The sequence below is a fragment of the Lynx rufus genome, unplaced genomic scaffold (assembly GCF_022079265.1).
Source record: "Lynx rufus isolate CCGP_SWC_20201006 ecotype Redwood Valley unplaced genomic scaffold, mLynRuf1.p SCAF_2, whole genome shotgun sequence".
NCBI lineage: Eukaryota > Metazoa > Chordata > Mammalia > Carnivora > Felidae > Lynx > Lynx rufus.
The window spans coordinates 28,971,968-29,116,146 of record NW_025814834.1 but is presented as its reverse complement, the minus strand read 5'-3'; the positions used below and the strand labels follow the sequence as shown (position 1 = coordinate 29,116,146).

The window sequence follows — 144,179 nt, the reverse complement described above, 5'->3', positions numbered from 1 at the left end:
AACTGTGGGCCTGGGCTTCCCACTAATGAAGAGGGTCAAATTTATACTTTAATCATTTCACCAAATGAGGTGGTGTCTTCAGTCTCAGAGTTACTCTGACAGGACTGAAAGAAGCTATTCATCATCCAACCTTAAACTTGTGTTCCATTTTTGGATCAGACTGCCTATGGTTCCCTAAGAATAACTATTTTTCATAAATCTTTAATTATCTTGCAAGATTAAATTGCATTGCAGTCTTATATTAAATGATATTAGTTTAAATGTAAACATAAATTATGCATTCAAAATATGTTATTCAAATATTTTTTAAGCTTCATTTTGATTTTTTGATTACATAGAAACGCCCAAAAGTCAGATATGAGTTCGGATAATTCCTGGCTAGAGATGACCTAACTTAGTGATTTTTAACCAGAGGAGCACATCTGAGTCCCGGATGGTACTTCTTGAAAGACAATGCCCCACCCAGCCCAAGAGTCTGCTTCAGGTGGGTCTGGATGTGTCCAGATTCGCATCTATTCTGAAACAGTCTTGGGTATTCTGTCCTACGGTTCTGATTAAGATCCACTGATGGGGCCCAGTTGCCTCTCCCGACTCCCCATGCGGGGCTCCTCCCACCAGTTCACAGCCTGCATGTCATTTATAAACATATGTCCTGACCTGGAGGGCCTGGGGCAGGTGCATTTGCCCTCTTTTGAATATTAGCAAGTGAGTCCGTTTGAGTCGTTTGTTTCTTGCCATTCTTGTTAAATCAGCGCCCCGAAGCAGGACACGATGCGGTGCCTCTTAAAAGTCGTGTGTATCTGGCTTCAGAAACAATGAAAGAAGAGAGCCCTCCTCCCCCTTTTACCCTCATGAAATTTGGTTTGGGAGGCATATGTCCCTAAACTGGAATTACTGATTAACTAAGAAGCTTGCTTTATGAATGGGACTTTAGTCCCTGTGCCCCTGGGCATGGAAATGCGATTGGTGCATTTTCCCTTTCTAGCATACATAGCAGCCTGAGTCTTATGCTCTTAGGATCCTGGAACTCTGTGTCTTGCCCTTGGGGCACTCCTCCTGAAGAGGGGCTGAAGTCAAATGGTTCAGCTCCTCCCCTCCAGGACACACAGGACACTGGGACAGCTGGCCTCTGGTGCTCCAGGAAAAGACTGAGCATTTGTTGATGTGCCTTAGACTCCTGGGGGACGGTACAGGACACAGATGCTGCCTAGAAAAGGATCGACCATGTGTCATCTCTGTGCTTCCAGAGGGTCACGGCACATTAGCATTGGTCTTGGCGCCTCGCAGAGGGACAGAGCATTGTCTCCCGATTTCATTCAAATTCTGGACTTAACGTCTGCACACTTGACGCGAAATCGTAGCCTGGCTCATAAAATCGATGATCTTGTCTTCTGTTGTTCTATAACTTTATGTGAGTGTATCCTATGTCCCCCATTAGACGGTAGGTTCTTTGGGCAGGAACTGTAAGCTGTTCATCTTTGTGTGGCCACTGCCTAGGGCACAGTGTGGGTTCACGGATTTCAGATCAAATAAACAAAAGAATTCAGGAAAGTAGCCCCAGTATAATTCCTAGTTACTGGTGCTATTAATACAAAGTCATATCCAAAGCTAGGAGCCTTAGGCCTTGTCCCTAACTGGCAGAAAGATGAAAAGCAATCAAGTTGATCATTGAATACACTCCTGTTGTTAGGGGTGGCTCTCCGCAGCGAAGTAGATCCGGGCTTTGTCCCTTATTGGGGAATCATCGACGGACATCACCATTTCAAGTTCCTGAAGTTTTTAAAATACTGGAAACGCCAAGAAGAAAGATCAGAGTGACAGCGGATGGCAAATGAAGTGTATAGTTTGGATTTTTCTTACCTGAAGTCCAGGCTAGGTTTTAGTAGATGATATATCAATTACAGAAGTGAGCATTCTGAGAGACACAATTGCGAAGAGTACAGATCCATATCACGTGGTGTAAACAGGATCAGCACTCTTTTTTCTTTTAACACTCTTATTTAGTCCACCAATCCTACTTCTTTTTTTTTTTTTTTAATTTTTTTTTCAACGTTTATTTATTTTTGGGACAGAGAGAGACAGAGCATGAACGGGCGAGGGGCAGAGAGAGAGGGAGACACAGAATCGGAAACAGGCTCCAGGCTCCGAGCCATCAGCCCAGAGCCCGACGCGGGGCTCGAACTCACGGACCGCGAGATCGTGACCTGGCTGAAGTCGGACGCTTAACCGACTGCGCCACCCAGGCGCCCCCACCAATCCTACTTCTAAGAATTCACCTTGACTTAAGCAATACGACGAGTGTGCAGAGATATACATTAAGGAAGTTCATAGAAATTTGAAAATATTGGTAACCACACACATGTCTACTCATGAAGGATTTGTTAAGTAATTTATGATATGGCTGCACAGTGCAATACTCTGCAGCCGTCAAAAAGTTAAGGTAATTTTTAAATCTCTGTTTCATCATTTATAAGATGCCTTTTAAATATTTTAACGTGTCTGAAATTACAATATGTCTTAGCATCTACGGGACCTGACGGTTATAATCTGCAGCATTTTTTTTTCTTACAGATACTAACCTTACAATCAGAAGTGCCTTTCACTCATTGAAGCATGGCATATTGACATGGAAATATGGCCATCATACGTGAAGCTAAAAAAAGCTCCTACAGAACACTGCATAGAGAAGATTCCGAGATGCTATATGTGTGTTGATTTCTGGAAACATGCATCAAATTCTTGACGGTGATCATCTGGGTAGGGTTATAAGATTATCTGGATAGGCTTTAACTTTTTTTTTTTTTTAATAATTTACACTTCTTTATTATTAAGAAAAAATAGGGGCGCCTGGGTGGCTCAGTCGGTTAAGCATCCGACTTCGGCTCAGGTCATGATCTCGCGGTCCATGAGTTCGAGCCCCGCGTCGGGCTCTGTGCTGACAGCTCAGAGCCTGGAGCCTGTTTTGGATTCTGTGTCTCCCTCTCTCTCTGACCCTCCCCCGTTCATGCTGTCTCTCCCTGTCTCAAAAATAAATAAACGTTAAAAAAAAATTAAAAAAAAATAAAAGAAAAAATAAAGATTATTTTCAAATGAATCAGTTGCTTTGATTTCTCCTTTCTACCCACTATGAGGCTATTACTCGGAGTGAGAAGTTCTGGACTCGTTCTCCTAAAGGAGCCAGGTGAGCCAATGTGGTCTTTCCCTCCTCCAGCCTCGGTCAGCCACATGGTCATGGCCACGAGTCTACAGTTCTCGGCCCCAATTATGCGATCCAGACAGTGGTTTTTTTTCTTTTGTGGAGTGAACTTGTGTGACAGAACTCCTACTGGGCCGGGATTACATTGATCCCAACGGCACGGATGCCATATTTTCTTCTGATGAAGGCAGGGAGGTGTTGTCAGGGAAGCTGCCTAGCAAGGGGAGGGAGGAGAAAGAAAAAGTAGTTGTTTCAGGAGAGAAGCTATGTTGATAATGGAAAAAGTAAGGGACAGAGGAGGAAAAAAAAAATAACAAGGCATTTAGAACCTATTTGCCATCTGTCTTCTTCTGCCCCAACAACTACCTAGCAGAAGTGTGGCCATCAGGATAATATTCCCTCCACCAGGACCGCAGGGTGGAACAGAAGCTGCCTAAAAGGAGGACTCAGAATACAAGCGTGCTCACTTAAAATTATTAGGGCTTTTTTATTTTTTTTAACAGTTAATTGTATTACATTATTTAAACAACCATAATTAGATGATAACCAGAATCATTTAAATTTATTTGATGTGCGATTTTTAAATTCTTAAGCACTGTGCTAAGTGTGTTATTATCAACTAAATTAGCATCGTCCCCACTTTTGCTCTCAATAACTTTCAGCTGCTATTATCTGGAATTTTAGTAGCATCTCATCAGTAAAGGCTCAGTGTGGTTGTCCCGTCTGTTCCATTAATAATTTCTTAATTAAATGAGATGACAGCTGTCCCTCCTTGTCCTCACTACCTTGTCACTCTCTTTCTTTCCAAAGTAATTTTTTTTTTGGTCTTCCTCATTTTTGCTCCTTATTTTTCTCCCCCCACAGACAGCTCCTGGTGTCGTTCACAAATGGATCTGGAATTTCTTCTCTGATCCTCACCCCGCCTACCCCCATCTGTTCCCTCTCTGTCTTCTTGATTTCAGTTCCATATTCATTTCTCTGCTTCAAAAGCTTTTCTCACTTCTTGCCATCCCCTGTCTCTAGTCCTTTCTCTTGTCTTGGGTTTCTTTTCTGCTGAGCTCTCACTTTTGCCTGAAACACCTCAGTCACGTCACCTACCTGTCCTGTCCATTTCTCCCGATATTTCACCTCATGTTCTAAATATTCAGTATTGGAAACACAGTCCTTGTGTGTAGAGACAGAATTAGTGCCAGCTTCATCATGGAAACCCTTGATGACCTCACAACTGTCAGCTTCACATAAACAATCTCGACTGCAGCCATCCATTTATTTATTCAATTCCAAATATATTTTTTTTTCCTAGTGACTTTTCTTAATGAGAAATGGGGAACGCTAACTTTGGAACAAGTAGTCTACTTGATACCAAAATACAACTCCCGGGAGAACGTGTTTCTAAAGTAGTTCATCTTCCAGGATTGCGTTTCACTCGGCAATCAATTGACGGCACTGGCTTAGAACTATACAAGGCAGAGGTTGAAGAATCTGGGACTCGGTCTTGTTCTAAGCTGAAGACCCCAGTGCCCTATAATAAAATTTATTTTGTAATGCTGACTTACAATATAGGAACCCGAGAGGTCGCATACAAAGGGAAACTAAATTAAATATAATTTCATATAGTTGATCGCTCATGAAGAGAGGCGCTTCAGCTTACAAAGTGCATTCACATCCGTCATCACATTTGAAGCTCACAGCAGTCCTGTATGACGGAAAAGACAGGTGTTTACATCTTCACTTCCGAGAAGGGGAAACAGCAGTTCAGAGACATGAGAACTTGTCCAGAGCCACACTCCTGTAAAACTAGGATGTAAACCCAAGCCTCCTGCTCCAAATCCCTTGATCTTTTCGTCATGTTGAAAAGCACAAGGAGGATGGACGCTACTACAAAAAAAAAAAAAAAAAAAAATCATGTGTATTAAGAACATTCAAGAAGCCAGGTGCTCTGTCAAGTGTTTATGTGCATTATCTCATGTAACCCCAGCCTGACCTTTAGTCTTAAAGGTCCAACCACCTACTTGACGTCTCCCCTTGAAAATCCACTAAGTTCTCTAACTGACAGTGTCTAAAATGGCGTTGCAATAGCCTAGACAAGACAAAAGAACTAAGCCCGAGGTAGTTTTAGTGGAAGTGGAGAGACACTGAGATGCTTGGGATATATTTTAGGGAGCAAGTTCACTGAATTCGTTGATGGAGCAGGAGAGGGAAACTGAGCAACCAAGGACCTAGGTTCTTCACATGAGCAATTAGATAAATGCTGGTGCTCTTTACTGAGGCAGACTGCTCGTTAAAAAATGTAAATCAGGTAAGGACACCCCTCTGTTTAAATTCCTCAGTTGAGGGGCACCTGGGTGGCACAGTCGGTTAAGCGTCCGACTTCAGCCAGGTCACGATCTCGCGGTCCGTGAGTTCGAGCCCCGCGTCAGGCTCTGGGCTGATGGCTCAGAGCCTGGAGCCTGTTTTGGATTCTGTGTCTCCCTCTCTCTCTGCCCCTCGCCCGTTCATGCTCTGTCTCTCTCTGTCCCAAAAATAAATAAACGTTGAAAAAAAAAAAGTTAAAAAAAAAAAAAATTCCTCAGTTGAATCCCCACTGCTTTTAGAGCAAAGCCCCAGTTCCTGACCTTGCCCCACAGAGCACTTCATGACTTTGCCAATGTCCAGCCTCTCTCCTGCCTCGTACTTAGTTTGCTTCCTACGCTCTGGCCCCAGGGCCTTTTTTTCTGTTCTTTCAGCCCTGCAATCCTGGCCTCTCCCTGGGCTTTGCCCTTGCTTCCTCTGCCCAGAAAGCTCTTCCTTAGCTCTACACAAGGATGCTCACACTCTCCCCTTCCAAGCTCTTAGCTCAAATGTCACCTCCTTAGAGAAGCCTCTTCCTTTCTTTTTTTTAAACGTTTTTTTAAGTTTATTTATTTATGTTCAGAGAGACAGAGATAGTGTGAGAGGGGGTGGGGCAGAGGGAGGGAGGGGGAGAGAGAGAGAGAGAGAGGGTGTCCCAAGCAGGCTCTGCACTGCCAGCACAGAGCCCGATGTGGGGCTTGAACTCACGAACCATGGGATCATGACCTGAGCTGAAATCAAGAGTCGGATGCTTAGCCAACTGAGCCACCCAGGCACCCCATAGAGAAGCCTCTTCTTACCACATTGTCTAAAGTCACCCGCATGGGGGCGCCTGGGTGGCGCAGTCGGTAAAGCGTCCGACTTCAGCCAGGTCACGATCTCGCGGTCCGTGAGTTCGAGCCCCGCGTCAGGCTCTGGGCTGATGGCTCGGAGCCTGGAGCCTGTTTCCGATTCTGTGTCTCCCTCTCTCTCTGCCCCTCCCCCGTTCATGCTCTGTCTCTCTCTGTCCCAAAAATAAAATAAAAAACGTTGAAAAAAAAATAAAAAAATAAAAATAAAAATAAAGTCACCCGCATGGTCATGATTGAGTCCACATTACTCTGTTTACTTCCTTCGTAGCGCTGCATCACATTTTTAATTAATTCATTTACTTACTTATTTTCGTGTTTATTGCCTAGGGACCCTGTCACCTGTGTTTTCTGAAATACCTTCCTGAACCTCGAGCAGTGCCTGGCTCCTAGTGGATCCTCAATAAATTTTTATGCAGTAAATAAACAACCTTGGGAGTAAGTTCCATTATTATTTTCATTTTACAACTAAGGAGGTGAAGGCTTAGATGATAATTCACTGACTGTTTCACATTTAGTAGGCGGTTCAGCCCACAACTGATCCCAAAGACATCTGACACCAAGGCTGTTAATCAAAGGTTGGTGTTGTGCCTTTATTTTTGAAGTTCCCTGTGTTGGTTGATTCCTTCATCATTCATCAAACATTTGTTGAGCATTTACAAAGTATCACAGCAGGATACTCTGAGCAAATTCTGGCTCTTCAAAAATGTGTCTTCATGTAGCTTAAAATCTAGCAGGCAATTCTTTTGTGAGGTGAAAAATAATCACCAGTTTATTTTACATATTCACCTGATGTGCTTAAATCTGCATGTATTGATTATAACAGAAGAATCGTAGAAATAAGCCAGTTCCTGAGAGGTTAGTTCTTTGTCCCTCTCACCTCCCCTTCCAGGTGGGAAGAATCTTTTCTTTCAGGTAATTTTCTGGAATGAAGGTTTTGCAAGATAGGTTTTTTCATTAAAATTTTTTAAATATTTATTTATTTATTGAGAGAGAGCGAGCGAGAGAGCGAGCATGAGCAGGGGAGGGGCAGAGAGAGAGGGAGACACAGAATCTGAAGCAGGCTCCAGGCTCTGAGTTGTCAGCACAGAGCCTGATGCGGGGCTCGAACTCACAAGCTGTGAGATCATGACCTGAGTTGAAGTCAGACACTTAACCGACTGAGCCACCCAGGCAGCCCTGCAAGATATTTCTTTTTTAAGTGTATTTATTTATTTTGAGAGAGAGAGAGGGGACAGGAGAATCCCAAGCAGCCTCCATGCTGCCAGCACAGAGCCCGATGTGGGGCTTGAACTCATGAACTGTGAGATCATGACCTGAGCTGAAATCAAGAGTTGGATGTTTCACCAACTGAGCCACCCAGGCCCCCCACAAGATATTTTAATAACTGACCGAAACAAACTATACAGAGCTCATTTGGCACCATCCAAGTGGCTTGTCACAATAGACTGAATTATTAGTGACACAGATGTGATCCCTTATGTTGACATTAAAGTAAAACCCAAGGAGGGGCAGAAAGAACACTCCGTTGGGAACTGAAAACCCAAGTTCTATTCGCACTTCTTCCCCTAAACTAACCTTAGCCAAATCACAGTCCTCTAAATATTTCTCTCTTCATCAATAAAATGGGGAGGCGGGGGATAGGCCTGTCCTGTTTATATCATGCCAAAATTGTGTGAATCCAATGAAAAAGTTTATGTAAAAGTGCCCTGAGGGGCCACCTGAGTAGCTCAGTCGGCTGAGCGTCTGATTCTTGATTTTGGCTCAGGTCATGATCTCATGGTTTGTGAGATGGAGCCTCTCTGAGCTGACAGTCTGGATGGAGCCTACTTGGGATTCTCTCTCCCTCTCTCTCTGCCCCGCCCGCACTCGTGCTCGCTCTCTCCCTCTCTCTCTCAAAATAAATTAATGAACTTACAAAAAAAGTTCTCGGAGAAGCCAATAGTGCTATATGATGTGCTTCCTATCATTTCAGGACCTTATCTGCTCCTTGGAGGATGGGGAAGGTGGATGGGTCATACATCTATGCACAAAGGGACATAGAGTGCCACTCCCCTCTCCAGCCTCATTTTTCACTCCTATACGTTATGGTTCTATGCTGCTTCCCTCTGCCTGGAACGTCCTTTCCTCACTGATCATTCTTTTGTGTCATATTTCAAAACCCATCTGGAGTCTTACTTTCTTTGTTCCTGATTTCCTCTTTGGCAGAGTCATTCCTCCTTGTGTGTTTTTAGAGTGATCTGATAGATTTCTTTTATTGAGTTCATGTAATTATAGTGCCATTATTTGTTTATATGTCATGACATTGGGAGTTTCATGAGAGTTGGGATTGTCCATTCTTCAGAGGATTGTCTTCTTCACACCCTTCCTCTAGTGGCAGCTCATTTTCACCTTCACCCATGTGGTTATCATATGACCCATCCTGCTGGTCCAGTGTAATATCATCACTACCCCCAACCAATTGGTTAGGAGTGAGTACCTGACCAAAGCAGAGTATCCTACTCCAAGGAGCAGAGTCATATGACCTAGGGTGAGCTTCTGGTCCAATTTGGGGATTGGAACTAAGGAAAGGAGCCCAGTCTCTTGGTTTGAAGTAATAAACTCCAGAGTTATCAGCAGCCATGTTATCTGACATGAGGGCAAAAGAAGGAGAATGTTTAGAAAGACAAGAATGAAATAAATGGGCCGAGAGGAATAGAGCTGAGACAGAGGGTCCTGAGTGTTGGAATTACCATTTCTAGTTGTTTTAGAAGCCATATTCTACATCTAGGGTTTCCACAAATATACTCTAAGATCCCTATAGTGAATTATACCCCAATCCTTATAATGTATTCCCTTTTGGGCATAGACCATTTCAGGTTGAATTTCTGTCACTACCTAACATAAATAAGTAAACATAAAAACACAATTCTAAAATATTTGCCTGGGCACCATTGAATCTTCAGTGTTGAACACAGTCTTTAGCTTATTGTACCCATCAGATGAGCTAGTCAATAATTAATCCTTGTTTGAATTCCTGTGTCATACCATTTTCACAATCCTAAGTAAAAATGCCCAATCTTATAAATAACCAAATGTAATAATGCAGCTGTGTTTTTAATCTTTAAATATGGACCAGTTACTTAATAAAAATATAGCAAAACTCATTTTTGAATAAACTTCCAAAATATTAGGATAACTTAATTATAAGCATAAGTATCTATTAAATGAACCAAATCTTTGGGTAACGTTTGCTTCATAAAGTGCTGATGGGCCCATGGTAGATGAGAGAGAGAATTAAGAGAAGAGAGATGTTATCATGTCAGCTCTAGAGCTTAGCACCTTTGTGACTTCGGACAAGCCACCCACCCACCCTGGGCTTTACTTTCCTCATTCAAAAGCAAAGAAGGGACAGGGAGTTAGGCTTACATAATATCTACCCTCTTGACTGCACAACTGGTGTTGTGAATATTAAGTGATTAGTATATTCAAGCTATGGGCAAGCTATTTAAATAATAGCTGCAGTGGAAGATAACTTTTGCTCTTATCCTAGTATGTCACTAGTGAATACTTGGATAAGTCGTTTTCCTTCTTTCTGTGCTTATGGAGAGCTGACATCAAAAATCTAAATAATCAAGTCAAATCAATCAATCCCACAATCCTATGACTGCTGTACTATAAGCACTGTGACCTGTGATTAGCTGGTGAAAACCTCTACAAAGTTATTTTTAAAGAGAGGCGGGGGGGGGGGGGCGTGTAGAGAATATCTCAACGTATTTTTCTATAACTCTCTTTGGTGCCTTTCCCTTTTGAAGATGTCCTTTCTTCACCTCTCACTGAGTGCTACCTCCCAAGACGGAAGCCTTTTACAACAATAATATTAAGTTAGACTTGCCTGCCATCTTATCTGGAGGGAAATCCAAATCATTTATCAAGCACATATTGTCTCTGTTTAGGGGCTGAAGAAACTGGCCCAATGAGACACGGCTCTTGGAAAGCCACTGCTGGTGAGTGACAAAACTGAAGGGAAAATGCTGAATCTTCTGCTCATATCATCTGGGGTCCGTTAAACAAAGGCCCTGTTCTTTCTATACAAAAATAACCAATACAAGAACATCTCAAAACCCTTTCCTGCCGTCGTGAAGGAAAAGGATGGAAATGAGTGGGCACTTAATCACTGCTCCCCTCTGTGCTGAGTTTCCTGACCCCTCTTCCTCCTGGTACTCTCCAAGAATTGCAGGAAATCGGACCTCTAATATGGAAAAAATAACACTTAGCAAAGAAAATGGCAAACATTTCCACCGGGGTAGTGTTTTGTGAGAACACACTGATTGGCTTTTCGGGGCTGAAGTCTCTGGAGAAAGAGAAGGATTGAACTTGGAAAACACTCAACCTTCCCCACCACCCCCCCCCCCCACCCCAACCCCTGCCTGCCATTCCCCCTAGCTTCTTCTCTGGCGATTTCAAAGTCAAGGAGAATCTGAGACGGGTGAGGAGAGGTGGGGGCCGGGGGGTGGGCACAGCAGTTGGGGTGGCTGCAGGAGAGGAGGGAAAAGAGAGGCTGTGTGCTATGAATGGAGATCCTCTTGTGGTCTCTCCTTCTCTGAGCCCAAAGCAGAGGCTGCCAGTCTAAGACTTGGGGTGCATGTGAGCAGCACGTCCAATTTCTCAAGGACAATGATTAGATTCAGATCCAGGAAACTCTTCTCTGAAATGCTTAAGCTTGCTATTAGTAATAATAATGACGGCCAGAACTTAACTGAGCATGTGACATACGCCAGTCCCATCATTTCCATGTATTAATGTGAAACATGTAGCACGCAACACGTAAGTACTTGGCTGAGCATGTAACATGCGCCAGTCTCATCATTTCCATGTAGTAACTCATGATTCTTTTTTTAATTAAAAAAAATTTTTTTTTTACATTTATTTACCTTTGAGAGACAGAGTGGGACAAAGTGAGAGCGGGGGAGGGGCAGAGAGAGAGGGGGGACACAGAATCCGAAGCTGGCTCTGGGCTCTGAGCTGTTAGCTCAGAGCTGGGTGTGGGGCTCGAACCCACGAACCATGAGATCATGACCTGAGCTGAAGCCGAACCCTCAGCCGACCGAGCCGCCCCAGTGCCTCTTAACTCATAATTCTTAAAGCCACCTTCAAGTTGCTAACAGAGGCTCAGCCAGTCAACGTGGGGGGCGATTCATAATCAACATGTGATCGTGTTTCACAATCCTTTACATTTGTCTTTGGATATAAAGGCTTCTGGTGTTTTTAGAACTTATTCCAAACCTGAAAATGAAGCTTCGTTAGGAAGACAGAGATGGGACAGAGATGAGCTAGCACTCAAACGTTCTCGATAAAGTTTTAAGGAATGAAAAGAGTGGATGAAAAGAGGAACCATTCTTGGCGACCACTCTACACCTGCTGTCCTATAAATTTTGTATCGTACATTTCTCGAAATTGTATTATCACAGAACTTAAGAATAAGGAAGGACTTGCCGATACAGCTAATCTGTTCTCTACTGAGGAAGAGAAAACGAGGCCCAGAAAGGCTCAGTGCTTTGCCTCAGGTCCCACAGCTCACCAGAGGCATCGTTAGAGGTAGGAAAGTAGTTCCCGACTCCTTATCCACTGTTTTGGGGTTTTTGGTTTTTGGTTTTTGGTTTTTTTCCTGCCTTCACTGCCTCACACGTGAAGTAATAGGGAAACTCGTCTTTGTCCTTAATAGAATTCTATGTTTTTCCCCATTGTTGCAGTGTCTCTCTTGGTTCTCCTGATGCTCTGATTTTTTTTTTCCCTCCTCACTCAATCTCTTGAAAGGAGATGTAGCAGAAATGTGAATGGGGAGGAGCTGGAGGTTCTGGCAGAGTGAGTGTATCAGTGCAAGTGTTGGAGTGGAGGATAAAGGAGGAACCGGAAAGAAAACCAAAACTATTTGCAAGGCCGTGTTGGATATTCTAAGACGTCTGACAGAGGACAAGGCCTTTTACGTTGTCCCGAGGAAGATCATCAGAGCTGCTGGTGTTTTGACATCTGGGGCCCAGGGACTGTGTCCGTTCCTGAGGGTAACCAGGCGACAGGCCCTGCAGAGGCTGGAACTAGAGGAGTTATTTGGGGGCCGCTGAAGGGAAGGTATCCGGACTGTGTGTAGTGAGTGAGAAAGCGAAGAAGCTTATTTGTGGGAGGAAGGGCAGAGCAACAGGTCAGGGAAAATGGAAATCAATATGGGGGTGGGAGTGGGGGACCTGATGACTCTCAAATTCCCTCAGGGACAACTGACCCATCGCGAGCTTTGAACAAATTTCCTTGCGGGCTTTTTATTAACCTTTTCATCTTGAGACAATTGTAGTGAGGTTGTGTCCTTTGCGAGGAGAGGGTGACTTCTGAGAAGAGCCAGGAGAGGAAAGGGGCAGGTGAGCGGGTGCTGGAAGGGGAATAGCACTCAGAGAATGAGGCCGAAGGGCAGAGAGCCGACGGACACAGGGACGGGGACGGGCAAGACCAAGGCCTGGCGGAGCCGAGGGGAGAGGGGTGACGATGGCTGCCTTCCAGATCCCCCACGGACTCGGTGCCCAGCCAGACTCACTTTGCATCCCCAAGAGCCAATCAGCTGCTCCTCGCCGCTGCGCAGGGAGAGCATCAAAGGGATTTAATAATGGTTGGCAAATGTCAAATTACATTGAATCGAAACCAAATTCCAGACATTTCGGGCTGCCTAGTCATTAGCCACCAATTAGTGAACTCGCTTTTCAGTCAAAGCGTTTTTTTATGCCCTCTCCTTTCCATGACAAGGAAGCACGTGCTGGGGCGGCCGGGGCCCGCGCATCACTCCTCAAAGCTTAGCCAAGGAACAATCTAGTCCCTGTTCTCTCGCGGCTCTGTTTCCTTGCTTGCTCTCCCAACAGCACTTTCAGGAGTGGAAGGGAACATTGAGTGGCGTGTGTACCTCCGGTCCCGCAAACGTGAGGAACTCAGAGAAAGAGACAAATGGGTCATTTCCCCCTTTGCCTGGGAATCGTGAAGTCATAAAACGTAGAGAGGACGTGGAGAATCACCTAAAACCTTTTCTCTAGGTGGAAGCAAGGGACTTTGGCTCCTGTACATGGAAGAGCGATGCGTACCAATTACACAGGAGGGCATTAGGTGAACTCATTTCACCTCTAATGGCCCATGTTCTGATTCAGCGGCATTACGTTCCAGCAACAGAGCCGTAAACATTTACCACAAAACAAGACGACGCTCTATTGATTGCTGAGTATCTGCTTCATCCTTCCCTTTCCAAATTAGCTCAGATTTATGGCGATTCCCTTCCTGTTCCCTGAGCCAATCACCTCATCTCTGGGGCAGTACGGGTCAGAGGGAGGAGATAAGCAGGAAGCTGTGTCCACATTTTCAAGGAGAGCTTTTGCAATCATTTTGAAAATTCCCCTTTCCTCCCAGTTTTCCCTGTTCGGTCTTCCACAGGCCTATTTTGGGAATGGCTTTCTCAGAATATAGAAAAACCCACATTCTCCAACTGTGGCATGGATTTCGTCCTCTAGTTTAGTTGGTAAAACCTGGAGGTAAAACCAGGCTTAGCTCAAGGGCTGCTTGACAGACAGCGGACTCCTCTGGGGTCCTCAAGCTCTTAGGGCCGGGGGACTTCTGCTTAAAAGATGAACTTCAGGGGAATCAAGGGGCAGTGATGAAGGAGGCAAAGGTATAAAAAACAAATAGGACTTGACACAGAGACGTTGTTGTTGGCATCTCAGAAGCCAAGGACAGGGTCCAGACTTTGGTCTTATGCCCAGAGGGGATGGGTCATTAAGGCCGGGTAATAGGCTGGCATTTCTATGCCCAGGTTAGGGCTCTGCCAGAGATCATCTCTGCACAGGCATGAGCCATATAAGAAGATTGAATCAAAACCAACAAAGATGAACCTTACTATCCCCAAGGAGTTACCACCGGAGTTCTTTTCTAAGAAAAGACCCAGAGGCCATCTGTTTCAGCATACATTCAGGGGAAGGTCCCCGGGACTTCACCTGATCAACTGCCCTGTTGGAGGTCCCCCAGTAGTCACTGGTGGAAAGGCAACTCTCATAGTGACAGATCCTAAACAATACGGTCTGATGAACAGACACACTGTCCTCTCAGCAAATCACAGGTGCACATGAAAATCCATATTTCCACCGAATAAAAACTAGAAAACACTTACATGAAATTTTAAAATGTTGCTTTGCTTTACATGTGAGTGTTTCTCAGGCTCTGAGATGCTCTGAAAATGACCCCGAGAGAACATGCTTGGTCCTAGGACCTAGGTGGGTCTAGGTCCCACCCCCAAAGAATCTGATTCAGATTTGGGATGAGACTCAGGAAACTGCATTTTTGAAAAGAACCTTTGATGATTCTGATGTACGTGGTCATTGGTCTGCCCTCTGTAAAACACTGCACACACCTGGCCTTTGTATGCGTTGAAACCGAAATCAATTGCTATGTGGGGGTCAAATATGTCACATAAATCAAAACCCACCTATGTTGTAATGGACAGGACGGTGAGCTAAGAGAGAAAATTGCCATTGGGCATTTTACAATCCTGACTCTCTAAGATTCATTTTACTGTTATTATTTTATGAGAAACGTTCAAACAGGTATGCGTGTAGCTGACAAATCTTCTACAACGCACATATCCAGGCAGCCCTCCTGCCTGGAGATCGGTGTTTAGCAAACGAAGATGCGTTCGAATCCTCTGTGTCGTCCCGCAGATTTCTAACTGTGCCTAGGGAAACCAGGAGAACAACTCAAAGCATTGTCTTAGTGGCATCTTTTTAAGTTATGCTAAAAAGCGCAAACACCCTTCCACAGGGAAATAGGGATGCTATAACGAGACAGAAGAGGAAGAAAAGGCACCTGGGAAGATGAGGCCAGCTCACTGGGACAATACCAGAGAAGGGGGCCCAATGTGGGCTTTGGGCCGAGTTCTTCACAGTGATTTTCTGAAGACACCAGGAGGCAGAGAGCAGGGAGGGAGAAAAGAGGAAAAGAGAATAAATGGGACCACAAGTGGGAAAAAAAAAATCAAGATTGGGAACAGAAAGGTGTTAAGAGTCCCCAGGGCCAAAGAGAAGATTCAAATTATAGTCGTTCATTAATATTGTCATTGCACACTATATACATTAGGGTGGGATTAGCCATTTCCAAGCAGGGATGGAAAATGATTTTGTGACAAATTCGACACTGAATCCATTCAGGTAAGGTTTCAAGTGACAAGTCTTTCTGTTTTCGTTTCCGTGAGTCCTCCAGAGCATGTAAATAAGATCAGGGTGTTTATTTCTTATAGCCTGGGTTCTTTGACTGGCAATCCCATGATCCTGGGTCATGTGCTTCTGAGAACAGTCTGCGAACTTAACCCCCCAGTGATGCTGCAGGAAATATATCCTCTTGCTTTGGTTTTGATATTATTTAGAGTCCTTCGGTGATGACCCTTTAAATATTCCCCCAAACACTCAAGCACATTCCCATTTTTACGGAGGGAACCTGACCTTCCTCTCGTAAGACCAGGACCCAGGAAGTTGTTGCTTCAAGGAACAGAACCCAGCCTGGCAACTGAGGGTCTGTCATTGCCATTATTATCTAACTAGAAGCCACCCATTTGCTGGTAGCTGTTTCCTGTGATAAGCTCCGCAGGCCAGCTTCCTGGAAACTCTTATTCTGATCATGTAGCAGACTTTGCCAGCAAGAAAATATTGTTTAAGTCCCTTTATGAACTCGTTTGACTCTCCCGCGGTTCTGTAGTGATGGGCAAAGAACTGCCTGCCTGAGTGCTAACCTCTCTCTATCTCCCGAGTCCCAAAGTTAGCCACCTGTATCTGTGATTTTTTTTTCTATCCATGATCCCCATATCTCCCACCCACCTTGCACTTGAAGCCTTTCCTTTGAAAGGATAGAATAAACTTGAGCACAGTAAGGTACACATGATGGATAAGGCATAAAGAGTCACCTCTTTCTGCCTAGCTGTAGTTTAAATACAGGAAAGCCACTAGGCAAAAAATAAATATTTAGGAGTAGACTATCAAGTGCCTGGAAACTGGTTGGAAAAATATTTGGAGGGTCACATTGTGTATATGTGTACACGTACAGATGGTGGTCTGGGAATTTCAGAAAACATGCCGCGGAGGTGAGCACATTTTTTTGCAGCTGTATCTTACAGCATATACATTTATTTCTAGGCATTGACTATTGACGGGGGACACAAGGAAAAGGTGATTTCCTGGATTCAGTCAATGCCTAATGTCCAGGGCACCATTTCCAGGATGATGGTATGACCTGGCCATGAGCCCATCCACTGAGAGCGCTTCTCCCTGAGGGAAGATGGGTGTTCCAAGGATGGGAAAACAAGGCAGAGAATGCATGCACACTTCACTCACGGTCACATTATCTGCTTCCTCCTAAGAGACCTCTGGGTCCTTAAGTAACTTCCCAGTCATCAAATCAGTCTTTATTAAATTTTCACATGCACTTAGTTTTAGATTCAATTTGAAATGTGCTCCAAGGAGCATCATATGGACTAAATAATTAGCTAAAGAGAAATGGAACAGAATAGATCTCAGACTATGGCACAGAACAGTGTCTCTTAAAAAATACATATTAAGGAAATAATAGCGCAAGGATATCGCAAGAATCTTGAAGTTCGTACGCAAGTGACTAAATCTGGAGAAACACTGCCGATCTTAGTTGAGCATTACTGCATGTCAACAACCCTGGGTTGACTCCTGTTCTGCAAAAGGATGTGCCGTATCGCCGTGGGCAAGCTGCAACCTCTCTGAGCCACAGTTTACTCAAGTACAACGGTGGCCTTGAAAGAGATCTCCAACTTCCCTTTCAATTCTAGCGTGTGATGACTTACTCATATTCAAAAGTACCTTTTGTAATGAATCGGGGGGGGGGGGGGAATGGAAATAAAGTCAGCGTTGTCAGCGGTGATGTCGTGGCTAAGCCACACACACAAGCATCAAGTTAGCTCCTGGATTATCTAGAAGCAGTACATTCTAGAGTTACCTCTTTCTGGCTAATTGTCCACTGGATTGAGAATCAGGGGACGTAGGAGCCAGCTCTGTCACTTACTCTGCCCCCTGGGCCTTCACAATTCGCTTGCCCTCTTTGAGCCCCGGGTTCTCTATTTGTGAGGGCAAAGGGTCATGGCAGTGAATGATACCTATTCCATTACCATGCAGTCTTGCTGGACAGCTTAAATGCAGCGCTTGTTGAGGAGAAAATTCTATACACACATATGTCTTGTTCTACCACCCTTTTGTACCTGTCTGTCTCTTTCTGTTACTTTTAAACAGTATGGTGGTATGTATAACTATATTATAAGACAGAATTTCTTAAAAAGAAATAGGTCAAGTTCAAGCAGACAAAATATTGATTGTCTTTGATAGCGCAGATAAAACGTTTAATGTTGGAGAAGGAATCATGAATTGGCTCCTCATGGATAACCCTGCAAACCGTCATGTAGCTGTCACCTCGAAATCTTGTGTCAGTTAAAAGTTTTAACCATCTCCTCTTTTAAGCCTCTACTCGTAAGCGGAAGACGAGCTACATTATTTGATAATTGACTAAATTATTTATCAATTGCACTGAGCTCTGCTTTTTATGAGGCTCCTTTCCATTAGCACAGAGTACCCCACTGGGTAGGCAACCTCAGATTACAACTGTCACGAGGCTTATGCACTTCTCTCCCCTAGGAGAGCCAGGTTACGCTTTCCGACGACAGCCTGTTGAGTTACAGTTATCCTTATTTTTGCACTCGCTAGTTACCAAGCTTGCTTCTCCAGTCTGCTAGTGGACGAGGAGAGAAATATTGCTGGAAGCTGACACAAAGACGGCATAATAGGGAGGACACAGCAGAGAAGGGAGAGTCACCCAGTATCAAGTCAGGAGTCATTTAGGGTGAGCTCAGGAATCCCAAAGTCTGGAGTCCTCCCTGAACTTGTATTATATTGCAAAAATGGATGCTCAAAAAGGTTGTAAAGTGGGTAATGTATTTTTAGCCATATTTTAAGCAAAAGTTAAGTCTCTAAATGTGGAAGCTTCAGTTGTCTAGAATATCCCCTTATGTAAACCATCTCGTCTCCTTATGTGAAACGATCAGACTTACTACCCGCTCCTCCTTTCAGCACAATGCTGGTCGTCCCCCACCTAAAATATCCAATTCGATCTCCTTTTTATCAGTCAGCTTCTCGGTACAGAAAAATAACCTTTGTTCTAAGTCATACTGCAAAGCTACCTTATCCTTCCTCCTGCAAAGAAACATCTAGGCAAATGACTTTGGTTATGAGAATTAAATCACTCATCTAGTTACAGAGCTACTGAAGGACCGGGAACCAGGAGACAGGTCCGTGGCCTCTGGGCCAGTGATTCCCCGCCCCCCCACCCCCCCCAGATCTCGAGGTTTCTCCCCAGTCAACATTGGGTTGCCCTGTTGCCCAGCTCACTTGTCTGCTCCGGAGATGTGGCAGCTGATACAATTTTCAAGACCCTTTTCTGGCCCCCGCAGCTCCTCCTTTTCCTGGTAGCCTAAATTTTGTCAGGGTGAGGACACAATCACTCAGCTTCCCTTCCCAACCCACCGCCATCATCCTTTCTCCTGCTCTCCTCTTCAGAGACTGGAACATGTCTGTGCCAATGGACTAAGTTCGGTCACCGCACCACAGTTTTTCTCTTTTTCCTCTGTGCAAATTTGAAGAGTTTCTTGCTGGATTCATTTGACGAGGAACTGAGGTTACTCACCGCTCTAGCCGGTTCCAAATCCAAAGCGTGAAAAGAAAGCTTGAGTAGTGACACGTCCCCCGTAAGTGAGAAAGGTGCTTACTGTCGGTTCCAGTTAACGATACCACTTCTCTGGGGGAAACGCCCTGCAGGGGATGCTGGGATAACAACACGGGTTCGATTCCCTACCTTCCTCCTCACTCGGTTGTTCTTTCCTGGAGGTCGGGCGTGGGAGACAAGATTTTAGTGAGTGTTCTTTTCAGCTCTGAAGAATTTCCCGAGGCCTTTCACCCCACCCACCCCTCCCTCTCCTCCATGTTTGAGGCTGCTTATATTTGCATCTCCCTCCTCGCCCTATGTCTGGCCACCTGAAGGTCTCCACCTCTGGTTAGCCACCTGTTCCCCACTTTGTTCCCAACTCTCTCCTGGGTGTCGACTCCCCCCAACCCTCACCTCAGTTATTCCCTCTGACCTCTGCCTCTTTTCCCTCCTCCACAAACTGCTTCCGGGTAGCCTTTCCAAATAGGCTCCTATTTCACGCTGCCCCGGAATAAACTCTCGCCTTCTCTCACCAAACAAACTGCTTTCAATAAGCCTCTCCTACCCACCCCCCCCAAACAAATAACATCCCGTAACCCACCTCGTTCTGAGATATTGCTTTTCATAACCTCCAACCGTTTGTTCCCCTCCTCTCAGAGAAACAGTTTTCAGAGTTCCTTCTTATTGGGCAGTGAGCTACCTCGGTGAAACCATAAAACACACACACACATGCACACACACACACACACACACACATACGACGAACAGCCTCCCAAACAAAGACAAATGACCTAATATAATCTCGCCTTCCCTTTCTCTCTCTGAGAAAGAAAACTCTCGTGAGGTGTATAAGGGCCCATTTGGGTCCCTTTGAGGATTTCCTTCTTCCCGACGAAATGAGCTAAGGAGAACTACAGTAAGGCATTCCAAGGCCAAACACATTCTACTGTTTATTACACATATTACATTCTTAAATAAAAATGCGTCACATAACATTTTTTGCATAGATATCTTACAATATACCAATTTAAAAAAGAATTATGAAACAGACCAGTAACAAAAATAAATTTTTTCTTCATTAATAATTTTGTAACATTAACATACCACCATCATATAATACAAATAATAGTTTTAAATCTTAAGACTTTTGTACAGCAAAAAAACTTGACAAAGTAATATATTTATATATATATATAAAAAGCTTAAAAAAAATAAAATGTCAAAAAAAGGCATAACCGAGGGCTATAAGACTGGGTACTTCTGTGATATATTATAAATACCAGAGAAGGCCTGAGAGAATGTGACCTGGGGGGAGGCGGGGGAGGGGAGGGGGCTGGGAGTAGGTCTCTCCTAACACACTTGTTAGACACATCTGGCAAAAAGAAAATGTATAGTGCAAAAATAAATTTCTTCAAGCAACTGTTAAGAGGATAATAGAGATTTGAAAGAAAAGTGGTGGTGGTCGGGAAGTTGTGTGCTGGGTATGGGGACAGGGTGATGAGAGAGAAGGAGTTTGGGGCGATTCATGGAAAGGAAGGGCAGGCTGCAAAAACATTCAACATTTATTTTTGCCTCTGTGTTAGCAAGGAGATCTTGGCCATAATAGGTGTATTTTTCCTCCCTGGAATGAAGCAGAAGTGAAAGATAAGGAAATTAAATCAGGTCTGGGTTTAGATAGGAAATGCATGCTGGAAAAGAAAGAAAGAAAGAAAGAAAGAAAGAAAGAAAGAAAGAAAAAAGGAAAGGAAAGAAAACGGTTGAGAACCAGCCAATGAGCCCCAAAGCCTTTCGGAACCTGGATTTGCAGAAATCATTCTGCCTCCGGTCCCAAGGCCTAGGATTAAAATGTCCCCTCTCCCCACCCGCCGCCCCTCCCCTCCACGTGGAGCTCCCAGTGTGGTTTCAATATACTGGCATTATAAGCATCCGTCCCCCCCAAAAGATATTAGGCACTGGTGGCTACTCCTCTTAAACGTCAGTAGCCTGTTTTCCTTCTGCGAAGGTACAATAGGTACATCTGCACGCCTGTCTAGGCGTGGGCACACATACCACCCTCATTATTCTGACGTGGGGTCCGTTTTATGGCAGTAGACAGAAGCTGGAGTCAAAGCAGTTTACGATTCCAAAGCTTACAGTTGAAAAAAATTGTATAAACAGTCCCCAACAAAGAACGTATCACCCTTCCCTCATGACCGCTGAGAGGGAGCCCTGTTTGAAAAGAGTATCTGGTTGGGGATATTAGTGAAGTGACCGCCTAGGATTTCGCTCTCCATTTTTGATACCTGTTTCCCGAGGACTTAAAAACGTAAATGCAAAACACCTGAAGAATACAGTACTATATCGGAAGGGCGCACAGAAGAAAAGTGAATTGCAGCTTTATTCTTCCCCCCTTTTCCGGGATCTATTTATCAGGAACCAACAGAGGGGGGGTTAAGAGTGTTAAAAGCAAGAGAAAACCCTGAAGCCTCAGGCCATTAGTCAGGGGATCTCATGTTTACAAGCAGTTTTTGTTTCCTTGGACGCATTTTTGTTATTCCGTCTCAAGTATTCCCGAAGATCCTCACTGAGGAAAGGAGGCCGTCAAAGAGGCATTGGTGTATGCTCAGGCCGGCCCCTCTAGTTTCCAAACTGAGAGATCACCATGTTTACCGAAATTTAACCCAAACTCAGAATTCGAATTCTCTCCTCCAGCCCCTACCCTCCCACGACCACCCCCCCCAACACTTGGCAGGTGGCCACTTCCGGAAGATGCCAGGGAAAGCTTCCACGTGTACATTTCAAACAGGCTCTGCTTGACGAATTTTCACTTTGGCAAAGATCTGGGTGCAAAATTATGGCCAGAAACGCTGGCCCTCATGAGATCTTTTAAAAAGAAAGAAACGACAAACCTGATTTTTGCAGTTAAATACGTCGCATCTCTCTGACTTTCCCTACCTTCTTCCTTCTCCTAAAACCAACTTGTGCAAAAGAGAAGACAAAAGTACTCTGCACTGTAGTTTATATTTTATGAAGCGACTTCCATGGCGGAAATCATTTTGAACCAATGAAACTGATCACTAGAGGTGGTTGTTCTTGCCATTTGAGTTCATTCCTTTTGACTTTGCCATACAATTCAGGCATGGGGGCTATGGGCGGAATGTTCTGAATGCACTAGGTGAGCTGCCCTGAAAGTCCCATTTATTTCCCCTTTTGATGCAAACAGACATGGCTAATCTGGAAGCTTACCCCAAAGGAAAGTCCTTAAAAAAATCTTCTCTGGCTTCTGGATTCAAAGAAGATTTTTTTTTTTAAAGATAGGAATCAGTTCTGCTAATCATGCGTGAGGTTGGCTGTCTTTTTACCCTGTTATAATCAGGCAATCGAAGATGTAAAAAGGGCACAAGAGGTGCAGGAAGGGAGGAGATGGGGTGTCTGAAGGGCTTTGCAAGGGAAAGCACATAGAGAGGAGGAGGAAATGGCCAGCGTGAGTTCGTTTTGGGGTTTCCGATATTTTTATAAAATGCAGCTTTGTCATGGAATCTGAACACTTCTTTTTCTGGACATAGGACTCCTCACCACCAGGCTTTAGGCTGGGCCAATTAACTGTTAGTGGGGCAGGAGGCCAGTAGCTGGGAGAAGCATGATAATTTCACGTTTCCACATCTTTGACTCATGGCCATGTGGCAGGAGGACTCAGAAGCACAACTTGAAAGAAAGGAAATGGTCAATGGCTCAGAAACACTCTTCCTCTGAACATCAAGCTCTGAACCCTGGACAAAATGTGCTCGAGAGGACAACGGCAGGACACACCGTGCCAGGTTTTTCCTTCCAAATCTGGGATCCCCGGGAATGTCAGGAGGTAACGATTTAAATGAGAAAGCGGCTTAATGTGTTTTAAATGTCCATTAAAGCACGGTTTTAAATAACCTGTCCTCTTGGGGGGCAAAGCATCTTCAGAGGGTTATTTCCTGGAAAGCCTGCTCCCGCTCACAGGCTCTTACCAACCGTCTCTGCCATTTCAGAGACGATGGAGATTTTATCACGAATCCGTTTCCAAAATGATGGGGTGTTACCCTCGCTTTTGTGGCTAGGTCACCGATCACAGGTGTCAACCAGGCTAGAGAAGAACAGTTTCAAAGCCATACACTTAGCACCCACCGAATTTCAGGCCAATTCTCACAGCCCACAAAGGACTCTGAAGCAAGTAAGCCTCACCATCGTGGTTCAGCGCGCCCTGCTCCGACCAAGGTCAGGAGCAGATTACAAAGGACCTCACTGATACAAAAGAGAGAGGAATTACTGAACATTTCAGACACTGATGAGGACCAAAAGGGCCTTTGTTCCGCCACATTCAAATGAGAACTTTTCAAGACCACAGATGACAACAGGGAGCAAACAAGCAATGATTACTCTTTTGCGTTCTTTTTTTTTTAAACTTTCTTTTTAATAGAGCCTTGCATTGGTCAGTTCAAAAATTAAATTCAGTATTATAAACCCTTAATAATAGCATTTCGAGAGGCAAGAGCAGCTCCAGCAGGGGAGAGAACATTTGTAAATCGTGGCAGCCACGGCTAATGCCATCACTGGTCTGTGCGTGCATTCATGCTGGAGGCTGCTATAGAAAGGGAAATCAACGAACCAACAAAATCTGGGGTGTCTAAAGTTTCATCTAGTGCACTGACTGGAGGCGCTACAGTTTAATACAGCTGAGGTTTAAGGGTCCCTCACACATCCTTCATCCAGAAAGGATGCACCACACATTCAAATAGAATCCCATGATACGCCCTGATGGACTGGCCACAAAATGCACTCAAATGCAGTAGAGAACTAGAAGATTGTCAGCAAGCAGTGCTCCAGAAAATGTTTCTAAGTCATGTCTAGTTTTAAATCTTTGGAATAAAACTGATTTTTTTTTTTTAAATACCCTCCAACTAACATATACAGAATTGCCTCCGGCAAATGGGCAGATTTTATTTTGTGTGTGTGTGTGTGTGTGTGTTTTAGGGTGGTTTTTCTTTTTCTTTTCTTTGTTGTTGTTGTTGTTGTTGCTGTTGTTGGTTTTTGTTGTTGTTGCTGTTGTTGCTGTTGTTTTGTTTTTGGTCTACATCGAAAAAAAAAAACGAAAAAGAGAAAGAAAACTTTAAGGGCCAGACCTCAGAACGCCCAAGTGTCCAACTGGCAGTTATAGCATTTGTGATAAGGAGGCTCCTTTACCCTTAGACGAATAGTTTCAACATCTCAGTGAAATCAAAGGTTGCAGAAAGCTGAGAAACCAAATGCCAAGGATCTTGAAGGTTGCTGTCAGAAATGTATTTGTGTTGCTTAGATTATTATTTCCTTTTAAAGACTTCAGTGTTGCATCCCAAATAGATATGGGGCGGCATTTTAACAGTCAATGAGTCAAACAGTCAAAGGAGGGCAGAAGGGGAGCCAGCTGGTATGAGGGAGCAGCAACCATGTGCGGACCAAACGCCATTTTTGTTTTTTTTTTTTAGACGTGTCTTGAAGGGATGGTCCCAGAATATACAAAATATACAATCTGTCCTAATAACCACCCCGCTTGCTTGCATAGGCCATTTAATGGTCCTAAAGGCAGTCTTTGGAGTTGAGGCCAGGGCCAGCTAGCTAAGAATGCGGGTAGATAGAGACCGATATTGGATGTGTGTGGGCTGAAAATGAGGAATGTATGCCCCCTTGGAGTCAGCTTGCAGAGTACGTGTGAGGCCTCTGTTGATCCTGGGTGCTCTAGGTCACGAGTCATGGGGGGTCTAGCCAAAAAGAATTAGAAATATGTCTTTCCTTTCAGACAGACCATGAGAGAAACTTCTCGACCCTTTCCTTAAATGTCCACCCTTCGTTCCCACAATGGCATTTCGAATTGTGTGTTTTAACAAGTGGGGGAATATGAGCTCAGTGGGTATGAGAGAGGAAGATAGGATGATGTTTTCTGAAGCCACTAGACTCGGGAGGCATCCTCAGTTCTCCCCACTCCTGGAAAGAGTTATATTTTTGGCTTTTTGTCAGGTCAGAACCCAGAGTTAGGTTAAATATGCAGCTGCCCTTTGAGACTAGCGACATCTATGCTGAAAGTGGTTCTAAGGTGGCAATGACACACAGCACGGGCTTGGTCACCATGAGCTGAGGTCATGATGCCTCAAGGGGGATGAGAGAACTGTGATGTCCCATCTGATTGGCTGCTTCGAGAGCTGGACATCCAGGTGCCGAGAGAGTCCTGGAGAGGTTTAGTCCATGGAGAAAAGATAAAACATTTAAGCTTCCAAATAAGCTTTTTCAAGTTTTCGTTAGCAAAAACAGAGAGATTAAAAAGAAAAAATCTAGCACTGGCAATAAGGTGAGGCTCAAGGGATATACTGTGATTTATCATCAAGGACTTTATTCTCTTGGCCACTTTGCAGTCATGCTAGAAGTTTCCAGAATCCCTAGTGCATATGGTGTGCAAGAGTCAAAAAGTAAGAAAAGAAAACTCCTCCCTTGAGAGTGAAGTCTAGAGAAATGCAGGCCAGAAAGGTGTAAGGTGTTATTCCAGAGTCTGCCGCCGCTAAGGCCGTTGGTATTGACTCGAAAGATCTCAATAGTACTAAGAAGAACCAAAACCGATCAACAGTTCTGTGAGGAAGTCGGACGCACGGAATAGTAGGACTTTTCACACACAAAGGACAAATAAACCAAGAGTTAATTTTGGCTACCAAACTGCAATTTGGTTTTCTAGGTCATTTTCCCCCAACTATTTAAAAAGAAACATCAGTGCTACACATATGCAACTTTAAGACGTTGTATTCTCCTATCAAGTTGCACTGAGAAGCAAGTTAAATAAGCCCCTCTTACTGCCGTCCACCTGCAGAGACGTCACATCCATTTTCTTTGATTTCCATTGGCAACAGCGGGAAATAATTCCAATAGTGCTGAAGTAAGCAGCCAATCTGCCTTGCTGAGTTCACCTGGTTTCCTTCTTCTTCGTCTTCCACCATCTGGCAAGGGCAAGGCATAAAGAATAGACGTATATATTTTAAATATAGCTGAGTGCATGACAGTGCGTGTGTGTGGGTCTATGTGAGTGCGTGTCTGTGTGTGTGTGTGTGTGTGTGTGTGTGTGTGTACACAGAGGTTTATACGTGAGAACTTTCTTCTGCGAGGCAATGGCTCCCCGCCTGAAGTCCAGCCCCCTGCCTCACGGCATTTCCTTTAGACAACGGCCGACGCCATGGCAACTCTGGCCTTTAGGGTTTTTAGATATGTCTCTTCATATGGAGGGCAAGATGGTCAGACCTGGAAAAACACCTAGGAAATATAAACAACAACAAGGATATAAGAGGGGTCCAGGTAACAAACCCAACTTCCAGCACCCCTTAGAAAACGATTAGCCCTACCTTAAAGGGACCCGGTACATATGTATCGAGAAATAAGGCAGTGTGTAGGGAAGGTGAGCTCGAGGTCAGACTGCGTGGGTTCAAATCCCAGCTCTCCTACTCTTTGTGTGAGTGACTCTGAGCATGTTAACCTCTCTGGGCCTTAATTCTTCCTCAGTAAAATGGCGATAATTATAGTACTTACCTCGCAGGTTGGTTTGGGGGATTAAATGAGATGATCTATGTAAGGTGCTTAGAATATTAACTGGCACATAGGAAGATGTCAATGAATGTTAACTATTATCATAGTTGTCATTATTAAAGAAGAAACTAACGAGAAAGTGCTTCGGAAACATGGGACATGCCCGTATGCTGCCCGTAGTACGGCAGAAAGTGATTAGCTTGTTTCATTGAATGGTGGAACTCTAACAGTTCAACGCCCAGATTTTAGTCTTGAGCTTTACAGCGAAAGCACAGAAATGCTGCCTGTGATACCTACGGGTCTGTACAGACACTCTATTACATAGTAAGTCAGGAACAAGAACAGAGAAGTGAGCTCACATTTATTGAGAATGAGAAAACACGCAGGCATGTGCTTGGTATTTCCCCAGTATTATCCAGCAACATTCTCAGCAACCTTCCATGGTAAGTGTTCACACCTCTTGTGTGTGTGTGTGTGGTAAGGAAACTGAGGCAAGGGTCCTGTAGCTAGCGAGCGGCAGACTTGGGATTAGAACCTAGGTAGATCGGCAAGCCCACTCTTTCAAATGCCCACTCTTTCGAATGCCCCGTTTCTTGTTGCCTGAGGTCCACCACTGAGTGCCCTCCTCAGGCTCAGATCCGGCACAGTGGTCATCTTCACTCCTCCCCCTTTCCTCTGGTCCCAGCAACTTTATCTTCTCTTGGCTAGCCATGCTTCTGCACTCCCAGGAGTACGGGGCTGACCCTCCTCTTAAGGCTAAAGCTACAGCCACAGTGGGCCGACAGTCACGTGACCCATGAAGAGTCATGAGAGCCAGTCCTGGAACACTTGCTGAAACAATTGGAAGACAGAAGCTCTTTTCCCACTCGGGCTGCTGAGCTACTAAGATTGAAGCTGGAGCTGCTGGTGTCCATTTGGCCACGTGGGAAACAGCCTGCTTAAGAATGAAGTCAACGGGGAAAAATGGGCAGGAGAAGAGAAAGAGAGAGAAAGAGTCCTGATGACCACATCTGAGACCCTGGATCCAGCCAAACCTAAAGACCAATCTAACTTTGGTCTTCTTAGTCAGGTGAGCTACAAAATCCCCTTAGAAGCTAACACCAGTCTGAGTCAGGTTTCTGTATCATGTACCTAACAGAGTGGGCATTTCCATATGCCTGCAGCCTACAATCAATCTAAGGTTCTGGCTAGAATCTCAGTACAGTCAGCACCCAAGACAGCAATCATTCTGAGTTCTGAGTGTGTGCTCTCCCTCTGGATTCTTCTCTTGAAACTGGCCACTCTCTTACCTGTGAGAATATTCCCAGGCTCTCCTGAGGCCCAAAACATGCTCACAGTCCAACATTCTTGTTAGGATGTCAGCAAGCTGCCCTGATCAGGTTAGCAAGATTTCCTGTTTGGGGCAGGATTTCCCAGTGTTTGTTCATTCTTCGAACAAACAAACAAACAAACAAAAAACCCACCCTACCTCCTGTGTTGAGTGAACCCACTCTACCCACTTTGTGTTGATTTTTTAAATAGGTACACATGCAGGATATAACCCCAAGGAAATGAAGCAAAACAGAACAAAGGCCAAAATGGAAAACATGTAAAAATGGGAAAAGTGCAGTAGAAAATAATCAAATCCAATAATGTATTGAATAATAATAATTCTAATTCTAATCACACCCACTTATTTCAAGCCCTAATTTAATATGAGCGAGATATTTGGATAATCCCTTAGAGTGCCATCTAAAGGGGATTTAACTTACTATAAAATAGGGATAAATATTCTTTAAAAGTAAGTGCTTGATGTTACTGGTATACAGATAAGCAATACAGCCTACAGGGAATTCAGCGGTTAACTTCCATGACTTTGTCTTATCCTGAGGGCATACTCAGTGTTGACCACTGCCTGCCTGTTCTCTTTCTTCCCTCCCTCCCGTCCTCCCTTCTTCCCTCCCTCCTTCCTTCCTTCTTTCATCCCAACAGCCTAGGGAAAGAGGATCTAAGTTGGGAAGTTCTTTTTGTAGGCATTTTTTAAAAAGTTAACATCCTCAATAAAGACTCTATAAAGAAGACGCCATTCTTATCTCCTCCGCCAGCTGAGAAAGTCATCAGAAGGAGGCAAAGCCAAAATTTGAACCCAAGTAGTGTGACTCCAGAGCCCATGCTCTAGCATGGCTAGACACCTGCTCTTTAGACTGAGAAGAAGGGAAAGCTGAGCTGTCAATTTGAGGAGTTTGTAGCAAGAAGAGGAATGGGTTTGCCCCCCACCAAACGTCTACACTGAATCCCTAGAAACTGTAAACGTGGTAGGTTACGTGGCAAAGGGGAATTGAGATTGTGGATGGACTTAATTTGCTGATCAGCTGATTCTAAAACAGGGAGATTATTCCGGATTATCTGGGTAGGGCCAATGCCATCCCGGATATCTTCAAAAATGCAAGAGGGAATTGAAAGAGAAGACGAGAGAGATGGCAGCGGACAAGAACTCAACGGCTTGGATGAGGAGGGATGAGTGAGTAGGGAAGAAATATGGGCCACCCCCAGAAGCTGGAAAAGATGAGGAGATGAAGTCTCCCCAGAGCTTCTACCAAAAAAATGCAGCCCTGCTGACAGCTTGGTTATAGCCCAGTATCACCTTCTAACCCACGGAAGGTTACCCATAAGAGGGTGCCTATGAGAAAATGCACTTATAAAGTTAAATAAAGATGATACTAAATTTGTGGCAATTGGCAATGGCAGCAACTAGAAAATGAATCCAGAAGCGCATGCGGTCAGGCCTGAGTGGTGAGCACCTGTGAGAAAGCAGTAAAGCAGGCACCAGGAAAACGCTGGCTGTCTGAAAGAGGAACACGGGGATTGGAGATGGTGGCGGTAAAAGACAGGTCTTGGCCTGTGGACGGAACCTCTTTCCTTTCTATATCCTGAGAACCTAAGGGAAAATGGTAATCTTGATACGGAGCTTCATCTGAAGAAACCCCTCGGTGATGCACGCGTTCAGATTTTTATTCTGCCTTTACCAACTGCCTACCACTATGTGCTGGGCATCCAGCGATATATGCGCAAGCATCTATCTTTACGCTTCGAGATCTTTCAGGGAAAAAGAAAAGTGAAAAAACAAACCAAGTCTTTCACGTGATATGAAATGTAACTGCACTCTTCCTGAATCGAACCAGCCTCATTATTTGTGCAAATTCTTGTAAGTGTATGGTGCTTAGAATTCAGACGAGGTCCCTCACCATTGGGGTTGTATTTAAATTCAATATACCAGCAAGATACTTAGTCGTGATTAATTTATATTTATTAATTTATACTTACGGAGAGCCACATAGGAATAGAAAAAGGTAATGCATAAACTCACCATCTAGAAATGCAGAATCAAATGATTCTAAGGGTAATATACCCCCAGAGGGTATTTATGACTATACAGCAGTCAGATGACCTTAAATAAGAAGGTCCTTAATGATTGAAATTTGTTCATTACAGAGGATTAGTCAAACCACTATTGTCATTTTGCCTGCTTATGAAAAAGGCACAGTAAAGTCATGAGGGCATGAAGTCAACGGCAACCCTCTAAGGCACCAAAGGGGCTAGAGATGGGTTGGTATTTGTTACCACCTATAAGTGGGCTGACGCAAAGATCACAATGTTTCCTCTCCACTGCCCAGGATCTCGAAGGTACTGTCCTGATAGCAGTCTCCCTGAGTTATAACTATGCTGAGTTGGCAGAACAATGGCCTATATATCACGGCTCATGGAAACAGAGCCCTGTTTACCAGCACCAGCGGCCTCATGCCGCATGGACTGAGACACAAGACTCATCCCTCTAGCAAGTGGTCACTCCACGGGCTATCCTGTTCAGTCTGATGGCAAGGAAGTGGCAGAGGCTCACGGCTTTCTCCCCCAACCCACACCTAAAGCCGGAGGTCACAAAACCCAAAGTCTTCAGGGGCCTGGCAGATAAAGTGAACAGGTGCAATGGGCCAAGGACCGACTATCTGATTGTACTTGTGATAAGGCATGGCTATGAAGCAATCCCGCTCTTCTCTAAGAGGAGACAACGGAGCAAGCGAGGATGCATGGCAACTGGTGGTCTGGCTTCACACTGGGAGACACGGGGTGTGGTGGGAACGGTGAGAGAGTAGTGAGCACGTGGCCACCACGAATGCGTAGTGACGACTGTTTAGCTCCAGAGAATTCTGGCCACACGGCAATGCGAGCCCAGCGTGACCGGATCTTCTGATTTTTCCGGACAAAGCCAGAGATGCAGACATTTTTGTGGCATCTGGTAATCTTAAATGTAAGCAAAGCAAATACACAAAGAAAAACTCATTTATTTTTTCAACTTCCCCAATCGGCAAAATAAAAGTCTAAATTAGACTTGGTACACGCTTTGCAGACAGGAAGCCCCATTCCAAGCCTAGCCTATGGAGTGGTCTGCTTTCTCAAATTACCAGAAGCAAGAGGGAGGTTTCTTACACTTATCCACGCTGTGGTACCAGCGGGACTCACAGTCCTGCTAAGGGCTACAGATGCCCTCTTTTCTGAAGGTAAAAGTCCTTTAGGAATGCCTGCTCCCCAGTCATACCAGGCTTGCCTTTCATCTGCTTTGGGACCACTCCAATCCCCCAATGCCACCTCCCAGACCTGCTCTATTCTTAGCACAATCGCCACCATTGAAACATAAGGTGCTGCCTGTCGTGAGACACTAAATGAGAATCCAACCCCTTATTCCGGACATTGTTGAGAATGCACTATTGGCCAATGCCACGGGACTTTGACCCAGACCTCTCCCAAATCGCAATCTCCCCCAAATACTGTGTCACAGAACTTGTACCATCTGCCCAGTGAATTTCTAGCTCCAGAAAGCATATATTTTGGAGAAGAAAATAAAGCAAAAGACTAACCAAATTACCCATCTCTGACATCTCCTTCACTGAAATACCCAGTGGGCTTGAAGTTATCTCTCCACAGAAATCATACAAACGGTCAGATTTAGTCCTAGCATGTCGACTGCTGGACAGTTGTAAATTTCTTAAGAAGTCAGTTGATCTGAAGAGAGGAATACTAACTCTGGCCATTTCCCAATGAGAATTGTTCGTCCATTTCTAAGGATGAATGCAGTCCACAGTGCACAATCTGAGCCACGGCCACACCACTCTTCGGGGATGGGCGTCTTTTGTGTATGCCTGCTACCACCACACTTGGACAGCTCGCAGAGGATTCATCTTCATCCCAGTTGATATAATCCTCTCCCTCAGAGAACTGTGGGCAAAGAGCCACACGCTATGCAGCTTCTTTATTAGCAGCCAGGACTAGAGAGAAATGAACTCGAGATGGCAGTTGAGGGAAGATGTCAAGTGAGAAACATTACTGAAGTATAATCTGTAGAAAAGCAGCCGATGCACATAAATTCAGGAGGCCTTGGCGGTAAGGGATAGAAATTAAAAATCAGGTTCTGTTCTTGGGCAGCAGAAGAGAACTCCAAGGGAATGAAGGACAATAGCTTCGTAAAGTGGACTTCCTCGGCCAGCCCTGGGGTGGGAGGTTATCTCTGGGCTCCAGGAGGCATGGGGGCTTTATTTAGTGCTTAAAGAATGAAGATAAGAGGAAAATAGCCTCTTCAGGAAGAAGGAAAAAAAGGAGGAAAAACATGAATGCTCCTTTACAAGCATCTTAAAGGAGCACCAAGCCAACCGGCCACCCATGAGACCTGGCCACTACTGCTCTGCTCTCCAAACACACGCGTGCGCGCGCGTGCGCGCGCACACACACACACACACACACACACACACACACACGACTCCAGAGGAAGGCCTGGTGCGGGGAGGTGCCAGCACAGACGCGGGGAGGCAGGATGTGAAAGCGATCGCATTTCCTCCCACGGAGAGCCAGGCCTCTACGGACATCCTGCAGGCTGGGGAACCCTGAGGCTTTCAGGGCTTTTATCGTATTAGGAGCATTTTTCTCATCATAACTGAGACCTTTAGTATTGCATTAAAAAGATGGTTAATTTTCTTAAGCTTCCTTTTAAACACAGAAATAGGATTAGAAGGATAACATGCTCAGATGCAAGCCCATTATTTGATTATGTCTAAACCTAATCCTGCCTTCACCTTGGCCTGCAGAGTCTCCATTTTGGGGTTTATTGGTTGATAATGCCAAGGCTGTCAGATACTATTACTTGTGAAGTATCTGTTGCTACGTGCTCTTTCTTCCACTATCAAATGCTGAAGGTTTGAAACTGAATTATAGGATAAGTTCTCAAAGCCTCGCCATCTTTTAGACTTTAGTCCCTATTTTCAAAGGAGAACGAGTGATTCAGGCCCCCAAAGAACGGGGACTCTCTCCGGTAAATTCATTTCTACTAACGCTTCAGAGGAGAGCCTTATGAGTAGCCTTCCTTCCGTTCAGCAGGCTTTCTATTCTTTCATGTTATTAAGCGTGAGGAAAACTGGTATTGATGCTAATAAAAAGATCAGAAGGAGCAGCTACAGGTGACCATTCTCTAGCTCATTACTTTTCATATTACAGTAAAATCATCTGCCACATCATCTCCTTGAGGGTAGGAACTGTGTCTTATTGCCATTCAGTGACGAACATGATTCCTGGCCCAAAGCTGGCATTCGCTAATTACCCACGTTACCGGACCACGAGTCCATATCGTCTCTTGATTTTACCCTGAAAGGCACCCTTATCTCCTCGGTTTTCTCAGTGGCCAAGTAAAAGGCATTCCCAGGCCTGAGTCTCTGGGACAGAGGCTTGGGATAACCCCAGAAGCATATGGGCAGTCCACCCCCAACGCGCCTCACCTTCTCCCCTCCCCATCCCGGAAGCTTCCTCGTTTCTTTACCTGTCGCAGTGGTTGCATTTAAAGGGCTTTGCACCTGTGTGTTTCCTGTAGTGCCTCGTGAGCTCATCGCTTCGTGCAAAACGCCATTCACACCCTTCCCATGAGCACTTATAAGGCTTCTCACCTGCAAGAAAAGACGGAACGACCATGGTCAACAACGGGAACAAAATGGCCACATACCTGATCAGGTTCTGCTCTCTAGCCACCGTCTTGAGAAAGGACCATAGAAATCATTCTCGAAAGACTACATTGCCTAATACGCTGTGTCACATTTTCTTTAGTCTCCTGGTGTGGTGTTGTTGCCGTTGCTGTTGTTGTTTTTAACCTTCAAAAGTGGTCTCACAGGATCCTCTAATCTGGAGCTGTCATTTCAGTTCACAGACTCAGAGCATTTCCTTCAACTGGTGAGGGATCAATTTTTATTTATTTTCTATTCCCTGGAGCACTTTGACCCCCACTGTCCAAGCAGAGAGGAAATGCGCTATTTTCGTCCGAACCGCAAATGCTTCTAATTCTATTTTTCTCCAGTACCTACCGTAATTTACCATTTCAGCCTTTTTAGCTTTCTCCCTCCTCTTCCCTCCTACCACAAACTGGAGCCAGGGACCTGACTGACAAGGCAAACAGCTCAGGTCTCCCAGAACCACTGTGCCTTCCAGTAAATGGGAGTGGATGGACAGTCAGGAGAAAGGGCTACAGTTTGAGAGTAAAACAGAAATCCCTTGACGATTCCTGCCATTTATGTAAAATACAGTCACAAAGTCCTATTTAAGAAGGCCATAACTTAATGGTTCCAGAGCTTTCATAGTAGAGAGAGATACAGAGTATTACAAAATATTTTTAAAGCCAATTTGTAGAGCAAGGTTTTAGCCACAGTGAAGCTGCTTATAAGTACGAAATTCGAGCTCTTGTGCTCAAGTGACCTTTTCGCACAGTAAATACAGATGGAGGGATATGCAAGAGAAAGACATGATTTTTCCCTAGACCTTTTCTTTTAACCCATCAACGTCTGTCACCAAACATGGCAAATATTTACCCTTCCAACTGTATGGTGGGCTGGTTCTGATTACGAAGAAAAATAATCTTGGGGCACCTGGGTGGCTCAGTCAGTCGGTGAAGCATCTGACTTCGGCTCAGGTCATGATCTCACGGTCCGTGGGTTCGAGCCCTGCATCGGGCTCTGTGCTGACAGCTCAGAGCCTGGATCCTGCTTTGGATTCTGTGTCTCCCTCTCCCTCTCCCTCTCCCTCTCCCTCTCCCTCTCCCTCTCCCTCTCCCCCCCCTCTCTCTCTCTCTCTCTGCCCCTCCCCTGCTCATGCTCTCTCTCTCTCTCTCTCTCTCAAAAATAAATAAAACATTAAAGAAGAAGAAGAAGAAGAAGAAGAAGAAGAAGAAGAAGAAGAAGAAGAAATAATCTTTACAACACGATGAAATCATGAGAGTTACCGAGCCCTCATAACTGACAGGTAGGTCAGCACAGTGGTCATGAGCTCTGAGGTCGACCTTCCAGGGTTCAGCTTTCAATGCTGCCCCTAACTGTCTAACTTGGGGCAAGTTAAGAAACTTGTCTGCGCCTCTGTTTTTCTAGAGATAATATCAGCACGGACCTCAAAGTGTTTGAAGAGCATAACTTAATACACATATGTATTATATGTTAATTAGAACAGCGCCCAGCACACTCGATGTTGACGTCACTGGTAAATATTACAAATTGCCAAACCCACAACTTCAGGATACACACACAGGTGCCCAAGTAGTCCTATGGCTGCTCCATTATATCTCTATTTTTAACAGCTAGACCTTCACTAGGCAGCGCTTAAGGAGACATTGCCCAGGTACTATACTTGACCCACTTTCTTCTTTCACCTTTCTCCTTCCCTTTATACCGGACTACAAAGTGTTCACGATTCTTTATTTGTATCACCTAGAATTGAACCAAACATGATTGAAAATTTTATTTCATTAAATCGATGCCCCAGTGAGCCACTGCTCTATAAGACCCATAGAGAAGAGGAATGAGAAACACAGGCATTTCTTTTAAAGGGAACCAAGAGGACATGAAGGAGGGCTAGAAGCACAGGAGGAAACCCATTCGGTTTTGGAAACCAGAAAAAAAAAAAAAAAAAAGAATCACTGAGCAGTGTTAAAAGTTCACCTTCTGAATCCTTAAAGCCGAAATTTTAGAAAATTGCACCTGCTGAAGAGAAGGTAGCAGAATGGGGCTATCAAGTCAACTTTGGGGTTAACACACCTGGAAGCTGAGTTAATTACAGACCCTAGGCCTCAGTGTCCTTCTCTGTCAAATGGGGCTGAGCTTCCCATGTTTGTGGTGAGGTTTAAATATGTTGTCAAATATAAGACACATATCCTGAAGCCTGACACGAGGTAAGTATTCAATCAATTTCAACTTCTCTTCCTCCCACGTTTGCCTGTGTTCTCAGAAGCTGTCTAACGGCTGTCACCCAAAACTTTCAGAGCTCAGGCTCCAGACAGCTGAGCCTGGAATCACTCTGGGCAACCTAAATATTGGAAAGTAGTGTGTATTTCAGTTCTAAATATTTTCTCCGTATATCGATGGAAAATTCACCAGAACAGTGGCGTGTTCTCTAGATCTACTCTGAACGAGTGAAATGCTGAAGGGGAAATTGGAGACCTTAGTTGGGGAGAGGTGTGCCCTCTTTGAGAGGTGTGTTGGCATCATTCACTTAATGTGATTGATTACCAACCAGGCTCTGTTACTTCAAGGAAATCTGGCACAAACAAACAAACAGAACGAGGCACCAAAGGTGTTAGAGATTCACAATGCCCTCCACCCCCAAGGCCCTCAAATGCAAGTAAAATTGGGGTTTCCTGGCACCCAGGGGAAGCAAACACACCCCAAATGCAACAAGGCATCTGGAAATCCCATGACATTCTACAGCACCAAGCAGAGACTTCCAGTCCCCAAAATCAATCCCGCAATCGAACTAACCCATCCATCATAAGCAACCACATTTTGAAGGACACAGGAAGGACAGAGAGAAAATGGAGGTTCAAATGGATGTCTTTGGGTATTTTTTTTTTTAATTATTATTTCAAACTGTTTTGGTTTTCCTCTTGGTGAATTTTTAAAAATAGTTTGGTTTCCTTTTACTTTGACAAATGATATGAAGGATCTATTCACTTCCTAGAAAATAATGTCGACTTTTAATTAATTCTGGCACAAACCAACCATCCTATCCAGTAGCTTTTCAGTGTCCCTTTCGCCCGTGTTCAGACAGAAACTGCAGGTAGTTTGACTTGGCTTTGAATTGTATCACCTAACACAGTTTCCTGCTTGCACGCAGAACAAGTCCCTTTGTGCCCTGATAGTTTGCCCAAGTTATATTATTGTGTCTCATCAAGCTATTTTTCCAGCGTCTGATTCATTTACCTACAAGTTGCCATTTCTGCGAATGCTCAATAATGCGAAATTTAAAAACAACCAAGAAAGAACTCAACCAAGTGAAGGAGCAGTGCCTGATACAGGGCAGAGTTCAGAAATCAGAGGAGCAAAAAAACGTTTAAAGAATCGGGAATAAGACTTCTTTATTTAGGGCTCAGAAATAGCGGGGTTAGGCTGGCCTCATTTCTGGGTTCCATATCGGCTTCTGTAAACCAATGTCTACTTGAAAGACAGCCGTGAAAACCCTCTGTCAGTACTTTGCATGGTCAAGATTACACCTCCCTGGACACCAGCACCCGCTGCTTGATCTCGGGGTCGGGGCGGCGGGGCAGGGAGCAAACCATCTATAATCCACGATGCATTAGTTTTCATCCGAACAGCCTACCTAAAGATTTCTGTGCATTTCATAAAAAGCTTGGCTTTCTTTCTTTGTAAAAGAATAGCTTTCTTTCTAAAAGACAGGCAGTAAGGAAGAGAAAGGGGCCAGAGGGAAGGAGGAAAGGAGAAAGAAAGTAAGGAGGGAGGAAAAAAGAAAAAAAGCGTCGTTCAGTTGTAACTGGAGCAGACCTCATGCAAAATCAGCTTATCTCCTTCATCCTGCCCTCTCTTTCACTCTCTTTCTCCCCCTGCTCCACTCCAGGTACTAGTTCGGGGCAGAAAGCAGAAAATGGCACGCCCTTGCCAACGCTATCTGGTATGGCACCTGCACTAATGCCCACCACTCAGCTCACTGCAACTCAATAGCGATCACAAATGTTCGGGAGGGGTCTCTATGAGACAGGAAGATGGAGAGAGGCTTAAAACACGAGGACCCAGGTCTGGAAGGAGTATGTGGATGAAGGCGGCCTACAAACCGGATGGACGAGGGAGCGTGCCAGGGCCTGCACAGCTCACAGGGCCACAAGTGAGGACTCGGTCAGAACCCCCTGAATTGCAGGGGGAATATCAAGATCTACTTTTTCTGGGGCGCCTGGGCGGCGCAGTCGGTTAGGCGTCCGACTTCAGCCAGGTCACGATCTCGCGGTCCGTGGGTTCGAGCCCCGCATCGGGCTCTGGGCTGATGGCTCAGAGCCTGGAGCCCGTTTCCGATTCTGTGTCTCCCTCTCTCTCTGCCCCTCCCCCGTTCATGCTCTGTCTCTCTCTGTCCCAAAAATAAATAAACGTTAAAAAAAAAAAAAAAAAAAGATCTACTTTTCCTATCTGGAAATTAGCCCCAGGAGACGTGCTTCCCTCAGAGGTGATAGTAGGTCTAATCAGGTGTAAATGGATTTATAGCCATACAAGGGCTCTTAAGGAGAGCTAAGGATGCTTGAGAAACAGGACTTGACATTTAGCAAGGTTGAATCATGGCAAGAATTCATGCTCTCCCACAGAATGGCCTCTGAGATGGAATGTGGGCTAAACCAGTATGGCATTTTTTTTTTTTTTTTTTTTTTTTAGTTTCTTACAGAGTAACTCTCTCTACATCACGATCATCAAATGCGATTGGTCCAATGCACGTAAATACTTTTGAACATGCATCTCCGATATAAGTAGGTTTATTCATGAATTATATAAGTTTACTGATGTCCTCATACATTAGGATATTATAAAATATGCATTCACTATAGAAACTAAAAAGAATGAGAGTAAATTAAATATAAATAGGAGGTATGCATTTTTCTTCCTGTGCTCAAAAAGACTATGTTGCACACCCTACTTTAGAGACCAGTGCCCCATCGAATAAATGGAAGCAGCTTGGCTCCCAGCCCATTGGTCCTGGTGCTTCCATACTCGGTCTCTATAGTCCATTCTCCCTACAACACTCAGACAAACCCTTTGAAAATATAAATCAGATCAGGTGGGTTGTTTATAGGGGATTTTGGTCTTTATATTGCCATAAATTGGTTTCTCTGACATCCCCTGGATTTTACTTTGTGCATTTGAAAACATTCTATGAAACCTTCTACAGATTTCACCAGACTGCCAAAGAAGTTCCTGACCCAAACAAGGTTAAGAAGAAATTAAAGTATAAATGCTGCACTGGCTTCCTGTCATTCTCAGAATCCAAGTCAAAAGCCTGTGCAGCCCTGCCGTATAGACTCCACGTGATCTGGCCCCTTTTTAATCTCATCTCCTACCCCCATCTCAGGGCCTTTGCACTTACTAAACCCTCTGCCTGGAATACATGCTCCCTCATGCCATTCAGGTCCCTGCTCCAATGTCTCCTCCTCAGAGAGACCTACCCTCATCGTCCTCCATAAAACAACAGGTTCTGTCACCTTCTCCACTCAATCGCTTTCAAATTAGATTGCATATTGTTTGTGTGTTTTACTGCCTGCTTCCCCTCCTAGAACATAAGTTTTGGGCGGGCACCTGTTTCGTTCACTGTGACACCAACAGCACTAAGGCAGGGCCTGGCTCAATCCTGTAGAATACAGTGAATATTCGAATACGACATCCTGATCTACAACAAAGAACCGAGTGCACCCAGAGGAGCAGGGCAGCCCGTGTGATTTCAGTCCCCATCTTTCTATACATTGAACTGGCCTAAGAGTAGATGTTTGTTTGCTGGCTAATCCTCTACTCCAGGGACTAAAGTATGGAGCTACAATGGATTAAGTATTCCTTCACCATCAAAGGTCACTCTTCTTCTCTAACTGCCTGAGCCTAAAGAAAGGCATATCCTGAAAATCTCCCTGTAATATTCATCTCACACCTGGGACCACAGTCTCCTGGGCAACATCCCCTCTGGGAAGCCAAGTGCGTCATTTTATGGAACTCATTTGTAAAGGTTCTCACTGAATATGTGTTTGGGAGAGCATAAGTGATATGTCAAATGTATTGCGCCATAAATTTGCCTTTAAGATATAGATTGTAGAATAAAATATGAACATCTGAATCTTGCATACCAGGTTAAAAGTCCCTTGAAAATAAACATCGTTAATGCAAATTTTCTGCATTCATTTCCCGATCGGCAAATTTTCAAGTCCCTAATCCAATTCCTAGAGAGACTAAGACCTTGACACGCCCAGATTTCTGTTAAAACTAATTTTATCTACCGCTTTTTACTTTTTAAAAAGTGTTACTAGATTTCTGTTATCTGGGCATGTCAAGGTCCTAGGCTCCTTAGAATTTAGATTAGGAACTTGAAATTTTGCAGATCGGGAAATGAAAAAGTAAAATGGAAAGGAGGAAGAATACTTCGTAATGGGTTTGTATTGCCACTGAGTACATGAAGAGGAAATCAGCAAAGACCCATCAATTGCTTTCACATCACACTCGGCGGCACCAGAGAATTTAAGCCACCTGGGGAATAAAGACACCGAGAGAGAAAATGTCACTAAGCTTTCTTAACACTGGAAAAAGAGTAAGCAGTAAACATCACTCCCCAGCTTGGCAATCCCTTCTCAGGGTATATGAGCAGCAAGTAGAAAAACCCTGTTATTAACTCGGCTTTGGAAAACTGGCTCAGAGTTCCTCTTAGATTCCAGCTGAATCTTCCATATTTTCTTTTTCCAAGGAATTTTAGTCAGGTGATTGTTGGAAAACGAGACCAAGGCTTTCTTTTCCAGAACTTGAAAAGCATTTGTAACCACACCATAAAAGAAAATGTGTACTCATTTGTTCATGTTCTATGTTGGTTTTTTCATTCATCCATTACTTGCTCACCCAGGAGCTATAAGGCGCTAGGACCTGAGTGGTTCAATTTGCATAAAGCAGCGGTCACTGCACGGAGCACACGTTTCCTCTTTTTTTCTTTTGTTCATGAAACAACTAATAAAACAATAACTGGCTGAGGTCTGGATAAGTCCTTACAGCCTGGATCGCCACCTTAAAATGGCTGTTTAAAATGTATAACCGAAAATTTAAACCATACCCTCCGTAAGGCAGGGTTCCTACTTCAGCATGTGGAGAGGAGCAAGAAAGAATTCTGACATAACCCCACAAATACTGACGTCTTGGTGTCCAGCCACTAGCCCCACGTGGCTACGAGCCCTTGAAATGTGGCTAAGGTGACTTAAAGAATCGGACTTCTAATTTAATTTTAATTAAAAGTTAAAGACTGAACCATGATAAAGCATAATTTATATACTCTTGTTTTGGTAGGGCTAACTACATTTAGCTTTAACCGTGGAAAATTTAGCATATGGATTTAAATGTGCTGTAAGTATATATAATACACACTGGATTTCAAAGACTTCGTTTTAGAAAAGAATGCAAAATATGTCTTATTAATTTTTCCCATATTGACTTTGTGTTGAAATGATCGTATTTTGGATATATTGGTTTGGGGTAAAATATTATTATTAAAATTAATTTTACCTATTCCTTTTCACTTTTTAAAAAAGGTGGCTACTGGAAAAGTTTAAATTATATATATATATATGGCTTGCTTTCTATTTTAGCCAGCACTGGTTTAAAATACATTTTCTATGTGGAAACTCCACCATCACCTCAAGCATAAGGATTCAGCCTTCCTAAACTTTTCCCCACGCTCAGTCCAAAAAAGCTTGTTACCACCTTGCCTTCCAGATCCATGAACCCTAGCATGCGTTATCTCCAAAACACCTCATCTCTGTCCACAGCTGAGCAGGCAAGGTCAAATACCTAGACCAAAGCCTCATTCATGGATGATGAAAATACAGCCTCTTCCGTGTGACAAGTTGGATTCAATCTACATTAATTGTTGGCTCAAATCTGTACCGAGCAATGACACTGCTGGAGATTAAAGAAAAGCACAGGGTCTCTGTAGTAGGTGACTCCCATGTGGGGAAGTCCCACGCATGCATACAAACAACACAAGGCCCATGTGTTTGATAAATGCGTGTGAATGACACGTGGAGGAGGGGATCCCTAAGGCTCTGTAGAAACATTAGGGTAGCCATGCCTTGAAGCCTTGATGAGGCCTGAATCATTGCTCTATTGGAGAAAAATGGACTTGTTATCAGAAACAAGGACTAGCCATCAAAACCACCTTTGCTGCCTAATAGCAGTGTGGCCTTGTAGAGTCAGTAAACTTCTTTGGGACTTGTTTTTAACTATATAGGGAAGGAACAGAAAAAAAAAAAATCCGTCCTACTTCCCTTCTAGTTATCAAGATGCGATGGCATTTACCATTTAAAAGTGATTGGTCGATTACAAAGTCCCAAACGCGTGTAAGATGTTCTCACGACGATGGGGATATCAGAAGGGAGTGTGCAGGTGCGTGGAGGCCAGAGAAGGCTATGGGCGCAAGGGCTTCTCCATGAGATTTAAACTAGAGCCCAAGCATCACTTCTCAGACCCACTTTACCTTGCGAAGCACAGCCAGGAAATACACAGGATTAAACAAATCTTTGGGGGCCAGCTTCCATTTTTAATGACTCAACTTTGACCAAAAAGTTTCTTTGGGAGGGATGTGTTAGGTTCTTGGTGAATTGGTTTGAAATGTTGGAGGAATGTTTGAGGAATGTTTGAAATGTTGGTCATGAAAACTGGCAACTATCCCAGAGGCTGGAATAAGTATAGCTGTTGGCAATTGGAGTTTTTTCAATGTGCAACCCATGATTCCAATACGCGTGTTTCAGAAACCATAGTGTGTTTCTCCTAGGCCAAGGGGTATCATAATATTCTCAAAGTCAAACTGAATCTTTATTTAATTAGAAATGTATGCAGTGTTCTAATATTTTTAGTGGGCTAATACCCTTCCCCCCAAAAACAAAACAAAATCCCATAAGGCTTAAGATAGGAATTATTGTAATTCTCAAAAGACTGTAAACTCACTTAAAAATTTAGATTTCAACACTCGTACCTAAAGTTATATGTTCTCAAGTCATGACACCGATAAGCATGGCTATGTAGGTAAACTCCATGCTTTTCTGGCGTTGAGGTTAATTTTTTTTTTTTGCATTTTTTCTTATTTGGCTTTATTCTTTTTTGTCTTTGTTGCTTTAATTTTTTTTAAATTATTTGTATCAGCTTTTTTAGAGATAAAGCCAAAGAAAGTTTAATGTCAATTTGGAAACTTAAGTATATTTTGGTGATTGCCAAAGTTACAAAAAGTTAAAAGCTAGACAGAAACTGAATTTGAAGACGAAAGTTAAAACATTTATCTTTTTTCCTGTGAAGATGATGACACCATGTAAATTTACTGAAAATGAATTTATAGGAGACTTCTTCCACTTAGTAGTAAAGGTACTATTCTGTAAGCCAATTTCCCACAATTCGATTTGATGTATTTAGATAGGAGGAACATGATTGCCTAAAAATATGAATTTTAAGCTCATGGCCAATCTTTCGTTTTTGCATTCAAACGTGAAGATGGTCATATTGCAGAGGATGTATGCAGGCACAGCCTAAGACCACCACGTGACCAAACTACTAGTTTCTGAATCACTTCTAAAAAGGTAATTTTAAGAATGAAGAGAAAGAAATGTTACTTTAGCTCCACACATGTTCCAAGTTTAGTTAATATCCAAAGTTATCAACAAGCCACTCAGAAAGTGACATCTCCAAATGCAGATGGGCACCCTCAGAAGCAAGCCAATCCCAGGTGGGAACGCTTCCCCCGAAGGTACAGTTCATTGCAGAGGTGGGCAACTCAGGTGTACAACTCCCAGCGAGCACTGCAAGAAACTGATTCTTCTGCGTGGAGGGTAGTAGTAAGGAAAAGAACAAATGTGGAGCGCACAGCTTTGAGGAAAGGTAGGCTTACTGGACACTTCCTGGGGAGGATTTGAGGGGGCCTGAGGTCATTGTGAGAGGATTATACCTGGGAGTGGTGGAAACAGGGGGTGCGTGGAGGTCCAGTATAGGTGGGTGGGGAGGGGGGGGAAGGCTGAAACAAGTCTCATCAGACCCAGGACCCACGGTAGCCATCAATGGCACATACACAGTAGTTGAAGATACCTCATCTATTATCCCTGAGCACACTGAATTTTTTACTAAATAAAAATTGGAAAATACAAGCCCAAAGCATTTACTATCAGGATGAAAGTTAACTTTCTGCTACATATTTGAAAATATGCTAAATATGAAAAGAAATACATCGGGGTGCCTGGGTGGCTCAGTCGGTTAAGCGTCCGACTTCGGCTCAGGTCATGATCCCACAGTCTGTGAGTTCGAGCCCCACGTCAGGCTCTGGGCTGATGGCTCGGAGCCTGGGATCCCACAGTCTGTGAGTTCGAGCCCCACATCAGGCTCTGGGCTGATCTCAACGGCCCATGAGTTTGAGCCCCGCCTCAGGCTGTATTCTGACAGCTCGGAGCCTGGAGCCTGCTTTGCATTCTGTGTCTCCCTCTCTCTCTGCCCCTCCCCTGCTCATGCTCTCTCTCTGTCTCAAAAATAAATAAAAACATTAAAAAAAAAATACATCGATGGTCTAGAAAGCCCATGGGAGTAGACAATCCAAAACCCACCTCAGATATGATTTGAGAAGCTAGCAAATGATTGGTTTCAGCATCCTGAATTTGTTCTGATTAAGATAAAGTTAATATTAATTGTTATTGCCTAATTATATAAATGCAGATGGTGGAGAAGTGACCCAAGCATATGATTATTTTATATGGCAATTTGCCCTAAAATTAAAAAGAAAAAAAAAAACCAGGTAAGTTTATCAGTCCTCAAGAAGCACAAATTGGATAATTTACATAGAAATGATAAAGAGATGGGCCCTCCCCTGGACCAGCTACTATTCAACCATGGATCTAATTCTCCAGAGATTTTTAGAAGTAAATATTAAAGCAGCCAAGCTTTAAAACATCCATTTGTCTGCGTAACTCTTTTCCAAGATGATCAAACACTGTTTTTCAGAGACTGAATTTCCTCATTAGCTAAGGCAACCCAAATATGTACCTTACCTGAATATGAAATCTAAGGAAAGGGTAACTCAAAAGGGAAAGCTCAGCGTCTTGTTTTGACAAATAACAACCTAAGACAGAGCTGCTCTTCACATACCACTGCCTATGTACTCGAAAAAGACGTCCACAAAACCGTCTCACTTATTTTTCTACCCTAATCTATCCGTTGCTCCTTATATAAACCCCTCCCTCTCCATCATCCTTGAGTAGCCCTCCCCAGCCTGTCCCACTTACCAGAATGTCCTGTACTCAGAATTTAATCTGTCTTCCACGTGTCACCCCAGCCTAATGGATTTCTCCCGCTTAGAGAGCTGAAATCTTGTCAGAGTTTTCACTCTTGGGCCACTTATTTATTTACTATGTCCTGTGAGATATTTAATTTCTTACGTCTTGATTCCTTGCCCTGCTTTCCCTCCCCACATTACATAGAAAGTGCTTTTAACACTGGAATGCCTTACACCTCCAATTCAATAAATGGGATTAAGAATCCAATGTGTGTCCAGGAAAGGGGCAAGGTGATTCTCACTTGCATCCGTAGCGTCTAGCACAGGCTCAGGCACATCATACGGAATCAATACAAGGCTTGCGAATTAACACATTGGTGATCCGTCAAAAATTAACAGCCCCAAAAGTTGTTACCACCTTGCCTTCCAGATTCAAAACCCCTAACACACATTATCTCTCAAATACCTCATCTCTGTCCACGGGTGAGCAGGCAAAGTCAAATGTCTAGACTTCTGGTCTCATTCACTGAGGGTGAAAATACAGCCTCTTTAATGTGACAAGGTGGATTCAATCTGCATTAATTATTGGTCTCTTATGTACTGAGCCATGACAGTGCTGGAGATTAAAGGTAAAAGCAAAGGGTCCCTGCATTAGAGGAGTTCCCGGGTGGGGAGGCTCCGTGGATGCATACAACAACACGAGGCCTGATATATCTGGTAAGTGTGTGTGCATGGACATGTGGAGGAGGGAAGCCCTAACACTCTGTAAGAACATTATGGCAGGCATCTCAGGGGGAAGGAACGGCATGTGCAAAGGCTAGAAATGAGAGACAGTGGTTTGTCATAGCTGAGGCCAAGGACGAGTTTATAAGGAGGAATTTCAAGAATGGCTGAAGAGATGGCAAGACCCTTGTGGGGTCTTGATGACATGCTATCCCCCCAGGAGACTGACTGCCTTGAGGTCAGAACCCATGCCTCTGCATATCTGATGCCTCAGAGCCTCCCCCAACACGTGGCATTAGTACTTTAAAGAACACATCCTGTGCGAAGTGGTTCTAGACCAACTCTGATAGAGTTGGGTGCTCCTTCCTCTTTGGTCCCACAACTTCCTTTCAAAGAGCCTTATCATATTGCTTGAATAATTTTTTACATGCTGTGGCCTCACAAAACCAAATGGTTCCGTCATGGACAGAGACCAGGTTTATTCACTTTAGTGTTTCCAACACTCAGAACGATGAAGACAGGTCAAAGACCCTCGACTAACTTGACTGAATGAACATGTGCATACATTATTAGTCCTTCTTCAAAACTACTTGAAACACCGCAACCTAGATTCTCCTACATCCTCTTTCTGCTGCTCTGTAATATGAATAATTAGAAAGAAAACCAATGATTGAAGCCACCCATGGAATCTATATTCACACATACACACACACACACACACACACACACACACACACACGCACACACACAAGACATCCCCCCCCAAATCTGCAAACAATTCAGCACAAACATATTGACACCCACATATATAGAAACACCCCCACACAATCTGTCAGCCTACATACCTCTAACCTGAAACAGCCTTGATTTTGTCTGTGCTAAACTCACAGCCACAAAATACTTTCTCTTTATTCTTCTACTTAATTTTCATCCTGGGAAAATGTCAAGGCGATGTGACTTTACCCTTTACCTTTTGGGGGGGGGATGCGAGAAATATTAAGACGTGGTTATTCTGACACTTTAAGCTTGCTCTCCCAAGTTATTAATTTCCCATTCACTTCATATTATTCCAGTAATGGGCTATCCTCATAAAATGCAAAATGTAAATTAAGTTTCCATTCAAAACTTTTGGCATTCCACAGACACCTAGTTCTCATGAAGTTATTTTGATTTTGCAATGTGCCATGAACTAGAATATACTAAAATTTTTCCCTTACTGTATTATACATTTAGACTTTCGGAACTCAAGTGTTTCATGTTCAAATGCCTGCATTACAAGCTAAAATGGAACTATTCTTAAGACAAAGAGCATAGCACAATGGCCAGGTGACTTTCCATATTCATTTTCCCTTTCTCTATAAGAGAAGCCCCAAATTTTAGTTGGGCTCACTGCTACCCAGAATAAAGACTATTTCTCAGCTCCTTTGCAGTGACTTGTTGACATATGACTAAGTTCTGGCTGATGAGATGTGAGTGCAAGTACAAGTGCAATTTCAAGCTGTACTTTCAAAGGTTGGGACATCCTCTCCCCTTCCCATTTTCAAAATAGCTGTATGAAAACTAGGTTCCTGGAAAGCAAGCCTGGTGGCAGCCATCTTGAATTGTGTGGACACAGGCAATTCCTGAAGGGCAGAAACCCTAGGGATGGGGGACAAACAGGACAGAAGGAGTTTGGGCTGCTGACAACTTCTCAGAGTACAGCCGTCTGAGATTCTGGATTTTTATGTGAAAGAGCAAAAAAATCTGATATCTTTTTAAGCCCCTGCTAGCCTGTGTCTCTATTACAAATAGCTTCATTTATGTTCTTAATAATTCAAAGGGTAACGGAAACTGATGAATGAAAACGATACATGCCTAAATGGCCCATACTTGCAGTGTAAACATTATTTCATATCTCAATCACTTCTTTTACTCAGAAAGGTTGCTTGAGCTCCTGTAAATGGTGTCTCATGTGTGCAAGTACAATTTAGTAGAACACACACACGTACACACGCACACACATGGCTCACAATCAGGAGACCTGGGTTCTAGTCCCCATTCTCACTACTTAGTATATGATCTTAGGAAAGTGACAAACTCTTTGAGTCTCACTTTCTTCCTCTGCAAAGTGGGGCTGACCGCTTCTTTGATGTTGGCCTTACAGGACCATTGTGAAGTGTGACGAGAGATAGTATCTGTGTTAATGCTTTGCATGTTGTAAAGCAGTTATAGGCATGGTGATTATTAAAATTTTCCAAACAAAAATCCTTCTTTATGCAAGGTGGCTCATAAAAACACCTAGTGCCTGAACATACTTTCCTAGTGAATAAAGGGCCTGCCGTCACTGTTTTCAGTCAAGATGAGTAGAGATCTGTGTGCCAGTCTTAGGAGCAGACGCCTCCTGGGGCTGGCCTTTTATTTAATTCAATGCTCCAGGCCTCAGTGCCTCAACCGGCAACATGTCATTGATTAGAAAGCCAAAGAATTTAGACCCAACTGCACAAACCCAACACCACATATAGAAAGGGAGCCCAAAGCCTGTGTACCAATAAAATACGTATATATCTCACCATGCCTTATGTATCATGCACTAAAATATATTTGGCTTTTTCTAGTGGAGATATAGATGACAGAATCAAACCATGATGAGATGTCTATATTTTCCTTCCTCACAGATATATACATAGTGTAGAAAACTAAATGTGAGAGAAAGACACAAAATGTTATACACAAACTAGACAATGAATGTATCTGTTCAGAGAAAGCACCTTGAATGACCATCCTGAGCCAAGACTGTGGCCCAATCCAGCCATCCTCAATTAATGATAGTGTTTTACAAGTCCTGAGGCAATGGGCTATTAGGCAATATTTAGCGAGCTCTCCTTATATGCTGGGCACTACAGGAAACTAAGGGCTTTATGTATATTCTCTCCTTTAATCCTCTCAATAGCCCTATGAGACACATCATTCCCATTCCACAGACGAGAAAACAGGGTCAGAGGATAAAACCACTCACCAAGTTCTCCAGCTTATAAGCGGTCCAGTCAAGATTTAAATTCAGGCAGCTGCGCCTTCATTCCACAGGCTTAATTAACCACTACGTCACTCTGACTCTTACCAAAATGCCAGCAATTAAAATAGAATAAATGTTTACATTCCCCTTGAAAATATTTTCTGATAAAGTGAATCTTTCAACTGGAAAGAATGTCAAAAATATTTAGATGCACCCATATAATAGCTGTTGTAACTTTTTAAAACCGAGTAAGTGAAGGAATGTAATCTATTGAGACTAGAAGCCAAGGGTGTGGACTACAATTCACTCCTCCTCCCCTAGGTCCACCTTGAGCTCCCAGAACAGTGCTACCCACCAAAGGACCTCTGTGTGGGACAGGCAGTTGATTTTCCTCAGAAAAGAATACCACATATCAACTTTACCAGTGTTTTTCCATTTAATTCCCTTCACTTTCTCAAAAAACATCTGTTTAGCCTGACACCGCCTTAGATAAACCAAAAATGGAAACCCCCCCCAAGGCCAAAAGCAAAGCCAAGGCTTCATCCTTAACCCACACCTCCAGCTGCCTGACAGCCCCGCAGAGTAGAACTGTAAAGTGAAGATGGCCCAGTACTGGGCTATGTCTTCTACTCCTTAGCAGGGGTGAGTTTCTCCAGTCCTCTGCCACATCCTGTCCCACACCAAGATGCCCAGATGCCCAGATGCCCAGATGTCCAGATGCCCAGATGCCCAGATGTCCCACAGGGATAGAGAGTCACAATGTGGCTGGAGAATCAGGCAGGGCTAGACCACAGGGCTTAAAGATGAGCTCTGTCCGATCTGGTGGCCACCAGCCACATGGGGTTCCTGAGCACTTGAAATGTGGGCGGTCTGCATTGACATGTGTTTTGAATGTAAAATATACACTGAATTTCAAAGACTTAGTATGGAAAAAAAAAAGGACGTAAAACTGCTCATTAACAATTGTTTATATTGATTACATGTTGAAATAAAGCTTGGCGATATTGAGTTAAAGTCTAGTATTAAAGTAATTAATGAGTACAACTAATTAATAAATGAATAATTAATAAAGTAAATAAACCAATGAAAATAAACAAAGCTGCCAGAAGATGTATATGTAAGTGTACACATGGCTCACATAATTTATTTATTTCTATGGGACAGTGATCTCAGCGGCCACATTTAAGAATCTGGACCTTAACACAATGGTGGCCATTGTGAACTTTTAAGCAGAGCCATAACATGATCAGATGTGAATTCTCACAGTATCATTCTGGCTATAAAATGGAGAACGCGCTGCTGAGGGAAATGAGCTGATGTGAGAGGACTTCTGAGAGACAGAAGATAGTGGCTGAAACACAGATGTCATCGCCCCTAGCAGCAGAGATGGAGAGAAGTGGACAAATACAAAACATGCTTAGAAAGTAGTGCCAGCCCGATGCGGATGTTGACTGAACAAGGGGAAAAGGCAAGGATGTGTATCCGGGATGCCCCCCCCGGGGGGGTTTGCTATGAAGACTGGGTGGCCATTCAGCTTCCACACCCTAGCAAGCATGCATCCGGGTAAAAATGGCCCATCAGGTTATCCCGGGATTGCAGCAGGCTGTCTACCTGAAGTTCCCCTGCAAGGGGTATGAATCATGGGTGTTCCCGGACTCTGGAACCAGCGCATGCTGCCCCAAAGTGCTTTCCTTCTGAAGAGCTCCAGAACAAGTAACCCAAGATCCTGCTCAGACAAAAACACCCTGGAAAGCTGTCGGAAGCGATGAGGGTAATTGCCGCTGAGACCAGGAAATGAGCCGAAAGCACAACACATGGGATGGGCTGTAGTGGAAGCGGGGTGGGGTCTTTGCTCCCAGGCCTCTTCCTGGCTTCTTTCCTAGGAAATTCCAGGAGGATGCTGCCGGAGAACGGGCGTTGGAGTCAGACCGACCCATAAGTCAGGTCCGCCCCTTACTCTCTGGGTACCCCTGGGCCGCTTGCAGGGTTACATCTCCTCCTGCCTCCGTGGGCAAAGCCCCACCTGCAGGACTCAGGACAAGGACGCAGGCACAGCACCAGCGTGCTTCCTGCTAAGTGGAGGGACTGCCCGGAACCCCCGGCTGGGACCACTAGGCCTTTCTCCTTCGCTGCAGTGTGCTCAGCACCCACCCCCCAGAAAGGGGCGGCAGGCGTGCCCGAACCCCCCAACCTTTAGCCGGCTCACCTGTCGCGGGCGAGAGCACAACACAGCTCCCCGAAAAGCCGGGCAGGCTGGTTGGGTGTTCACCGCACCGAGGACCGGACCGGACCGGACCGGACGCGGTGCCGAGGGAGGCACGCTCCTTGCAGGGCAGGCATTATCATGAATAATTAAAGCGAAGCTCTGCTTATCTAACTGAATGAACAAAGGGTGCCTCTGACACAGCAGCCACTTTTTGTTGTTGCTGTGGTTTTAGGAGACCTTTTTCCCCCCCTCAGTTACTGCTTCTTCAATTCTGATCATTTCAGAGGTCTCCCTATCAATTTGGGTAAATTAGCACGCTTCTCCTCCGTAGGGAGCTGCGGCCGTAAATCACGGATATGAGCGTGTGTAAAATTATATAGCATGGGCCCAGTGTAATAATAAACACATTTATATTTTATAACCGCTGTTTTCTCCGCATTCGAGCCGTCTCACTGCCTGGGCCCCAGGGGCTCGCAAGCGCTCTCCACCCGCCCCGTGCGCTCCCGCAGTCCTGCTTTGTGCGCAGATTGCCTGCCCCCTCGGCTCGGCCCGCTATCTGCCGAATGCCAGCCGGCTCCTCTTTGTGCTGCGGCGGCGGGCAAGGGAGCCCACCCGCTCACGGCACTCGGTGCAGCGCGGCAGAGACACAAATGAGCAGGTGACCTTTCCAACCGTGTCAAAACGGGCCCTTGACCCAGAGACCTCAAAACTTCGGCGGTTTCGCTGTCTGAATCAGCCCGCTGAAAGGACCTATGTTTGCACAATGTGATTGTGTTTACACAAAGATTTAACGCCTCAATAGAGCAAAAGCTGTTCAGTTAATTTTAATTATTGCTTTATTCTTCCCACAACAGAGTAAAAAAAAAAAAAAAAAAGAAAAAAAAAGGTTAACAGGGAGCTCGTGGTAATTGATCCCATAAGCTTTGTGCCCAGGGTCCTTCTAGCTCTGGGAAGGGCAGTAGAGGGAAGGAGGTATGAAAGGATTGTTTCCAGTCTCTGCCTTTGCTTATTAAACATGCTTTGTGGAGAAGACGGATACCAAAGAAAACCACAGGAAAACTTCAAGACCTGACTGTGGTGAGGGGAAGACTCACAGGTGGGTGGGAAGCGTTCTACACGCTTGGCAGTGAACTCAGTCGCAAGCAAAAGGCAAGTATCAAATGCGGACGGGGGCCCTGCCGAATACAACGATTCATGAAGGTTATTTCTCTAGCAGGTAGAATAAATAAAAGGGGAAAGTAGATTTGAAAATACAAAGATAGACAGGAACGTAGGATCAGATAAAAAAAATATATATATGTAGGCAAACAATCCTCAGGAACCCACACGGGTCGTGCGCGCTGTTCCTAGCACCTTCCAGGGATTTGTCTCTTGGTGTGAAAACCTTTCCTTTCTGCAGATCTCTGGAAGACAATGCAAGTGCCTGTCGCTTGGCGGTTCCCGTAGATCCTTTTGGCAGAATGTTAGACACCAGCTATTCTTCCTCACCGTGTGCTTTTGTGAATACGGAGGAGAGACTGCTGCACACAGCAGCAGAATCTTAACCTGAGCTTGGGATCGCTGCCCATTAGGGGATCGAGAATCCCTGTATCGCACGAGGATTCTTCTCCATAAGACATTGAATACATCCACAAATATCCTCCAAAAAGTGGGGGGAAAGGGGGCTAATGCAGGATTATCCTGAGTCGACATTTATCGTACAAATAAAAATAAAAGCGCAAATTGTTTGCTCGCACTCCCCTAGCAAAGCTCCGGTGTACCTAAGACAGCAATGTGCAACTTGGGCAGCAAGATCCATCCACCCCTAGCTTCTTCCTACTTCCCGAAGGCACCTCCGTTTGGATTTGCCCATTTAGTAATAAATGAGGGCTGTTAAGGTGCATTCTTGTAAGGGGTCAGGGAGAAGTGTCTCTGTTCACGATTTCTCTCCACAAATTTTCTACAATGTGCAAATGCACGAGTACTGAGATAACGTTTTGAGAATTAATACCTTGCATGTGTTTGCATCTTCGAAACCAGCTTTCTTAAAATAGAAAAAAAAAAAACCCTAAGATCAAGGATTTTTAAATTCAATCAAACTAGACAGGATATAGGAACATACAATATTCCTATACATTATATCATTCTGTCCTCTTAGCTCTTCTGAATTTGCTGTCATGTTGGACAAGTACGATAATAACTCGTGTTACTTAGCATATGTGTGAAATAAGTAGAATGGCAAACAGTAGGCCATTTATTTTGCTCAACTATAACAATATACCCTGCATTCATTTATATCCTGTTTTAATTCAGGCACTCTTGCAAAACAAAAACAAAACAAACAAAAAAACCACACCTGATTTCTACAGGAAAAACAGCATAAGACAGGCTCTACAGCCCAGCAGAGAAACCTGTGACAAATCACCCTCTGAGCCTCAGTTTCCTCATCTATTAAATGGGAACAATGAGAATATCTGCCCCGTAGGTAAGCGAAGGTGAAATGAAATGAGGTGTGTGAAAGCACTTGGTAAACTCTAACGGCTAAGGCAAGTTATATTACTGCCTGTTTACTCGGAAAAAGCAATAATGTGGAGGCAGCCATTCCCAGGCTCGGGACCCAATTGCCTTCTCCTTCCCAAAGCCAATCTGAGTAGGAATGCCTCAGCCTACCCTTTCTTTAGCCCATCTGCACTGGGGAGCTGTCTAAATAACCACTGCCTCTTCAGGTCATGGAGCTAAATATTACTAATTCCCTATTGTGCCTAAAACTAAGGTCCGATAACAACTGTGATCCAAAACATGGCACTTGCCGTGACCCCAGGAGGCCGGCCCACTAATCGCAATCCCTCCAAGAGGCAAGGGATAAGCTAATCTGTGTGAAAGACACAGATGTCACGTATTCCCTACAGCCACATTCACATGTATGAGGCGAATAATGTCAGCGGTATTATCTCCAAACAGCAAGGACAATGCCATACAATTCTAATAGCATATTGTCCATTGTATCGGGGGACGACACTTCTGACAATGTTATTTTCTATGCGTGCGAGCGTAGCTGAAAGGGCCGATGCATGACTCACATCTCCCGACAAAAATGCAAGCATAAAGTATGTGTCCGTTAGATACTGCCACTTAAATCTTTTTACCTTCGATGGCACCTTTCTCCCTGAGAACTCAAACTGCTTCACAGTACTTTCTACGCGGTGTTGGTGCAAAATGGAATCGTGAGCGACGGGAAAGGCGCTGCAGTGGCACATAGAAATGCAATACGGTTTTCCTAACAGAGGTTTCTATTTTCTGACTCAGACACCTCTTTCTGCACCAACAGTCGAACTTCTTTTTAAAATGTTTTTTTTTAAACGTTTATTTATTTTTGAGACAGAGAGAGACAGAGCATGAACGGGGGAGGGGCAGAGAGAGAGGGAGACACAGAATCGGAAGCGGGTTCCAGGCTCCGAGCCATCAGCCCAGAGCCCGACGCGGGGCTCGAACTCCCGGACCGCGAGATCGTGACCTGAGCTGAAGTTGGACGCTCAACCGACTGGGCCACCCAGGCGCCCCTCGAACTTCTTTTTAATAACAAGGAAACAATTGTTATTATCCAGTGAGGCTGCCGGATACCAGAGGACAGGTAGAATATGATCGTCAGTGCCCAGTCGGCGAGGCCCACTTGGCTAAAAGCCTCCCTCCCACACACCAGCCTGGCAGCTCATGTGATTCAAATCCCTGCCTCAGCAAAACCTCAAATTATTACAGGTCAGGAGCCGTCAGCAAGCGGGGAGGGGATGTCACTTGCGAAGAGTCCCAATCACAAACGTTAAATCTAGAAAGCTGAGCGTCTCGTGGAGGTGGAGAGAGTTCTCTCATGTTATAAGGAAGGGCGGGGGGGGGGGGAGGGGGAACCAGCACATCTAAGTCCTGACAGAAATAATAAATCATACAATATTTATACTTAGTCAATTTTTTAAAGATCATAAAAGGGAACCAAGACCTGGGGCGTAGCCTTAAGAGGATGAGGAAATACTTTGCAAGTGGTGAAGAGTAACACAAAGAGAAGAAAAGGATAGCCGAGGTTGCCCTGGGCCAGGGTTCCTCAACCTTGGCACCGCGGACCTTCAGGGGGCGATGATTCTTTGTTGCGGGCCGTCCTACACACTACAGGATGCTTAGAAGCATCCCTGACCTCCCTTTACCAGACGCCAGGAGCAACACCCCCCCCTTCCAAGATGGACAACCAAAAATGTCTCCAGACATGGTCAAACGTCCCCTGAGGGGCAAAATCAGTCCAAGTTGAGAATCACCGCATTGGTCAACTAATGACCTCACATTCGGGAGAACGGCTGGGCTAAAAGGTTTGCTCTCATGTATAATGGCCTCTTTAGCCATTGAGAGCAGGCCCCAGAACCACCACCACCACCCCCCACCCCCGCCCCCGCCCGCCTTCAACAGTCACGACTTTCCCGTTCCTGCTGGAACCTCATTAGCCTCACAAGTTCTTGAAGGGTCAGGGAAGGCCCGCTGGAGTGGATCAGCACCTGTGGTGAGCAGGTGGCCATGTGACGTGAGCACAGAGCGTGCAGCTGAAGGGCTGAGGACTGCCTCCAGCTCTTCTCCAGCACGGGGCTGCTATCTGCCCCCTAAAAGGGGCACTTTTTTCCTGATTCCCACACAGGCAGAATATGGGTTAGCAGCAGCCCTGCTGGGCAGCCCGGCCCCCTCAGATTCCTCTTTGCTAGGTTTGTCAACTGATTTACCTCATATAAGGAGCAGTAGTACTGCATGCAGATGAGAATGAGCAAAGCAGGTGACTGAGGAGAATGGAAAGGTTGAAGCAGTGAGGTTGAGGACTACCTCCTTTCCTCAACCCCCCAAGCGTGCCTGCATGCCCCCGACTGCTTTCATCCAAAGAATAAAGATTGCCCACCCACAAGAGCATGAAGATAGGAAGCTCAGAATTGGGAACTGGTGTTCACTCGGGGCTGAGGCTACCCATGACTATGCCAGTTTTCGAAACCCCCTGTTTCACAGATCTTACCAGAGCCCGAGTGTAGACATGTAACTGCACCCAATGGACGGGTGAAGGAACGGTGGAAAAGACAGACACCAGGCCATCTTTGGACGGTTCACTCCAGATCCTGCTTCGGTTGACTAGGGACGATCCGTCATACACATGGAAAGTTGTTATTCTGACGATCTCCCTCAACAAAGACTAAACACTCAAGCAGTCAAAACCGCTCCCTCCCAAAGTCAGAATATAAAACCTGTCGAGCGATGAAGGAATGTTCCGACATCTGATGACTCCCCATAACCAAACGGCCAAGTCCTTCCATGGGGAAATACTCCTGAGTGATAAACAACCGGTCCTTTGAACAGAAAGGGCAGGAATAATATTTTGCCCGCTCTGTAGTTATCCTCTGATGATAAGGTTTTCTTTTGCAGTTTGAATGCTACTAATGGTTAGCGGGTTTAAGGCCAATGGAACATTATAATATTCTCTCCGTCATCCTAGACTAGTTTGAGGTCTCCCACCTATTTTAAGGATACTTTAAGCAGAAAAGATTCCACAGAGCCTGATCTGGTCTTATAAGTGGCTTGTTGCTTTGAATAGAACTTCTCCTTTTTCACTTTCGAGAGGGAGTGGTACATCTCATTAGTATGGAGAGCCAGTGTCCGCTATTCACGTTGAATAAGAGTTGCCTTTGCTAACTATTTCTGAGCACGGTCACACAACGGTGGGCCGAGTCTTCTCACTAAAACAGCTCCTTTCTAGATCAATGAAGCTGCCTCTTCAAGGGGCCTCAATTTGCATACACCTTCTCAACCATTTACAGTGGAACCCCCTTGAAACATCACTTCACTTCTGAAGAACCTTCGTCCCCATACTTCCAAGGAGGATTTCGATAATGAGGAAATGGAAACCTCTACTTCAATAGGAGATGCAACTATATGGAAAGCGATTAGACTTTTTTGTACATCACAGAACCAATTTTAGGTTTCTCTCGCACCCCATTTGTTCATTTGCTATAAGGAACGAAAAAAAGGTGTGTGAAACATGCATTCCTTCTGTGGAAAGCAATGTCCCACCAAAAAGCATTTGAGACCTTCGCTATGCTTATCAGAGGAATGAAATCCATAACGTAAAGTCATGTGTCTAGAAGTCTCCTTTTACTCCTTAGTGAATAAAACAGTTGGGAAAATCCGATGATTGCCTTTAGTCCATTTTATTTCTTACTTTATACTCTGTAGGACACCAAGAAGAACGGCTACAAAAGACTCTGGTCCATTTAAGAGATAAAGAGCCACTACCTTTAAGATGTTAAAGATCCTGCTTTGTTATGAAGTTAGTGATTTTAACGTTCGTGCAAATGCTCTTAGTGCCCATATCAAGTATAAATGTGTAATAATTTGCCAGTTCTTTCTAAAGAAGACCAAATCCACCATTTAAGTAGTCGTCGTCAAATGTCTTATTTCTTTCAAGTTCTAATCAAAAGGTATGCAGAGAAAAGAAAGACTCCAAGATTCGAATCTATTTTCACAGCTAAAGGATCTAGTTGAGAAAGCAGGATGAGGGGACGCAGGTGCCAGACATTGTGTAGAATTTGCACTTATGCTCCATTAATTGCCAGCATATCTTCCTTTTCCTTTTTCCTCCCCTCCCCCCCCCTTAAATCCCTTTGGAGAACAGCAGAGCAGCAGGCCCAGACTGGTACCCAGCAGCAACACCAGGAGCAGAAGTAGCCAATTAGCCTCCAGAATACAAAGAGGGGGGAAAAAAATGATGCAGTTACCTAGCAACCAGAAAGAGCAGAAACAGCTGTGTAGCAGGCCCAGGCTGGTACCCAGGCAGAAACAGGATAGCCAATTAGCACACTGTATTTAATGCTGATGTGGTTTCCTAGTAACAGGCTGTACAAGTCTGTCTGTTGCGTTTTCTCCCTCCCTTCCTCACATTTTCCTCAATCATGCACAGTATTACTATTTGCCCTAATTACTGTTTCTCCACTGCTTCGAGCGGCCATTATTTTGTCCCCAGAGAAATTGGAAGAACTCAGGAAAAAATCTTCTGTAATGACAGTATTTAGTTTCAAATTTAGATTAGCTGTAAGCCTTGAGACACCAAACAACAACAACAACAAAGAATGAAAAAAAAAAAAAAGCCAGCAAATCGCCTTCTGCCTAAATTTGTAAGTAGCCTATGGTACCTTTTCTATATGCTAATATTTACATGTGGGTGAAGCAAAAAATATTTAATAATGCATAATGTCATTTTGCCATACGCTACACTTCCGAATAGGCTGAATCCTCTGTGTACTTGAATTTATTCATATTGATTTTCTGACACCCTCTCCTGAACACCAGGAACGTAAGATGTCTTATTACCTATATCAGAGAAGGGATGTATCTTTTGTTTTCTTTTTAAAATACCAATGCTAGTTTCAACAAGCTCGTGACCAATGGAGAATTCAGTATGAACAATCATTATTTCCTTTCTACAAGAGAACTCGAGTGTGGGTAAAGAGTGTGCGTTCCCCACGGCAAGGAGATACAGACACCGTAAGTTCCTAATCCCTGTAATGAATTCCAGTAAGGTGACATTAACCACGTGAACACGCAAAATGAAGACCGAAAACGTTTAAAAATGACTGCTGCACAGCTATCCTCTGCTACTCCTACTGCATCGTGCTGCCCTCGGATACTAGAATATGTACCAGTCAAGCTTTTTCTTGGGTTCTATTCATCAGGGCATAGATTATATAATTTTACATTTTTTAGGGCATCCATTAGATGCCTAGAACCTTCCTCACTTAACAGTGCCTTCGCTTTTGGAACAATTTATAGTCCTTTTTACAAAATTTCCCTGATATGAAAATAGCAAGGGCTCCAAAGGAAGACATTATATACCATAATACACTGAACTGGGCGATAATAATCTACCATGAAGGGAAAGTTTTTTCTCAACTGAAGATGGTTTCTGGCTTCCTTCCCTAAAACAAAAGGATTGATTGCTGTTATCAACTTTAGCTTAACCTAGTCAAACAGTTGAGACTGTTCTGTCCCAACAAAGTTGGGATTTTGAACAATTGTATTGTTTGCCTGAAAACAGTATGTGTAATACTGTTTTACTTTACTGAACTCCCTAAGTGTCAATTATTCAGTTAAGTCAACAATTATTATTATTCTAAAGGCAGAAACAACAAAAGAAGCCTAACTCTACGTTTTATGATACTGGATGAGTGGTTTGCAATATAAAATGGGTTTTAAATTATAAATGCATTTTATTTTGCAAACAAAATAAAAGGGGTCTAACCTGAATGCAGGTAACTTTTGAAGGGAAGAAGGCAAAAGACTCAGGGTCTAAAAAAAAGGGGCGGGGGCAGTCTGCCAACTAAGCCTAGTTCAGGGGGTCCAATCCCAGGTCAGTCCCTAACTCTCCACCTCAATAAGCACAGATGGTGAAGGAGAAAGAAAGGTGAACAGAAATATGGGACAAACCATGAAAAGCTTATTCTCACTGCAGACACTCTTAAATAATTTAAGTGGGTTGACCTCCATTATATAAGCTAGTCAGATTCCAACATTGGCTACCAAACATAGAGACACTGCAGGAATGAGGAATAACTCTTGTCATTGGTTGACCAAATAACTAGCACATTAAAAAGTCACTAACTTTTGATTACCTTGAACAATCTTGCTTCTACTAACATTTAGCTCAATAACTGTCATGTCAATAGGACTTTTAAAAACGGTTGAAAAGAAGTTACTTTTAGAAAATGTAGAACATCCAGGAGCAGAAGACGGAAGGTGGAAAATGCTGTCCCAGCTTCCAAAACGCCCCCATCTTGTCTCCCTGCTTGCTTGAAGATTCCTGAAATTCCACTAACTGCCTCCCGTAATCGAAGATTAGAAAAATAATAACAAGAAGAAATGTCATTCTGACGTAAAGAAGGGTAATAAAGGAAGGCTTCAAAGGCAGGAAGTGACTCAGTGCAAGAAAGCATCAGGTGTAAGGTTCTTAGGTGGGGCCTGAAGAAGGAACTGAGATTTTAGGAAACAGGTTTGCCCACGGCCATCCAGTTCACCTCCATTAGGGTGGGGACAGACAGAAATCACCTGGCTGGAAAGAGCCAGACTCTCACCATGAATACCTGAGTCACCTGGCAGAGCTCTCAGTCCCACTGCACGTATGCCCAGCATAGGCTGGGTCCCCAGAGAGTTCCATTTGCTTACCAGAACTAACTTCCTTACACGAGAAGTTTGTTTTCTCTTGATCCATTTTCAAGGCTTCCACCATAATTTCTACTAAATTCAAGCCAGGTATCTTTCAAAGAAAGACAATCATTTTACAAATACATTTTCATCTATCCTTATATTCTAACTTTTTAAAAAAAGATATTCCAAAGTTTAAAAAAAAAAAGTTTTGTTTTGCTTTTTTTATTACACACTACCTTCTTCAACTCCTTTTTTTTTTGTCTGATTCAAACAGAATCAATTTTTGTTTTAATTTCAGAAGACATAAGACATTAAGTATTGTCTACCCCCAGCTAATTCTTCAACGTTTATTTATTTTTGGGACAGAGAGAGACAGAGCATGAACGGGGGAGGGGCAGAGAGAGAGGGAGACACAGGCTCCGAGCCATCAGCCCAGAGCCCGACGCGGGGCTCGAACTCACGGACCTGGAGATCGTGACCTGGCCGAAGTTGGACGCTTAACCGACTGCGCCACCCAGGCGCCCCAGCTAATTCTTATACTATCGCTTAGCCTGTACTCTTTACAAAGCTTCATTTAATCTCCTCAAACCTCCCAATGTAATACGTATAGGACAACCACACTCCTCACAGTCATTAACATTCTTATTATAATACAAACAGCTCTGTACATTATCTATTTATTAAACAGAACAGTTACTTTTTTTTGAAGTTCATATTTGGCCTTCCCAGTGTCATTCCTTCATTTGCACAGACTTCTCATGACCTTCTTTTTCTCTTCTCTATCAAACAGAGCTGGCCCAACCTTTAAGTCTGAGAATTTATAAAATTCTATTACTTCAACTGCCTTTTCTGAAATGAGATTCCTCTTTTCTGTTCCCTCATTCCTACCTCCCACCCCCAAACCATGCCATCTTCTCTTTTGAGATCAGGTTCCAAATATAGTGACTTTGTAAAACCACATTTCAGGCTTTTGCATCAAAAAGCAAAGTCCCCAGGGCTGGGGGAAGGAACAGAGTCTAGTGTAATGGGTGTTCAAGAAATATCGTTTATGATGAAATACTTATTAATTTCATACTTTTTTCTTTTCCTTCCATTCTTGTTTTAACATGCTTATTTACTCTGCGACTACCGATTATCCATTAAAAGGACATCTGGAATAGGCATCCCGTGAAGCCTACATTTATTACCATATTAAAATAATAAAATAAACGTGCTTGCTGTGTATATGCCGAGGTTTATGCCATTTCAGCCAGTATATGTTTACCTAAATTTATCTTCATAAATGTTAACAGCCAGCATATTGCTAAATTACCATGTGGTGAAGCTCTAAGAATTTCTTGAATCATAAAATTCTCCCATCAATTGTTTTCCATCATCTCATTCACACCCGTTCTTTTCAAACACTTTCTCTTAAGCTCTTGAATATGCTAAACCCAAACTATCACACCCTCCTATTAAACTCTCTCCACCTTGTGAACTGAACAGTTAACCCTTATTCCAGTTTCCATCCCATAATAGGGGTTTAATGAGTTTCTGCCTCAACACATGGATAAACTTCATTAGCAGCCATGTGTCTCAGCATATTAAAGGCCCTTTAATGTCTTAAAATTGCCCTATTTCAGTTGCTATTGTATAAATCCAAAGAATTCTTATCTATGGGGCTGAGGAGGTTGAAAGTGGTCGATGGGCCCCCTACAGTTCCAGACTGAGGTATTTAATTTTATCCTGCTGATACGCCTGACCTTGAATTAGGGCTTCTATTTATACAAATGGGTGTATTATCACATTGGCATCATTTGAAACGATGAACAGCATTAATGAACACCCTGTTCAAAAAGAGAAAAGCGACTTTTTCTGAATCATGCTCGCTACTTCTGACCTCTGATAGGCACCCCTACTCTCATGCCATGCTATGTCTCCCTTTGCACTCTTTCTTGGAAGGGCTGCCCCCAGCACTGCTTACTCAGTGGCACAGAGCCCGACATCTCTGGGCACTTACTACCCCATTTGAGGAATGACTGATAGAACAAACAAAGTGACTAAGAGGATGATCCATTAAGTAGCACGTAAGCCCCAAGGGACAGGAGGCCTGGGTCAAGTTTTAATTCTGCCAATGACAGGTCATAGAACCCGGGCTGGGGCATTTTTACACTGTTGGTGCTCAGTTTCCCCCAACACGTGATAATGCTTGCCTGATTTCATAGGGATAGAGTATTAACATTTGTCATTTTAATGAGTGCATTGGGACTGTTAGAAGAAGTCTCTCTTTAATCCTAAGGTAAAAAAAAAATGGTTTAATAGTAATGACCATAATAATAGTAACTATAACAGTAACAATAATGGGCCTAGAAACGGAAGACCATTCTTTTGTAATTTCCTTGTTCTGGTACTTAGTCACTTGATGAGGCAATATGTTTAAGGACCCTCCCAACTTTATTCTATTTAGAAGACACTGAAAGTAGTTTTCATTGTCAATTTGTATTTAAACTATGTCTCTCATTTCCTCTTAATAATGAGTTATTAAGAAAAAAATATCTACTTGATTTCTTTTCCTCTTGTTAGTTAGCATAGAAGTTAAGAGCTCAGATTTGAGCAATACTGTTTGGTTTGAATCCTGGCCCAACCACCTAGGAGCTGTGTGACATTGGGCAAGTTACCTGACCTCTCTGGGCCTCATTCCCTCTATATTATAAGAATAGCACCTATGTCATTAGATTAATACGAGGACTAAACGGATTAAATTTGTAAAACACTTAGAACAATGCCTAGGATGTAACACCCGCTTTATCTTTGTTGAATAAACAAAATAAATCATATTTCAAACTTTGAAGAACTTTCATTATATAAATTAAGCACTTTAATTCGCCTGTTAAACACAACGCTCGTCTTTTCGCTTATAATATTTTTAGCTACCTTTTCATTTGAAAACAAACTATTTCCCCAGATCCAAGTTAAGCTTAGAAATGGTGCCACCCCGTGATTCAGTGATACCTGTCCCAAAGCAGACATAAACAGTTAAGTAAATTGCACACTTGTGTTATCTTTCCACCTAAAAAGAACCCCTTTACGTTCTTTGGCACAAAATCCAGAATGTCCTTATCAACACCCGTTGATTAGTCTAAAGCAACCCCCTGTCCATAGAAAGAATCCTCCAAGTAGAACATGTGAGAACATGGCCTTCTTTTTTACCCTCCTCTGTGACCAGCAATCAAAGATTTCATTCCTGGCCTTTGTCCTGACTTTGTCAACATGACTCACTCTGCATAGTGTACGTGAATCTCCATATTAGAAAATTTTATTCGAATTTCCATATTAGGCAAGTCTGATCAATTAACACAAAGTGCCATTTCAATCCCAGGCTTTTTTTTTTTTTCTTCTTCTCAGAAGTGACCAAGAAGAAACGTGGAAAACAATTCTTTCTCTTTTTGCATAGAAACTACTAACATTTTAACAAACTGACTTGTGCGGAACATGCGCATAATAAAGTGATTTTTTTCAACTGAAAGTGAAGATTTCCTTTGCATCAAAATACAAGGACAATTTAGCTGACTCCAAGAAAATGAATAAAACTATGATCATGATAATTGAATTATTGAGCAAGAAAAATCCGTTACACAAAGACCAGAAGACGGAGTGGGAGAGAAAGGTCTGTAATGGTTGGCTGCTAAAGGACATTTTTACGCACATGCCAGCACTAAGTGCTCTTCGCGATGAATAAACCATATGTCCATTTTTATATGCTTCCTTTCACTAAGATCCTGAGACTTCACAATATTCCCTTTGTCCCAGTCCCTGCCTTGTCTTCCCCCTCCCTCAGCTCCCCCATCCCTAACTTCACCTCCTTGGGCAAACAATATTTGTGCCCTAGCTACCAACTTGAACATCTGCTACCTTAAAAAAAAAAAAAAAAAAATCACCTCATTGCCTAACATGCTCCAGGGCAAAAAGTTTGAAGGATTCAGCATCCTCAAAAGAACAACCACAGAAGGGGGGCTGGGGGGGGGAGGGGGGCGGGGAGGTGTATCTTTTCCAGCTCAGTAAATTCTATCTATATAAAGATTAAATGAATAACATTTTAAAAATTCTTCAGTGCAAGCAAATCCATGTTACCAACAATGTATTGTCTTTCTTATGCATACAGGGAGACCCACACGTTTTATTTTATTTCATTTTTCCAACTGTGTCTCCTTTTCAACATATTACCGTATAGAAGAGATACAGCATATACAGAACTCTAGAGAAAAGGAGGCCAATGGTTTCCCTCTTTTTACCAATTGTTTTCTCATCTTCTTTTTTTTTTTTTTTTCTGTCCCCAAACACTTACCCATCTGAAAGATAAAGAAATGTTTCCACTGGATTAAAGTGAGCCCTGTGTTAAAAGAGCTTGCCCGAATCCAACCAGAGCCCATTTCTTTTAAACTCCATTTCAACATTGGGTCGGCAGTTCTGCCCTTTCACTCGCTTATATCGGCGACTCCTCCAACCAGAATTCCCATCGCCATATACCTTTGCCCTCAAGCTTGTACTAGTCCATTGCTTTTATATGTTTGCACTTAATTTGATTCCATCCTTCATGCTTTTTTCATTATTCTTAGTTCATCCACACCACATAAATTATCACCTTTGTGTTCAGTTCCCCGTGTGCCCCATTCACACCAATTCCAAATAAATACTTCTGATTCTCATCCATTTGATCCAAATTAATTCACACTCTCTCTCCCCATCCTCCACCTCCACCTCCCCTCCTATTTCTCTTGTGGCACCTACTTTTCCTTCCATGCTTATCTAGGAGGGAGGTTTTACAGGCAAAAGGCTTCCGGAGGATGCAAGGTGATTGCTTTCTGCATTGTCTTAGGAAAGCCGAGCTCTACGGTGCTTCCACCTTCAATGAGCCGACGGCTGCACATCCAGATGCACTTTCCTCAACTGGTGTCCACGAGCATCGTCACCCCCTGCACAGGGTGACGAAAAAGGCTTCTTGCTTTTCGATGGTATTTAACTTTGGCAACGGCCTTATTTCCAGTATACATAGAGCTGTTTTTTCACACGATCATCACTAATCAATGGCAACAGCAATCCTACTAACTACAACCAACTCCACTCCCATCTTTCATGAGCTCTCACGGCCTGCCAAGTCTTTTACATACGTTTATTCATTGAGCCTTCAAAACAATCCAGAATGTAGACAAAATTATCCCTGTACTTTACAGACGGCGACACTGAGACTTAGGGAAGACAAAGCACTTAACCAGGTCACAGATCTAAGAAGCAGAGGAGCCAGAATTCAGACCGAAGTGCACCCAACCACACAGCCTTGCTCTTCACCACTCTGCAGTGCTGCCTCTCAGTCATGCATGGTGCCTCCTTGGATAAGCCCCCGCGGAGAGGAGTCTTTCCACTAAAGTCCACCCTACGGCAAGTGGTTGGTTGCAGGTGCTGGGGAACATAATGAGCTCCACCTTGGTAATCGTTCCGAGTAGACGATGCCCAAAAAACAAAGCACCGAATAAGGGATCACTCCTAAGAGGTCTCCTTCTGACACGTCCGTTGGGCAAAGGGGATAGGAAAAAGGAGGAAATGCTCTGGACTCCCCCTTGGAAAAAAGAATCCTCCTTCCCCAGAGCCTTCCGGCCTCCATACTAGGCAGGATGTAGCCCGTCTCAAAGTCAATAATTCAACAATGTGTCCATACTCATGAATTCCACGCCCCCAACGAAGCTCAGCATTCTTGCCTCATCCTGCTTTCTCGGGTTTCCTGGGGAGAACAGGAAGTGAGTCACCAATGAAAGCCCGGGAGCACTGCAATGTCTTGCCATTACTTCCCTCATTGACTTGAGAAGAAAGAAATATAAATAATGATGACCTTCAGGACACTCTCAGGGAGGGAAAGAAAGCTAACTTTCGCAGGGGATGTTAGCCTTGGTGTCTGTGGAGTGGACAGGTCAGACCCAAACCCTCACGGGGAACCCTAAGTGGGCCTGAGCCGTGGGGTTCAAGAGTCACGTTAGGAGACCGTCCCATGAACCGAGCAGGAGCTACATAGGCAGTTAAGTGCAGAACTGGAGGAGTACGTGCCTCTCAGTCCTGTATAGCAAGGAAGCAATGTATTCTCATGCTCCCATGGGAATGGTTTTGAGGTTCAAAATGGTGATTTCTTCTGGACATGTATGCTGCATCTTACTTCAGGGAAGTACTCCTGTCCTGCACAAAGGCATTTCACGCCCCCCCCACCCCAGCGCACCGGAGCCGCAAGGGGCCTTAGGCCAGTCTGCGTGACAGACGTGGCAAACGGGGCCCGGTGAGGTAAAGGGACACTCTCAAGGTCACAGAGCTAGTTAGTGGCAGGGTTAGAACCAGAACTAGCTAGTTCGTTTTTCTGATTTTCCAGCCAATGAACTTTTCACTGCACACGTCCTTGGTGGCACAGACCAAAACCCGCCGCAGAGCACCAGGAAGACGAGCTACAAGACCAAAAAGAACTCCCGCCAGCCACCTCTCCTGGCTCAAATCCAGTCACGCATTTCTCTCTGGCTACACTCTCACTCTGCTGCTTCTGCTTCTGGAGCTCTTCCCTACTCAGTTGCAATGTACAAGCAGTATGCACAACCACACAGGCGATACAGCCGGGACTCATTTAAAAGCCACCAATGACAGTAATTGCTCCTAGGATGCTAAGGCCAAGAAGAAACACCATCCCTAAGCTTGCGTCTCAAAGCACACGACGAAGACCGGGTGTCAAGGAAAATGCCAATCTCACTCTTTTCGCTATAAACCCCACTCTTCCAGATTATCCCATTGCTCCAAAGATCACTACGGTTCCTGGGAATCACGCAGATAGTCCTGAGAAAAATATACAGTCCCCGCCAGTCCCCGCCCTCCCCTACCACACACATAGCGATGTAATCACTTTAGCAACTTCTCGGTAACAAGCTCATTAAAAAGCAATTCTGCCATCTCCCCATAAAGCACGCGCCAGAGAACAATGCAAAAGAGGAGATGCCAATTAATTATAGAATGATCACATCTAATGAACTCTGAAACCCTCCTGCTGTTGGTGACTTTGACGAAAAATCAGGGACGCCCCGACTACCTTGCGTAACTGTGAATTCTTTCAAATGGGCCTCCTCAGATTCCACGGTTGATCAAGACTGCAGAACTACACTCCTGAAACACCGAGGAGTGTCGGGAGGTGACAAGTGCCCGGATGGCCGGAGCCCCCCCATTGGGGCATCCTTGGAACCGCCTGGTTCCACGCCGGGGTTGGCACTGCCAGCCCGGGGCCTGCACCCAGGGCCTCTGCGGGGGCTCAAGGTCACGCGTGCGTCCCTCGACTGCCCTGCCCCCCGGCCCTCGGGCCTGGCTCCCACCCCCCGAGGCAGCACGAGGCCGCTCCTCGGAGCCCCGACGCCCTTCCCACCGCGAGGCTAGAGGAGGAGGAAGAAGAAACCACGTGCGGCCAACTTGTACCACTACCTGTGTGAGTCCTCTGGTGGGCCTTTAGGTGGGAGCTTTTTGTATAAACTTTCCGGCACCCGTTAAACTGACAGCGGTGAACCCTCTTCTTGTTTTCGGGGCACGCCTCGGCCCCCACCCCTCCTTGCTCGCTGTCGCTCTGTCCGCTCTTAACTGTCCCCGCTGCCGCCACGGCCGCCGCCGCTGTCGCCACCCCTCCCACCTTTACTGAGCCGAGCGCAGCCTTCTTGGCCACCAGTTTCAACGTCACCGTGCCATCCACGGCTGAGAGAGTCTGTGAGGTTTTGACCAGATGGCGGCTGAGCTCAGGGGACGAGGGGGGCGTTAATGAGGTCACTGCGTTGAGCTGGGCCTGGTTGACGGCCGTGTAGCTGTCGAGAGAAGAGCTGGTTGGCTGGAGGCTGAGGCAGGTCTCAGAGAGCAACTTGTCCCGAGAGAGCAGAATGTCCACGGCCGAGCTCTTCTCGCAGATGGTGGCTTCCACGGGGAGCAGCAGCGGGTCCAAGCGCCGGAAGCTCTCCTCAATGCACGGGGGAGGAGAAGCATGGAGGAAACAGTCCAAGTCCTCACCGAAGGTCTCCGAGATCCTCCTGGGCTCCGTCTGTAGGTAGCGTTCCAATTCAAGGCATGTCTGCAGGGGGTAAGGCGGGAGGGAGAGAAACAGCCATCAGAGGCAAAGAACACCATGAGGCCACATGTTGACAGGCAGAGCAGGGAGACACAGAGAATGGTTTCGCGGCCGGAGTCTGAAATTCTCTTGGTGGAAGGTCTGACCTTGTTATTTACTCCCTGAAGGCTTCTGAAGGGTTCCTAAGGGCCACATCATGTGGGTTTAATGAAGGGGAGCTAGAGGCCCAGAAGGGCTGTCTCGCCCCGTCGGGATCCCAGAGAATATTCGGGGTTAAAGTCATCTCCTGCCCTACAACCCAAGTCGGCAGGTGAGATGCTCCAAGCAGCCCCAGGAGTTCCCGCGTAAGCAAGAGGCACATAGAATCACACAAAGTTTTTCATACCAAAACAAGACTTCCCGTACTCCGCGTTCATTTTTCAAATAGACGGGGGCAAGCCACAAAAATAAGTCCATTTTCCAACCTGCCCTGAAGAACAAACCATACCCACCCAAACTAAGAGGTGACCTCGGCCACGATGAGCCAGCAGCAAGCTCTGCCTCGGATTCTCTAGCTGGCAGGAACAGACACTGTTCTCAAGAATGCCTCTCGCAGAATCTTTGATATAGAAGACAAAACTCCCCTTGTCTACAGCAAGTTATTCAAAATACGATTGCTACCTATTTTGTGGCAAGACGCATGAGTCCCATTACAATGGTTTAGTATCTCTGACTATGTGATAAGAATAGGTTCAAACACAGCTATTTGACTTGCTGAAAGATAGGACCCGATAGATTTCAACGTAAAGCTTTCACCTGGGAAAGAAATAGAGCAAACTGAAGAGTTCAGAGTTGCAACAAATCTTCACCCATGGTGCTCCTCAGACTTTGTAAGGTGGTGGAAATGCTGTTGTGGCAAGAGTGTGGATATTTAAGTTTGTACTAGAAAGCTCTCCTCACTTACAAATCCCACTTTTCCAGAATCTTGTGTAAAACGATGGCACTGACTTGCACCATCAGCTCAATTTGCTCTGGTTTCTGGGCTCCGACAACGAAACACTGATGACCAATCTAAAATGAGACTAGCTCCTAATTTACTGCCTCCGTAGAGCATCTTTGATTTCAACCAGTGTTCAGAATCTAGGCTTTTATTCTGTTAAGAATAGATTTTAATGATATGCCTCATTGTGCTGTATATGTTAAGGATTTTATTTTGGTGACATTTCAAAGGGTTGTTTTTGTTTTTGTCTTTGTTTTTCTCTTATGCCATTTATTCTCCCCTATATTTGTAACAGAGATGCACTATCAGTGGGGTTTACCTTTCCCCGGGTATAGAATCATAGAACCATGGAGTTTCAGAGCTCTTTGTCTGGATTTTATATAGACTGTGCTTCTTTACCATGTGCATATGTCAGCATTTTACCTGTTTTTCTTAGACTGCATGCAATAGCCATTGCCATTGCTTCCCTATTTTGACAAGGTTCTAGCTGCATTTGCACTAGGCTTAGTACTTAACCTCTAAATCAGAATCCATTGATGGCCACTGCCTTTGGTATATTCTCTACCAGCCTGCCCTTCAGGGCTTCCAGTCCCCATCTGTATCCTCAGGACATCTCATGCCCGACTTCTCCTCCTTGCTTGTCTCACTCCATTCCTCCTCTCTGAATAACCCAAGCTCTACCTGTGAAGTTTTCTTTCCTATTTGCCAAAGTATCTAATACCATCACATAAACTTTAAACTTCAAAATCTTTAAATCACTACTTATGGTCTCTCACTGGTTATACATTTATTTGTCTTGTGTCTTCTGTTTATTTTTTGTTAGTGTTTTTTATTGCGGTATAATTGACCTATAACATTGTATCATTTTCAGGTGTATAACATAATGATTCAATACTTGTATACACTGCAAAATGATCACCACAGTAAGTCTGGTTACCAAAAAGATTGGTTTTTAATCAGCCTTATGGTAAAACTCTGCATTAGCGAATAAGACAAAATAAGATTGTTAACTATGAATTAACTTTGGCTTTCGCTGTTGACTTTTAATAGTATAAACTAATGAACGAATCTAATCTTCATTCAACACTCATGTCACAAGTTTTCACTCAACTACTGTGTTCACAGCAAGGTACAAGGCTTTCTGTGTGTTGGAAGCAGATATTAATAGATCCACGCGAGGTAGGCGCGGGATAAGAAATTACAAACTAAAAATGACATGAATTTACAAAGCAAAGTGATACCAAATAACATAACATAAAGTATATTGATGAGTTCTTAGGGGATGAGTGGACAATGAATTCTACATTCTATAATATAAGGGTATTAATCAAGAAAAGCTTGTGGGAAAAGTAAGTTTTGATTCTGTTTTACTTACTGATTAAATAATAGCTCTGGTTGAGTAGCTTCCCATCACTTCATACTTGAAACCAACACTGCCACCTTCTCAGGTCTAGAAATTTGCATTATCTTCAGCTGCCCCTTTTCTGAATTCCAGGTCTCAAAAGTTTCTTTTCCCTTTTTCCATCTCATTGCTAGAAATTGCCATTTATCTCTCTCCAATAATGAAACCCTCAGGCTTAGCTCCAGTGAATTCACTTCTGAATCTTACTCCTAAAACCTCCCTTTAAGCTCCTCTTCTCTTTTAAAACCCTCACCTACCAAGCACAGTGCCTGGCACCCAGCAGGTGTATAATATCTATCAAACAAGGACAAAATCAACTTTATACTCTTACTTTGATTATTCTATCTCCTCCACTCCACAGAAGTCATCTCCTGACACCCTATCCTGGACCATGCTGAGGCCAGCAATCTTAGAAATGAACACTAATACATGTCTTCTGGAACGTAACTGTAATGCTTCTTCAGCTTTGCCCAAAACTGATGAACCAGATCTTTGAGACACAGATATGTTCTGGGTAGAAATCAGCTGAATCATGGATGATAAGTTGTCCTTGAGGCACTTTTTTGCTTCACACACAAAGATTATTTCACAACATAGTCACCTCTGTCTTTTGATAGAGTTTCTGTATGTCATGTCTTCTTACATACTTTCTAGCTCGAAGATTTGAAAGCCACTAAGAAATTGTTGTGATCGTTAGGAAGCTCAGATCTCTTCATATTCAGAGTTGTGGGCAACTGAGAGATTCTAAACACATTTACATACTTTTCTGGGAAGTTAAAAAAAAAATCTACGAGTATGCCCTAGTTTAAATCCCAGGGGCACACAGGTCACACTAATGATCTAAAGATAGAGATACATCTACTAAAATGTGGGAAATGCTGGACCACTTAAGAGCAGCTATCATCTGCAACCCTAATGCAGGGCATTCTTATTCCATCTGAGAATCAGAAAAGCAGGAGTACCCATCAGGATGTGCTGGATAACCCTATGAAATCATTTTGTAATGGTTTTTGTCTTGAGAAATCCACTTCTTATAATATTCTACTTAGAGAGAAGAGAAGATTTTGTTAATCAGAAACTCATCAGAAGTGCTGGGAAATAAAATGTCAAGAATGAGAATTTTAATGTTAGATTATTTATAAGCCAAAGAGAAAGTTTATCTCCAATGTTTTTCTTTAATGATTACAAGGACTCCCTTAAGAAATGACTCTGATGTTTAATTGGAATTTACTCATAGATGTTAATACATATATACAGAGAGAGAGGTTTATATAGAAATAAACATGTATATGTGTGTGGGGTTTACATACATATTTCCTAGCTCTGTCTATAGGAAGAGTCTACAAGCAAAGACACCTTGGTAGCAGTGAGTGCACCTACTATACAGATCTTGGTTTCTAAATATCATCATCCAATAAAGGGAACCAGGGCATATTGGAGAAACGGTTGATTCAAAGTGTGGGGCAAAGTAAATAAAAGATGAGCCTAGACTATCTTGTGGTACTGGAAGGTAAGGAAGTGTTCATAAAGTGGTAGAGATATGTCAGAAAGACTCAGGAGCCAATTTGAAGGAGCTCTCAGTGGCCGAATCTGGACAATATGAGCAATAGCAATGAATAGTGATAATGTATTTTTAACACATGGAATAAAATTAATATCTATGAATCCATAGTGATAGAAATAAATAGTCGAATCAATAAACAAATGGAAAGGGTTAGCTTCTCCTTCTAATAAAACTATAATTAATAAACATAGAAGTGATGATGGAAATAGAAGATCACCATTAAGCAAACAAAAAAGTAATAATGACTACAGGCAGGAATCACCAAAGGATGCTAAAATTAGTACATGAAACTATAATGAGAAGCAAGATATTTGCCTGTCTCAAAGTATCCCCCCCCCAACAAGGTGGATATATTTTAACTACATAAACAAAAATAATAATTTAACAGTAGGGAAGCCTGGCATGCACCACTTTAAATATACGATCAAAGTCAGCAGCACCAGTAATAAAACATAATCATATTTTGTACCCTGGTATGACAGGCTGCAAAGGGCACAAAATTATTCTATTCCATTCCTGCCAAAAACATATAACCTCGGTGTAATCATGAGAAAACATCAGAACAACCCAAACAGAGGGCCATGCTACAAAATAACTGGCTAGTATTCTTTAAACCATATCAAGATCAGGGGTGCCTGGGTGGCTTAGTCACTTAAGCATCTGACTCTTGGTTTCTGCTGTGATCATGGTCTCATGGTTTTGTGAGTTTGAGCCCCCATCAGGCTCCGCACTGACAATGCAGAGCCTGCTTGGGATTCTCTCTCTTCCTCTCTCTCGGCCCCTCCCCCACTTGCACTGTCTTTGTCTCTCTCAAAATAAATAAATAAAACTTTAAGAAATATATCAAGATCATGAAGAACAAAGGAGACTGAGAAGCTGTCCCTGATGAGGGGACTAAGAAGATATGATAACTAAATGCAATGGACTTTGGATAGGAAAAAGACATGGATGGGAAAAATCATTTAATTCAAATAAAGTAAACAGATTAGTTAATGGCATTGTATCAATGTTAATTTCCTGGTTCTGATCATTGTACTATGGTCATGAAACATTAGGGGAAGCTGGGCAAATGTATACAGGAACTCATGCACAATTTTTGCAACTTTTCTGTAAGTTCAAATAATTTCAAAAGAGAAAGAGAAAAAAAAAAAAAAAAAGAAATGACCATTAGCAAACTAGGAGTGTCTCCAGATTGCCAATTTGGATGTAAAGTTCAAATATTTGTTTATCTACCAGAACCAGAGATTTACTCTGTCCCAATGACACTCTAGCTAGCAAACCCCAACTCTGAGACAGCAGATGTCAATTGAATTACATAAATTATGCCTTTCCAATACTTCATGTGGGAGACATGAGACTTCCCTCAACCTGACCTAACAATACAACTTAAGACTTGAGCCGCTGGATCAACTTCCACGCCCTCAAAAATCCATTACAGTCAGCAACGGGAAGGAAATGTACCCAAGTACCAAGTGATTTTCTTATTATTTATGAGGTCCAAATGAGCTTTGTGAAGACACTCCAACATCTCAACTTCAAGAGGTGTGGTTTCTTCTCCTAATTTCATAAGATCAACTGAAATTGGTTTTGAAGTCATCTTAAAATTTGATCATCCTGAAATCCTTTTTAATACTCTCTCCATTTTGTTCATAGTACTTACTGAAACATGCTTATTAAAAGTGATAACCCAAGCCTTAGTTTAAAAAGAAAAAAAATTCAAACCTATTACTGCCATGCCTACAACTTCTGTGACAGGTTCTGGAGGCAGAAATTGACAGAGAACAGAATAACCCAAGTCTTGTAGCACAAATTAAGTTCCCCCAAATCTCCCAATGTTGGCAAGAGGTAGTTACTTTAATGGGATCAAGAAATATGTAAGAAACTTGGCCATATATGGGCATGATGATGCCAAGGTTACCAAATGGTTTTCATTAAACCTGTCCTTCTCTCATCATCAATTGTATGAAATTTGTCATTCAGGATTGCAAACATCTCCAGTCACTTTTGCCATTTCCCCTACAACCCTCCCCTAAAGATTCTCTTTACCTATTTTTCCACTCTTTACTTTCCCTCGTATTCATATGCTTGATATAATCTTTCACCTTCCCTCCCACTAATCATTCTTTCATTCAAAGTTCAACATAGTCTATCTTCTTCAGGAACCTTGGTCTAGAAAAAAAAAATGGAGTTAAGAAAATATGCTGACTGCCAAGTGTTGAAATACACACCTCCTCAATCCTGGACAAATAAACAGTATCTCCAAAATGAATCTATGAGTCCATAGACTGATGGTATGCCTGCTTGGGATTCTCTCTCTCCCTCTCTCTTGGCCCCTCCCCCACTTGCACTGTCTATTAAGTTTATTAAGATCATAATCTCCTTGTGGTTTTAGTTTGCATTTTCCTAATGACTAGTGATGTTGAGCATCTTTTCATGTACCTGTTCACCTATTAAGGTCCTCTGCCCATTTTTAAACTGGATTATTTGTTTTCACGCTATTGAGTTGTACGAGTTCTTCATATATTTTGGGTATTAACTCCTTGAGTACAAGGTTTGCAAGTATTTTTCCCCCACTCCACAGGTTTTCTTTTTACTTTATGGATGATTTCTTTTGCTGTGCAGGAGGCTTTTAGTTTGAGGTAGTCCCACTTCTTCATTTTTTATTTTGTTGCTTCTGCTTTAGGTGTCATATCCAAAAAATCATTACCAAAGCCCACGTCAAGGAGCTTTATTCCTATGCTTCCTTCTCGAATGTTTTCTTTACACCCATGCCAGCATGACATGGGTGCAAAGGAAAGGGAACCCTTGTACACTGTCGGTGGATCATAAATTGGTGCAGCCACTATAAAAAACCAGTATGGAGGAGCCTCAAAAGAATTAAAAATAGAACTACCATATGATCCAGCAATTCCACTTCTGGGACTATATCCAAAGGAAACAAAAGCACTAAGTCAAAAAGATATCTGCACCCCCATATTGATAGCAGCATTATTTTTAATAGCTGAGATAAGGAAACAACCTAAGTGTCCATTACTGGATGAATGGATAAAGGAGTTGTAGAGTATATATACAACGGAATATTATTCAGCCGTTAAAAAACAAGGAAATACGGGGCGCCTGGGTGGCTCAGTTGGTCAGGTGTCTGACTCTTAGTTTGGTTCAGGATATGATCTCACGGTATGTGCTAATGAGTCGTGTGTTGGACTCTGGGCTTACAGCGCAGAGCCTGCTTGGGATTCTCTCTCTCTCTCTCTCTCTCTCTCTCTCTCTCTCCCTCTCTCTCTCAAAATAAATAGGTAAACATTAACTAAAAACAAGGAAATCCTACCATTTGTGGCAAATGGGTGGCCCTTGCAAAAATTATGCTAAGTGAAATAGGTCAGACAGAGAAAGAAATATGCTGTATGATCTCATATATGGAATCTGAAAACAAACAAAACAACAACAAAACTCATAGAAAAAGAGATCAGACTTGTGGTTACTGAAGGCAGAGGGTCGGGGGAGAGGATATTAGAAAAGGTGGTCAAAAGGTATATGAGATATATAAGAACTAGAGATGGAATGTAAAACATGATGACTACAGCTAACGCTGCTGTGTGATATACAGAAAAGTTTTTAAGAGAGTAAATCCTAAGTGTTCTCATCACAAGTGTTCTCCTTCTCATTTCTTTCTTTTTATTGTATCTATATGAGAAGATGGATAATGGGTGAACCTACTGTGGTAATAATATATGTAGGTCAAACCATCATGCTGTGCACCTTGAACTTACACAGTAATGCATGTCAATTATTTCTCAATAAGAAAGAAAATTTAATAAATTAATTTTTAAAAATTACAATCTTCTTAAAAGCAATGATCATATTCCTTAAATTACATGAGTACTCAAACAATAACAGTAATATTTCAGAAATAAACTTCTCCCTTATTATCTCAGATGGCAAAGATATCTAAGTGTTCGAAGTGGTGTAAGGTTCTAAGAGTTAGAACTTTCTAAAATAATGAGCTAAAATCTCCTTACAACCCCCATCCATAACCACCACCATAACTACATCCATAGTCAGTTGGGCACACTCTAGTCCAGTCTCCTCAATGTCATCCCTTTACAAACCAAGTGTTTAGAACATAAAAAGTTCTTGTTTTCATTTCTGTGTCTTTTAATGTGAACATAAGATAAAGCCATTGGTCCAATATTTTTGCCATCACTCATTACTGTGTCCTTATGATTAATTATTTGGAGTCTTTGTATCCATGAATACTCAAGTTGGTGAATCAAACACAAGATAGAAAAGAAAAGAAATCGCATTTTGTGAATTATTTCTTTCTGGAATAGTATAGAGTCAATTAAATAAAATGCCACCTACGACTACCTATGTTTATAATTAATTGTCAGTCATGTGTGGTCCCTTTAGCCAGCTACCCTTAATCCCAATCATTCTACCTGTTTCATTCACCTAAAAGATCCAAGAGTTAAAAGGGCAAAGAGATCAAGCAAACTGGGGAAAGAATACAGATGCAAAAATATAAGGATATATCGTTTTCTATTTCATGGAAACTTGCAAAGTCATGTTCTTCTGAGATCAGACCTGGACCTGATGATGATGATATTGATGATGATGATGATGGTGGTGATGGTGATGATATTAACGGTGACGATGCTTCTAGCAAGGAAGAGGTGAACTCTGTTCCCAGAAAGAATGCTCACCCAGGTAATTGCACATGCAAGTAACTGCATCCGGCTACCCATGGGAGCCCCTTCTGATATTTATTATGTGTGGTTTTGTCACGTGCTATTAACCATGGTACCACCGTCCCCAAAGAGCGTGAAGTGCAGAAACAGGGAGATGAATCCCTTACCTTTCTCCTGGGATTGTCCCAAAGCTTAATTACTTTTTTGCACTTTAAAATCTTCACACACATCCCAGAATGGAAATAAAAGTGACACAAGATAAGCCAGTGATAGTGGGGTAATTTGAGCTTCTTTTTAAAAATTATCTTCTAAAATACTCTTTTTTTTTCCTAATTCCTTCTTAGATATACTTTATGCTTTATGTATACTTTATACTTTTTATACTTTATACTTTTTAGCAAAATCTGTATTCCTCTGACTCCTGAAACCAACTCTGTAGGACTGCAAAACTTGATATGCATGGGAATTTTGTGATTTTTTTTTTTCCCTTTAAAGGATGATATGATGTAATGGTTCTGACATGTTTCAAGTTTTTAAAAATTAAGTCAGAGTTGAAAGATGGGAAAGGAAGTGGACAGCACCGTCAGAGAGTTCTGGTACCATTTTTCTTGGGAGTGAGTGGAGAGATAAGAAGCACCATGATTATGATTAATAAGTTCATTTAAGCCCACTGGAGAACCTCAGACACCAAGTAGTTGGACTTTATTGCACATCTTCCTGGGTTTCAACATTTTAAAGCGGGTTTGAGGAGGAGAATGTAATATTAAGTTTAACCCATGGTAGAGACTGTGTATGAGCCAGTGACAAGAATCAACCACATAAGACCCAAAAAATGATTCCTTTTAAACAAATATTCACTCTTTGTTGACTTTCATTGCCAGGAAATATTAAGGTGGAAGGCTAGGAGAGAATGATTTTGTCTAGAAAATAAAGGTAAGTAAATTTATAGTACAAGTAAAAATCTCCTCCTGAATTTTTTAGCTATTAGGCTGAAAAAAAAACCAACCACCCCAAAGCCACATCAATAGCACACCCCAGAGGTGCAACAGCATTACACATCACTGTCAGAACTGCTGAATTCCACGAAACAACCATGGGACTACAATGTCAGATCGCATTCCTTCCCTCTGTTTCTTACATCAACCGGTTGCTGGAGATGAAACCAAATTAAGTATTTCCCTCTGGTAATGTGTAAATTCTGACAGACAATGCAGTGAAAATTAATTGAATTCTAAACCAACATGAAAGTTAGGAAATGTGTACCAAAACTTCTTCAGCATCTCTCCTCTCCCAAACTATTTTCCACATACAGGGCCGCCTAGGTGGCTCAGTCGGTGAAGCGGCTGACTCTTGATTTCAGCTCAGGTCATGATCTCATCGTTCATGAGTTCTAGCCCCACATCGGGCTCCACACTGACAGTGTAGAGCTTGCTTCAGAATCTGTCTCTCCCTCTCTCTCTGCCCCACTTGCTCTCTCTCTCTCTTTATCTCTCTCTCTCTCTCAAAATAAATAACCAAAAAAATTATTTTAAACATACAAAGAAAATATTTGTTTGTATATTCTTCCTTGGGGAAGTGGGGGAGGAAAGAGAGAAGATTAAAGGCCTGGGGAGAGGGTGCTGTCTTTGAAATAGGCAGCCTCCAATACCCCTTTCATCTTCCAAGGATTCCTTAGTTGCAGCGCATAAAAGAAATCCCCAAAACAACTCAAAGCCAAATTAAATGTTAAGGTGAGTTGTAAAATCACATAACCTCTGCAGAGCGGGGGCCCAGGTCTTACGCTCCTTGAAGGAAGGCACTGGAGTCCCCCACACCTCCAACAACTTGGAAGAGGACTCCCTCCTTCAGAATGTCTATGATCCTCAGAAATAAGTGTCCACAAGGGACAGGGTGGCCCATGCCCTGAAAAGGCTTCCTACCTTGGTTCAGAGTTGTTTCTCCAGATGGCACCTGTTTCAACATACTGATCCAAAGTCCGTCACACTGGCCTCTACCCACAATTGCCGCACCTACCCTCCACCAGCCCTTAAGAAGAGTCACTCGCTATTACTTGGCTGCTGGGCTAGAACTAAATTCAAACTCATGAGTGGTCAAGAGACACCATGGCTCACATACAGCTGGATCCCATGAGATGTGTGCATATGCTACCAAACCAAGCCTGTACTCAGTTCGACATACACGGGAGGAAACCCCCATGTGTTCATTTACAGCTTGAAAACAAGTGTCATTAGACGCCCCTGCTTTGGTCATTACACTTTCATGGACGAAATGAAATTCGTGCTTTAACAGTCAATGAAGAATCATCCTACACTGGGCCAAAGATCTAGATCTGGGCTGACAGTGAGGTTTAAGAAAGAAGAAAAATGCAGAGGAGGCACTCCTAAAGGAAAAACCCATCACTGTACAGAAGAGTGCCAGCCAGGCCTTGCTCAGGAAGGGAGGCCCACTATCCCCACCGCTGATGACAGCCCAAGGCCTTGGGAGAAGGCTTCCCCTCTGAGGAGTGATGGCTTCCCAAGAACAACAATGGCCCTGACAGTTTTTCAGCTTCACCATTAATTTTCCATAAAGAGCAGTTTTCTCGATGAGCGCTTGTGTCAGGCAGGGCCTGATGCTTCAGAAACCTGTAATTATTCTTGGCTCCCCACCCCCCACAGCCTCTGCACCTGTGTCAGTTCAAGGCACCAGCTGGTCGTGTCTTGCCTCCTGCCTCCTAAGGGGGTGGGGTGGAGGGGTAGGGGAGCCTTCATTGAAAACCCAAACTCACATTACTTGCCTCTTCTTCCAAAACACAAAAACAAACAAAAAAAAAATTTTAACTCACCAATCTCATCCCTTCCCCCAACGGGTCTTGCCAAAGGAAACAAATAAACATTAATTGGCTAGAGAGCCTTCATTCAAACCAAAATTACTGAAAAACACAGTAACAGGGAAAGGTCTGACAAGGGGTTATTAATCCTGTTTTACAACCCACTCTTACCCAACCCCCGCCCGCTCCCGTTAACTTTGCACTCACATGCACACACCCTCCCCAAACTCCCGGGGCCCCTTTGCACTGAGTGGCCAAGATGGGAACATGCCGAACCCATTACATCATCTCCCCTGCCTCTCCCAAATCACTCGCACAGGCTGACTCAGGCTACTGGGATTTTTTTGTTTTAAAGCAAACTCATTTCATTGACTCCCTTCTGGAACACTGCTTTATCCTTTTCATTTGGATTAATTAAATATACCTTACCCCTAATCCCCCTTGAAAATCCATGTATGAGTGTTTCTTTTACCCAAAAAGCACAGTTGCACACATGTACAATGTACATGCGTGTGTACACACATTCTCTCTCTCTCTCTCTCTCTCTCACACACACACACACACACACACACACAGCTTGAATCCCAAAAACAACAGGTTCAAATCCCATAGGGCCCCTTATGGCAGATGCGATTTAGTGGCTGGTGATCATGGAGGATATTTTCAAATCCAAGAGAGTTTTCAGGAACTTCCATTGTGGAATGACCTGGGAGCACTAGGAGGGGTATTTACTCTACTCCTCAGATGGTGTAAAATGGCAGCCAAAAATATAACAAAAACAAGCCCTAAGTCACTTTTCCTGACATGGATGGTTGTACATTTACTTAAGTTGAGGTACACAGAATCAACTCCCCAAAATATTTAAGGTGACTGCATATATGTGCCGCTGTACTGCCCACCCCAGTTAAGGAAATAGACAGCCCTGTGCACACTGAGGGGCAGAAGACAAGGGATTAAGAATATTGGCCCTGGAGCTAGACTGCCTGGGTCAAAAATCAGGTTAAACTACTTACTGGCTTGCATCATTGTTGGGCAAGTTACTTAACCCCTCTGTGCCTCAGTTTCCTCATCTGTAAAATAGCTAACAGTAGCAACCACCACACAGGAGTATGTGAAAGTCCCAATCACTTGACATATGTCAAGTGCTTAGAACAGGGCCTGAAACATACACTATGTATGTTGTAGCTATTCTCTGACTAGTGTTATTTTCACTACACTTCCAAGAAGACGGTAAATATAAACAAATATAACAATGGCAGAGAAAGGGAAAATAAAAAACACCAAATAATTCTCAAAGTAAAATAAACCTGTGGCGTATAAAAGGTTAAGCAAAGCCGGGGACTCTAGCTGGGCAACTTGCCTCCCTGGGGGCTCAGTTTTCTCTTCTACCAAGTGAATGGGTTGGACTTATAAGGAACCTCCCATACTAGTCTGGAGTTCTATGATGCTGTGAAATCACAGTGGAAGGGTAGAGGGTGAAACGTGAGAATGGCTCCTTCAGAGCAGGTTCGAAGGCACTGACCCATGGCTCTGCTGCCCCGCGGCGGGGTGAGAGGAAGGAGGCTGGAGACTCTGGAAGAAAATGGTCCTTGGACTCTGTTCTGCAAAGGATGCTGTGAAACTAATCCTCTGGTTCACCATGGAGATCAGCCTCACATCTAAATGCAAACTTCACTAGAATGGAGGCTACGCAAAGACACCTGGAGCAGTCCCTGAATCATCATGGCCTGTCTCGAGCATTTGTCAGATGAACGAATGAATGAATGAATGAATGAATGAAGCAACTCCCAAACAAGCCAGTCAAAAGTCAATGGTGATCACAATCCTGAGCAGGCAGGAGTACAACAGTATGATGAAAGCCAAAAATTCTTCCTTCTTAGAACAAAGAACATCAGAAACACTGTGTCTGCATTTACTACCAACATTTCCTACAGGATATGTCAGTATTTTAGGATCTAGCTATAGGTGATATTTACTCGTCTCTACAGTGTTTTTTATTTGAAAAAGAAATAGTTCAATGTTTCCTGTCTGAGCTACATCCAGTATTCTCAACTGTGAGGCACATTTAGGTTCACAAAAGGCCGCAGGACAACCCTGGGAATATGTACCTGGGTAGGAAGTAAAAACCATTTTCTCACCTGGGACAGTGTCTCCCTCTTCTGCCACTTGCTTTTTTTTTCTCCTCTGACCTCTAGAAGCCACCAGAAAGAGAAGCAATAAAGACAAGTGGATAAGATGCTATTTTCAACTCTCGTTCTTTACTGATGAAAAGAACCTGACCTAGGAATCAGATTCAATCCCCTGCTTTCCCCACACTCTCTCTCCCCTCCCCACTCACTAAGCTACTGAACCTGAGCAGGCATTCCACTTCCTTCGCCATAAAATGAGTGAACCACACTCTCATAAGCCCCTTCCAGCTCAAAATACTTGCTGCCAATCCTTCCGTGGCCTGCCATCACGTGGACCTCCTTGCCGCAACACATCAGCTCCTCTAGGATCTAGCCTTGCTTCCCTCCTCTCTTACCCCTGTCCCATTCACACAAACACACCAGGCTCATACCTTGTCTCAGAGCTACAGCGCCACTGTTCCCACGCCCCAGATGCAGACTGCACACCTGCTCTCTTTTAAATCTATTGGGCTTAATTGTCACCTATTCAGTGTCCTTTGATCTGCTTAGATAAACTAGCCCAAACACCCTGTTTGTTCTTCATCAGGATACCTCATTTTATTTGCTTTTTAGTATTTACCAAGTCCTGGAAAGATCTAAATTATTGGTTTTCATGCTTATGGTCTATCTTTCTCTACCAGGCTGGAAGTTCCAAGAGAGTAGGACTTAGTCTCATAAGTCAATGAATCTCCTGGACCTAGCGCAGCACCTGGAAAAGGCATCCAAAACATACGAGTTGAATGAATAAACAAATGAATCAGCAAAGCCATTCATCAGTCCTGGAATTCTAGGGAAGAATAACTGGTCTATCCTAAAGCTGGCCTACAATGTCTACCTTATCAGGTCTAAGGCTTCATCGTCATTCCTCCTCGATGCACACTCGATGCACATTCATCAAACAGAAGTAAAATGGAGCCTCTTCTCAAGACAGATCAGTCTTGGCTCCTCAGATCTGCCCAGCTCACACAGATGCCAAAAGGGCATTTCTTCTCAGCAGTGTATATTGCATCATATGCTCTGAGTGTCGCTCAGATGAACAAAACCCACCCCTCTCCAGGCCTCTGCACCAGGTGCTTATTAACTGGTGCCTTGAGGGAATAGATTAAAGGTAGAGGCTCAACCCACATTATATCATTTATTCCCATTTCTTTCACCTTGAAAGACCTCCCTGAAAAAAGTAATTCTGGCCACTGGTCTTCAAAGCTCTTGAGGGTCACATCAGTTGGGTCCCCAACATTGGCATCCTTACTATCATCAGTCCTTAAATGAAAGGCTCTTAAATGAAAAAGTTCATTCAACTTTAGCAGTCATCAAGGGCTTGTGTTTTCTGTCACCCTAAATAGTGCCACACTCCATTTACATAGGCGAGGCCCCCAGAAATCCCTATGTGGGCCCATTCTGGTGACTTTCCCATAAATTCCTAAACACAGAAGCATTTCGTTTCTCTCCATTCCCTTTAAGAATTTTACATAAAAAGATATCTCTACTGAGAGGTGCTATTTATTTCGGGATCATTATTTCACAGATACAGAGCCCTCAAACACTGAACCTGGAAGTAAGCCAAAATCCAATTAAGAGGGTATGGCGTTTGAACTAGGCAAGAGCTAAGGGTGAAAATGTTGAATATAGCTGTACCGGGTTTGTGTGTGTGTGTGTGTGTGTGTGTGTGTGTGTGTGTGCGCGCGCGCGTCACCGACAATGAAATGTAGATTCTTTTTCATGTATTTCCGATGCCTTTCTCTAAACCTATCGTTGTTCCAGAGCCACAAAGCTGTTCCCTTTCTTGTTCATTAGGTCAGGCAGTAGGAATCTTTCACATGCTGGCTGCATAAAGACGAGGGAGAAATGAAGAGAAGGTTTTCCATCATGTAAAGAGAAGTAAAATTGTGCTTGGCCCATTTCTGAGCCACATTACGATGTACAGATTTCAAATTAACAATTCAACCAAACTTGACAGGGAAGAATCTAGTGCTGGGGCCCTGAAGTTTGGATTCCAGTAGCTCGGGGACCTCGCTTAACCTCAGGTGGCTCAGCTGATATCGGACGACATGCACTCGCAGGCACACCAGACTCTCATTGAAGAAGAGACACTAATTTGAATCATCACTGCCATCCCCTCTCCCCTTTGTTCCTGTCTGAACCAATTTCCATACAGTTTCAAAGAAATCATCAGCCCATGCAAAGGGGAAATCCCAATGGAACAAGAACTACATTAGCAGCATAAGGGGGAAAATCTAATTTCCAATCCGGTTGCTTTGTTGTTTCAACCTCTGAGGAAGGTTCCTACATATGCACAACGTAAATTAAGTTTTAAAACACCACCGCGATTCACGATTAATAAAAACTCTCATGGGAAAAAGGTGGTTCTTGGTACAAATCTCCTTACACGATGAGGGTCAGCTCTACCCGGAGCTTGTGGGTGGTCTGTGTCTTTGAGGTCTCAATCATCTCAGCCAACAAAATATTTTAGAACGGTATGTATTCATTGAAACCAATGGACTTGCTACTTAGTAGATCATGGAGAATGAATTCTCAGTGTGAGGCAGTACCCACCTTAAGAATTCTTAAACTACTTCGCTGACAGAGCTTCCTAAGACATATTCTAAACACTGAGATGGTCCAAATTAAGGATTCCTTTTTGGCATGACAGGCTATGCCAATACAATTTCCTAGTGCCCTACTTGCTGGAATAAACTCATGCAAGACAGCAGTGTGACTACATCATTAATTAACCTGAACCACATACCGGAACATTGCTGCTAATAAAACTCCCCTATAAAGAAAACATGTTTTTTCTACTCAGAATCCTGGAATGTGGGCCCCAGCAGTGCCACTGCCTTAATGAAGGAGATATTTTGATGTCGTGTCTCTATCTGCGATTGCCATGAAATTTGGTCATATTTGGCTTGATCTTCAGTAACGTGAGTTCTTGAATGTGCTTTCCGGAAGAAGAAAATGGAAATGTCATCCACACTATCAGGGTGTGCAAACAACTATGGGAATGAAAGGATCACTTTTGCTAAGGTAGGAGTGCTTTATCTGTGCTGTTCTTAAAAGCAGTCTGAGCTCTCAACCTATGATCCACTAAATCAGAGATCTAGAGAAACCTGCCATTATCTCTAAACACACACACACACACACACACACACACACACACACAAAAGAGGCTAACAGCATCAGGAACAGAGTCATAACTACAGCAGCCAAATGAAACTGGGACTTTTTAAATGTAATCCACACGAAATGATGTATACTTTTTTACAGAGAATTCCTTTGTGTACAGCTTCTGAAAATGCTTATCAATATTGATCATGTGACTTTGGAGTTCCCCCATGAGACTATCTAGGCAGCAAAGGATTAAAATCCCCATCCTATTTATGGGGAGCCCAACCTAGTAAAGAAAACTGGGCTTTCCATAGTTCTGTAGTCATACAGAAACAGAGCTAAAAGTTTCTTGGCTATTAGGCTTTTTTTGGTCCGACTCTAAATCTTCTACCAGGGTCTCAAACATTCTAAAAATTCAACAGGGGTTCCTGGGTGGCTCAGTAGGTTAAGCATCCAACTCTTGGTTTTGGCTCAGGTCACGATCTCACAGTTTTGTGGGTTCGAGCCCCGTTGTCGGGCTCCTCCGTGCTGATGGTGCAGAGCCTGCTTGGGATTTCTGACTCTTTCTTTCTTTGTCCCTCCCCCACTTGCAGTCTCTGTCTCTCTCAAAATAAACAAATAAACTTAAATTAAAAGACTTCTAAAAATTCAACAAGTCATCATCCCTCAGGATGAAGGAATAGGATTCCGAACAAAAGTTCAGGATCTTCCCAAACTGGAAACACCACACCTTATCTCAAACTTCACAAGCTTTTCAACTACATATCTCTGTGTAATTTCTCCTGGTGAGACTGGAAGAAGAGTCTTGGTTTTGACACCACCCTTTACTGAGAGATTCCTGGGGTTTCTCTGATTGCTCCATATCTTGCTTGGACTGTTAAAAGTAAATAGGATTTCAACCATTCCAACAGGTCCATATCAAGAGTCACTGTTGAGATAGGAAGATATGAAACTAGTATCATTTTTTAAGATCTGCATTAAGAAAACTTATCATAACTGTTACTGAGAACCTAATTTTACTTGTTTATTGGATTAATGTCAAATATATGAAAACTAGAAATAACACATTTTTAAAGGGAAACTTGAACCTGCTATCCAACATTAAAAAAAAATTTCCCGGTTGTAATAAATATTAAAATTCATATTTAAGTAAACCAGATTCAACATTTCCCCCAACCAATGCTGTTGAGAATCGTGGCTATTGGCCCATTTCAACACCAGTGTTATCAATCACTCTTTTCTTTTGTTCAAGAGTCAAATAGAAAATGCAGCTTTAAAAAGGACATGGAAGGAAGAGAAGCAGCAAAAAGAAGAGGGGGGAAATACAGCAGCAATGGAAAATAGATGAACAGTGAGCATCTCATTCCTGTGTATGAATCCTGGATGCCAACGGCTCTTATCAGATTACGCACCTCTAACCAAGGGAATCCATCAGACTCTGGGCAGCAGAGCAGCTCGAGGGCATAACTGACACTTGGCCCTGCTCCCTACATGAAGCCTAAACATTAATTTTAAAGTGGTTTTGTTTATAATCATCTGGTAGCAACAAACTAGAGAGGAAGATGGTTCAGTGGGTGAATAACATGACCGTGATTAAGAAATGTGTGGTAGAAAACCATCTTTGTTTAAAAACCAAGTGTTGCACTGGGATATTGTGCCTAACCAATCTTAGATATCAAAATCCTTCAACTTTGGGACTTTTTGTGGATATATAAAGTCAAAGGCAATGCAGTGGCATGGAAAGAATACAGACCAAAGTCGGGAGGCCTTCTACCAGCTCTTCCTCTGTAATTAGCTTTGGCCTTCCTCAAGTCAGTTCCCCTTTGGTCTTTGGCTTCTCATGATCAAATCTTGCTTGCCTAAGGGAAGCAAGGCATGAGGAAGATGGAATATACTACCCTGATCCCCCTGCCTAAAGAAGTACCATGCCTCCAAGTATCTCAATTTCAGACTCTGGACTGCAGTTTCTATCCTATCTCTTAGATGAGGACCCATCATACAAGGCCACATGGCCGTCCTTGAGGTGCTGGAGTAGACAAGTATTGTTTCTACCGATGCTTTACTCCAGAAGTTAACAACGCCATTCCTGATAAATCTACGTGGGGATTCACAAACTCAAATACCTACAGGGACCCGGAGGATCACATACATTAGTAAAACAGTCAAGGAGTGTGACTGTAGGGCCTGGTGGAGACCATGATAAACGGTTCCCACAATTTTCCATGAAACTCCTTATTTTAGGAGAGACTCAGCTTTTGATAGTCTTCTGCTCAGCTACTCTTGCCCAGCACCACTCAGCCTAAACCCCTGCTCTCAACAAGAATCTCGTCACCAGAATGGAAAGCTGCAGAGGCGGCACCATGAAATGTCACACAGAAGACAGTGAGAACTGTGACAAATCTACAAAAGCTTGGAGGTCTGGCACCAAGTTTTAAACTTCCCTTGGGCTAAAGCACAGTGTTTGGCATAATCAACTGCTCAATAAATACTTCTTAAATGATTTTTAAAAAATCTTGATTAAGAGCCACTATTACTTCTCATTGCATGCTCTTCCCTGGGGTGACTGGGTCAGACTGGTAGATTTATCAGGATAATGACCAGAGAGCAAGAACTCTGCTAGGATAAGCACGTTACACCCATTTGAATTTTGCTGGCCTTTCAGGGGAAGGTACTATATCTTATATCTCTTTTAAATTACTTACACAGTATTTACTGAGCTTCTACCTTCTGCCTGATGCTTTGCTAGAGACTTCAGGGAATCCTAGGGTTCAATATCCTCCTACAAGTTGCCCATGGTATATAGTAGGGAAAGAGGGACTGAAATGCATACAACTTAAAGATAACAAGGTGTACGGGCGACTAATAAACAGAATGAACAAAATGTTATGGCAACAAAAAAGAAGGAACAATTCACTCTCTTGGAGAGGTCAGTGAAGGCCATGTGAAGAAATCACATTTGAGCTAGACCTTGCAAAATGAGTGAGAGAAAAGGAGCAATGACATTCTAGAAAAGCATATGACATGAGAGATAGTGTAGACACATGAAAGCCACCCCCCGCCCCGTGTATTTGGAAAGGGAGGAACAGCCTAGGGGTTCTGAGCATGGGGTACATGTTATAGGGTAGCAAGAAATGCATCCCTGGGTCCTAGAAAATGCCAAATATTTTTGTCTGACAATGCTCTGGCCTCAGGCCTCCCTCCTCAACACCCCCATTTGCTCTGGCCTCAGCCTTTATACTTATGAATAGCAGTGGCTGTTTCTCTAGCTGCTCAGTGGTAGCTCAGGGAAAAACTAAGCGCTGAAAAGACAGCAGTGAGGCCCAGTGGTCATATTAATGTTGCCAACTAATATTCCTGAATGTAAATGTTTTAGACAATCATCTCAGGAATTTCCTTTACAGATTTATACTCCTAATTTAAAGCACACAGGTAACACTTCTTCAAATGAGAATAAAAGAAGACAGGAATAAATATTACCAAAAAAATCTTAGCTTAAAAAAGAAAGCTACTGAATCAAGCGCAGAATTAAATTTAGCCCTGAGTAGCCTGGTAGGCAAGGCAAAAAGATCAAGAATGAGTTAAGAAATTCTCAGCATCAAATAAAAGAAGCATCAGTTCCTTAGAGATAGTTGATCTGTGCACACCAGGTTTACCAAGAGGAGAAGAGGAAAAGAAAATGTGGAAGAGACGAAAGAACAAAGGAGGAAAAGAGAGGATTTAAAAACATATCTCCCCCTCTTTAAAAAAAAAAAAATAAAGGCAAAATTCCCTCATTAAAAACCATCAAATGTTTTGTTGGTGAGGGGACCAAAGGTTTAGTGCCAGGATATGTTTTTCTCCTTTGTAGTCTCTCTCTGTTGATGTTTTTCTGGCTTTCTAAGCAAAGAGGAAACCTCGCCCATTCCTGTAGACATGCATTTATGACCACATTCTCCTGGCCAATAACCCTCCGTGGCTCCTTGAGGCACTTCTCAAGGGTGGAGTGTCAGCAGTTGGATCTGGTTATGAAGCGACTGCTCCTACTGCTCAGGTTGAACGCTGGCGAGTTCAGTGAGGGCTTCAGGGCAGAGCTAAGTCATTAAGGACAAAATGTGCAGGCACATTTGACCTTTGGAAATGCAGCCCTCGTTGGAAGCTTCCAGATTCAAAACAAAAGCTCCAGGGCTGGAAAAAGAGTTGGAGGAAGCACGCTGTGAGTGCTGGGCCCATCCCCCATGCATTCCCCAGTGACTGAAAGGCTCACAAAATCAATAGAGCAGCATTATTAACTTTGCAATATCATAAGAGAAGGCTTCACTCTCTGCCTGGGTGGAGGGGAAAGACTGGGAGAAGCAGGCTGGCTCCAAGGGAAAGGATGCTTCATTAAAGTCTTAACTCTAGGGAGGCAGCTGCCACGTAAGCTCAACAGATGAACCTGGTGTTGATAGCCTTCCAGAAAAGTCTTGCCCTCGATCCAGGAGTTACGTGGAAGAAAGTAAAGCTGGAGCAAGGTCTGAATGGCCAAGAGTTTTTGTACGGTACAGCCTTCCAGAAGGTCATGCCAGGGGGCTAGCCAAAAACAAAATTTTAAACACATCATTCAAATGTAACACTCTTTCAATGGCAGTGTCGAATTTTAAAGCATCCCACTGTTGCTAATTTTTCACTCACTTTTCCTGGGTTACCTGCAAGTATCAAAATAAATACTTTGTTTTCACCAGAAGAAAGTGCAGAGCTATTGTTATACCTGAATGGAAATGAAACCACCAACTCTATCCTTATGCCCTCTCCGATTTGCCTAGAACTCCCATCGGGCTGGCTCACCACTTCCCGTTCTCAGATCCAAGGAGCCAATCCCACTGTCTCTAGGACCAAGTCAGTGTCACCAACAAATCGTGTGCACATCTAATGACCAAAGAGGGGTTCATTTCATCTTTCCTTTCATATGAAGTATGCTTTGGTCTCTCCTTTATCCTGCCCCCAACCCTCAATAGTGACAGTAACTGGCATTGCAGGGCTGCAAACTGGCAGACATTAAAGGTAAGCAAAGTAAATTTTCAGATACGTCTTAATCCCAAAATCCTTCATCCAACCCTGCAGATTAAGCAAATGTCTTATCTTTGTAAAGTCATTAATGCCTTCAGCTTCTCCAACTCTAGACAATAGCTTAAGCATCCCCCGGCGCAAATCATACCTACATCAATTCAATCCATTTGCTGTTAAAGAAGTATCACACTTCCCAGAAACGTTTTTCCCTTTAACTACATACCAAGGCAGAATTAGGAGAAATATACCTTAATACACTCATTGTCACTGTTCACATCACTCAACAGGGGACAATGGCAACTTGCCAATCAGTTCTGGAGCAGAACTTAAGGAAAGGAATACTCATCATGGCTATATTTTTAAAAACCGGCACCATTGATGACCATAAAACACCTCCTGCTTTTACATGCACAGACTTTGTTACAAAGGAAGGCCTTCACGGACACGCAGAGGCAAAATCTCTCACCTGCTCTGCTTTGCTATGTAACACGGAAAGACCTTTAACTTTTCCTCTCCTTCACTTCCCTCATTTTCTTTTCTATGTAAGGAATACTATGCATCTATTAGAAAATAAGTTAAGGTTAAAACCAAAATCTTTAAACAGTAATACATGTACTCAATGCCAGCAATATCTTTGGAATATGGGATGTGATGACTTCTTTGCTTAGCAAGACTAAAACTCCAGCCACAAACATAGCAGGGAAGTTATAAACCCAAGAGGCTAGTCATACATGAAATAAAAGTATCTAAAGGCTCGTAAGTTTTGTCAACCCCGAGTATCTGTTCCATTTTAGATTCCTTTTGAGTGGTAACTGTAAACTTTCAGGAAAAAGTTCTGGGAACATTTTGGGGAAGTATACCAAAGAGCTGTCAGATGAACAGGAAAATTCCTTGACTATTTCAGATGGGACTGGGCAAGTCACTGAAGAAATATTCTGTCTTGGCATCCTGTCCTTTTCCTTATATCTCAGTCATGATGCAAACTTCTGTGTGTATTTATTTATCTTCGGGTTCTATTTCTAGACTCTAAACTCCATAAGAGCAGGGACGATGCCCACCTGGGTCACTACTGCATCCTTAGCACCTAAATCAGTGCTTAGCATATTGAAAACCCTCAACAAAAGGAAGAAAGGAGGAAGGGAAGGACAAAGAGAGGGAGGACTTAAATGAATGAATGAAAGAGAGAACCAGGAGAGTGATGTCACCAAGGTGGTGACACGGTTCATTCTTGACTCCACTTCCTCTCATAGGATGAGCCACTAACAACGATTCATAAACAAGGCACCACTGAGAAACTCAAGAAAGAGAACCCTCCCCCAACAAATCACAGAAGAGAAATGAAGCACAGCTACAAAATTAAGCACTCTCTACTTCCCTTTCGATAATCTCAATGGTTTATTACGGACCAGTCTTCATCCCTTGTCCTAATGTCTTCGTCCCTTGTTAATGAATGACATACTCTGATGAGCAAGGGCCAGTTGACTTCAGAGACTAGGAGTGAGTTCTGCTCTGAAGTGGCCAAGAAGAAGTAGGTGGACAAGTGGACAGGTAAAGGACAAAGCAGTCCCCACAGCCAGAGAGTTAATAGAGACATGGGATTCTTCTGTTCTCTTCTCTCCACCTATACCACTCTTACATTAAGGCTGCTGGTCCAAAGTCCTCAATTTTTTTCCATTTTTACTTGTAGGTGAGGTTGGGGAATTCAAGATCCACTAGAACCAAACACACCTTGCATCATTCCCCTTCCCTGCCTACTCCCTGAACATTCTCTCTCTGGCCAGTGTTCCTTAAGTACCAGGGCCAAGGACAGTGTACCCTTGACCCCTTCCCCCAAGTCAGACAGACCAATGTAAAACCATCACTGCTGACTCCTGTCTTCTTTCCCGCCACCCTGAGGCCTCCCACTTGCTTTGTTGGGCTCCCCCTCCCCTCCTCTGGAGGCAAGGTATTCCTTCTTCCTCAGACTTCATTCTGGGTAGAGGGAAGCCTTTCCCTTGTTCTTCCCTGAGGGCCCTCCTCCCTCAGAAATAAATACCTCCCAGAAGATCCTGAAAGTAAAGCTTCCAAACTTCCTTTTACTTACTTCACTCATGCCTGCTCAGCAAAGAAAGTAATTGGTGATAACAGAAGGAAAAGTGGATAGGGGAAGGGAGTGGAGGGGAGAGAAGAGGAGAGGACAGGAGAGGACAGGAGAGGACAGGAGAGGAGAGGAAAGAAAAACAGTGTAGTGCTCACATCATCTCTCTTTACCCTGACCCCTCCCTAGAGGGCTTGACTCTACCCCCTGCCATGAGGGAAGCACCCTGGGGACAGGTTGGCCTGGTGAATCCCTGGTGAGCTGCTTTTTAGTGGATCAGATACTTACCTGGATGGGCCAGCCCAGAAGCTTAGCAGGAGATGGGGACAGGTAAACACTGGGAAGCCAGAATGAAACAGTACTTCCCAACTGGATCTAACTCCAGCTTTATCAATGATAAACCTGATACTCAACCTCTGTCTCGCTGATTCTTGACTCTATTTCCTCAAATACGTTAAGGGCAGGAGAAGTGGGCTTAATTTACTGACTGCACTAAAAGAACAGCAATCGTGCTATAATTATAGACCACTATTAACAGTCCAAATTATTGATCCTCTCAAGAAGCTTGGTAATTTTTAAACTAACATATAAGACTTAAAAAAAAACATACAATGAGGAAAACACAAGTGGCCCATTATTCCGTCACCTGGATTGCTCTTTTAAAAAAATTAAAGTAATGAACATATGTGAAAGTAAAAAACATTTATTTTTTTTTAATTTGTTTTTTTTTTACGTTTATTTATTTTTGAGAAACAGACTGAGACAAAGCGTAAGCGGGGGGAGGGGCAGAGAGAGAAGGAGACACAGAATCCCAAGCAGGCTCCAGGCTCTGAGCTGTCAGAACACAGGCTGAGGCGGGGCTCAAACTCAAGGGCCGTTGAGATCATGACCTGAGCCGAAGTCGGACGCTCAACCGACTGAGCCACCCAGGTGCCCCAAGTAAAAAACATTTAAATGGAACAGAAAGGGTATAGAAAGTAAAAATTTCCTTTTCCTCACCCCCCATCATTCTCTCCCCCTTCTCCCCCAAATTGTCGACAAGTACTTACACGTATCCTTCTATTTGAAATGGTAGGCATATCAGCATATATAATAGACATTTGTATTTACTCTTTTTTCTCATTTACACAGAAGACAATTGGCTTTTCGTTTTAACAGCCAAGAGAACCCCGTTGCAAAGAGGCTGGGGTTGGGAGACCGGATTCCTTCTAGCTTCACTGCTCTATCCCTGCCCACAACCACATTTGCCCCTCCTTTTCTAGGTGTTTCTTTCTGCCACACCTACCCCACTAATTCCGAGCAAGTGCCTCAGAAGGAACTAAGCCATCTGATAGCTATATAAAAAGACGTCTCCTTTGGGGGAAGCTGGGTGGAGGGCGCAAGGGACTCTGTTAGATTTGCAACTCATTGCTGAGTCTACAATTATTTTGAAAATAAAAAATGTTTTTAAAAGGGAAACTAAGTCAGTGCCTGATGGGGAAAGTTACCGTGGAGGAACCCTCAAGCGGGAGGCAGAGGAGGAAGCGACAACGGCCAAGCTCTCTGCTAACAGAATGTGCTGAAGGCCAACACCAGCCCTTAGCCCCTGCTGCCCGCGTGGTGCCTGCTGGCCGGGCCTGCAGATGAGCCAGCTCTTTAAATGTCTTAGGACTGGTTTGATTTTCTTTAAAAAAACAAAACAATGTTTTCCAATAAAGCTATTTGTCGTGAACTTAGAAATGTTACCACTAGATCTGGAGCACGTTGTGGGTTTTTGTTTTTTTTTTTTTTTTAAATAGTTGAGCGTGTTTCTATCCTCTTTTAAAAACTCAAAACTAAACCCTAAAAGTATATAAATATTTAATTTTGTAGAGAAAGGTATGGTTCTCCAGATGGGGAGCCCGTCCAATTCATGATCTCAAGCATTTTATGGCCCCACTTCCCCGCAAATCACACTGATGGCAAAAACCCAGCTGCATAGTCAAGTGTTTTGCCACATTCCTGACCCCGGAATCAGATTTCTCATGCGGGCGGTTGAGCCAAAGGGGTGTCCTGACAAATCCCTACAGAGGTGGATTGAGAGGCTGACATTCTGGCCCTCTTCATCTCCACTTTACGTTGAAGGTCTGGAGCTAGAGCAAACTGGAAGCTGCGAGCTTCAGGGGCCCCATCCCAGTCTACCTACACCGAGGGAGGAACCGTATCTGCCATCGGACCCAGCAGACAGAGCAAGAGCGGCCCGTGCCGAGCCACCACACAGGCTGGTCCCCAGGGCCATCCCAGGTGCAAACTTCCATCCGCTTCTAATGGATATAGAAAGACAGAGCCACTCAACCCCGAAAGAGCGAGAGGCTAAAACCCTGGTGGCTCCTCATCGACAGAGGAGGTGTGCTCCCATTTCCACCAGTGCTCCAGGTGAGGCAGTCTGCGACTGGACCTTTGGACCTGACACTGGCCTCCTAAGTCCTCATCAGTATGGCACCTGTCTTAAGTAGCATGGAGATCTGAGCATCCTTAGTAGAGTCAGTGTGGCCCTCACGTCATAGAGATCAACCTCCCTTTTTATCTATAGTTACCTCCTATGAGGAGCATACTGTCACTCCAATCCCTATGTAACGTAAGCTGGGTTTCCCTGGAAGTCAAGCTAAGAGGTCACGGTAAGTCTAGGACTTCCTACCCAGGTAAGTCCCCATCCTCTTATCATCTATCAACATGTGACAGTACATTGTTAATGAGTCACACAGACTTCCACTTTCAGAAGCAAACTGTCCCCAGAATTCTTACTTTTACACAAACCCCAAACTTCCTTCATCTCTGGGTACAAACGCACACACACACACACACACACACACACACACAACTGTTTTGTGAATGGTAAAATACTTCAATCTTTAAAAATTTATCTTAAAAATTAACTCAAATGTGTCATCTTTATCCAGAAGTTTTGACATACTATCGACTATAAACTAAGTTTACTTTTTCAAAATTTATGTGAAAAGCCAACACACACACACACACACACACACACACACACACACACACAAAGTAGAAAGTTTTGTGTCCCTGCTTTTAGACAGCCAGTAGGAAAATTCTTTCAAAGTGCCATGAGTAAGGCACAAATAACAGCCCTATTTGAGCCAATAAGAAGCAACTATATCCCTGCTCAGAAAACTGAACAGAAATCCTAAGGAGGAAGAAAGCGAACAAGAAGTGCTAGTCCAAGGCTTGAAACAAAAGCCTTCCCTGCCAAAGAAGAGAAAATAATAACACCGTATGGCATGTGACAGTTTACAAGTCACTTTCACATCCATGTATCATTTGATTATAACAATCCTATTATTATAATCCCCATATTGCAGATGGGAAAATGCAACTTTGCAATTTGCCCTGGTTTATACTTACAAAGTCAGGACAAAATTCCAGGTTTTCTGACTCCAAATCCCTTGACTTTCCTACCACACTAGGATTTCTCAAACTCCATTTGCATTCTACCTTTCTGTATTTTTACCAAAACAGCGTTCCATCTGTACAACCATTTCCCTATCATTTTCTTTTTTCATTGCCTCACTAAGGCATTATGCATGCATTAAGGCTACATGTATTTTTAAATACTTGTCCTGTAAATGTCCATCCATAAAAGCTAACCATAAAATTAAAAACAAGAGAACCCAAATGACAGTAACTTTTAGCTAGGTGTTCGCCTGCCAATAGTTCTGGGTCTGAGATCTGTTCTCTTTTTTGTGAGAAGAAGAAGGAGAAGGAGATGGGAAGGAGAAGGAGAAGAAAAGGAGGAGAAGAAGGAGGGAGATGGAGGAGGGAGGGGAGGGCAGAGGAAAGAGAGAAAGAGAAAGTGAGAATGCAAGAAAAGGAAAAGAGAAGATGGAGGAGGAAAAAAAGGAAAGATTATCAAGCCTTTGTTGTTGAAAACATACCAGTACAAAGCTGAGTCTTTCTCCTTGAGTTGGTCATGGGACTAGAAGGAAAAAAAAAAAAAAAAAAAACTGAAAAGGGGAAAAGATTACCTTCCGTGGTGATTCCTTGTTATTTAACAGTGTTCTTGAAGCTCAAGAAGTGCAGCCAGCCCTTTAAGAGGCATGGCCTTCAGCTATGCTGCACCATGCATTGTGTTAGCATGGGAATGCATTTAAAATATTGAAAAGGGACTCACAATTCTTGAAGGCCCAATACTGGCTTGGACTTAACTAATGATCTCTAAGGCTCGGACAGGTTATCTGCAAATTGAGGAGGAGGGAGAGGAATTGCAACAAGGTGTCCCATGGTCCTCAAATTCTAATATTTGTAAAATCCTAGTCTCTATGAATAAGGATCATAAAAAGGAGATCATGGGGGCAAAAGCAGGAGGAGAAGTAGGCAGACACATCTTGGGTAGAAAGACAAAGGTTTTTCTGCATTCTGCTTCTCTTTCATGGAAAGCTGTGTCAGAACATTTTAAGTTCACATAACGTCTACATTTTTCTTTCTTTCCTTCTTTCTTTCCTTCTTTCTTTCTTTCCTTCTTTCTTTCTTTCCTTCCTTCCTTCCTTCCTTCCTTCCTTCCTTCCTTCCTTCTTTCCTTCCTTCTTCCTTCCTTCCTCTCTCTTTCCTTCCTTCCTAGAAATATTTTTTCAGAAATGTTTTAATGGTAGCTAATTCACACAGGAAGGTAAATAGTTATTAGTTTAAAAGTAATGAATATATATATGAACAAGATAATGACCCTCGACCTTTACTTAGCACTCAGAAATTTTTAAAAAGGAAAAGGATCTGGAGATTGGAGAAAAGGAGGAGAAACCCCCAGCATCAAGTAATTGAAAGGAATGGCTTTTTTAAACAGGAAAAGAATGACCCTGAAAATCACCATCTGGTCAACCTAAGTGATATCCTTACTAATATAAGGGAACCACTATAACATAATATATTTTTTTAAATACCTTTAATGTAGAACAGCATCCTGAAAGCATTAGAAAATGAAGGCCAAGTGCCTTGCTGGCAGTATTTGCGTGCCAAGGGTAGGAAGAAAGCAAATTACTGGATTCTCAGGAAAGTACTTTATTATAATGCCCCGGGGTTCTTCACACAAAAGGCATCACTTTCTCAGTGAAACAAGTCGTCTAAAATTCACCTCAACAACAACAACAACAAATCAGCCGTTAAAGCAGTCAATAGGATTCTATACAACATGTCTCTATGTCAGACTAAGAAACCTCAGAACTGGCTATATGTTTTTCTTCCACAAAAGGAGTTTTTCCCACCACTGACCCATCGGGTCTCTGGGAGTGACAAAAGAAACCCTGACAAATAGCAGTCATTTGGTAAGGAGGGCTGTCTGACCAAAAAATACGTTTAGTTCGGATTGTCCCTTTTGCTCTCACTTAGACCAAGGGGAGGCTGCACGCTCAGGAAGCTCCGTTTCCAAATTGGAAAATGTTGCAAATACCAATAAGGAATGAACATGCTCTGGAGCAACTGCTCGGTGCAGGCAGGGAGAGGGGTAAACCAGATGGTCTTCTCCATCCCAGATTTTGAAGATCTACAACAGAACCTGGATGACTCGGAGAAATTCAGATGCAATTTGGAAGCTGCTTTATAAGACAGAATCCTAAACAAAGGCACTCAACAAGGCAAAGAAATCTAAGATGCAATGAAAATGGGTTCTGGGCAAAAGCAGAAAGCCAACCGGTTTGACACTGGGCGGAGCGGGGGAATAAAGGTTGTCCCCGAGTCATAGCATTTTGGAGGGGAAGGTGCCTTCAAGAGCTGCCAGTCTAAGGGTCACAAATCCAGACGCATGCTCACCAGGTCAGAGATCAGAAAGGAAGCTAGGTAGAAATAATCGGTACAAGGTTAATTGAAGAGTGCCTGATCTGTCTAAAAGCATTCAAATGAAAAGAAAATTGAAATAGGTGTGCCGGTCAAATAAAACACCTCTTCAAGCCAGTTCAACCTAGAAGCTTCCTGCTTGTATCACTGATAATCTAACTTTCCCTAGCTCTACCCCATGGTGTAACGCACAAGGAAACACACTAACACCTAAGGACCAGAGGGGTCACAACATTTGATGACAAGCGCAAAACACTGGGTATATGTGAGCCAAAATGGCAGAATTATGTTGCAGCCTAAAATGACATTAAATAGAAAAAAACTAAATGATATTAAAGCAAAAATCTTCTGCATGTCTTGGGTTTGGATATACTAAGTTCACATGAAAACAAATTACCATCCAGTTAAACACAAAGCTACTGAGAAGCGGGGGAGGATGTATGCAGAGAGAGGCTGTACGAAACAACACCTAAGCAACCAGAGACTCAGGTAGTTAAATCTGTAGTTACATTTGTCACAATGGACCTGGATTAGCGGCAAATGGAGCTCTGACTTCCATGTTCCAGGCAGAAAAAGTGGGGTACTTAGAATCCTTACATCTTGTTTTTAAAAATATTTTTCTAAGTTACATGTTCAAGGTTCCTTCGAAATATGTCTCAAAGAGCAATATAAGAAAATTCCTATCCATTCCTGGTATTGGCTAATGTATATTTTTACAAGATTGGATAAATGTGGGACTTTTAAAAATGTTCATTTATTTTGAGAGTGAGAGAGAGAGAGAGAGAGAGAGAGAGAGAGAAAGGAGAGGGGCAGAGAGAGGGAGAGAGAGAATCCCAAAGCAGGCTCCACGCTGTCAGCACAGAGCCCCACGTGGAGCTGAACCTTACAACCATGAGATCATGACTTGAACCAAAATCAAGAGTCAGACGCTTAACCAACTGAGCCACCCAGGCGATCCACTTGAGAACTTTTTTAAAAGTGAAATGCCAGGAAAAAGATCTCATGGATATAGTAAGTCGCATGAAGTCTTCCCAGGAAATCTATGAAGTGGGGAGAAGGATGAGAACATTTTCTCTCGAGACAGCCGGAAGCAGACTAGACAAAGAACTGGAAATGTTCTTTCAAGGAGCCCCCCTCCTGCCAACCAACGGGACCTTCCTTCTCTGGCTTCTACGTATCTGAGAAAACACAAATGTACACACTCCACAGAAGGAGGGAAGGCAGTCTGCACACAGAGCTGGCATCCCTGAAATGAATCTCTCCATAGGTGCTGGGCTAAACCTTCAGTATGAGGAAATAATCTTGGCGTTTTATAGCAGCATGTGCGTGATTCTTCCCCCTCCCCCATAAAACTCCCAACACGAACAACCACATCAAATTATTGCTTTTCAGAGGCCAATTCAAAAACGCCCCACTTTATCACAGAAAGAATATTCCTTGTGTATGTGAGTGCTTCCATTATGTCTTATTTGAAGGAGGAAAATGAAATAAAAATCCTATCTGAGATATTTATAGATCTCATAAAACCTGATTCACTCTCATAAGCTGCTGTAAGCTCAGTCATCAGGTAAGGCAGAAATGGCAGGTGTAGTAACCAGCACTGTATTATGTTATATATGCCTAATTCTGGCTCTTAAAACATAACCACACGCTGGAAAAACTTAAGAGAAGTAAGTCCTAAGTAAGATTGGAGAGAAAGAAAGGGGAATGGCTTCGACACAGGCATGAGCGGGCCAGCCCGTCATGTAGGCCCCCGGTCAGGCCAGTCCTGCCCCAGGTCTAAGTATAAGAGACTTCACAAGAGCTTCCCCTGTGGGATGGATGAAGGAATGCCATGCCCGATGCCCAGCCCTCACGCTCGCCCTGCCTTCCACCATTCACCTTTCCCTAGCCATTCCGGGGATACCATTTAGAGAAAAGAGCATCGTGTCGCTTTGCACTGTAATTGGGGAGAGGGAGGATGGTTGAAAATGGAGAAGGAAAGGGAATTTGTTAAGTGGATGCTACATGCCAGACCGTGGGCCAGAGAACCAATGTGCCTGCCCTTACATGGGCATTATTAACTCCATTCCACAGACGCCAGAATGAGGCTCAGAGACGCTGTCTCAAGGTTTCAGCTCTGCCTTATTCCAACACCTCCGTGTAATTTGGCTACCACCAAACACTGTGACCTCAAGGAGATGTAGCACAATCCAGTCCTCTTAGAGATGACAAAACCAAGCCCCAGAAAGAAGCCATACCAGAGAACGGTTCAAATCCATACAGGTCCATTGGTTGCCAGGCCATCGTCTTTAGCTTCTGCCCTGATGTCTCCTATCTAATCAAGAGTCTGCATAAATGTTAAAAATTCAGAGTGTCGAGCAGACTGCCTGAGTTTGGATCCTGGCTCAATCGCTTCCAAGCCACTTAATACCTCCAACCTCGAGGTCTCCCTCCGTAAAATGGAGATACACAGAATCTGTATCTCACAGGGTTGGAAGGACTAAATGAAATGCTGCAGATAAGGTGCTCCAGTGAGATCATCCGCAGGAATGAAGATGTTAGACATATATTAGATTTTATTATAATGCTTACTTGGCGATAGGAAGAGTCACCGAGTGGAAAGAGGGAGGAGGAAAACGTGTTCCACCACTGGTCTTGCAACTCATTTACTTCGCAGCCACAAGAAGACAACTTGCTCAATCTTCCTCTGCTTCCATTTTCCCACCTCTGAACGGGAAATTCTGTAATATCTGCCCGCTCCTTGGCCACAGGAGGAACGTGCTAACGACAAGAGACCATGAGCAAAACACCCTGATACCTTCTGAACAAAAGCTTAATACAGATGTTTGTTAGACGCTCAAAAGCAGTGAGAAAATCCCCATCACAGAGGAAATTCTCTCCTGGTCCATACTGAACACTGAGTGAGAGAGGCAAATGCACAGGTGGGGGCTGAACAATCTTAAGAACACAGAAGTGAACCCAACGACTCAATTTGACACGGAGCAGCATCTCCGGGGGCTTACGGGAGAATCAGCTCCGCAAGGGGCCTCTTCCCAGAAGACATCTTCTATCACCATACGCAGGGACTGTGCTCTGTTATCGGGATCTATGGTGGCCATATGAACAAACATCAAAAGCTCAAAAGGTATGGGACGGGGGCAATCTATTTCCACTCCTTTGCGCGCTGACAAATGTGCCGCCTCTCCAAAAATAAGAGCCAGCACCGTGAGCACTCCGTTGCATTCCTGCTACCCGAGCTCCGGAAGATGAGCCCATGGAGCGGGGTCAGGAACAGGCAGGCACTCCCTTGCACAGCAACTGCTCCACAGCTAATTGCCGTTTTCACAGCTGGGTTGAGCTTTCCAAAAGGCATCCTTCAACCCTAAGCTCTGAGCTCCTCTCATGATGTTCTTTCTCCCCAACCCGTACCCCCATCAAAGGCAGTTTATAGATAAAAGGATGTAGCGACAGTACATACATTTTTGCAAACATCACAGTGTGAAATGGAGGCACTTCTAAGGCTTCTTTGTGAAGATCACCACATGCCACGGTCATTACCACAAGAGCTAAGCCTTCCACGGACAAGGAGGCAGCCTCCTTGCCTGGATGTCCTCCGTGGCAATTTTTCCACAGTTTATTTTTGCTCCTCTTACTAGAGACATGGGCCCTTTGAAATCCTTTATAAACAGAATCTACTTCCAAACAGTGAGGTCAGTAAGAAATATGGGGAGCTGCTTCCTAACGTCTATCTGGCATCATCCAACAGATGTTCATGCATGCATCCATCCCTGTGAAACCACAGAGCAGGCTGAGGTAAGTGGAAAATCATGGTCAAGGGCCTGCCGCGAATGAATTATTTGAAGCACGGCATGGCGGCAGTTGAACGCCCAACACCACAAAGGTACCAGAAACGGAGTTTGACCAGGTTAAGTAAACCTGTAGAGGGTCACAGGAATGTGAGCCAAATGGGACCGCACTTGACACTTTAAGGTGAGGGAAAGCAAAACAAGAAGGATGAAACAACGCTTGGGCAGTCGCTATTAACCAGTGAGCTGGATGAAGTGCATCCACCGGCACTGTCCTGCTTTATTCTATACCTCTGTTACACTTGGACTCCAAGTTACACAAGAAATCAGGTATTTCCATATCAGCAGCAGGCACCGACGACTCTGATACACCTGATATTAACTCTCTGAAGCTTAATGGCTCAAAGCCTTGGCTACCTATTGGAATCACCTGGAAGCTTAAAAACCAGCAACAACAACAACGAAAACAACCGTGCCTGGCTTCCGCTCAAAGGGATACTGACTTAATTCGTCTGGGGTGTACCCATGATTGAGAACTATTTGCTGCAGACATAGTCAAATGTTAACTCCTGTCATATCATAATCGCTACATATGTATTGAATGCCTACTGTGTGCACAGCTCTCTATGAACCTGAAGGGTTACATATTAAAAGTTTATTAGCAGTGCACCTGGGTGACTCAGTCAGTTAAGCATCTGACTTTTGGTTTTGGCTCAGGTCACGATCTCCTTTTTCATGAGTTCGAGCTCCACATCGGGCTCTGCCCTGATAGTGGGGAGCCTGCTTGGGATTCTCTCTCTCTCTCTCTCTCTCTCTCTCCCTCTCTTTCTCTCTCTCTCAAAATAAATAAATAAACCTTAAAAAAAGTTTACTATCAAAATTATAATCAAGGCATCAACTCTGCTCTAAAATATACCACCTCATTGGAAAACTAAGTCAGCGGGAAAAAAGGAAAGAAAAAGAAAGGAAAATTGTACTATAAGACAAAACTAAAAAGCATCATGAAAAATTAAAAAGCTCTACACAAGAGCGTACAAATAGTAGCAATTACTATTGGCCAAGGGAAGGGAAAGGAGTGTCCTGGAAGATGTGGCAACCATCTGAAACTTAAAGGATGGGTAGAATTTGGACAAACAGAATCAGAAGGGAAGAGGGAGGAAGAAGGAAAAGGCTAAAGGAAATGACAGAAATAAAGACAGAAGCAGGAAAGGCACAGTCATCCAGTTTGGATGGCATTTACTGCACTCAGGAGGGGGAAATGTGACTATTACCCAGGCCGGGAACTGGAACATCTTAGAATATCCTAAGTCCTTAAAGTTTGGCCTCATCCTATGTGCAAGAGAGAAAAAGCCATCGACAGCTTGAAGACATGGTGATGGAGGTAGAAAGTCAGTCCAGGGGAAGTGCAAGGGGCTGCTCTGCGGCAATGGCAGAGGGAGCAGGAAGTTGAAGAGCACGGTGTAGTATGTCAGGGGCCAAATCAGTGGGATTTTCCACCTGATTGGATTCAAGGGAAGAGAGGAGCCAAAGATGACTAGAGCTTTCAAACCTAGACCACAAAAAAGAAGGTCATCTCAAAAAAGAAACTGGGCAGCCAGGAAGAGGGGAAAAGAAGTTGCTGAGTTCAAGCTTTGGAACACATTCAACTGGGATGATCCTGGGACAACCCCTAAGGGCTTTATTGTCAGTCCCATGTTTTCAATCCAAAAGTGGGGCCTGAAATTCAAGAACATATCTGGAGTTGGAGATGGAGGTCACAGCTTTGAGGAAATAAAGAAGTCCCCTTTAGAGAGGAAACTGCGACTTCTAACATCGGTGAGATGCGTTCCCACAGAGAGTATCCCAAGATTGGGTTGAGAAGGGAAAAAATCATCAGGCACAGGGGCAAAGAGCACCCTTCATTTCCTTTGCTCAGGATGGCCATGTGGAATCAAGCCTGCTTCATCCACCAGCCCCAAGAGGACATTCTGAAAGGTTACAGAAGTTGACTTTCTTCCCAACTGCTTATCCCAATATGGAGTATTTTGCTGTTGTTGTCGTTCAAATTTGTAGAACATTACAACCTCACTGCCCATCCAACCTGCTCTAGAAACTTAGAAACACTTCATATTTTTTTTTCCTGAATTGGCACATGATTGCTGTTACAGTTTTGTTCAGTCCCTTTGTTGGCCTGGTGTCAGCGACAAAGCCATTGAACATTCGATGCTTTTGACATAAAACCCCAGTTCTATGGTCCATCCAACCCCCCTACTGCCTACATCCTACACCCTCCTTACTCCCACTCTATGTGTTATCATTTAAGTGACAGTCCTTTTGTAAACAAACCTACACATATAATTGGGGGCTTTTGTTCGTTTTCTTCAGGACAGTGTACATTTTGCAGGTTAGCACACATTATTAAAAGTGGAAAAGGGATTAAATCATACACATAAGCCTTAGCCAAGAAAACCAAGAGCTTGGTTTAGGCCCCAGATAATTCCAAAATTCCATGTACCGGTACTGTTCTAAGTAAAAAGGGCATTTTCTTGTTCCCTTAAAGGGGAGAGAGGACAAGAGAGAGGAAGAAAAAATGAGAAGTGACTCAAATTATATTCAGACAGTGTAACAAAAAGCAAGCAAACTGATGTGGGTATCCAAAAGGGTCCTGAGCCCTGGAACCATCAGCGCTGTTAACCACAGGTGTATGACCTTGGAGGGTTCAATGCCTCATCTGCTTTAACAACCACTTGGTCCAACACTACAGTCTTTGAACTGAAGAAACCAAGACCCTTTTCAGGATTTGAAATTCCAAGATTCTATGTTCCTAGGTTTGGTACGAGGCCTGGGGCCTGACTTTCAATATGGACCCTCAGGGAATGTCAATAAACCCAAATTCAGAAATAGATATCGCATGTGGCTCTACATTAATTATTTTAATTACCTCTAATCATTTCCGAATGACACAGACATGGATGCTGTTTCCTGGCCATTATGGACATGTGTATTCACACTGTATACTCATCTGCCCTACAAGGGCCACCAGCCCCGACAGGCCATTAGCTAAAAGAGCAACAGGAAGTAGTAAATCTAAGGCACACTTTATGAACAAGGTTGTAGCAAAGTGGGGAAACACAGATAGGCATAGGGCAGTACTCAAAAACTCACAAGACTTACAATTTCTTTTTCTGGCAGTTATGTTCTGATTCTGTACTACCGAATTTTGAACATGTTGACTTTCCCCTACTGGGAGTCCAGCTTAGAGGGCAGATATGTAGTAAAAGTACCTGCAGTGTAACCTTCACTCACAAGCTTATATCCAAGTCAACTCTGCATCACCCCAAGAGTCTCTTTGCACCTAACCAGCATTAAGAAAGGACTAAGTCTTTACTGTGACATATTTTCCATATTTTAATATAAGTAAACAAAGAGAATCTCACAAGGTGTGACCGACTGCATTCACCAGCTCAATCAGGAATGGTATCGCCATGAAATCAGAAGTCACCCACACCTCAAGCAGGCTGATACTGGACCCCTAACCAAGACTGCTGCGGACTCTTGGCTGTGATACCAACGTTACGACGCATGTGATGGCGAGGACAGCTAGAAGCTGCTCTATTGCAGGGAGAAATGGACACAACACCCTTAGCAGGACGCTTAGCAAGTTCTCCGGCGCGCCAAAATACCAAGGGAGGAAAACAAAAAGGAGTCAAGATGGTAGAAATAACCCTCCAAATGAGCGGCAACAGATAAAGGCAAGGAAGGGGAAGGAACACGATCATGACCGTGTTTAAGTGAAAGCATATCCTGGTAAAGGCAATGCTTCATTTATTTGGGGAACTCTTACACTAAATTGGGAAAGGACAGTTTCTCAGGTGGATGCTCTAGGGCGAGCACACGATGTAACAGGGTAGAGGGGTGTTTCTTAAGTTGCCCACGTTACATGAAATGCTCATGATTAGGTACTGCAAATCGTTCCACGGATTTTAAGCTATTAGTAGTTGTAGAGCTTCCTAATCTCTGTACTTGTTAAGATTCAGCAGTTTGGGTTAAAATGTTTCTACTTGTTTATGCTAAGTAAGCATTCAGATGATTCAGGAAAACAAAGGGATTTCTTTGCAGAGACCAAATCTCCACCCCTCACTCTCCTGGCACCACTCAGGTTAAATCGGGGAGCTGTCCTAAACTTTCAGCAAATCCTAATTCCAACATACATGCTAACTGACGTACTGAGTGAACAGAATCACAGAGTAGTCTGCGTTCACCAGTCACAGGGTCCAGCATAGGAGATAAAGAACTCCTTGCCCACTACTACAAACTGCAGAGATAGGGGGCGTCAGCCATTCGATCAACACGAGCCAGTTGGGGCTGGCCAGAGTAAACTGTATTTTCCTTTGCCCAACGGGCACAGAGTGATTAAAGAAGACTGCAATGCCTTCTTGGACTCAAAAAGTTAAAATACAGGAATTCTCTGAAGGGAGAAGAATCTGAAGATTTATAAGAGTGGCTACTAAAAGCCCCATTAGGACCCTCTCTAAACTAGTCCCATTTAAGTGGAGAGGCAAAGAGCCCCCACTGGCATTTATATTTAAAATGGGCTGGAAGAGAGGAAGAACCCACATCTGAACACTGAAGGTCTCTGACATACCCACACATAAATCATTTCAGGGTGAGGCTGTCACAGTGCATCTTCTGCTCTGCCCTTTAAATGGATTGGACCCCAACATCACATTCTCCTCAGGGTAGGGGGGGGTGGTGGGAGTTGCATGGAGAACAAAGAAGTCACCATTTCCTTTATCCCCCCACGGAAGACAGATGTAATGAGAATATCTGCAGTGTAGCATCCACTCCCTTTAACATACTAAACTACAAACAGGTAGATGGAATGATCGTGTTCGTGACCCCTAAATCGACACAAAGATGTCTCCATTAAAAAGAACATGGAAAGAATCTATTAAAGAAAGGCTAAGTGTGTGATTGATTGCATACACATGTGCTTTCATTTGTAAAGCTACATTTACTTAGTGACTGCATCCTTATGAAGAACATCTGAATTACAGGACAGTTTTCTTTTCCTTTTTTTTTTTTTTCATCTCCCAAGTCATTATTTCAAATTAAAAAAAAAAATAGATTGATGGTAACTAAAGAGCACCCACATAACATACAAAAAGGCAAAAAAGCCAGCTAGTTTATCCTTTCAGCGTGGTTAGCTAGGCTCCTTTGTGTCTACAAATTTCCCTGGGTGGTGCTGTTGCCAAGAAATTCTAATTCATGACAAGGTTTTCTGCAAATTGGGGACAGAGGCAAACCTACAGATGCAGGGACCCTACAGTTTGCTTTGTCTTTCCGGCTGAGACAGCACCTGGCCGCTCAGGCCTGTAGAAGGCAGTGCACAGGCCAGAGCACCAAAAAGAGGAAGAAGCAATGTAGCTCAGAGAACAAATCCCATCCCTGGTATCATGAGGCTGTTCTTGGAAGGCAACCATTTTTGTAGGTTGTCCCCTAGAGATGCCTCGTATCAAAAGCCCTTGTAACAAGCGTTACAGGGTGCCTGAAACCAAGATGAAATTGCAGTGTTATGGGGACACTTTAGTTCTCACTAAAGTGCCATTAGTTTAAAACAATGGGGGAATGGGGGGAGGAGGGAGGAATGTTCTATGATTTATTTATTTGTTTCCAGGAGCAGTGGAAAATTTTCTCTGAGCAAAAAGGAGGCCTGAAACTGACCCCATCTGCCAATTATGAATCAGCATTAATGACAAGCATAATTCCATCAGAGTTTTCAAGCAAACACACCATGCTCCTCAATGACATGAAGCAAAGCTAAGTGCAAATAACAACTTAGAACTTCGTTACTTGACCCGCACTCCTGAAAGAGCAGGCGAGGTATGGAAAATATATCCAGATTCTAAAAGTCTTTGTAGCTTCTCGGAGAAAAATAACCAAGTGTATCATATCAAATCCTTTTTATTTTCCAAGGCAACAGCGGGTCCAGAAAAATCATGATTTCTATTGGCAACAAAACTCATGAATGTGTTTCCCTTTATCCATCAGCAAGTGGTACCCTATACGCTACTCCAGCTTCTGTCCTACCTTTGACTTTTTCCTACTTTTGCTCAGACAGCTCTTGGAAAATTTCCTGCAAGTTTCCAAAGAACTTAAGGCTAGTAGCCTTAAGAGTTGTGCGTCAGCTGAATTCCATAAAATAATAGACCACAGAAGCACAGTGTAATTTACAGTTATATGACAGGCAGAGATGATGTTACTTGGGCCAAGTGCTTAAGTATGCAGTCAGAGCCGGGGAATGGAGAGCTGTTAATGTAGGATGTCCATCTGGATTTTAAAATTACACCGGCAATGATTTTCAGAGTTGGAGCTGTATGTTGCTATAGACATCACTGCCTGAAAGCCCAATGTCAAAATGACGACCCCTGTGACAGCAGGACCATCCCAAGCTCACTGACGGTTAAGCAGGACGATGATCCCAGACCCCAGTTTAAAATAACATCCCCAAATAGTCCATCTTTAATTTTCAAAGGCACAGATGTTCTTGGGTTTATCATCCAAGCCACTCTTTCTCTACAAACCAAATCAGATTATTAGAATCTCTGTATTTCGTTCATCTCAAGGCCAGGTACACTGTTCACTTGCAGAGAACATCTAATAATTGCTCCCCATTTGACCTCTAAAATCTGATTACCCCAGAGCATCAGGAAACTTCCTCCTGCCTGGGGTTCTTTGCAACAACCTTCTTAAGCCATTTTGAGCAAAGGAGTCTCAAAATTTCACCATCTGATGGTTGATTTGGCCCCAGCAGTTGCATATAACCATCCCCCTCTCCTTACACACAGAAGCAGCAAAGGGTGGGGGAGGGGAGGGCCAAGGAGAGGGAGGAAGGAAGAGATGGAGGTTGGAGGTTTTGTCATCAGCATGAACTTAAGAGTCATAGTCACCTTTAAAGAGAGCAGTTGTGACTATAGAGAGCAGGGCGGAAAGGTCCTTGGAGTGATATCTTATTTAGTAGTGCTTCCCCACAAGTTGTGTTTCGGCATAGAGTAGGAACATGCTTCTCAAACAGCTTGGCAAAGGGTCTTAAGGTAAGAGTAGTTGCCAGTTGGAGAGGGTTAAGGCAAGAAGTAAGGAGGGAGGTGTGTGTGTGTGGGGGGGGTGATATTCCTTGGCCTGCGGTAGAAACTAAGCTAGAGGTTCCTTGAAGGAGGTGAGTGGAGACGGGTAGAGAGAGGAGGGGGAAGGAGAAGCAGAGAAGGCTTCTGAGGAAACAATAGATCTAACACATCCCCGAATTATCAAACCAGTGATGCTTCTTTACATATCCAGACTTTCTCCTGGACGCTCTAAACCAGATCTAGAAAAGCAGGTTTCCTCTGGAGCGGCCTTCCCCCGAAGCAGGCTTTACTACTGTGAAAACTTGAACCAAAACAAAGTTGTGTGATTCATCAGGAGGGAACGCCGTAACAAATAAAGCCAACTTTCTTCCCTCCAACACTGCTTAACAGTTAGTCACAAACAAGGGCTGCCTTGGGCAGGCTGACTAAATCAACAGATTCCCTACCCTAACCTGTCTAGACAGTCGTTAATACGCAACCGGTTTGACACCAGTGGGCTGACAATGTGAAATGGAGGCTATTTCGGAAAATGAAATTCTGGCCACATTTTGGCTTAATTAGCATGTGAAATAAAAGGAGGAAAAGATCTAGCGAGACCCTTCATGAGACAGTCTCATTAAGGATGGGGGGGGGGGGCGGAGGAAGGATGCACTGAAGAAATGCCTTGCGCTAAAAACGTATGAACTATGTGCGCACTGAGAGACAAAGTCGAGTGTATCTGCCAGCATCCCTGGGCAGCAACATACATGTGGACACAGGGGCCGGTACCTGGAGGAAAACTCACAGCCTCTAACCAGGGGAGAACAGTAACGAGTAACAAAGGTACAGTCAGAGGATCGGCTTTGCCCCTCTTCACCCTACACCAAAAGCCAACCCTCACCCGCGAAAGCGGCAACTGTTACTTCCCAGCCTCGAGCTGGCAAATCCCGCTTTGGATCCTGGCAGGAGAAATTCAGCCGTTCATTAGCCTTAACAAGCTGCTGTCATGGAGCGAAGTTACATGAGCAGCCACACACCGAGCCTCTCTCGGTCTTCCCCAAGGGCAGGCTGGTTTCTCCAGGACGGACTGTGCGAGTTCACACTTCCGATGTGCAAACCCAGCCCGTGTTCTTGGACGTTCCATGGGGCACAGTGTAGTATTTTTAAAGGATACCCCAACCCCCCGCCCCCCACCCACCATCTTTCCTGCAGAGTGTCCCTTCAGCAGCTCCTAATCCATGCTGAGAAAACCACTGTTTCCGCAGCAGATCTAGCACTTTCCACTGACCAGCACTTTCTTTATTCCACTTCACAAAGCCCGGTGAACTTGTCACCAGACCCACTTTGCCCTCAGTGGGACGCCTAGCCAAGTTGGCATCGGTGCCCTTCAGCATCATAGGAGTTTCTTAACTAGTCCTCTAAGACAAAGTCAGAGGCACGGAAGCACATACCACCCTTTGTCAGAGGTTGTGCTGTCTAACTAGGGAGGGACCCCAAACAAAAAAAGAGAAACAGGGACACATACAGAGGCATCGCACTGGGGAAACCTACAATGCATGGTCAGCGTTAGGTAGATACATCTTCCCGTGCTCCTCCTAGATATCCTGGAATATCTTTTGTCACTGGGCTCCTCTCCCCTCTGCCCACCTCCTCAATCTCAAAATCAAGTTTCTCTCTTGTCTTGACGCTGGCTAATTACTGGGAAAACACTCCGCTATGCTCCTACCTCCTGACCCCCATCTGACGGTCGTCAGCACCAGTTGAAAGAACTGAACCCGATTTAAGGTACCAAGCAGGTAGAGCTCGAGCATGTAGGGACGCGGTATCCTGGCATTAATGGCTCATCGAGCCCCAAACCACCTTTCCACCCGGTTCCTCCGAACCCCAGAAGTTACGCAGGTCTGTGCTGGGGACAGTGAGCCCGACAACGTGTGCGCAAGGATGTGTGTTGGTGACTGAAACGCAGGCAGCTCAGACCGGCTGCTCAGCTCAGCACGCTAAGGGGTTAGAGGGTGGGTGGAGAGGTAAGCGCAGATGACTGTTTCCGAAAACATTTTAACCAACAAACAGCCAAAAAAGGGTGGGGGGAATAAAACAAACAAACAAAAAATTCAACCCCGAGCCCACACCAACGCAGCCCCTGCGCCTCCGCCGCCACCACACGATTTACACAAGTAATTTAAATCATTCACCTGCTGCCAGGTCTCCTCCAGGGATGGCAAAGCTGAGAAGTAGCCGGTGTCGTGGACAAGTTGTAGCTCCTGGAATATACTATAACTAGCCAACACGTCCATGCTGCTGCTGCCGGGCAAAACGGGAGGAGAAACCCTCCCCCGAACACAGTTGGGTCTGTTTGTTTGTCAGTCTGTCTGGCTCACCCCCCAAGAAGGCAGACATCCAGTGGCCCTTTTGTTTTGTTTTGTTTCAGTCAACTAAAAAGGAAAAAAAAAATCAATGCAGGAGAGAGGAAGAGAGGAGGTGAGAGAGGAGAGAGTGAGTGGGGTGGATGGAGAGAGGCATCCAGCGTGTACAAGTGCAGACCGCTGCCAGGAAAAGGGGACTTCTCCACGGGAGTAACAATTCCCTTCCAGGGCTCTAATCACTCCAGCTCGTGGATCAGGAAGGGGGATGCAAACTCACTGACACGAAGCTGCCATCTATTTCTGCAGCGCTGTTCGCTCCTAATGCAATCTTTGCTCTTTATTTTGGGAGGTTGCATTTTTTTTTTCTCGCGATCGCTTCTCTCCCCCCCGTCCCTTCCCTCCCCACCCCCCACCCCATCCTTGCTAGTTTGTAGTCTCTCCCCCCTCCTTTTCTCCTCCTCCTGCTCTTCCCCCTCCCCAAACTCCCCCCCTCCGCCTGGCTCTCCGCGCAGCCGTGGGATCTCGGAGGAGGGCGTCCATTAGGCCGCGTGTGACCATGTAAGGTAAACAGGGGGCTCATGAAGTCACTGAGGACCAATGGGGAGCGCGGAGCGGGGTCCGGGGCGGGGCTCGGCTCTGGCGGCGAGCGCGGATTGGCGGGCTGCGGATCTCCCTGCTGCCTTACAAGGCGGTGCGAGGCGAGCTATTTTTAGAGGGCTATATAAGGGGGCTGAGGCGGCCGCGCGGCGGCCGGGGAGCGCGAGCGCGAGGGACGGGGAGGGCCGCGGCGACACTCGCGCCGGCTCCCGGGACGCCGAGGCGGCCGGGCTTGGGCCGCGCGCCGGCCTCCGACCTTCGCTTCGGTGCCTGGCGGAGCCCCGGGCGCCGGGAGCCTGCGCCCCTCGGAGGGGCGGGGTCGCGTGTCGCCTTCCTGGCGGTGACGCGGCCGGTCTGGAGGTGAAAGTCCAGAATGCGGGGTTAGGATGCCTCCTGGAGGAGGAGCGGGGCGGGAGCCCGGCGGAGCTGCCGTCGGGGGGTGGGGGAGGAGGCAGTGACACTTCCCACTCCGCCCGGCTCCGGGACCCGGGGGCGGGGAGCCGCGAGGGAGAGGCGTGCAAAGGGGGGGGGGGGGGGGGGACGGGGGCTCACTAAAAAATAAACCGAGAAAGAAAGAAAAAGGTCCCAAAAGCCCTTTCACAAATTGCCCACAGGCTGCCAGGGCGCAGGAAGAAGCGCCCGAGGAGGAAGTGGCACACAATGGAACCGAACAAAGGGGAGCGGCGCGGAGACAACGACCGGCGCCCGCCCCCCGCACGCAGTCCCCGCCCCGGTGCGCGCCGCCAGCCGTCCTCCCCTCGCTGGGACCCCACGCGGGGTCCGCGTCGGGAGGCAGACGCCCAGTTAGCGTTGATCGAAAGGGGACATTTCGCGGGAGTGGGAGTCAGAATGGAAGGCGCCCGGACCGACGCGGGGCGCAGGCAGCTTCCGTGTCTCCCCGTGTGGCTTAGGGAGAGAGGTGTCTATCGAGCTGCGGTGGTGAAGAGTCGGAACCGGATCCGGCTCTGGAACTGGCACGTAGAAATATCCAGAGATACTCCTCTCTTAGATGCAAACCCTGCACACGCACGTTTCTAGGGTCGACCAGTTGTTTGCTTGACCTTCCGTGGGTCGGTGTGATTCACGTTTCCCTAAAATGTACCATGAGCCAAGCCTACACCTTTGGAACGACTGCAGAATGCGGTTACTTCTTCAGATGAGAAACTTAATTTTACTCCTAAGAAAAGAAACCCATCCACCTTAGTCGCCCTTCTCAGCCTTCTCTCCTTCTGACTCTGTGGGACTCCATATCATAATATTTGTAAGATTCTGCTTTATAGAACGAGCATAATTTGAAATTTAGTTCTTGCCAGGGGAAATGAAACAAATTACTGGGCTTGAGGAAAGTCTAATTTATTTGCTTTGTGATGTCTGGAGTTCTGTTGGTTAGACCTACAGCATCCGTTGTAGGAGAATAATTGGCAGAGTTACTGGAGTGTGTATAAGACGTGCAAGGATCTTAGTGCATTTAGTATGAGGTATATACACATTAGTAGTGCTAGTCGGAATGATGGTACAGAAAGGTTAAACGGCTACATGAATAAGATGATATCATGATAGCACACATATGTGTTAGCACAGGGCATACTTCTCATGAAGGCCTCTCTTTGAAAGGCCAGATGGGCCTTTCCCAGAAGTAGAAAACCACTTAGAGCCATCACATCCCAGTTAATGCGTTAACTTGATCCTTATGGTCACTGGTGCTGCTGCTTACTGGCCCTGTGACTGAGCTTCCTAGCTCAGACCCTCCGATTACCCATCTCAGAAATAGAAATAATGGTATCTGCCTCGCCTGGATGTTGGGAAGAATCAAAGTAAGGTTTGCAACTCACCTAGCATAGTATCTGGTGCTATTAGGTAGATGCTAAATGTTAACCGTCATTATCTCCTGGCTTTGGCTAAGTAGACCAAATAAGATATCTGAACTAATGAGACCCATGGAGGGGTGGTGGGAAGGGACATACCAAAGTCTTAGAGACTAAGAGGAGAGGTATAAGCCCCTTGCCAATTTGTAATAAGTATTACGAATGTAATGTTCCTATTGTGGGGGGGATGGGGAAGAGACCATTGAAAAGCCCTGAGGCAGAAAACAAGTTCTCCAGTAAATAGGGGAAGGAAAAGAACTTAGACCCAGGGAAACTCAAGAAGCCAAAGGCAAGGCAAGGCCAAAGCATGTAATTTGATGTCTGAACTCAAGTGAACTTCATTTCTGTTTTGTGCATTACCCTCTTGCCATTTTTGAACAAAATATGACATTCTTGTTAACCTGTGAGTTCAAAGATTATACAGATAATAGTTAACTAGTTAAACACTTTCAGTATGCCAGGCTGTATGGGCACACAAACGATTTTTATATGCAATTCTTCATTTCATCCTCACGACAACCTGACGGAAGTATTTTTGTATCTCCAACTTTATAGATGAAAATACACAGGCTTAGAAATAGTTGGTCAAGGTCACACAACTGACAAGGAACTGAGCAGAGGTTCAAATCCAGGAGCATCTGACTTTCAAGACTTTGCTTTGCCTGGGGGTCTGTGTGCGGTGAAAGACTTAAGTTTCTTGTTTTAAGTCAAGATTTGTTTACAAAAATGCTTCAGTGTGGAGAAGGGGGGCTTCCTTTGAGGTTTTTCTCCTTGTAAATATCAACCGTCCAACTTACAGAACTCAACCAAAATCTCACAGTGTCAATCTGAAAGACCTCATTATGACTCTCTTCAAAGCTTTATGGAATATTTTAGAATTCATTCTAAGAGATTTGTGCCACAAGGCACTCCTAAAGTCACATTTCAAAAAGCTACTTTTTATAGCCTAGAGACCCTAGTTTCACATTGCAAAACGCACACAAAGAATCTGAATGTACAGAATAATCAACAAATTAAGATCACAAGGGAACTTTGGCGGTCAAACAAACCAAAAATAAACATCACCACTCTAAGCACCATATATTGAATGCCCTCTCTGGATCAGGCATTTTAGACATGTTCTCAACCGATCTTCACCACGATCTTGTGAGGGAGCTGTCCCTGCTCCATTTTCACAGATGAAGGTATGCAAATTAAGAGAGGGTACATAATTTGCCCATTACCGTATGTCTGTTAGGTGGAACAAGCCGATTCAAATACAGGTCTGATTCCAAGATGACTCCAGAGTCTGTGACCACTACACACGTTGCCTTAGGAGACACTGATACTACTTTGAATAATATCACCCTTTGGAAGTTATCCCGTAGGAAACACCTAAGAGTAAATAATGTTTGCCTCCCCCGCCCCACAAAACTAAGAATTGAGGACGTTTTATGAACAACATAGTAAAAATTTGATATGTAAATAGACGCAACCAAGACATCAGACTGTTTCTACTAGAAAAGTCTTGTTCGTTAGTATAGGAAGTCCTTATTAGCCATGTGTGATTAGCGCTGGTAAAGCCTCCTAAAAATAAATCTACTTAAAGCAGGGGCCAAATCTCAGAGCAGTTGGTGAAAAGTAGACTTCACCTGAAAATAAAACTCGACGTTATTAGAATACGTTTACTCTATCTTTTATTGAACAAAATTTATGTTGTAAGTACCACTATGCTAATTTTAGAATGAATAAACAATAAATCAAGATTACCGTTGGCTTCATTTGTTTTGACCAAACGTGAAGAGCCTTACAACATGCTTTAGTTCATTTTTGACTTTTATGCCATAATCAAAAGGAGGGTCATTTTATTAAAATGTTCGAGGGCTTCATCAGTTTTCCCTGGGATCTCAATTAATTTTGTGATATTCGAAGTATCGTCTTCTCTTCTTTTAAAGCATCAACATAGTCATCATCCCTGTTGATTTTACCTTCAGTTGTCTGTTTAACTTTACAGACCCTCACTTGCTACTTGCTTTCCCAATTTCACTTTCACTGACATCACGAAACCTTATACCTTTCGCAAGATTTGCAATTTCACTTCGCAACAGAACTAAATTTATTTGCATTGGATTACAAATGTTTACCACCATGGGGAGTAGAGGAGGGGAGCCTTGTGTTCAAACGATGTTTGAATGGGGAACTCATTTATAGGTGGCCATGTCATTAATAAATATTTCCACATACCTAGGATTTTTGCTTCCCTTCACAGTCTCACTACAATGAAAGAACTTAGGGAGCATGTTTTGATGATATCACAGAAAATAAGCATGTCAGAGGAGGTGGAGGTTAGTAAACAAGACTGAGAGACACGGTTTGAATCTGGAAGAAAACGTATGATCGTATGTGTCATAGAGTGAATGACATAGGTATATACATATAACCAAAGAGTTGTTTCATCCTTGAAAAAAAATGGCACCTTAATCAGGCTCTCATGTCCTGGAAAAAATACTCCTCACCGATAGACATCACCTTCTGTTTTCATTCTGTACTTGCTATCTGCTCATAATTTGGTTTCCCCCTTGTTCTGCCTGCAGGGAAAGAATGTACTGGCTACAACCACAGGAGCCCGGTGCTCATCGTGACAGTTTTGGTTGTTTTGTCAATACGAAGACATTTTAGTTATAATTGTGTTTTCTGGGAGTATAGTTAGCATGGGCTTGGCTCCCTGGATGTGTTCAGTTTTGACACTCTGACATGTTGAGGTTTCTGGACAGGATGAGCTAAAAAAAGGAAGGAAGGAAGGAAGGAAGGAAGGAAGGAAGGAAGGAAGGGAGGGAGGGAGAGAGGGAGGGAAAGGAGAGAGGGAGGAAGGGAGGGAGGAAGGAAGGAAAGAAATCTTGGTCTTAACGAATTAACCAAAAACTCTTGGCAGATAGTTTGCTGATCTCCAGAAAACATGCCAATATTGCTATTGCTTGTCAGAATTCTTCGGGTATGTTATAGTTTAATAAAAAACAAAATGTTTTTTTTTTCATGAAATGTTAAAGCCAACCCTGAATGTTGAATTCTTCATTGTACTGGGTCATACAAACAGGATAAAGGTGCATTGCTGGTCATGGGCATGTTGCTCTGACTCAAGTAGTCTTTTGCTTAACAAAAATTGACCTACCGGAGTGATAAAGGTAATGTCCTACCCAGACCTTAGAATTGAACATTTAATGTTATTATGACCTGTAATGCACTATTCCTGTGGTGATTAATATCTGCAGTCACTTTTTTTAAATGTTTATTTTTGAGAGAGACAGAGAGACAGAGTGCAAGTGGGGGAGGGGCAGAGGGAGCCAGAGACACAGAATCTGAAGCGGGCTCCAGGCTCTGAGCTGTCAGCACAGAGCCTGCCGCGGGGCTCGAACTCACAGACCACGAGATCATGACCTGAGCCAAAGTCAAATGCTTAACTGACTGAGCCACCCAGGCACCCTTGTAGTCACTTTTCCAGCTTAAGCTACCAGCACTTACAAGCGTCAGTATCCTCTAATGAAGAACAAAACCATCACATAAATTCAATTAGTTATTCAACAAATATGATGCGTGGCGCCCGAGTGATCAGTGGGTCAAGCAACCGACCTCGGCTCAGGTCACCATCTCACAGTGTGTGAGTTCAAGCTCCGCGTTGGGCTCTGTGCTGACAGCTCAGAGCCTGGAGCCTGTTTCAGATTGTGTTTCCCTCTCTGCGCCTCCCCTACTCACGCTCTGTCTGTCTGTCTGTCTGTCTCTCTCAAAAATAAATAAACATTAAAAAATTAAAAAAAATATATGATGCAAAACATTCAGTCATTTGTCGTACAGTAGGCAAAGCGTTTGGTCATTTAACATATATTAAGCAGAGTGCATAGGTTGAAAATAGAATTGCAAACAGACACATTACCAATGTTGGTAGTATTATATCTTAGAAGTTTGAAAAGGCATTGAAGTGTCTGGTCCAACCTTCACAGACCCACTGCTTCCTTCTGCAACATTCCTTCCAGGAGAGGCCCAGTTGCTTCAGTGATGGGGAAACCCCAGCAGGCAGTGGGATAAACCACTGTGATGGAACCTAGCAGGCTCATTTTCCCTTCCCCACCTAAGAATAGCATCAGAAGCTATTCTGGGGGTTCTGGACAAAGATTTTGGGAAAGAGGCCAGCAGAAAACGAGGAAAGATTTTTAAATAATAAAAGAATTCCTTTGGCTATGTAATGATAGGAATGCCAAGACAGTTTGAAGCCTGTGTGAAATCAAGTTGCTGATGTTTTAGGGATTATTACCCCTTACAGCCTGTGAGGCACAGTTTGGAAAATTGTGTTATGTTTCATCCTGAGTATTTGTTTGCAGTGACATGTTGAATGTAGCCCAGCATTGCTATTAATATATTAAACATCACTGTCAATGTTTTATGCGAATATTATCATTTTTCTTTTAAACATGCCATTTGCAAAGCGTTTGGTACATGCTTCATGGGATTTAACAGCAGAATGCATCTCAGATTTTGTAATGGAAATCAATGGGAGAACAGATTGATTTGATAGAAAGTCTCTGTGCTGCAAACTTTGCTGACAGTGACCATTCCTTTAAGTGAGGGATACCTATTCCACAAGTGCCCAATGATGAGTTTTTCTGTGTATGATAGATCTGGGTAGTTTGGAAGATTAATAATGTCAGCAGCAGTTTTTTGCTGACTGGTTGCTCATTTGAATTTCACTGAATTCTCTTTACCGGAAGCATGCTCGTTTGCATGGTTAGAAGAGTCAGCTGAGTCAGTTTCGAATCTTGGTTACCGCTCTCCTCCGGAGTAAGCAAGGCAATGCCCTAGCCTTCCATTTATGCCTTCTAAGTGGGTGTGCGGGGAGGATGCCTCAGGGTCCACCACAGCCTCACAACCCTCTCTCCACTCTCCCCACTGTTTTGCAATGCTCGTAGACCGTTCTATGCCAATGTGGTCAGGCTTTACAGAGAGCCGTTTCATTTGGGCCTCTCCCAGACTGGGTCCCACATACAACACACTCTTCTGTTTTGCTTCAGTGCTCGTCATTATTTGGGAAGGTAGGGAAATGCCACTGACGAAGGCCAAAAGGGGGCGGAATGAAAGGGGCTCACTCCCTCCCCCCGACATGTCCAAACGTGAAGTTCTAACCCAGTTCTCTTTGCCTCCCCCATTAATCTACCCTTTGCTTTTCTGCAATATCGATCCTTGAGTTTCGAGGGATGTCGATGTTAAACCGATCCCGAGTATTTTCGTCCTTTCCACGTGTTCAATGTGCATCGTTGCCCTTTTGAGATGATAAATTTCTGGGGAACGTTTGTCTGATCACCCTATAGAGAATCCAAGATCTGTTATAGTATACATAAAGTTTTTTAAACCCAAATTAAGAGAGATCAGACAAAATATTTTTAGTAAAATTTAAAAATAGTATTCTCCAGTACTGTTTGGACACTGTATTATTTGTGCAGGTTTCTGTGAGACTGGCCTAAATAGGAGGAAATGGCATTACCTCAAATGATGTCAAATGTGGTTAAAAGAAAATGAAGATCTAAGGCACTTAGCAAAAATGTCTGTAATTAAAATTACCAACATCTACATAAAGTACATGAGATGCGTTGTCAAGGAACCCACTTCCCAGACTGATTTGGAGATCATAAAAATATTTTAAAATAAGGTACTTCCCAGTCTATCAGGAAACAGAGGCTGTAACATTTGTTACATTGTAAGAGAGACTGTAATCCTGAATATTGTAATATTTCACAGAGTGGTGTAATAACAGACTTTTCTGGGAACTAGTGACAACTTTAGCAAAAGGAAAGCTGGAGAACAAGAATTTGTTAAATTTAAGTTTCTTTCACACCGACCTGGACGAAAGGATGTCCCGATGCTAAAAGGGCTTTAAAGATCACTTAGACAGAATAGAGATCTATGTTAGCAACTTGAAAGTAAGTGTTCAGTAACCTTGAATTTCCTCTTTCTGTCTTACCTTTACCATAGCAACTTTCTCACCTGTAATTTGGTCTTCTGAGTGGACTCACTTATATTGCCTTTTGTAAACATGTAGCGTCTCTTTTTATTTATTTGCATCCTTTATTATTTCATGTAGGTTCAGAGAGGAAGTATGAATAAAGGCAATAAAATATGAGAATGACAATACAGAAAACTATTAGCATTAACTGAAAGACAGAAGTCAAGTGCTCAAGGGTGAGGGAAGAAGAAATGTAATAAGGATCCATTATCATTCCAGCTGTGTCTCCTAGTCAACACTGATCCAGCTATGTTGTTACTTAGATATTATTTCCTTGTAAACTTGCCTTGTGTGAACCAATTCCCCCAGAGCACAAGTTATTTGGTTTATGAACTGGCAACACTGAGCTTCATATTTTTCAGTTCTGGTGGCTCCACTAAGATGCCCAGGTAGTCTTATTTAAAGCCACGTAATTTTGTTTACTTAACATTTATTGAGCACCTATTCTGTCAAACAGGAGGCTGGGGGCTGGGACTATAAGGAAAATGAGATGATTCTTACGCTTCTACATCTGATATGTTAAATGAGGAGAGATACAAATAAAAAATAATATGGATAATGTGGCATACTAGATTATTGAGACATACTTCCTCCTTGTAAAAAATGGCCAAAATTCTGGGACCTAAGCACTGATGAGCGGACAAGATAATAAGGAATCATTGGGCTAAAATCTAAGTGACAGTGAGATTCAACATCACTTCTGGCACAGAGCACTCTTAAACTCAATATTCCAAGCACTGGCTGTATATTAGAGAGAGTTTAAAAAATACCATCGAGTGATATGGCTTCCAGCAAGTGTAGACTAGCTGTATTGGATGAGTGCCCCCCATCCCCAGAACAACTAGGAAATCTAGAAAAAATATTAAAATTACATGATGAAGGTATTGGAGAAGTAGCAATGCAACAAAAACTCACCAAGCCTGGATAAGACATAGTGCTTCATTCTTATCAGAAACATTGGAAGCAAAAGACAATGGAATGACATATTCAAAGTGCCATAAGAAAATAAGTGCCAATTTAGATTTCTATACCCAGTGAAAATATCCTCCAAAAATTGTTGGGGGCAGATCTACTCTAAAGTAATACTAAGCACAGATGTTCACCAGAAAGATAATGGTACCAGAAGAAGGTGTGGTGATGGGTGGGAGAAAGGAATATAAATCTTTTTTTAAATTTAAAAATTTTTTTTTTCAACGTTTATTTATTTTTGGGACAGAGAGAGACAGAGCATGAACAGGTGAGGGGCAGAGAGAGAGGGAGACACAGAATCAGAAACAGGCTCCAGGCTCCGAGCCATCAGTCCAGAGCCTGACGCGGGGCTCAAACTCACGGACCGCGAGATCGTGACCTGGCTGAAGTCGGACGCTTAACCGACTGTGCCACCCAGGCGCCCCTAAATCTTGATTGTATAAGACAATAATAAGAAGATCTATGAGGTTTTAAATGATGTGAAATATAAAATAACACAATAATAGGGAAATAGAGTTAAAATAGTCTAATACCCTTGCATTGTCCCAAGACATGGAAAAGTAGTAATATGTAGTAGGCTTTAACAAATCAGAAAAATGTTGTCATTTCTAAGGCAACCTAAAGAAAATAATTTAAGAATCTTAAATAACAAGCTAGTAAAAGGGGAGAAATAAAATTATTAATCTAGGAAAGGATAGCAAAAGAAATAAGATATAAAAACAGAGAATAAATAGTAAGATGGCATATTTAAACCCAAAATTTTCAGTTATTTCAGTTTTGCAAACAGACTAAAATATCCAATTAAAAGACAGTGTATAACTAAATAAAAAACAAAGCTCAAGTATCATGAAATTCCCATTTTTATAGATTGGAAATGGTCTAATACTGGCAGCTTGAAGTACTTTTATCAGAAATGAATGCTATTTAGAAAAGATACTTATTAAACACAGAGAGAATGAAAGGAAGAAAAAAGATAAATTATGCAAATATAACTAAAACAAAGTTGGCTTAGCTCTAAGAATGCTCAACAAATGAGATTTGGGTTAGTAAACGCAGTACAGATAGTGAGGTATTTTATAATACAATAGAGTACACGAAAAGATACAGCACTTCTAGATCTATCGATATAGACTCAAAATGGTGAAGTAAGCTGGAAGAAGTAGGAGAGAACTAGAAAAATCTACCATCGTACTGATAGAGTTTAACTTTTTTTTTTGGTAACTGACAGAACAAACAGACAAAAATCAGTAATGATATAAAAGATTTGAGCACAAAGATGTCTACCTAATTATCAAATATAGAACCTGACACAATGCTCATAGAAAACGTATTTTCAACTTCATGCAGAAAATTGACCCAAACGGATCATATGTTGTGCCATATGCAAGTCTCAGCAAATTCTAAAGAGTGAAAACTAGACAAAATAGATGATTTCACTGTCGTGGGAATTAAGCCAGAAATTAGTAACAAAAAGATAAGTGTAAAGTTCCCATGCATTCAGAAATGAGGAAATATACTACTACATAGCCTGTAAGTTAAAGAGAGTATCACAGGAAAAAATTGAATATATTTTGAACTACTTAAACATGGTATGTAGACAGATATGTAAGCAAGCATAGTAAAATGCTAATGGTGGAATACAGACAGTGAGTATACGGTTATTCACTGGAAAATTTTGTTACTTTCAGCTCAGATTTCCTTTGTGTCAAAAATCTTTTTAGGCTCCTGATTTTGCCGTGTAACACGCTTCCTTCCCTCTCAATTACATGTCACCTACAAATTGGATAGGCCTAATAATAACCGCTTATGTGTGTAAACCTTCCTATATACCGGGCCCCATTCTGAGTGTCTGCATGCATTATTTCATACTCACGACCACCCTCTGAGTGAGGGACTAACCATATACCCATTATACATACTTAAAAACTGAGGCATAGAGAGGTGAAGCTGTGGGCTACACAGCTTCTAGGTGACGGGCCAAGTAATCAAATACAAAGCCTGCATGCTTAACTTTCAGCTTAACTTTCATGCTTTGTCCTTTCAGATTTCTAAGGGCAATTTATATAGATGAGACTAAAATGCCAAACCCTTCTAAAGACTACCTTCCAAGTTGAGTCTTTTTTGGGGGGAGGGGACCATGAAGTCAATGGACTACTTGTCGCACATTCTACACATTCTATATCTTGTCAGCTTGTCCACGAGGATACCATGAAAGTTCTCGCTGGCTGCTTTGCTTAGATGAACCATGTCCACGAGCCCTTTGCCTCCGGCCAGGTCATCCCCCAAACAGGGATATTGTTTGGTCTGGCTTGGCTGACTCCATCTTGTGGCATGGATGCTGGATCCTGGGGACGGTGGCTTCCCTTTTGGGGACCGTGGAAGTCATCAGTTTAATAATTAAGTCTGGGATTTGACTAAGAAATGATGTCAAGAATCAGAATACAACCTGACCCAGGAGGGGATTTTGGTGGGCCCCCAAATAGATTGTTATAAGGATAACAAGATGTTACTATAAGAAAAATAGGATTCTTAGCCACAGGCCCACCTCCTGGGCATCCCTCCCATTGCTTTATAAATTTAAGTAATTTATAGATAACATAGCTTACTCTGTTCTAATACCTTCTAGACAAGTCTACACTGTTTGTAATTGCCCCTGGTCTTATGTCTCTGCTTCCAACTTTTATACGTTCTTCTAGAAGCTAAGTTTATTGAAGATATCCCCCAAACAGGGCAGAGTTTTTAGATACTTTACATATTTTCCTCAGTAGAGTCATTCACCAATGCGTTGTGAGAGTTTCAGTTCTGAAAGGTTCCTACTCTTGGGTTCAGTTTCTCTTTCAGCGATACAGACCTTGCTATTAAAAGTGTGCTCCTTGGACCAGCTATCTTGATATAGCTGAAGCTTGTTAGAATTGCACATTGGCGAACCACACCCCAGACCTACTGAGCTCCAATATGCATTTTAACAAAATGCCCATGGGATCTATGTGCATACAAAGCTTGAGAAGCATTGTCATAGGCCAAGGGCTCGTGACCTCTCTGTTTCTGAACTTGTTATAAATGGCTTCCTACACTTATATTTGTATAAATTTGTATTCCTATCAGAGCATAGCTTATTATTCCCATTTGTCGGGTGAGAAAGCGGAGGCTTACAGCTTAAAGCAACCTTGGTGAAATCATATAGTAACTAGTGGCAATATCCGTAGTAGCATCCAGACCCTTTGCTTTCTTTCCACCGCATAACTCTATCTCCAATGTTTGCTCTAAACTTCTGAGCAGTGCTGGAGGGAGAGCGACCCATCCTAGCACCATTTACCACTTGCTCCTCTGTGGAAAATGCTCTTAGTTGCCTAGCCAACTCCTTTTTAAATTTGCTACCAGAAACCTAATGTTTCTGTTAGAATATGTTCAGCTATATACATACTTGCTCCTTGTAGCTAGGGGTGGCCCATGGCAATTCTGGTCAGTGAGCTGTAAATGGAAGTGTGTGGGAGGTACGAGCTTGCTGGGGCTGTGGTAACAAAGTGCCACAAGCGATAGCTTGTAAACAACAGAAACGTATTGTCTCACAGCTCTGGTGGCTGAAGTCTGAGATCAAGGTGGATGCAAGGTCAGTTCCTTTCCTGAAGGAAAGGTCTGTTCCCCGCATCTCTCCTTGACTTCTCGATGGCTGTGCCCCGTTCACACGGCATTCCCCCTGTGTGCACGTTTCTGTATCCAAATTTCACCTTCTTATAAAGACACCGGTCATATTGGACTAGGGCCCACACCAGTGACCCCGTTTGCACTTGACTACCTCTGTAAAGCCCCTATCTCCAAATAAGATCACACTCTGAGGTGCTAGGGGGTTAATATTCCAACATACTCTTGGGGGGGTTGGGAGGAAAAACACAATTCAACCCCAGCACACGGGAGGAGTATGGTGTTCTCGGGGCGCTTTGGCTTCTCTCACAAAAGGAGACAGCCACGGGGTGCTCTCCTTCCACTGGCCTTTCTGCTTTATATTCTGCCTCCATAGCTGGAGCTGCTCTGCCTTATTGGGGTTAGGAGAGAAAGACCAAGAGAACTAAGCAGTTGCCTGACTCTTCATATCTGTTACAGGAGGAAAATTAACCCCTTTGCTAAAAGTCCTTGTAGTGGGGCTTTCCCTGGCTTATAGCCAAACACGTTCTTAATATACTTTACCACTCTCCAATAACTGGCGTTACATGATTTTATCAAATTATACAATAAGCCAGAGTAAAAGAGCTAATTATTACAGGCTATGCTTATAAATGATTTAGATGGAGAAGGAGGTTGAAGGAATTGAATAGTGGAAGTTATCGTGCCTTTTTAGACATTTTGCAAACAACGTCTAAGAAGAATATGTGTGTTGGAGGCTGTCCACCAACGGCCTTCAAGCTCCCCTCTGTCTCTAGTTCTCGAAGGAGACGGGCGTCTCCCACCCTCCAATGCTGTTCTGGACAAGCCAATAAAAAAGATCCTGCTCGGGGCGCCTGGGTGGCGCAGATCGGTTAAGCGTCCGACTTCAGCCAGGTCACGATCTCGCGGTCCGTGAGTTCGAGCCCCGCGTCGGGCTCTGGGCTGATGGCTCGGAGCCTGGAGCCTGTTTCCGATTCTGTGTCTCCCTCTCTCTCTGCCCCTCCCCCGTTCATGCTCTGTCTCTCTCTGTCCCAAAAAAATAAATAAAAACCGTTGAAAAAAAAAGATCCTGCTTGCTCTTCCTAGCATTTATAGCAAGGTCCTGGCGTGAGAGAATGAGGTCATGACTTGTTGCCCTCAACAGTGGAAATTTTAGTAAGTCCCTCCATGTACTTCTTTGATGACTGAACGTGGGATCCTCTCTGCAGTTAAAATTTATAGTCTTAAATGCACCTAGGTTCCCTTTCACGTGCTGTGCCTTGTAATGATCTCTTCGGGGCCCTTTGGGGAGCCAAACGAGTCTGACAACAAGTGGCTATTGTGACTCCAGATATTGTAAGTAGGAAGGAGAGTGCCGGGGAGGAAAGTAAGGCAGTTGTCGATGAACCAGGGAGGATGTCCTCTGAACAGGACGGGGACTCGGGGAAAGCAGGAGAGTCTCCTCGGGAGTGAAACTGAAGGAGGCGCTCACTCTCTGTGCCGTGCAGTACAGGGCCAGCACCTCGTAAGTTTCACCCTGGGCATTTGTCCTGTGTTCGCCCTGCCTTTGGCTAAGAATGATCTTCAATCGACACTATGATCTGTTATTACTTTCAGTTGAATAGCTATACTCCTAATAAGAACACGTTCACAGAAAACGAGATTTTCTCCCCCTCATAGCCAGGCATTTCATTTCTTACAGTGATACCTCAAACAAGCAAGTACCTATGTACTCAAACTGTATAGGTATTGTGCATGTACTATCTGTAAAGTATTAGAAATTAAAGAAAAGTATTAGAAAGTAAAGAAATTCTGCAACGCAGGCACCATCCGGGTCCCACTTTGCAGCTGAGACCAAGACAGATGAAATGACTGACGCCTGGCCCCCCACCTTGTTCCACTCCTACGTTCACTGCCTGCATCCTGCCCTCCCTTCAGGCCTAAAAATCTCCCCTCTCTGTTTCTCTTACCTTAATTCCCTCAATCACCACAAATTCTACCTCTTCGTCTCCTGGTCAGATTTTTCTTACTTAACTAAAAGATATTATTGTTGCTTTGCTTTTGTGGTTTCTTTCTCTTTTCCAGCTTAAAAAAAAAAAATTCATTGAGTTTGAGAGTAGATCAGTATGTCAAGTTTTCTCAAAACATTCTTTAAAGCCATATTCTGACTTAAATGTCTAGAGGGCAGAGCTAAATGGGGCCACCAGGTAAAAAAGCAGGACGGCTCCACACACTTAGAGGGGACGGGGCGGGAGAAAATGGAAAGGAAAAATCTTATTAGGTTTTGTAGGTCAGGGAAATCCTTTCTAGCCTGGATTCTTAAACCTTCTGAATTTTAATTGAAAGTATTTCTCCGGGGTATTTACTTTAACATGACTGTGCACTCTCAAAAAAATATTCCCTATTCATATTAGAAAAATATTACAAATTCCAGGAAGACAAGATTGCATTAGAAGGAAGAATTTGATGATGTGCCCTTTCTGCTTCGGACAGTAACTGTGAAATTGCTGGGAGCTACGAAAGCTGCCAGACTTCTACTGAGCATCTCTGCTGGGAAAATCTTAATGCTCATGGGCATGATACATGACTGTGTGCTCCCACCTAGAAATCGCCAGTAATTCTTACAAGAAGTGAGCAGGACTCCTTTCGAGATTTATGACCATCTGCACCCAAAAATGCCCCCAGATTAGAAAGGAAAAGGTTGGTTTTAACATATCTGGGGGCTATTGTAGAAAGGTATGAAAATTAATGAACAAAACTTGAAGCCATACTGATTTCCAATTTCGGCCTCCAATGCAAAATATTGCTTATTCTTTGTATGGTTCTCTCTCTCTCTCTCTCTCTCTCTCTCTCTCTCAGAGAAATTCTCAATTGTTTTCTTACCACAAATGGAAAATCAAGTGATAGTTAAATATTACTGCTCCTTTTTTCTTAATTCAAGGGCACGTGTTTACCAAACTAGAAATTACTCAATTCTCTTTTTTCTGCACAGAGGCATATTACTACAACTATCATTGTTAGTAGTAATTCAGGTTAGAATAATACACTTGTTTAAATAGAGCTTTTTGTATTTCTGGCTCAATATACTTTTCATATTGTATCTTCTCATCTTCATTATGTTCCTACAAAGGAGGTTATTTATCATTTCTGATTTATAGATGTAAAAATTATGGCAATGGAAAGCAAGAGGACAAAATGTGAGGTCAAATAGTCGTGAAATACTGGTCCTTCAACTCACTTCCCAGATTCAAATTATTTAGCTCTCTTTAGAGACCAGAAATGGAATATAGTAATATGTAAGGAGGAATTTTTGGTTGAGACAGTGCTTCAGTGTAAGAACACGTTTCCAAACTAGGGATCTTCCTTTCCAAATGCCTTTAAACATAACACAGAAGATCGGCTATTTGGATGATTTCAAAGCTGACCTACCTGAGTCAGGGAATTTAGTGGACAACCTTTTAAGGACTCTTGAGTAGAATTCTTATGATGCCATGACTAAGTGATCATGCCTTGACTGCTTCGTCTGCCTCTTACTCACATTTTCTCAGCACTTTGTTTATGAAGACTCACTTTGGCCCCTCCTTGGAAACATACTTGCCCACAGTACTTGAGAGGTTTTGCTGCAACTCTGCTGCAGTGTCCCCACTTGACACGGCGTCCCCGCTGTGGGGCTAGAGGGAAAGCTTCCCTCCCACAGGACTCCAAGCCGGAAGTGGTCTCCACACCAATGAAGGATGCACAATATGTCTATTGCTCTGCTATCTGGCCCGATTTCCTGCTTTGGGTAGAGGTGTCCCTTCTCTGCAGTTTGCTGCTTGATTCATTGGTGCCCCCCCCGCCCCCCCCCCCCAGCTTTGGTTCTGTTCTGCGAGTCTCAGGGATCTTTGCAGTCAAAGGAGGCTCAGACAATATATGGGCATGGCCGTGACCTCCACTGTCAGCATTAAGAATACGGGATAACTCAGCCCAGCTAAGAAATGAGAAGGTGGGAGGTGGGGTGCTGGCATTACGAGAGCAACCATCCACTATGTGCAGCCTGGGCGACAGCTAACACTCATCTCAGCAGTGGCCGGGTTAGAGTAGCTCAAATCAATCTAACACTCAGGCTCTCCGGTTTCTAGTTTTACTTAGGTGCATCCTTCGCTTCAATTTCCACATTTAGACATGACAACTTTTTTCTTGATAATGACTATGCATGGGGTACATGTTCCCAGCTTTTCCATATAATATTACTATTGGGCAGTTACTGGTTTCTGTTCCAGCATCCTGAGTCGCTTGCTTTGCTAACCCCACTCTGGTTTTCCTCTGAGCTTCAGGATGGAGTAAATCCCTTCTCAGGTCTAGGAGTGAAGCATGTGCATTAAGCCTGCCCTGTCAGCATTTCATATTTCCTTGGATTATGTGGATGATTCAGAGGTAAACAGCCAATCAAAGTGAATCTTGGGACTTTACCAGAAGTGACCTGAAGAGACTTGTTCTAGCTCTATCAGTCTGACTGTTGGGAGCCTATGTCACTGAGCCACACTACACAGAGCCTAAGAAGGAGCAATCCCAGAGGAAGAAATAAAGCAGAGCCAAGAAACGGATGCTGGTGGCCTCATTGAGGAATGACTCACACTGATCTGAAGCTGTATCTATTCCTACACATTTAGTAATAAACTCTCTTTTTAGCTTAAGCCAGTTTGAGTTGAGTCTTGTGCCATAATTTCAATAAAAAATGCACTAACTGGCACATTATCTCATTTTTTTCTCACTGCTTCTATTTGCATAAACACTGAGTGAGCTAATACATAATATTGTCGTAAACAGCAAATGAGCTAATGCATATAAAGGAAATTTCAAGAGTATAAACAGAAATATGAAAGCATAAAAGATCATTGTTCAATGTTTATTTACTTTTGAGAGAGAGAGAGACAGAGCGTGAGTAGGAAAGGGGCAGAGAGAGAGAGGGAGACACAGAATCCGAAGCAGGCTCCAGGCTCTGAGCTGTCAACACAGAGCCCAACACGGGGCTCGAACTCACAGACCGTGAGATCATGACCTGAGCCGAGGTCAGATGCTTAACCAACTGAGCCACCCAGGTGCCCCTAGAAGATCATTGTTGGCTGACCATAAAGGTACCCTCCTCTTGCCATTTTCTCTTTTCAGTCATGATATTTAATATCTGATTCCTGTGAAGAAATTGGGCAAACTGATTTACGAAAGAAGAGCTAACTCATTAAAGGTTATTTGGCTTAATTTTTCTTTCATTCCTTTGGAACTGAATTCAGCAAAACATAAAACCAAGTGAATAAATGCCTATCACTCTCTTACCCCCCACCTCCTGTTACCGATGCTTCCTTTATGTCTACACAGTCCATTCACTTCTTGCCATATCCATTATCACTACGTTAAACCAGGTCCTCATTATTCCTTGCGTGATGTGTTGAAATTATACGCTGGCATAGATGTCTGAAGAGGGAAACACGGGAGGAGTTTTAGGTTTGGTTGGAATATTGGTTATATATTTGCTGCATGACCGCCAAACTTAGTGGTCCAAAATGACAGTAAACATTTATTTTTTTCACACCATTTCTATAGTTCGGTGTTCGAGAGTAACTTAGCTAGATGGTTCTGCTTCAGGGTCTCTCAAGAAGTGTCTGTCAAAATGTTGGGTGGGGCTGCAGTCATCTGAAGGCTTGACTGGGGCTGGAGATTTGCTCCTAGTTTGGCTCACTCAGAGGCCTAACAAGTTAGTGCTGGTCGTTGGTAGGAGGCATCTTCCATGCCACATGGTCTTCTTCCTAGGGTTGTTCAGTGTCCTCATGACATAGCAGCAGGCTTTCCCTTGAGCATACAATCCAAGAGAGAGCAATAAAGAAGCCACAGTTTTATGACTAAGCCTTGAAATCCACACTTCATCATTTCCACAGTTTTCTCTTGGTTACACAGGTCAGCCCTATCTAATGTGAGAAGGGATACAACAAGGCATAAAAACCAAGAGGCAGGGATCATAGGGAGGTCATTCTGTCAGCTGGCTATCTCAACTGGGGACAGTGAAGGTTTCAATCTGGGGTGTTCAGGTTTGAACATAAAGTACTTATGTAGTGTCAAGGTGGGTGGGGATGCACAGCAGAGAGCTAGATTTGTGAACTGTGATTCAGAAGAGAGATGTGCCCTGTGGTCATCAGCACAAAGATGGCAGCTGAAAACACGGGAGTGATTAAGATCACCCAGATGGAGTGAGAAAAACACAAAGGACTAAACCACCAAAACCTGAGGATGGACAGAGCATGAAGAGGTTGCACAGAAGACTAAGAAAAATCAACTAGAAATGTGGAAGAAAAGCCAAGTTAGAGCAATATGGTCAAAACCAAGGGAGTTTTAAGGAAGGAATATCTCTAATTTCCCACTGAAATCTAGAATTCTGTGATCCCCATTGACAGGTGTAATGATATTGGGTTTTGCTAAGGGACTGATGTAATTGACATAGAACAGGAAAAATCCAAAAGTCTTTGAAAGTCAATATCTCACAGATTAGTTAAATGCCTCATTGTCTGAATTATTCTTGGTGGAGGTGATAGATTTTGTTTATTTTGTTTTACAAGTTGAGTATTTTTTTTCCCTATAAATTCTGTCCATATAGCTCCTCATAGGCTCTCCTGGGCATTAAAAGAATACTCATCATTATCCGGAATATCCGGCTTCATTATAACTTCTTATATTCTCCTATCTTTTGAGGCAGCAATCATTCCATTCTCTATGATTTTGAAAGTTCCAGAATCTTTAGACCACCTCTCTGGTCTACCACATCATGAGATACCATAGACTAAAAATTCTGCTAAGCTCATGGTTTTTGGTTGGTTCATTGGTACTCTGGTCATCTATAGTTATCAGAAATAAAGCTTTAGGAAACATACCTTTAATAGAAATATGAACTGATCGTGAATATATTAGATGTTTTGTTTGCCTATTTTAACTTTGAAAGCCTTCAGGTTGGATCTGTGTGGCTTAGAGATTTGTTTTGTTCTGTTTTGTTTAGGACTATTTTAGTCAATCTATGATCTATTTATCCTGCACCTGACCAAATATATTTGCTCTGACCTGTTTCATAAATAGCTGTTTGCTGTTTACTTTCCAGGGAGAAAAGTGCTTGGTCAGCCAAGGAAAATACTGCCAATGTTAACAAGAGAATCTTGTGTGGCAGCTTAGCAAACCAATTGCATTTTGACCCTCTTCTCTCTTCTGAAGAATTCAAGTTCAGGTCTCTTCAAGCGGAATTGAATCAGGAGGAAAATAAACCAAATTTATGTTGATTTATAAATCAAATTCTTTCCATGAAAATGAAACCTACAAATAAGATTAAAACATGCACTCCTGAACACTTCTGAAAATAATTGACAGTACTAATGTCCCCAATTTTCTCTTCTCACCATCTCTCATTACAGAAAAAGCACAGGAAACATTTCATTCATATCTGGAAGATAGCCACCTCTGGCATGGAAAGCAACAAACTTTATTTAACAGCTACACAATAAAGCATTTCACAATAGTAAGTAAAGATAGTCCAAGCCAGGGAAAGCTACTGTCCAGTGTGCATTTAGCTGTAACTTACCTGGCATGTTGTTAGGATGACTGTCCGGCCATCACCTTGGGGAATGTCACTATTTGTGGGTGGAATTGTGGCCCCTGAAGTTCGTATGTTGAAGTCTTCACTCTGAGTATCTCGTAATGACTGTATTTGGAGATGAGGCTTTTAAACAGGTGAAAGGAGAGATAAAATGAGACCGCTAGGGTGGACCTTACTTCCATATGTCTGGTATGTCCTTATATATGTCCTCGTAAGAAGAGGGGATTAGGACACAGGTACACACAGAGTAAAGACTATGTACAGACATAGAAGGAAGGTAGCCGTCTACAGGTTTAGGAGAGAGGCTTCGGAAGAAAACAACCCTACTGGCAGCTTGGTCTCAGCCCTCCAGCCTCCAGAGAACTGTGAGAAAATAAATTTCTGACATGGAAGCCACCCAGCCCGTGGTGCTTTGCAAAGTAGCCCAAGCAGATTGGTACAGCCACAGTGTTAGGCAGAAAGAGCTCTGCAGCTAGATTTACAGGGGACTGCGCCTCTGAATCCCAGAAATACAGAGAGGGTCTCTCTGCTTTTGCCCCCATCAGCCCATCACCCTCTCCTCCTGAGTCTCAGCTCCATTCACTCTTGGATCTAGTTGTTGTCCCCCCCGCCACATATAACATATTATAATCTAAACTAGCCCGAACAATAAGCAGCTGGAGAGCGACATTTCTTTCAGCATGTGCACACACACATGCAAACACACTTTCCGTGTTAATAACTAATAAATATTCCAGTAAGTGTTCTGATGGCCAACAAGAGGCAGATTCTCAGCAGCCGAGGTACTCTCGTAAATGAGCTACATGGGAGAAATTCCGAGTCCGCTTACGTTATACCCCTCAGTTGTATATTAAGGCACGGGGATTCAGTTTGAATCTGTCAGGTATAGTCAAAAGCTTCTTCCAGACATTTTTCTTTTTTTGGCTTCTTAATTTAATTCAGAATATATGTTTGGGAGAATGCCCACAAGCATGAATTAAACATAGGAAGTGAAAACCATTAACATACGATCTAAAATAAGTCCTATAAAACAATTTTTTAAATCTGAATTAAATTACCCCAGTTCATGCAGAATGTTTATGGCATTTTTGCTCTTTAGGGCAACAGAGTTCTCTCTGGACCTCCCAACTTCTCTGAAAAGGAGGTGGCAGGAACAGAGGGGAGAGGAACTGCAACCTATGAATGGAGACTTCCATTTAATGCAGGATCTCTAAGTCGTGACTGGGCACTCCTATCGCTAAGCAAATTTTAAGCACGTGCCCTCAAAGTATACCTTTGTATTCATTTCTTTGTAAGTGATATACTTGTACTACTGCAGTAATACATGAGGTACATTGTAAAGCATACACCAAAAATAGACATTGGGAAAGGACGAGTTTAAAATTTGTTCTCTTCTCATGGATTAGGCTGCGTTCTCTCTGCTTTGGAAACCACTGGATGATTGACGGCGGTGTGGGAGTGGGGGCCAGATCCTTGGGCTGCCTTCCACACATCTATATGGTCATCCTGCCTCTCTCCAGTTTTAAGAAGTATGCACTTCTGAGGGTGGAAAGGAGCTCATGCCGTGCACTGCTTATACTCAGGGCCACAGCATCATCTCTCTAGAAACTCCCTGCGGATTAGCCATTAAACACAAACATGTGGACTTTTTTCTTTTCTTTTGGCTAAGCAGTACCTATCCCCATGGAACCATCGGTCCAAATACTCAAGTTTAACTGGAATTACACTCTAAGGTAGAGACATATGTTGCACTTAACTATCACAGTAGAAGAAAATGATAAAGTTATGAGAATGAGCTCGGCATTAAATGTTTTGGTCTCCGTACCCCCTTGTAAGTGAACATAAATGTGTGGGATAAATGTATGCGATAAAAGTCATCTTGCCACAACAGATGGGGAGCAAGCGTTTATTTTAAACTAGGTAATTCCTTTAGTTTCACTTCAGTTTACATTTATTTATATTGCATTTGAAATTAAATTAAAATCAACTTTCTTTTGAGAGAGAGCACACATGCTCAAGCAGAGGAGGGGCAGAGGGAGAGGGAGAATGTTAAGCAGGGTTGACGCCCAGTGCAGAGCCGACGTGGGACTCGATCTCACGACCATGAGATCATGACCTGAGCTGAAATCAAGAGTCAGACACTTAACCGACTGAGCTACCCAGGTGCCCCTAAAATCAATTCAAGGGGTTTAAAACAGTAAGTGTAATATTACCCAGTTTTATAAAAACATTTCTATTTACCTGTTCTCTCAAAGTAGCTTCATTTGAACAATCAGTGATGATGATTTCTGGGTTGTAGGATTTAGTCTGGTTTTTCTTTGCTGTTTGGTTCTGTTTCAGCCTTCCGCTTTTACTCTCCTGATTGTTTAAAATCTCTTTGTGCTGTAAAAAGATATGTTGTGTAAAAACTATAAAGTAATTTTCCTTTAAAAGAAATGTCAGATTCATATATAAGTGAATGAATGAATAAATCTGAAAAATTGGTTGTGTCTAAAGCTGAAGGGACACTTTGCAGAGAAGAGGACAGTAGAAGATACTGTACTTTGGGGGTTAACTGCATAGACTATCCCTATGAAAATAAAAACATGGTCAGCTTTGAGGCTCACCCTCCAACCCCTCAGTGGAGACAGGCTGTTGTTTTCTGCATTTTCTTGCACTGTCTACACCATAAGCAAGAGAAACCCCATCTCCAAGATAACTAGCTAAACTTACTAGACACTCCATCGGCCCTAAAACCATTTTTTCTTTATATTCAGATGACTGATTCGTAAAAGCCCCAAACTGTAGAAATCTGGAGTTTTAAAGATGGAGGATATTTCAGAAATCATCCTATAATGTAATCCCTGTACTTTCCAGAGAGATGCAGCATCTCGCTCAAGGTCACCAGGGTGTTAGAGATAGACCCTGGACTGTAACCTTGCCCTGGCCACAAGCTCAACAGCAACCCTCGTGACTGTAGGCTTGGCATATTTCTGGTTCTCTTCGCGTTTATCCTGCCTTATTACTTCCATTCATGGCTTCACTAATCTTGCGATATTGTTACAAGTAGCCTTAAACCATTTGTAGTAAGAGGTGGGGGGCTAAATATTTATACTGTAAAGGTCGGGACAGCTCTCCTAACCCCCAATCCAAGTGCTCCTTCCAAAGAAGGTAGCGTGTCAGAAGCCTGAGGCTCACTGTTCCTTCACGGTCATTGACAACATCTGCCGGGTCCCCAGGGCCACGAACACTGGCAGTAGTGGGGCGGCATGCTGTGCACGCTTACAGGCTTCCTTCCTAACTGGAAACTCCTTGAAAATGAATTTTTAAAATGTTTCTGCAGGTAAAAACCGAGGCAATTCATGTGTCTATTCAGTAACTTATTTAATAATCATGAATAAAAATTGCCAAAGGTGAGAGTAGAAATCCTTGGTAGGTACCATGACAATTTGAAGCTTTGGAGAATGAAAAATAAGCACCTATTTGGGGGCAGGGGGATTTGTGTGAAGTAGTTTTGTGTTGACTTAGGAACTCAGAGATAAAAGCTAAAAAAGAAACATTCAGGGGCGCCTGGGTGGCTCAGTCGGTTGAGCATCCGACTTCGGCTCAGGTCATGATCTCGCGGTCTATGGGTTCGAGCCCCGCGTTGGGCTCTGTGCTGACAGTTCAGAGCCTGGAGCCTGCTTCACATTCTGTGTCTCCTTCTCTCTCTGCCCCTCCCCCGCTCATGCTCTGTCTCTCTCTCTCTGTCAAAAATAAATAAACATTGAAAAAAAATTTTAATAAAAAATAAACATTCGTAAAGATTGTCTGAGACAACAACAGCAGTAGATACAGTAGGTGAGGCAGAGGAGGTAAGCGAGATCATTTTCTGGGATGTGAAAAGAACCTTCTATTTCTTGATCTTCTATAACTTTCCATGAAAATACACCACTCTATCAGAAAGACAGGGAGGTAGAACATCACAAGGTCTTTGACTGACTAGAGAATGAACAACTAAACCCATAAAAATATTTATCTATGTAACACTTGAGTGGTAGAAGGACAGGAAAAAATACACTGAATATTTCTGACCGTGAAAACATAATTAATTAGCAATAACACCAAAAGGAACAGTAAGTTGAGCTTCCAGGTCTGGTAGGATGTGAAATTAACGATGACTTCTAACAATTCAGTTATAGTTCACTTAATTATCGCATGCTAGATGACTGCTCATGATTGGTGTAAATAATCTTTTTTTTTTTTTTTTGAGAGAGAGAGAGAGAGAGAGAGAAACAGAGAGACAGAGCAAGAGTAAGGGAGGGGCAGAGAGACAGGGAGACACAGAATCCGAAGCAGTCTCCAGGCTCTGAGCTGTTAGCACAGAGCCTGATGCCTGGCTCGAAATCACAAACCCGTGAGATCATGACCTGAGCTGAAGTCAGACGCTTAACCCACTGAGCCACCCAGGTGCCCCTAGCGTCGATAATCTTTTAACCAAGTAAAATCATAAGGAGAAGAGAACCTATTACGTTAATAGTTTCATACATTTCTATTTCCCGCTCTTTGTTTGAAAAGCTCTAAGTTTGTAGACTGTGTATTGTCTGCAGACCATTCACATCCTGATAGGGAATGGTAGCCGTCCTTTGAACAATCTGCCTTTAACTCACTGGTCTTAAATCAAGGCTGTCAATCATTGTTGGAACAGGACAGGGTGAATTTGAGGCAGTGAGCACACATCCATTAAATGCCAAGTCAAGGAATATGAACTGTTTTAAATGAAGCTTATGCATAACACAAACCCTTCCATGGTCAAACACAGGAACAAAGCTCTTAATTATTCACTTCATTAGAGTGTATGTGGGGGAGTGATTACATACCATGGGACTCAGATGTAAAGAAATGCCAAATTCCAAAGCAAAACATTCTAAACATAAAAATTACATTGAGGAGTAGCCTGGTACCAGTCCTATTTTCTAGATCAATATAAAGAAATATTCATCATCTTCTTTGAAAAAACAAAGACCTAATATGTAAATGTGTATTGACTTCACCTCAATAACAAGATCAATAGTAAAACTAATAGAGAGTTGTCACACAAAAATTAAAGGTTTTATGTTCTGTTTATGTTTATAATAATAATAATAATAATAGAACCTCAAGGTGTAGCAATGAAAAATTATCTTATTTTAAAGCAATTATGTGGGAGGTAGCTAATAAAATTACATTGACATTATATATACTTGTCTTTCCAGAAGAACCACAGCAATCAAATCAAATTAAATTTAGAAGAAGGTACTAAAATACTCACTATTCAAAGGTGATCAACAGATCTTCCTTAAGCAGCTAACTGTGATAATTAGGAGGGTAATGTTTGATTTGCCCATAAAACTCATTATTTCTTATTCTATTTCTGGGATTCATTTATCTCTCTTACCTGTGACCTGTTTAGTATGGATCTAGGTCACTTTTAAATTGAAGAGTATGCATTTTAGGGTAATGAGAGGTCCACAAAAGGACTGTGGATATAAATAAAATGCAGGCATTCCCTAAATTACAAATATCCAACTTATGAATACACACACATAAGAGCAGAGCCCCGGCAAAGGAAAAGTATAACCAGTCTTGCTAACCCCAATACCTATAGGAACATGCAGGTAACATAAATGAATACAACCAGTCTCTAAATGGAGAAAGCCACTAGCCAGGCCACCAAATTATTGCCATGTGGGAATAAGAAGCATAAAACCACATTTTTATTTAAAAAAAAAAAACCTCTGAATATTTGAATTTGAACACACGAATTCAAAATTCTTAAACATACTGCATAAGCCACACGGAAGACTTCTATAATCGTCATGAACCTTCTTCAGTGGAGGAACTCAGGATATTCAAAAGGAATAATTCTCTAGATCATCTTTATTCAGAATGTGAAACCTTGTCTGTTTTACTTCTAAACATGTTTCCAGAATGTAACAGACCTAATCTATGATTGGAAAATAAAAGAACTGTGTTAACATAAACGACACGTTGGTTCACACAGAGTTTTCTGCCAGTGCATGAATGCTTTGTGTCATAAAGCAATGGCAGTTGGATACAAAGCACATCAGCCTAGCTCAGTGCAGCAAATCACAGAGGAATACAGCATTGTTCTGTTCACCCCGCTCTGTCTTAGAAGTGATCATTTACACAGTTTCCCCCAATCTTTTTGTATCTTGCTTGGCCTTGTCTCCATCATCTGCAGACTCAATGTTTCCTTTAATATCCCTTTTATCAAGCCACCTTATTTTTAAAGTCTTATATATAATACCATAGTATGTATTTATTAAGAAATTGATGTGATTTGATTTCTTAAAGTATGAGAATTTTAAAAACATTTTTTAATGTTAATTTATTTTTGAGAGAGAGAGAGCGCACACGCGCAAATGGGGGAAGGACAGAGAGACAGGAGACACAGAATCCGAAGCAGGCTCCAGGCCCTGAGCTCTCAACACAGAGCCTGATGCAGGGCTTGAACTCATGAACTGTGAGATCATGACCTGAGCCAAAGTCAGACACTCAACCACCTGAGCCCCCCAGGAGCCCCTAAAAGTATGAGAATTTAATTAAAATTGTTGTTTCTTTGGTACTCTGTTTACAATATTTTCTCAGTGTTAGTTGGTCTGCCTCAATATCATTTTTACCGGGGCGCCTGGGTGGCGCAGTCGGTTAAGCGTCCGACTTCAGCCAGGTCACGATCTCACGGTCCGTGAGTTCGAGCCCCGCGTCGGGCTCTGGGCTGATGGCTCGGAGCCTGGAGCCTGTTTCCGATTCTGTGTCTCCCTCTCTCTCTGCCCCTCCCCCGTTCATGCTCTGTCTCTCTCTGTCCCAAAAATAAATAAACGTTGAAAAAAAAAATTTTAGAAAAAAAAATATTATTTTTACCAAATGTGCTGCTGTTTTCAGTGTGGGCTTTTGCAGAACACAAGCTTTTTTGTTGTTTTTTCAGGCATATGCATATCATATTACAGCAAAAGTGTTTTACCCCTTATTATGATATGGATGCAGGATTTCAAGTTAGATCTTTTCACCAATTAATTAGTATAATTAAATCAGCCTTGCAATATATGATTCACTTTTGGCTAAGCCCTTTGGATTTAGTCAATTCACATTGCTATAACAATAATAGCAGATCTGGTATCTGGTGAGAAACTGCTTCCTGGTTTATAGACAGCTGCCTTCTTACTGTATCCTTACAGGGCAGAGGAAGAGAAGGGGAGAGAGAGGGAGAGAAAGAGAGAGCGACAGAGAGATTGGGGGGGCGGGAGGGGAGATCTAGTCTCTTCTTCCCTTTATAAGGGCACTAATCCTCTTGTGAGAGCTCTGGTCCCATGATGTCATCCAAACCAATTACCTCCCATAGGCCCCATCTCCAAACACCATCACATTGGGGGTTAGGGCTTCAATGTATGAATTTTGAGGGAATACAAACACTCAGCCAATTTCTACATATTACTTCATTTAATTTCCTCAACAAACTTACCCATTCAGCAGCTATATCCTACCTCGAAATGGTTCCAGGCAACCCGCTAAGCTATGTAGACATAGCGAACAAAACAGATCTGCCCTTACTCTCATAGAGCTAAGCTCCCTTAGCTATATGCAGGTAGATGTAATAATGCCTATGATGAATGCTTATGTGCCCTGAACAAATGTTGTCTATGCCAGGGGAGCACTCCAATCCCCAGAGGCCAAGAGAGAGGGAACCTCCCACTACTCTGTTCCTTGCTTCCACTGCCCTTGGGAGACAGAAGTTGAGTTCTCCCATACCACACACCTGCCAACACCTCGTTCTCCTGGCCCCACCACTACCACTGAAAGATCCCATAAGCTCCTGCAGACTCTGTGGCTGACTTCCTCTTGCCTCTGAACTCTCAGCTGTGTGAACCTTGCCCTCTGACTGCAGAACTGGTTGTTGGGATTTTGTTTGGGGCTTGAACCCCAGCTTTCCTGTAATTTGCAAGCTTAAATCATTCCCCTGTCCGTTGCTCTCAGCTTTTGGTCTTGCCTGAGGCAGCTATCCCCTATTCTTTCTTAGCTCTGCAGAACTAATGTCTGCATTTGGCCAATGTGGGCTCCCTTCAAAGCGGGTGTTTGGAGATTGGATCCCATGTTCCCCAAGTCTGGGACTGCTGCAGAAGCATTCCTCAGTCCTCCAAGATCCTGTCTCTTCAGGCTGCACAACCATTGTGCCATGGAAATAAGGTGTCTACCTGCCAAGCAGTTCTTTAAATTTATTAAAAAACAAAACAAAATAAAACAAAACAAAACAAACCTGTGCTTCAAAGGATGTGGCTTGGAAGGGAGAAGTGAATGGGGCTTTTGAGCCGTGGGATACCTCCCAGAAAACAACAGAAGAGGAAGGAACCAACTTTACTTGGAGACAGCAGAGAGTACAAAGGGATAGAGAGAGGGGTTTAGTTGCACTGAGAGGGAGTTTGTGAGAGACCTTGGTGTTTGAGTGAAGAACTTGGACCCATCAATATAAGCAATAGGGAATTCTTGATCAGTGGAGTAACATGGTGGTTTCTGAACTTGAGGACAGTTGCATTCCAGCTGACTTTAGAATGGGTTGGACAAAGGAGAGATGAATGTTAGAATAATCTAAGAGCTGTTGCTATCTATCTATATACCTATCTCTTCACCTATCTTTCTCTTATCACCTACTTACCTACCTATCAGCTATCTATCGGCTATCTATCTATCTGGCAAAGAAAGCCCAAACAACAAAGAGTTTGAAAATTAAAAGGAGGTACAAACTCAAGGGATATTGTAGGAATTGTTATGAAGGAATTAAAAGGAACTTTATCCACCCAGATCATCATTCCATTTTCCAAATGGAGACCTCAATCTAATGAAGCTCCCACCAGTACGGCTGTTTTTGAAGACCTTCAGAGAGAGGGATCATGCAAACAAAAGAATTTCCGTAATGAATGAGATCCTTGGGCCCTTCCATTCAGTGTGCCACTGACCACAATAACACAGGATGCCCTGAGAGTAACTGCCTCTCCTTTAGGAGTCCAGATGTGGGGTCAATGGACCACCAATTATCCATCCATAAGGTACACATAAGGTCTCAGGTGGTCAAGGCACTGAACATAGAATATGTCAGAATGCAGTTCAGAAAGGCTCGTAAAAGGACTCATACATCAGTTACAAAACTCCATTGCACATAGCATGAGCATTTCAGCACTAGCTTTTCCTATGTTGAGCAGCATCCATTCAGGAAGGAAAGGGAGACCTGACGTGCTTTTTTCTGCTTTGAGCATATGAGAAGGTGGATCCTCTCTCAAATCACTACCAGTTCATGTCCTTCACTTTCAGCATCTCAACTGAAATTCACTTTATCTAGGAAACTTTCTCAGGTTACTCCTAAACTTGGTGTTTTTCCTGGCCCAGGAGTCTAAAGTACATAACCTACTTCAAAGAACAGGGAGCTTCACAAACTTTAGAAATTTTAATATCAATGAATTAGGCTATAAAATAATCAGTTTACCACAAAGGACCCCTATAAATAGCTATTTTTTTGTTTCAGTGCTTCACAAGATTCAGTAACAATTTATCTTTTCGAGAATATGGCTGTTGCCCTACGTTTGTGAGACAATATGTATTAATCTGGTACTTCCTGTTATTTGTTTCATAATTATATTCTTTAATCATTTTATAAGTGCCTTCTGTCTAACTATATTGTAAATTCCCTGGGGACACAAACCCGCTGTATCAATTTTCTGATATCATCCTGTAGTAACCACTGCTATTTCTTGGTACACAGTGGGCATTCTATAAATGCCCTTCCCATCAGATCAAGTAGTTAAGTCAGAAGAGAAGTCAGTGGTTTATAGCCAGGTCTAAATCTTTTCTGACTGGAGAAGAAAAGAAATGGGCAGGTATTTTAGCTTTAAAATGGCATGGGAAATTTGTTTTTTTCTCTGTGGCAATTGGAGTAGATGATATTGGATTTACCATGTAGCAAGGATCATGGAAGTGCAATACAAAACCCAGATGACAGTATGAAATGTATTTTGTGTGTATTCACAAAATTCCACAGAATCAATCACCATCCCTTTGACCGAGTTAATATGAACTCCAGTGGCAGTAACCCACGGACCTCTAATAGAATTCACCGATGGGAAATAGTAACAGTTCCCGTGGAGGCATTACCTTCACTGCCGACTGTGATCTATGGATGACAGCCTCCCAGAAAACACATTGACACAATAGGCTGTAATGGCTCAGATGGGGCCTTTATGTGATATCGGGCCAGTGATCTGCAGACAATGTCTCGCCGGGAGGTTTCTCAATTGCCTTTTCCAAAGCTTTCCCTCATGCTTTCAGGGCCTGTCCAGGTACTTTCCTGAGCTCAGGGATGTCTGCTTGTGTTCTAAGGCTATCGAAGCTTGCCTTAAGGCATCTCCATTACACTAATGAGCTGCTACAAAGCCAATGAGAAAATGAAAAATAGCTACAGATGGAAGATTTTCTCCAATTTGCAATGATGCAGGTGTAGATGTGTTTGCTTATAAAGTGTAATTAAGCTCCAACAGTCAGATTTGGGCTTTATTTCTTATCAAGCCCAGTTAACCAGTTTGGAAGCTGCTTTGTCCACACCTAAGGAGACTCAGCTACCCCTGGACCAGTCAGTCAGCCAACAAAGAATTGGTAAATGTGCTCATAATTGTGCAAGGCATTTTTGTAGATGTAGGATAATAGTTGGCTTCTGCCTTCAAGGAGCTTCTGATTGAGTTAGAAGAGGTGAAACTGACCCATGTGAACCCATGTGTATTTATGGCTAAATTGCTAGGTTGATGCTCTGGACTGTTTGATAATCATACATTCAAAGCTGCCTGATAAACACCTGTACCTCACTCAGCGTTACACCTGACACTGAGCAATAACTCAGATAGGTAGTACATAGCAGGACAAAGAGTGGATTTATCAGCAGATGCCGAAAAAACCTGACCTTACATGCTTAGAGTAAATTAAGGGCATATGAGAAGGAGGACCGGGGAGAAGAGAAGAGATAAGGAATTACTAACATTTATAAATTCCAAGTATATCCCCAGCCACCTCACAGGTGACCACATTTTCCCTTAACATGGGCTCTATAGGGATCAACATCATCATTTTACGCATAAAGAAGTAGCAGCTCAGAGAGATTACTTGCCTTGCCCCAGGCCACACAACCAGAAAATGAGCCAGGACTCAAACCCAGATCTGTCTGCTCCAAAGCTCACACTCTTTCCAGTTGTCACTGCCCCCATCATATCTTCTATCATCTTGACCAAATCATGCCTATACCTGTTGTCACCTCCACCTTGCCTGTGAATAGTCTTCTTCAAAATGGCCCCTGATTCTGGGTGGGGTGGGAAAAAGGAGAGATCAACACAAGAAGACAAAGGTGAAAAACATATTCAAGGGACTACCTTCTACCACTGCTCAAAGCTCTGGCCAGGGCTTGTCTTCTGTCAAGATACCCCAGTCCAGCATACCAGTCTGCATCTGTCCTAACTGGTCAGTTCAAAAGTCATTGAGGATGTGACATATTTTAAAATATCATCTCCCTTAACTACTTACTGGGTCCCTGAAATTTGTGGATGCTGAATATTGTTTTTTCAGAAGAATAATGTCAAATCTGAAAGCAGCTCTATGGTTAAAGGAAGGCAATATGAATAACACTCTTTGCTAGGAGAAATTTTATACCAAGGAAAAGCTAATTCTTTTAGTTAAATACTTTATATGCTTCATTTATTTTAAGGTTTATATAAAAATTTTATTTAATAAAAAATTTATTTATATTAAAAAGTTTATTTTGAGAGAGAGGGAGAGAGAAAGCGTGCACGTGCACATGAATGAGGGGAGGGGCAGACAGAGAGGGAGAGGGAATCCCAAGCAGGCCCACACTGCCAGTACAGAGCCCAACATGGGGCTCGAACCCACAAACAGTGAGATCATGACCTAAGCCAAAATCAAGATTCAGACGCTTAACCAACTGAGCCATCCATTTACCCCTGTATAAAAATTTTGGAACCTATTATAATTGGCTTGTGCTTTGGTCTAAACTTAGGACATAGAGACCTTAGATTTTTTATTTGTTGTATAGATACTTAAAAAATATAGTAACTATTCTTCCAGCTTCCCCAATCAATTTCCAATATCTAACTTCTCACAGATAAGCACTTTTAACAGTTTATCGTGTACCTAGATTTTTTCCTACCCATAAAGATAAAATATATATGAAATATATGTTTGTATTACAAAAATTTAGTCATATGGACTAGTCTACAGCTTGCTGTTTGTACATACTGTGCCAAAGATATCATTCCTTATCAATATATAGAGATCTATTTTGTTCTTTTCAATAAGTGCGTAGCATTGTGTATAGATATGTCATAACTTCAAGCCTTATTGACATATACTTAGAGTGTTTTCAATGTTTTGACAT

At 43.2% G+C, this 144,179-nt stretch overlaps 1 protein-coding gene across 2 annotated transcripts; it reads right to left on the bottom strand.

Moving 5' to 3' along the window:
- Positions 1-25,485: 25,485 nt before the first annotated feature.
- On the bottom strand, positions 25,486-111,433 carry KLF7 (KLF transcription factor 7). 2 transcript variants are annotated; one of them, XM_047082441.1, is made up of 4 exons: positions 110,881-111,433; positions 67,572-68,205; positions 33,524-33,647; positions 25,486-26,415 (listed from the first exon to the last, which is right to left on the bottom strand). In XM_047082441.1, exons 1-4 carry the CDS (start codon positions 110,980-110,982, stop codon positions 26,364-26,366), a joined length of 912 nt encoding a protein of 303 aa, XP_046938397.1. In that variant the 5' UTR covers positions 110,983-111,433; the 3' UTR covers positions 25,486-26,363. The 2 variants fall into 2 exon arrangements, with proteins under 2 accessions (XP_046938397.1, XP_046938398.1); XM_047082442.1 differs by having other exon boundaries at positions 67,575-68,205.
- Positions 111,434-144,179: the final 32,746 nt, after the last annotated feature.

Coding starts and splice junctions, on each gene's coding strand:
- KLF7 (XM_047082441.1), bottom strand. CDS start 110,982: ATGGACGTGTTGGCTAGTTATAGTATATTCCAGGAGCTACAACTTGTC. Junction 68,206..110,880: donor TGGAGGAGACCTGGCAGCAG/GTGAATGATTTA, acceptor TACCCCCTGCAG/ACATGCCTTGAATTGGAACG. Junction 33,648..67,571: donor CCAGAGGACTCACACAGGTA/GTGGTACAAGTT, acceptor CTTTTCTTGCAG/GTGAGAAGCCTTATAAGTGC.